The sequence below is a fragment of the Mobula birostris genome, chromosome 13 (assembly GCF_030028105.1).
Source record: "Mobula birostris isolate sMobBir1 chromosome 13, sMobBir1.hap1, whole genome shotgun sequence".
In the NCBI taxonomy this organism is placed as follows: domain Eukaryota; kingdom Metazoa; phylum Chordata; class Chondrichthyes; order Myliobatiformes; family Myliobatidae; genus Mobula; species Mobula birostris.
Genome location: NC_092382.1, coordinates 86895736 through 87039914, shown reverse-complemented (window position 1 = coordinate 87039914; position 144179 = coordinate 86895736). Strand labels below are relative to the sequence as shown.

At 44.0% G+C, this 144179-nt stretch overlaps 2 protein-coding genes and 1 pseudogene across 3 annotated transcripts; 1 reads left to right on the top strand and 2 right to left on the bottom strand.

Annotated features, from left to right (window-relative positions):
• Positions 1 to 38565: 38565 nt before the first annotated feature.
• On the bottom strand, positions 38566 to 70433 carry LOC140207097 (uncharacterized; annotated as a pseudogene).
• Positions 70434 to 70580: 147 nt separating this feature from the next.
• Positions 70581 to 82491, bottom strand: LOC140207103 (uncharacterized). Its single transcript, XM_072275433.1, has 2 exons — positions 82438 to 82491; positions 70581 to 72018 (listed from the first exon to the last, which is right to left on the bottom strand). The coding sequence occupies exon 2, from the start codon at positions 71863 to 71865 to the stop codon at positions 70867 to 70869; it is 999 nt and encodes a 332-aa protein (XP_072131534.1). The 5' UTR covers positions 71866 to 72018; positions 82438 to 82491; the 3' UTR covers positions 70581 to 70866.
• A 10040-nt stretch (positions 82492 to 92531) lies between these two features.
• Positions 92532 to 108459, top strand: LOC140207104 (uncharacterized). Of its 2 annotated transcripts, none has more exons than XM_072275435.1 (3): positions 92532 to 92643; positions 96262 to 96425; positions 103361 to 108459. In XM_072275435.1, the coding sequence occupies exon 3, from the start codon at positions 103745 to 103747 to the stop codon at positions 104714 to 104716; it is 972 nt and encodes a 323-aa protein (XP_072131536.1). In that variant the 5' UTR covers positions 92532 to 92643; positions 96262 to 96425; positions 103361 to 103744; the 3' UTR covers positions 104717 to 108459. The 2 variants fall into 2 exon arrangements, with proteins under 2 accessions (XP_072131536.1, XP_072131535.1); XM_072275434.1 differs by having other exon boundaries at positions 96258 to 96425.
• Positions 108460 to 144179: the final 35720 nt, after the last annotated feature.

The window sequence follows — 144179 nt, the reverse complement described above, 5'->3', positions numbered from 1 at the left end:
TATAAAATCCATCAATGCGTGAAGGACAACATTTCAGATGAGATTACTTGAGTTGCTAAGGTGTGATCTGGCCTCACACTGTTACAGTGAGGTTCAACACAAGTTGGAGAGAGAAATTATCTTCTAACTGGGCACAGTACTGGTATCTGAAATGACCATCAAATTCTCTGATGCTCTTCCTGTCTCTATAAGAATGGGGCATTTCTGCCATCTCCAATCTGTCACCTGGCTCAGTTTGACGCTCTCCATTGGTATTATTCTCTGTTCCTGCTGAGCTGCATGGGTGCCTAGCCCCACAGTAACCGAAACACTCTCACACAAATAGCCTTTGTTGACGTGCAGCTGGGATTTTTTTAATCTACTGTGAATTTAAAGTGCCACAGTTTTAAAGCCATGTAAACATTTCCTGCCCAGATGAATAGATGGTCTGCACAGCTGTTAAAAAGAATTAAATGAATATTAGTATTATTTCAGGTTCTTGTCACAGAGTCATAGTAAAGTACAAAACAGAAACATCTAGTTGGTGTTGATTTTAAAAACGCAAACAACAGGAATTCTGCAGATGCTGGAAATTCAAGCAACACACATCGAAGTTGCTGGTGAACGCAGCAGGCCAGGCAGCATCTCTAGGAAGAGGTGCAGTCGACGTTTCAGGCCGAGACCCTTCGTCAGGACTGGCGAAGGGTCTCGGCCTGAAACGTCGACTGCACCTCTTCCTAGAAATTGCTGCCTGGCCTGCTGCGTTCACCAGCAACTTTGATGTGTGTAGTTTGTGTTGAACTATTTAACCTGTCTACTCCCATACCCCTACCATCCAGGTACCTATACAAACCTCTTCAATGTTGAACTGGAGCCTGCATGCACTAGTTGGGCTCTCTCCTCATTCCACACCTGGATGACCACCTGTGTGAAGAAGTTTCCCCTCATGTTCCCCTTAATGTTTCACCTTTCACCCTTAATCCAGGGCCTCTGGTTGTATTCCTACCAAATCTCAGTGGAAAAAGCCAGCCTGCATTTACCCCATCTACGTATAACCCTCAGAATTTTTGTACACCTCCATCAAATCTCCCCTCAATCTTCTACATTCCAAGGAATGAAGCCCAGACCTGTTCAATCTATCCTTATAACCCAAGTCCTCCAGACCTGGCAACATCCTTGCGAATTTTCTCTGAACTCTTTCAACTTTCTTTTCCAGTCTTTTTATTAATTTTCAAAATTTTAAACATAACAATAATATTGATAAGCAGAGAATGGGATTACATTATTGATAGCTAACATTTGCAAATATAAAATTGCTGATAGCACAAGTATGTTAGATCTCCCCAACTCTACATATAATTGAACCATGGTAAAAAATCACTAAAAAAAAACAAACTGGAAAAGGAAAAAAAGCACACTAAATTAAGCTAAGCAAAACTAGACTAAACTAAGCAAATCTAAAACAAATTCGGGCTAACTTATTACATTGGGTACAATTAGTAATGTCGTTAACTCCACTCCTATATCCCTATATTTTTAGTTTAAAAAAAGGATTCGAAAAAGGTCAAACTACATCATATGAAAATATTGAATAAATTATCTCCAAGTTTCTTCAAATTTAACCGAAGTCAAGTTAGTAATAAGAGTTTATTACTAACATCCTCGATCGAAAATCAGTTAATTAAAACTAGGAGTCAGTTCTATATACATGGTGATAAATCTGGTAAATTACTGGCCAATCAATTGAAAACTGCTTTGGTCAAACGTCAGATTCTTAAGATTCATAAATGAGATGGTACCTTGACCGTTGACCATGATGAGATAAATAAATCTTTTCAAGAATTTTACACTTCACTATACCAATCAGAATTTCCTGATGGTTCTACTAAAATGCACGAATTTTTAAGGAAACTGAATTTCCCGAAATTATCATTCAATGAACGTTTAGTATTAGAAGCTCCCATTACTGAAGATGAAATTAGAAGTGTTATTTCTTTGATGAATTCAGGTAAAGCACCTGGTTCGGATGGTTATATTATAGAAAATCTTAAATCCTTTTCTAATATTCTCTCACCTTGGCTATATAGAATTTTAAGGATGCATTATCTAAAGGTAAGTTACAACAATCCTTTTACTGCGCTACTATTTCTTTAATTCTTAAAAAAGATAAAAACCCTACTGAATGTGCATCATATAGGCCTATATCCCTGTTGAATGTGGATTCCAAGATTTTTTTCGAAAATATTAGCAACTATATTGGAGAAGGTATTGCCTCAAATTATTTTTGTTGATCAGACTGGATTCATTAAAAATCGTTATTTGTTTTTTAATATTAGGAGACTAATGAATATTGCTTATACCCCTTCATCTAGAATTCCAGAATATGTCATTTCACTAGATGCTGAGAAAGCGTTTGACAGAGTTGAATGAACATATTGATTTACTACGCTTGAGAAATTTAATTTTAGTCCGATATCTATATCTTGGATTAAATTAATATGTCTTACCCCTTCGGTGTCGGTATTTGCCAATAATCAACGATCTCCCCTTTCTCAGTTGTTTTGCGGCACCAGGCAAGGCTGTCCTCTTAGTCCACTGTTATTTGATATTGCTTTGGAAACTTTGGCCATTGCTATTCGTGAGTCATCTAATGTATTTGGTATCACTCGGGGGAATGAAATACATAAGTTATTTATACATATTTTATTTATACATATTATTATACATATTATACATATGCTGATGATTTATTACTATATATCCCTAACCCCGGAAATTCTATTCCGGGAGTAATATCCTTGCTTGATCAGTTTAGTAATTTTTCTGGCTACAAATTGAAGCTTAATAAGAGTGAACTCTTCCCTTTAAATATGCAGGTTCCAATTTATAGATGTTCACCATTCAGATTGGTTACTGATTATTTTACTCATCTGGATGTTAAAATTACTAAGAAACATAAGGATTTATTTAAGCATAATTTTTTGCCTTTAATTCATCAGGTTAAACAATTGTTTATTAAATGATCCCCATTGTTTCTATCAATGCTTGGTCGAATTAATGCTATTAAGATGATTGTCCTACCTAAATTTTTATACTTGTTTCAAGCATTACCAATTTTCATTTCTAAATCCTTTTTTTGATACTTTAGATTCTAAAATTTCTTCATATATATGGCAAAATAAGAATCCTAGATTAAGTAAAAAATATTTACAGAAGTCAAAAAAGGATGGTGGTTTAGCATTGCCGAATTTTAGATTGTACTATTGGGCAATTAATATTCGATATTTAATATTTTGAACACAAGATTTGGATATAACTTTGACCCCACAATGGGTAAACCTGGAATGTAAATCTGTACAAGGGTTTTCTGACTTCCATTTTAGGGACTTCTCTTCCATTTGTTCTTTCCAAATTAACTAAACAAATGGTTAATCCAGTAATTAAGCATATGCTACGAATATGGTTTCAATTTCATAATTTTTTTGGTTTGAACCAATTTATTTTATCAAGCCCTATTATATCTAACTTTTTATTTCAACCATCTGTTACAGATCAAGCTTTTTTGGTATGGAAAATGAAGGGTAGATTAAGCTTTTGTGATTTATTTTTAGATTGCTGTTTCATGTCTTTTGAACAGTTATCTAATAAATATAATTTGCCTAGATCTCATTTTTTCAGATATTTACAAATTATAAACTTTTAACATACCAAGCTACCTACATTTCCAACTTCATATCTATTTGATATCATGGAAAAATGGATTTATATCCTTATCAGAAGGCTTAATAGCAAGCATTTGTGATTTGATTATGAAAATAAATTCAGGTATATCTGATAAAATTAAGACTGAATGGGACAGTGAACTTCAACTTGATTTACATACTGAAAAATGGGAAAAAATTTCAATTAGCTAACCTGTCCTCTTTATCTGCTAAACATACATTCATACAATTGAAGGTGGTACATAGGGCTCATATGTCTAAAGATAAATTAGCTCGTTTTTATTCACATATCAGCCCTATTTGTGATACATGTCATTCTGAAGTTGCTTCCTTGACTCATATGCTCTGGTCTTGCCCTTTTTTTTTGGATAAATATTGGAAAGATATCTTTGATATTATTTCCACAGTTTTGTGTATTGATTTACAACCTCACCCCATTACTGCAATTTTTGGGTTACTTATCCCCTTCAGCCTGCTGGATGATTGCATTCCTTACATTAATGGCTAGAAGATATTTCTTATTGGATTGGAAAGAGGTCAATTCTCCTAGTACATTTCAATGGTTTTCTCAAACTATATCTCGCTTAAATTTAGAGAAAATCCGAAGTGGCACCTCTGATCCTTCGGTTAAACTTTCTTCTACATCTTCCTGTATGTTGGTGACCAAAACTGCACACAATACTCCAAATTAGGCCTCACCAATGTCTTCTACAAAGTCAACGTAACATCCATCTCCAGTACTCAGTACTTCGGTTTATGAAGACCAACGTGCTAAAATCCTTCTTCCCGTCCCTATCGAACTGTGACACCACTTTCAGTGAAATATAAACCTGTAGGCCTGATAGAGGTATAGAAGATATTAAGAGAAGTAGATAGAGTGGACAGCCAGCACCTCTTCCCCAGGGCACCACTGCTCAATACAAGAGGGCATGGCTTTAAGGTAAGGAGTGGGAAGTTCAAGGGGGTATTAAAGGAAGGTTTTTCACTCAGAGAGTGGTTGGTGTGTGGAATGCACTGCCTGAGTCAGTGGTGGAGGCAAATACACTAGTGAAGTTTAAGAGACTACTAGACAGGTATATGGAGGAATTTAAGGTGGGGGGTTATATGGGAGGCAGGGTTTGAGGGTCGGCACAACATTGTAGGCCGAAGGGCCTGTACTGTACTGTACTGTTCTACATTCTATGTATTCCCAGAATCATTACTTCCACAACACATCTCAGTGCCCTACCAATCACTGTGTAAGACCTACCCCGGTAGGTTCTACCAATGTGCCACACCTCGCACTTGTCTGCATTAACTTCCATTTTCCATTTCTCAACCCATTTTTCCGGCGGGTCCAGATCGCATTGCAAGCCATGTAGTCTTCCTCGCTGTCCACTACACCACCAATCTTGGTGCCATCCACAACTTTGCTGATCCAGTTAACCACACTATCATCCAGATTACTGATATAGATGACAAACAACAACAGATCCAACACTGATCCCTGTGGCACACAACTAGTCACAGGCTTCCAGTCAGAGAGGCAACCATCTGCTACCACAGTCTGTCCTCTCCCAAAGACAGTGTCTCATTCAATTTACTATCTCATTTTGAATGCTGAATGACTGAACCTTCTTGATCCACCTCCCATATGAGACTTTGTCAAGTACCTTGCTAAAGTCCATGTAGGCAACATCCACTGCCTTGAGTTCATCCACTTTCCTGATAATTTCCTCGAGAGACTCTCGTTGGTTAGACATTTGTTAGACATGAACTACCATGCACAAAGCCATGTTGCCTATCCTTCATCAGTCAACATCTGTCCAAATACTTACATATCCAGTTCCTTCCAATAACTTTTCCCCTACTGATGTCAAGCTCACCAACGTACACTTTAGTTTACTTTCAGAGCCTTTCTTGAACTGCGGAGCAACATTGGCTGTCCTCCAATCCTCCAGTACCTCACCTGTCACTAAGGATGATTTATATATCTGTGCTTGGGCCCCAACAATTTCTGCACTTGTGTTCCGCAGAGTCCCAGGGAACAACTTGTCAGGCCCTGGGGATTTATCCATGCTAATGTGCTTTAAGACAACAAACACCTCCACCTCTGTCATCTGTACAGGGTCCATGAAGTTGATGCTGCTTTGCCTCACTTCTATAGACCCTGTGACCATCTCCTGAGTAAATACAGATGCAAAAATAATATTTAAAATCTCCCCATATATTTTGTCTCCTCATATGGATTAACATCCTGATCTTGAAGAGGATTAATTTTTTTTCCCCTTGCAATCTTTTTGCTCTTAACATATCTGCAGAATCCCTGAGGATTCTCCTTCACCTTGTCTGCTGGGGCAACCTCATGCCCTCTTTTATTTCTTTCATAAGTGTTCACTTGAATTTCCTGTATTTCTATCTGTTCCTATCTGCATGTACCTGGTATGCACCTCCTTTTTATTGATCTGGGAGAAGAAGCACAAAGGGGTGATACAGCTGCATGGTGGGAGGTGGGGGAAGGAGGAGTTAAACTAAAGTTGCAGGGGGAATGGAAGCATGAATAACAGAACAGATAGTGGAGGGGTTGTGAAGACATACGTTGTTCAGTCCTCAGACAAAGTCAGGAATGAAAAAGTTGAGCATGGTGCAGTGAATATGCTCAATCCTGTATATTTCAATACAAGGAGCATCGTAGGAAAGGCCGATGTGTTCACGGCATGGAACAACACTGGAATTATGACACTAGGATCTGGCAACTGTGGACTGGGACAGGCTGCTTTATGGCAAAGGTGTGTTTGGTTAATGGGAGGCCTTCAAAGCGAAATTTTGAGAGTACAATGCGGGTATGTGCTTGTCAGAATAAAAGGTAAAGTTAGAAACTGTATCTCTTGGTTTTCAAGAGATACTGAGACCCTGGTGAAGCACAAAATGGAGTTGCATTACAGGGATAGGCAGGTAGATTCTTATGGAGCATAAGAAATTCAAGAGAACAAGTAAGAAATAAAGGATGGCTAAAAGAAGGCATGAGATTGCCCTCGCAGAAAAGATGAAGGATAACCCTCAGGGATTCTAGAGGTAGATTGAGAGCAAAAGGATTGCAAGGTACACAGTTGGTCCTCTGGAAGACCAGAATGGCAATTCACATGTGGAATCAAAGCAGATGGGGTCGATCTCAAATACTTTTTTCATCTCTATTTACTCAGGAGATGGGTCTATGGGAGTGTGGAAAAGTGGTATTAAAATTGTGGACCATGTACAGATTAAAGAAGAGGGGATGTTTGCCATCCTGAGGCAGATTAGGGTGGATAAATCGCCAGGGCATGACAAGGTGCTCCCTCGGACCCTACAGGAGGCAAGTGCAGAAATTGTCGGGGTCCCAGCAGAGATAATTAAGTCATCCTTAGTGATGGGACGGGGGGTTATCAGAGGATTGTAGAAGAGCCAAAGTTATTTTGCTGTTCAACATAGAACATAGAAACCTACAGCATATTCCTGGCCATTCAGCACAAAATGTTGTTCCAACCATGTAACCTACTCTAGAAACTGCCTAGACTTTCCCTAGCGTATAGCCCTCTATTTTTCTAAGCTCCATGTACCTATCTAAGAGACTGTTAAAAGACCCTATTGTATCTGCCTCGACAACCACTGCTGGCAGTGCATTCCGCACACCCGCCACTCTCTGTGTAATAAAACATACCCATGACATCCCCTCGGTATCTATTTCCAAGCACCTTAAATCCATGCCCTCTCCTGTTAGCCATTTCAGCCCTGGGAAAAAACCTTTGGCTATCCACACGATCAATGCCCCTCATTATTTTATACACCTAAAAAAGGCCCTAAACATAAACAATGAAATTATACATTGCTTTGAAGATTTGTTAGACATACACAACAGTATGAAGGTATAGATACGGTAAATGCAAGCAGCTTTCTCCACTGGGGTTGGGTGGGACTACAACCATAGGTCATGGGGAAGTGGGGATGGTGAAAATTTAACAGGAACATGTGGAAAAGCTCTTTACGGACCTGGTTGTGAGAGTATGCAATGAGATGTCAGCACAAGTTGTGAACATGAGCTCGATTTCACCATTAAAAGAAGTTTGATAGGTACCTGGATGGTAGCGGTATGGAGGGCGATGGTCCCGGTGCAAGTGGTTGCATTAGACAGCTTAAATGTTTTTTCGGCATTGACTAGATGGGTCAAATAGCCTGTTTCTGTACTGAACTTCCCCCATGCTTCCATGACAGAGAAGCTGGACAAACTTGTTTGGAATGGACAAGGTAGGAGTGACAACAGAGCAGCAATGGCTGGAGTTTCTGGGAGCAATTAGGGAGCTGAGTGATAGATACATCCCAAAGAAGTGGAAGCATTGTAAAGGCAGGACGAGACAACCGTGGCTGAAATGAGAAGCCAAAGGAAACATCAAAGTCAAAGAGAGGGCAAATAATGAGCAAAAAGTATTGGGAAGCTTTTAGAAACCAACAGAAGATGACCAAAAAAAAAAGTCAGATGGGCACAGGGCGTGAAATGATGATATTGTAGTAATTAATGAGTCTTGGTAGCACTCAACAGTCTGAGGCATTTAGAGGAACAAAATATTCGGGGCCTCAACATCGCTTGAAAACCAAGTTTCCTTGCACCAGTTACCTTTCAACTTTTATTTTGGCAGGCACACACAAACTGTACATCCTCAAAATTTCACTTCTGAAGGCCTCCCACTTACAAAGTACTCATTTGCCAGAAAACAGCCTGTCCCAATCCACACTTGTCAGATCCTTTCTGATACCATCAAAATTGACCTTTCTCCAATTTGAAACTCAACCCGTGGTCCAGACCTACCTTCTCCCATATTTACTTTTGAATCTCATGGCATTATGATCACTAATTTCTGCCACCAGCCCTGGATCATTTCCTGACTGCTTATTGCCCACTTCTACATTGGGTATTCTACGTACTGATTAAGGGCACATTTGACAAACTCAAACCCATCTAGTCCTTTTACAGTATGGGAGTCCCAGACAATATATGGAAAGTTAAATCAGTTACTGAATCAGCCTTTGTTTCTTGGCATGGTCTGCAATCTCTCTACAAATTTGTTCCTCTAAATCCCTCAGGCTGTTGGGTGCAAGTAAGTCCCAATAATTCTCTGTCCTGAGCTCATCTGGCTTTCCTACGATGCTTCTTGCATTGTGATACACACAGATCAGCACATTCATCGCACCATGCTCGAACATTTGATTGCTGACTCTATCTGAGGTCTGAACAACATCTGACTGGTGTCAAGAAAACAAACTCTCCCTCATTGTCACAAAAACAAAGGAGCTGATTGTGAACGACAGGGGGAATGGAGACAGGCTGACCCTTATTGACATCAATCAATCTGGGGTTGAGAGGGTGAACAGCTTTAAGTTCCTCGGCATAAACATCACCAAAGATCTCACATAGTCTCTACATACTGGCTGTGTTGTGAAAAGAGCACAACAACTCCTCTTTCACTTCAGACGGTTGAAGATGTTTGGGATGGGGCCCCAAATCCTCAGAACTTTCTACAGGGACACAATTGAGAGCATCCTGACTGGCTGCATCACTGCCTGCTATGGGAACTGTAGATGTGAACTTCCCAATATTCAGGACATTTACAGAGACATGTGTGTAAAAAGGGCCCAAAGGATATTGGGGACCCAATTTCACCACACCACAAAGTGTTCCTGCTGCTACCAGTCAGGAAAAGGGACCACAGCAAAAGGACCAACAGGCTCTGGGACATCATCTTCTATCAGGCCATCAGACTGATTGATTCATGTTGATACAATTGCAGTTCTATGTTATATTGACTGTCTTATGTACAAACTATTTATTATAAATTACACATTACACATTTAGATAGAGACATAACATAAAGATTTCCACTCCTCATGTATAGGAAGGATATATGTGATAAAGTCAATTCAATTCAATTCACCCTCTCCTCTATCTGTTCTCTCATTCTGGCTCCCATTCCCCCTACAACTTATTTTAACCACATCACCCCCTCTCCCCACACTAACACTAACAAGCCTTACCACTGGGATATTAGTCCCCTCTTGTTCAGTTCCCCTAACTAACAAATCCCCAATCACCACCTTGACTTTCCTCTGCCAGGTAATCCCCCCCAACAGCTTCTAAAGTGGTCCACTCATATATAGATAGATAGATAGATATACACCCTCGTGATCAATACAGTATATCTGTTTATCTATCTATCTATCTATTTACCTTTTCCCTCCATATCTTCCCTGTCCCTTTCCCTCCACCTCCAGATCACAGAGCCACGGGCTCGATTCCCATCCCGGTCCAACACACAATTCAGATCCAACCAGGAAATGTGCAGATTTCATTTAAATCAGTTCTATGTTCATAAACACTCGTTTCTATTCACATTCCCTCCGGCCTCACTGGACAGGAACACTGAAACGTCAAGTGAGAAACAGCACGATGTGGCCATTCAGCCCCTCTAACCATGAAGGCTGCTCTCCCATCTCAGCCCCATGTTTCTGCCCGATCCGCATTTCCTCGATCCCTTCGGTCTCCACACATCTGCCGGCCTCTGTTTTATGTGAGAACGATCACAGTCTGGGAATAACTGGGCTCCGAGCACCGGTCCCTACAACACCGACTGGGACATCCTGCAGGCCCGGGAAGGGTCTGGTTATTCCTTGTATTTAAACACACAGAGACCAGGAACAGGAGCAGGCCACTCGGCCCCTCCACACCGCCCTGTTATTCAATACAACCCCGGGTCCCCAACACCACTTCCATCCCCACTTTGCCCGGACCATTGGCCCCGCTTGCAGGGCAACAGTCTGCCGGTGTTTGCCCCCAATGTGGTGAATCGCCACCACCGTGGGCTCAGACATTTCCACAGATGAGCCCCTCCTGTCCCCACCGGGACAAACATCCTGTCCGCCCCCTCTCTCACCGTCTTCATCCTCTCCCTCCCCGGGGAACCGGCATCAAACCGACGGGCCGAGCGGTCTCCTCCTACCTCTCAGCGATACATCAGACTCCGGCCGCAGGAGACGCTTCACAAATGCCCCAACTTCCCTCAGAGGGAAATGGAAATAAATCAGAAAGCGGACATTTACTTTGGGATTTGCTCCGATCTGGTGAGGAGTTTGCCGCTTGACCGGGTGAGGAATCTGCGGGATAACGCCCTCTCGGCCGGTCCGCCTCCACTATTGGTTGTAACCAGTGATTGACATCGCTTCGCACCAATGGGAATAGCGCAGCTCCTGACTCCTCTGTTGACAGCGGCGGGGGGAGAGGCTGGTCACGTGATTAGTAGCCCAGCCGTTAAACCGAGAAAGCTCGAGCTCTCCAGCGCGTGGGTGACGTAAGACACCGCGCACGTGAGGGCAGATGCCGGTGTGGGGGGCCCATGTGTGACGTCAGGCGCGTCGTGCGCCTGTGTGACGTCACCTGTGGGGGTGCGCTTGTATTTAAAAACACCTTAATGGACGTTTCTTATGATTTCAGTGGGACAACAACATTAATCACGGGTTTCATCACTGAATCCAGTGTTGTGAGATGTAAAGTCCCCTGTTATGTGTCCGGCTGTGCCGTGTTGTTGGTGGAGTGGGCAGCGTGGTGTTTGTCTCGATTCGGGTCACAACACCAGAATTGCCAGCGGGGTCCACACACAGTGTATTAGTGACCAGAAAACCTCCCGTCCCTGCAGTCTCTGTCTCCTGGTAAACTCAACACCCCGACAATGTGGACCATAGACACCCCTTCCTCACCCGTCCCGTTTTTACTCAGATATGTTTCCCCTTCCTTCTCGGTCCTGAAGAAGGGTCTCAAATTAAAACGTCGACTGTTGACTCTTTTCCTTAGATGCTGCCTGACCTGCTGAGTTCCACCAGCATCTTGTTTGTGCTTGTTTGTTGTCATGCCAAATCGTTCAAACTCCTAATAAAGTATAGCTGCTGTCTTACCTTCTTTATGACTACGTCAATATGCTGGGACCAGGTTAGATCCTCAGGGATCTTGATGCCCAGGAATTTAGAGCTACTCACTCTCTCCACATGATCACTCTATGATGATCGGTACGTGTTCCCCCGTCTTACTCTTCCTGAAGTCCACAATCAGCGCTTTCGTCTTACTGACATTGAGTGCCAGGTTGTTGCTGTGGCACCATTCCACTAGCTGGCATATCTCACTCCTGTACGCCCCCTCGTCACCACCTGAGATTCGACCAACAATGGTTGTATTGTCGGTAAATTTGTAAATGGTGTTTGAGCTGTGCCCAGCCACACAGTCATGTGTATACGGAGAGTAGCGCAGTGAACTAAGCACACACCCCTGAGGTGCGCCAGTGTTGATCGTCAGCGAAGAGGATATGTTATTACCAATCTGCACAGACTGTGTTCTTCTGGTTAGGAAGATGAGAATACAATTACAGAGGCCCAGGTTCTGCAACTTCTCAATTAGGATTGTGGGAATGATGGTATTAAATGCGGAGCTGTAGTCGATGAACAGCAGCCTGACATAGGTGCTTGTGTTGTCCAGGTGGTCTAAAGCCATGGGAAGAGCCGTGGAGATTGCGTCTGCCATTGACCTATTGTGACGATAGGCAAATTGCAGTGGGTCCAGGTCCTTGCTGAGGCGGGAGTTCATTTCAGTCATAACCAACCTCCCAAAGCATTTCATCACTGTCGATGTAGTGCTACCGGGCAATAGTCCTTAAGGCAGCCCACATTCTTCTTCTTTAGCACTGGTATAATGGTAAACCAAGATGAAAGAAATATATGAATTCCAGAGATCCACAGAAATATAGTGATAGTTAAGAGATTAACAGGACTTTAGCCTATCACTACATTTCAGTGTCTGACTGGTACAATAAAACATATAATACTTAATAATATGATAAAGTATTACACGGTTGCACTCTCTAATATCATAAAATATAATTATCAAGCAAGTAAAGAAAAAGACACTAATCATGTATTTTACCAATTTAAAAGTAATTACCTACTTACCAAATGCCACCAATGAGAAGTTTCACAATAATTTCCACAAAGGGTCAGGTGTAATATGTGTTCGTGGGTCTGAAGCAACTCTTGTCCTGGTATCATCTGCTGATCTGTGGTACTGCAGCCATGTTGTGACATACGGCTCAGGATTCCACTGAACGAGAGGAGGTCTGTGTAGTTTAACAAACATAAGTGATGATACATGATCTATGAGAGTCCTTGAGTGTGTTGTTGTTATTATCAAGTTCATGTGACTGAATCCTCTCTCACACTTGGCAGTACTAATAGGAATAACTTGTGAACAGCTCAGTAATGGGCGTAAATCTTGGGGGATGCGGAGTCCACGATCCTCCACATAATCCCTGAAGGCATTTATTACAGAGGAAGAAGAAAGCTTAAACCTCTTACAGAGAGATAATATTGCAGCTTCTCCATAATTCTCTATCAGACAGAAGGTACCGAAGCATCCGGGCTCACACGACAAGACTGCGTAACAGCTTCTTCCCCCAAGCCATCAGACTCCTCAATACCCAGAGTCTAGACTGACATTCACATCATTTATTATTATATTGTAATTTGTCCGCTACTGTGCCTATTGTCTTGTTTATAAATTATTGTACTGCCCTGCACTGTTTTTGCGCACTTTATGTAGTCCTGTGCAGGTCTATAGTCTAGTACATTTTTTTAATGTTGTTTTTACGTAGCATAGGGTAGCCTTGTGCTGTCTCACATAGTCTAGTGTAGTTTTGTGTTGTTTTACGTAGCACCAGAGTCCTGGAGAAACGTTATCTCATTTTCACTGTGTACTGTACCAGCGGTTTATGGTCGAAATGACGATAAAATACGACTTGACTCGAAAAAAAAACATTAAGTGGTATTTCAGCAGGCCAGTTATCTTTATCAAGGGCACACATTTCATTTAACAGGGAATTAATACATACTTTGAGGTTTAGAAGTTTGAGAACCTTTCAAGGATATTGCCCTGAACATAAGGTGACGAGTAAGAAACTGTCGATAATTAATGGAGTCAATTTTGTTCTTGCTTGTTAAGGTAATTTCTCCAAACTTCCCCTTTTCAACTGCCTCTTGAGCTTCTAGAGTTTTTGTACCAGGTTGGTCTTTCAGTCCATACAGTGATCTTATGCTCCATTGAATCAGTTTGTCTGCATAAACAGTTGTAGTAGTGGTGTTTCTGTAAACACTCTGACAGTAAACCAAGTTCATGCAACGTGTCATACGTTAGAGCTCAGTCCAATAGAAACTGTTCTGAAGAACCTTTTCAACAGACCTTCATAGGTTTTTCTGTCACTCCCGGATCCTGTTTCATCCTTCATTGCTTTTTCAAAATGAAAACACAGTGCTTCATAATTTTGCCACACTGCTGAAACTGTTCGAAATGAGCTAGCCACACACCTGGTGCCCAGAACACGGCCTATTTTGCAAATTTGTAGTTCTAGTTGAGAGGCACATTCGGACAGTTCCTTTTGATTTAGAAGTGGTCTACTGTAAACAGAGTAGAATTTGTCCATAAATGATTGGAAATGATTTATTCTATGAACTTCTCTCAATGAATCACTTCCTGCAAGTTCTAATCTGTTATTAAGACCGTGCCAATTTGTCACATCAGGGTAATGTTCCTTGAGAATTGTAGCAACACCAGATTTGACACCAGGCATTATGTTCGCCCGATCACTAGCAAATGCTACAAGGTTCTGTTTCAAGTAAGAGTCATCAAACCCATGGTTCTTGAGACAATTCAAAAGATGCTTAACAATAGTTGCAGCTTTCTGATCAGGCAGTTCAATTAGATCTAAAAACATAAAATGGGGATCACCTTCCTTATCACATTTCAAATAAACTATTCGGGCGTTCTTAATGCTCAAGCTTGTTGATTCATCAATGAGAACAGAAAATTTGCCATTTTTTCTGTTTGATATGCTAGCAAATTTTCTTTTTCATATTAATGGCTACTGTTGATGTCAGAAGTTTACATACAACATAGCCAAATACTCAGTTTTACACAATTCCTGACATTTAATCCAAGAAAACATTCCCAGTCTTAGGTCAGTTAGGATCAGTACTTTATTTTAAGAATGTGAAATGTCAGAATAATAGTAGAGGGTGTAAAAGAGATTTACCAGGATATTGTCTAGATTAGAGGACATCAGCTATAACGAGAGGTTGGACAAACTTGTGTTGTTTTCTCCAGAGCGGCGCAGGCTGGGGTGAGACTGGATGGACATTTATAAGATTACGAGAGGAGTGGACAGAAGATATATTTTTCCTGGGGGTTGAAATGTCTAACATATTTAAGGTGAGAGGAGATGTGAGCGGCAAGCTTGTTTCTTTCCACAGAGTAGTGGGTAGCTGGAGTGCTCTGCCTGGGGTGATGGGAGACCCCACCAGTCACGTGATCCCCTTTGCCCCTCGCATTTAACCGCAGATATAACAAGATCTTAGCGCATGCTCACAGTCTCCGGGTGGGCGGTGTTTTCCTTTCCGCTCAGTGATGAAGTGGGTCGTATGCAGGATCAGGAAAGTGACCACGCCTCCTGGGTCGGGGTGCCGGGGGTCGGGATCACTGTCTGCGGGCCGAAGATATCACTTTCCCCATCAGTGAGTATTGAGACCGATCCCAAGCGGGGAGATCTAATGTTGGCCGTGAGCCCTGAACTGAGGGCCAATTACTCATTTAGTACCCAGTTATCTGGGCTCCTCAAAAAATGTCTGGACTTCACTTAATCTGCATTGAACGATCCAAACCAGGAGCCCAGGCTGTCTATTTCCGCACAATTGAAATGGGAGTCTCGCCAACAGCTCACGTGAGGCTGTGTGCTGCAGCTCTGTCCCACCCTCCGCTTTGTGATGCAAGATCATGTGGTATGTGCTCAAAGTCCCCGGATGGGTGGTAATTCTTTCTCCATGTTGTGTTGGGGAAATCTGATGTTGGCCACTGAGTCCCATTAACTTCCCCCAACTTGCCTCACTTCCTGAGGCTCCTCGCATTTGTCCTGAAGTTTTATGGCTGTCGTGTCTTCTCCCCGACTGGGGTGGGTGAGAAAGGAGAACGTCCCAGGTTTTGGGGATCTTTGATTTCACTGCCTGCTTTACTGAGGGACTGGGAAGTCTAGTGGGGAGAATGGTTTCTGTGAAGTGCTGATCTGTATCCAAAGTTCTCTGCTGTTCCTCGCAGTCACGGAAAGAGTAGTTGCCATACAAAAGCATGAAGTGTCCGGATGGAAACTTTCTATGGTGTGTTGATAAAAATTTGGTGAGGGTCAAAGGGCACATGCCGAAATTCTTATTGTTTCCTCTAACTTTGTCATTTTAGGATCTTTTATTCAGGAGTATGTGTGATTAATTCAGTATCTGTGTATTGCTGGAGGATCATCAGTGATTGTCCTTGATCCCTTCTCCCACCTGGTTCCATGTGCTCATCCCTGCCCATCTTGTTCAACCTCTGTCCAGTCTCCAAATCCCCTCCCCCCCCCCCCACTTCAGTGATATGCATCAACCATCTGGGTCAACCTCAGTCCACCCTGTGTCCCACCACCTCAATGTTATATATCAGCAATCTTTCTTCTAACCTTTGTCTTCATTGTGAAGTGTTCTTTTGCACCTTTGGCATCCCTGAGTTATTTCCAGATCAGTTTTTGTTAGCTGGAATGCCAGAGGGTCATCAGGTACCAGTTCTGTTGTGTATTGGTGTGGAGGTGCTAGTTTCTGAACTGTGACTGGCTGTCACACTGCAGCATTTTACTGGCAGCAAAGAGTACTGTGAGAGTTGGTGCTTGGGCTATAATCCTGTGATCTACATTCCAGGCATATGGAACTGTTGGTGTTCTGGCTTTGACTTTGGTTAGTGCTTCTACAGATGGGGCTGGATGGTCATCCTTCTGAAATGAAGCAGAAATTTCGAGCAGCTGGACATTGGTTGTGGGGAAATCCCGGATTGCACTACCCAGTCTGAGATGTGGGGATGATGTGTGAGTCTGTCAAGATCGGTGAGTGGCAGATTCAGCTGTGTGACCCTGTGAGATTGAGTCCTGGGATATCACAGATTTTGACCCAGGTAAATTGGGCCCAGGGATCGAGCTGCCCAGGTTTATGAGGTGTTGAGCAACTATTTCTGGTCTTGGATCAGATGTTTGTTTCTGGAGTTCCTTTGGAAGCAATGACTGCTAAACTGAGGAAAGGATGAGTTCCCATTCCATCCTCACAGGGAGAGGCAGAGATTAATATATTCAGGATTGCTAAGTAGCTTCAGGGTTACAGGAGGAAGGCAGGAATATGGTGTTGGAATAAAAATCAGCCATGGTTGAGTGGTGGGGCAGACCAGATGGATCGAATCACCTAATTCTGTTCCTGTGTCTTATGTCTCACCATGACTGAATGATGGCTCCTTCTTATCCCATATCGTTTTGTGACGTGTGAGGGACAATAAAAGATTGCTCACTGAGATCATTATATTTATTTTCAGTGTTTAAATTTCAGTGTGTTTTGTTCTTAGAAACATGTAGCAGAAATTTTGGTTCTCCATTTTATTGTTAATGTGCTTCATTATCTTTCATGTTAAAGTTAGACCCACGGTGAGAGATTTATTGGAAGAAAAACCCCAACTGGAAGCAAACCACGACTGAAGACGAGGGAACAGCAACAAGTGAACCAGCCCGAGGACTGAGAGCATCAACTGGAGAGGACCCATCTGACTCTGAGATTCCAGTGATTTATCAGGAGAAAGTTTGGTGAGTCTCATTTACTCAAACACTGGTCCCTTAGACATTACATACCTGTATAAAGGAAGGTAAGAAACAGTTGAAGTGAGACTGAATGTGCCCAGAAGTACCAGTTATGCCTCTGTCAGACCCAGTTACAATCATTCCAGGTCTGGTAATGTGTTTCCAGCAGCCCAGCCCTTTAAAACCACTCCCATTCTGTGGAAGTCGAATCCAGATAAAGTCACTCAGAGACTGTATAACTACAAACTCCTTATTCCAAGCACCCGGGGCTTACTCAGTTAGTCACTCAAACAGGAACAATCTATGACTGTTCCCACCCAATCCATTAACTGGCTAACAATTCCCCTTACACCACAGGTATATCAATCCAGATACCCCCCACACAGGACCAGCTGGAGCCAAAGTTATTAACTACATGACAGCCCCTAAAGACAAATTACAAAATAGTCATAATAGCTTTCACACACAAAACAGACTGAAGTTGTCCTATCTCTACGCATGATTGCCCAAGGAGTTAAGCATCCTGAAATGCTAGCTAGCGACCCTCGAGAAGAAATATGGCTCAGCATGTCTCAGCACATCTAGAAACATAGAAACATAGAAAATAGGTGCAGGAGTAGGCCATTTGGCCCTTCATGCCTGCACTACCATTCAGTACGATCATGGCTGCTCATCCAACTCAGAACCTTGTACCAGCCTTCCCTCCATACCCCCGATCCCTTTAGCCACAAGGGCCATATCTAACTCCTTCTTAAATATAGCCAATGAACTGGCCTCAACTGTTTCCTGTGGCAGAGAATTCCACAGATTCACCACTCTCTGTGTGAAGAAGTTTTTCCTTATCTCAGTCCTAAAAGGCTTCCCCTTTATCCTTAAACTGTGACCCTTCATTCTGGACTTCCTCAACATCGGGAACAATCTTCCTGCATCTAGCCTGTCCCATCCCTTTAGGATTTTATACGTTTCAATAAGATACCCCCTCAATCTTCTAAATTCCAACGAGTACAAGCCTAGTCAATTCAGTCTTTCATCATATGAAAGTCCTGCCATCCCAGGAATCAATCTGGTGAACCTTCTTTGTACTCCCTCTATGGCAAGAATGTCTTTCCTCAGATTAGGGGCCCAAAACTGCACACAATACTCCAGGAGTGGTCTCACCAAGGCCTTGTACAACTGCAGTAGTACCTCCCTGCTCCTGTACTCGAATCCTCTCGCTATAAATGCCAGTATACTGTTCACCTTTTTCACCGCCTGCTGTACCTGCATGCCTACTTTCAATGACCGGTGTATAATGACACCCAGGTCTCGTTGCACCTCCCCTTTTCCTAATCGGCCACCATTCAGATAATAATCTGTTTTCCTATTTTTGCCACCAAAGTGGATAACTTCACATTTATCCACATTAAATTGCATCTGCCATGAATTTGCCCACTCACCCAACCTATCCAAGTCACCCTGCATCCTCTTTGCATCCTCCCCACAGCTAACACTGCCGCCCAGCTTCGTGTCATCCGCAAACTTGGAGATGCTGCATTTAATTCCCTCATCCAAGTCATTAATATATATTGTAAACATAGAAACATAGAAACATAGAAAATAGGTGCAGGAGTAGGCCATTCGGCCCTTCGAGCCTGCACTGCCATTTATTATGATCATGGCTGATCATCCAACTCAGAACCCTGCACCAGCCTTCCCTCCATACCCCCTGACCCCCGTAGCCACAAGGGCCATATCTAACTCCCTCTTAAATATAGCCAATGTACTGGCCTCAACTGCTTCCTGTGGCAGAGAATTCCACAGATTCATCACTCTCTGAGTGAAGAAGTTTTTCCTCATCTCGGTCCTAAAAGGCTTCCCCTTTATCCTCAAACTATGACCCCTTGTTCTGGACTTCCCCAACATCGGGAACAATCTTCCTGCATCTATCCTGTCCCATCCCTTTAGGATTTTATACGTTTCAATCAGATCCCCCCTCAATCTTCTAAATTCCAACGAGTACAAGCCCAGTTCATCCAGTCTTTCTTCATATGAAAGTCCTGCCATCCCAGCAATCAATCTGGTGAACCTTCTTTGTACTCCCTCTATGGCAAGGATGTCTTTCCTCAGATTAGGGGACCAAAACTGCACACAATACTCCAGGTGTGGTCTCACCAAGGCCTTGTACAACTGCAGTAGTACCTCCCTGCTCCTGTACTCGAATCCTCTCGCTATAAATGCCAGCATACCATTCGCCTTTTTCACCGCCTGCTGTACCTGCATGCCCACTTTCAATGACTGGTGTATAATGACACCCAGGTCTCGTTGTACCTCCCCTTTTCCTAATTGGCCACCATTCAGATAATAATCAGTTTTCCTATTTTTGCCACCAAAGTGGATAAGTTCACATTTATCGACATTAAATTGCATCTGCCATGAATTTGCCCACTCACCCAACCTATCCAAGTCACTCTGCATCCTTTGCATACTCTAAACAACTGGGGTCCCAGCACTGAGCCTTGTGGTACCCCACTAGTCACTGCCTGCCATTCTGAAAAGGTCTCGTTTATTCCCACTTTTTGCTTCCTGTCTGCCAACCAATTCTCTATCCACATCAATACTATACCCCCAGTATCGTGTGCTTTAAGTTTGCACAGTTATCTCCTGTGTGGGACCTTGTCAAAAGCCTTTTTAACATCCAAATATACCACATCCACTGGTTCTCCCCTATCCACTCTACTAGTTACATCCTCAAAAAATTCTATGAGATTCGTCAGACATGATTTTCTTTTCACAAATCCATGCTGACTTTGTCCGATGATTTCACCGCTTTCCAAATGTGCTGTTATCACATCTTTGATAACTGACTCTAGCATTTTCCCCACCGCTGATGTCAGGCTAACCGGTCTATAATTCCCCGGTTTCTCTCTCCCTCCTTTTTTAAAAAGCGGGGTTACATTACCCACCCTCCAATCCTCAGGAACTAGTCCAGAATCTAAAGAGTTTTGAAAAATTATCACTAATGCATCCACTATTTCTTGGGCTACTTCCTTAAGCACTCTGGGATGCAGACTATCTGGCCCTGGCGATTTATCTGTCTTTAATCCCTTCAATTTACCTAACACCACTTCCCTACTAACATGTATTTCCCTCAGATCCTCCATCTCCCTAGACCCTCGGTCCCCTGCTATTTCCGGAAGATTATTTATGTCCTCCTTAGTGAAGACAGAACCAAAGTAGTTATTGAGTTGGTCTGTCGTGTTCATCATCTGTTCACCACCAGCAGTTTCTTTCATGAAGACCGGCTGCTATTGTTAACCCTTTACATACTTTATCATTCCCTCCTTTTCATCATTACATGATCAACAAAGCAGTCATTTTTACAGAGAAAGTAACCGAGTACAGCATTGACTCATCAGTGGGTAAAAACAGCAGACATCAGTAATTATAACAATGATAAATACAACTATTAGGCCATAATGCAATATCTTGCCCCACATATTACCGAACAGGCCTTCGAAGACCACCATTTCGACCCTTCGGTGAACTCCTGTAAATCCTGCCCTACTTTCTTGATGCTGTCAATCTCCTTGGCAGTGTGCTCGGAGAGGGATGTAATGTTAGTAGAGTCATCAGGGATATAGGTGCAGCATTCTGTGTCAATAATAGCACAGGTTCCCCCTTTCTCAGCCAGGATAAAATCTAAAGCCATACAGTTCTGTAGGACTGTTTGCCAGATTGCAATCATTTCAGTGGATATTTCCGTTACTTGGGCCTGTGTTTCTGTCGGGGCCCCTGCAGTATTGTGATCAGCTCCTCAAGTGTTGTAGCCAAATTGATCATCTCTCCTGAATTCCTGGCCAGTCTATAGGAGAGAAAAGTGATCATCCAAAATCGCTCAGTCTCAGTTATTCCTCTCCGCTGCTGGGCATCTGCAAGTATGGCCAGGATGCATGTTTCCCAGTATAGGAGGTTCTGTTTGGTGGGGGCCTGAGATACCATCCCTCAAAACACTGACAGCCACAGTCATCTCTGACTGGACACAGTTCCTCACTTCACTTCCCTGGGTGTTATTTGAGAAAGCCCAGGCTGAGAGTTTCTCACTGTGGTTGAGCGGGATTACTGACATTGGAATCATAGTTTTACCATGCTGGGGAATTTCACCACAAACCCAGCAGGTCCCTAGTTCTACCTGTTTGGCATAGGTGTGACACAGAGACAGAAAGGTGTTAACATGGGGGCCCCCGGATGCTGGGCTGAGCCCTCTCAAAGACATAAACACGAACACCACTATCAGCCAATACATTTTTCTTTAGTCGGAGAGAGTCCTTCTACTCAGTTCCTTCAGTAACACGTTTGTTGTCTGTTCGATGTATCCACCGAGATTGCCCCTTCAGTTTCACAGCGTGGGAGTGGTCAGTCACACCTGATAAGGTCCTCTCCACCGAGGTCTGAGTTTCCCTCAATCCCAGTTCTTGATCAGGACAAAATTCCCAGGTTCTATGGTGGGATAGTCACTCCTCTCTGTGGGGTAGTTCTCTTCATTGTAAGCCTGTCATACCTGTGAATGTAATGCTTGGAGAATTTTGGTTAGTTAGCATATATATTTCCCCATCTCTTCCCCTAGGGTATGCTTATCCAAATTTGCTTGTAGACTTTCTGGGAGCAATGGTACACAAGGTCTTGGTCCCCAGGGTGCTGGTGACAACTCTGTTTTCCCCTGTGGGGTAACCCTCATGTGGAATAGGGCTAACTGTAGGACCTTCAACCAAGTGAGTCCAGTCTCCGCTGTTCGGCCAATTTCCTTGCCTTTGGCTCTCTCCACTATGCCAGCAGCCTGTGGGGGGTGTACACACTGGAACTGGTGCTTGATAACTAGTTTGTTACATACCTCTTTGTTTACTTTCGCCACTAAGTGTGGGCCATTGTCAGAGCTCAGCATCTCTGGGAATTATTTCCTGTAATAATACCTTCACAACAGTCATAGCAGCATTACTGGTAGTTGGAATAGCTTCAATCCATCTACTAAACACCTCTATAATAACTAAGCAGTATCTATAGCAATGTACTCTGGGCAAATCAATAAAATCAACTTGTGGACATGAAAAATGTTCACCTGGCAAGGGAGTAGTACCCAGTGTCCAGGGTGAAATCCTGGCCACTGGGAGATCCTGCTTTCTCTGACGGACAGAGCGTAGGTGTTCAGCAAAACGAATCGCACATTCAGCCACACATTTTAATTCCACATCCCATTCCCATTCTGATATGTCTATCCACGGCCTCCTCTACTGTCAAGGTGAAGCCACACTCAGATTGGAGGAACAACACCTTATATTCCGCCTGGGTAGCCTCCAACCTGATGGCATGAACATTGACTTCTCTAACTTCCGCTAATGCCACACCTCCCCCTCGTACCCCATCCGTTATTTATTTATATACACACATTCTTTCTCTGTCTCTCCTTTTTCTCCCTCTGACTATACCCCTTGCCCATCCTCTGGGTTCCCCCCCACAGCGTTGTCTTTCTCCCCGGACCTCCTGTCCCATGATCCTCTCATATCCCTTTTGCCTATCACCTGTCCAGCTCTTGGCTCCATCCCTCCACCTCCTGTCTTCTCCTATCATTTTGGATCTGTAGAAGTTGCTGTAGAATTTACAAGTGGGAAGAAGTGGAGTGATATTTGGAAATCTGACTATTTGAAGCATCATTTAGCAAGCAAACCACATATGGACAATGTGCAAATGCTCTGGTGAGAAAATCCTTCATTACCCATTACAGGCCTGCTGCATAGGTTGTGTGAGAGAGCAGGTGAACTTGATCGAACTCAGAGGAGATCAAAGTTCCTATCGACAGTGATTTGCCAGCTGTTAAAATGAGTACCTCTCTATATAAAATTCACTGTCCACATGTCACTGGGTTAAAAATGCACAGCACAAGATTTATGTGCACACTGGTCATTACAAATTAGAGGGAACATTGGTGGGAATGTGGGGAGACCTCCAGTGTCCCTGATACCCTCACCTACAAGATATGCAACCAGCTGCAGCTTGTAACCCTGCACTTTAAGGAGTTGGAACTTGAAATGGATGAATTCCAGATTATCCAGGAGTTGGAGGGGGTGATAGATATGACATGAAGAGAGGTGAGTTACACCCAAGGTGCAGGACACAGGAAACTGGGTGAGAGTCAGGAAGGGGAATGAGGTTCAATAGCCATCGCAGAGTTCTCTTGTTGCTATCCCACAAAACATCAGGTGAAACACTTTAGAAACTGTTGCCGGGGGGTTACCTGGCAGAGGAAAGTCAAAGGGGTGACAGGGGATTTGTTAGTTAGGGGAACAGAACAAGAGGGGACTAATATCCTAGTGCAGGGGTAAGGCTTGCTCGTGCTATTTCGCGGGGAGAGGTGATGTGGTTGAAATAAATTGTAGGGGGAATGGGAGCCAGAATGACAGAACAGATATTGGAGAGGGTGAATTGAATTGAATTAACTTTATTACATACATCCTTCTTATACATTAGGAGTAGAAATCTTTATGTTACGTCTCCGTCTAAATGTGCAATGTGTAATTTAGAGTAATTTATAATAAATAGTTTGTACATAGGGCAGTCAATATAACACAGAAATGCAGTTGTATCAGCATGAATTAATCAGTCTGATGGCCTGGTAGAAGATGGTGTCCCAGAGCCTGTTGGTCCTTTTGCTGTGGTACCGTTTCCTGGCTGGTAGCAGTAGGAACAGTTTGTGGTTGTGGTGAATTGGGTCCCCAATATCATTTGGGCCCTTTTTCCACACCTGTCTCTGTAAATGTCCTGAATAGTAGGAAGTTCACATCTGCAGATGCTCTGGGCTGTCTGCACCACTCTCTGCAGGTCCTTGCGATTAAGGGAAGTACAGTTCCCATACCAGGCCTTAATTCAGCAGTCAAGATGCTCTCAATTGTGTAATTCTAGAAGGTTCTGAGCATTTGGTGCCCCATCCCAAGCTTCTTAAACCATCTGAAGTGAAAGAGGTGCTGTTGTGCTTTCTTTACAACACAGACGGTATGTACAGACCATGTGAGATCCTCGGTGATGTTTATGCCAAGGAACTTAAAGCTGTTCACCCTCTCAACCCCAGATCCATTGATGTTAATAGGGGTCAGCCTGTCTCCATTCCCCCTGTCGTCCACAATCACCTCCTTTGTTTTTGTGACAGTGAGGGAGAGTTTGTTTTCTTGACACCAGTCAGATGTTGTTCAGACCTCAGACAGAGTCAGCAATCAAATAGCTGAGCATGGTGTGATGAATGTGCTGAGCTGTGTATATCACAATGCAAGAAGCATCGTAGGAAAGCCAGGTGAGCTCAGGGCAGGGAATTATGATATTGTAGCCATTATTGGGACTTGGTTGCACTCAACAGTCTGAGGGATTTAGAAGAACAAATTTGTCGAGAGATTGCAGACCATGCCAAGAAACAAAGGTTGATTCAGTAAGTGATTTAACTTTCCATATATTGACTGGGACTCCCATACTGTAAAAGGACTAGATGGGTTTGAGTTTGTCAAATGTGCCCTTAATCAGTACGTAGAATTCCGGACGTAGAAGTGTGCAATAAGCTGTTAGGAAATGATCCAGGACTGGTGGCAGAAATTAGTGATCATAATGCCATGAAATTCAAAGCAAATATGGAAAAAGAGAGGTCTGGACCACGGGTTGAGATTCTAAATTGGACAAAGGTCAATTTTGATGGTATCAGAAAGGATCTGACAAGTATGGATTGGGACAGGCTGTTTTCTGGCAAAGGAGTACTTGGTAATTGGGAGGCCTTCAGAAGTGAAAGTTTGAGGGTGTAGAGTTTGTATGAGCCTGCCAAAATAAAAGTTGAAAGGTAACTGGTGCAGGGAACCTTGGTTTTCAAGAGATATTGAGACCCCGGATATTTTATTCCTCTAAATGCCTCAGACTGTTGGGTGCTACCAAGACTCATTAATGACTACAATATCATATTTCACGCCTGAGCTCATCCGACTTTTTTTTTTAATCATCTTCTGTTGCTTTCTAAAAGTTTCCCAATAGTTTTTGCTCTTTTATTTTCCCTCTCTTTGGCTTTGATGTTGGCTTTGGCTTCTCATTTCAGCCACGGTTGTGTCCTCCTGCCTTTCCAGTGCTTCCACTTCTTTGGGATGTATCGATCACTCAGCTCCTGAATTGGTCCCAGAAACTCCAGCCATTGCTGCTCCGTTGTCACTCCTATCTTTCCCTTCCAAACAAGTTTGGCCAGCTTCTCTGTCATAGAAACATGGAGAAGTTCAGTAAGGAAACAGGCTATTTGGCCCATTTAGTCAATGCCAAAAAAAAACATTTAAGCTGTCTAATGCACCAATCTGCACCGGGACCATCACCCTCCATACCCCTACCCCCATCTGAACTTCTTTGAAATGGTGAAGCTGAGCTCATATTCACCACTTGTGCTGGCATCTCATTCCACACTCTCAGGACCATTTCAGTACAGAGCTTTTACACATGTTCCTGTTAAAATTTCACCTTCCCCACTTACCCATGACCTCTGGTTGTCATCTCACCCAACCTCCATGGAAAAAGCTGCTTGCATTTACCCTGTCTATACCCTCATAAGTTTGTATACTTCGAACAAATCCTCAAAGCAATGTATAACCTCCTTGTTTATGTTTGGAGCCTTTTTTAGGTGTACAAGATGATGAGGGGCATTGATCGTGTGGATAGCCAGAGGTTTTTTTCCCAGGGCTGAAATGGCTAACATGAGGGGGCATGGTTTTAAGGTGCTTGGAAATAGATACCAAGGGGATATCAGGGGTAAGTTTTTTACACAGAGAGTGGTGGGTGCGTGGAATACACTGTCAGCTATTTGTGTGAGAGTGTTTCAGTTACTGTGGGGCCAGGAACCCATGCAGCTCAGTGGGAACAGGGAATAATACCAATGGAGAGAGTCAAACTGAGCCAGGTCACAGATTGGAGATGGCAGAAATGCCCCATTCCTAATGAGACAGGAAGAGCATCAGAATTTGATGGTCATTCCAGATACCAGCACTGTGCCCATTTAGAAGATGATTTCTCTCTCTTCCTTGGGTTGAACCTCACAGTAACAGTGTGATGTCAGTTCACACCTTGACAAATCAAGTGATCTCATCTGAAATGTTGTCCTATACCTATTGATCGGTTTTGTAAATCTTTTTTGCAGGTTAAAAATGACGAGGAACTTGTTTCCGGGAATCTCGAACACAACACACCAGTTTTGCTGTCTCTGTCCAGACATTTAATAAGTGGAGCAAGGGATTCACTCGATCATCTGACCTGCTGGCACGCCTGTCATTTTACACAGTGGGGAGCCCATTCATTTGCTCAGACAGTAGGAATGAATCAGTCGGTCATCTCAACTGAAGGTACATCAGCAAGTTCACACTGGGACAAGGACACTCACCTGTTTTGTGTGTGAGAAGGGATTCAGTCGGTCTTCCCACCTGTGGACACACCAGTCCAGCAGACGCTGGTTATATGCTGAATTCTTGGGGAAGGATTCACTCAGTCGTCTAACCTAATGGCACACCAGCGAGTTCAAACTGGGGAGAGGCCATTCACCTGCTCGGACTGTGGGAAGGGATTCACTTGCTTATCTAAACTGAGGGAACACCAGTCAGTTCACACTGGGGAGAGGCCATTCACCTGCTCAGACTGTGGGAAGGGATTCACTTCGTCATCTCATCTGAAGGTACATCAGCGAGTTCACACTGGAGAGAGGCCATTCACCTGCTCAGAGTGTGGGAGGGGGTTCACACAGTTAGCTAGCCTACAAGCACACCAGTCTGTTCACACCAGGGAGAGGCCGTTCACCTGCTCAGACTGTGGGAAGGGATTCGCTCGGTCATCTCGCCTACTGACACACCTGTCAGTTCACATTGGGGAGAGGCCATTCACCTGCTCAGTGTGTGGGAAGGGATTCACTCGATCATCTCAACTACAGAGACACCAGCAAGTTCACACTGGGGAGAAGCCGATCACCTGCTGTGAATGTGGAAAGCGATTCACTCAGTAATGTAACCTTATGTAACTCTCGCTTCGGCTAGCAGCTTAATATAGGGGGTGATAGCCCATCAGCCGGGCGAAACTTATGAAATCTCATTTTGGTGGATGCTGTGTGATGTGTCCTCTGTTACAAATCAGTACTCCGAAATAACAAACAGTACACAATATGTGATTAAATGAATGAGATTTAAAATTCTTACTTTGACTGTAGGGTTAGTAAAGAAAACAAAAAAAAAGAAAATGGGCCCACTCTCTCCATTCACGTCTTCTCATCTCTCCCCAGCAAAAGACCATGAAAATCTCTCTTCCAGACTCGCAGGAAAGAACATTTCCCTCATTGGATAGCCCCACACTCCAAAACCCTGTTATCTCCAGTCGTAACCTAAACATTGCTGCTACAGAGAAACCATTACCTCAGCAGTGAAACACTGCACAGAGGCCGTTACTTTATCAGTGAAACCTTGTTACACTTGTGTTACACTTGTGATACACTACCGGGTTCATACTGGGGAGAAAGTTTCAATAAGCTGCATGCTGGATATTTGTCCATGACTGTGCTGAATGCAATTTCGAGAGTGACTGCCGGTGCTGAACTCTGCAATAATTGCTGCTGCTCCCACCACCCAGTTCTGCACCCTGGTCACTGGGCATAGGAGGAGTTTCATCAGCTACATATTCACCTTTAATGGGATTGGAGTACAATATTTTGGATCTGAGACAAATAAATCAGTTCTATTTTAAACTCTGTCTCTGGTACTTGGTGAATTTATAATACACCTAGTGTATAGTAGAGAGTCGACTCAGGCCGGCTGCACCCTGCCAGTGATTCAGTTCCACGACGGTCCTTTGAAATCCTGCCCTGTTGTTCATCTCTCGCTCTCCCTGTGCTTATGGGTTCCACACAGTCACCACTCTGTGGGTGAAGAGGTTTCCCTTGAATTTTCTGCAGACTGAAGAAGTCGAGCTGACTTCAGTTCTGTCTGAGATGTTCTTTGCCCCTCTTATCTCTGGGCTGAGAAAGAATGACATTGGGAGTTAACCTCCTTATTCAGGGCTCATTTCCACATTATGGGTCATTTTCTGTGCTTCTAAAGGGTTGTTAGAAAACACCACTGTCCTCTAAGGACTGAAAGCAGAATGGGAAACCATCAGTTGGATGTTCAGTGGAGCAGGGTCAGAAACAAGAGGCGGGTCTGCACAGGGCAAAGTTTGGGGCTCTGGACGATGGTCGGGGTAAGAACGTATGATGAGGAGAAGGGAATCAGCAGCGGGGTGTGGCAATGAATGACAGAGTAACAGCATTTGGAAGCTGATTGACAGGGAAAATAATTCGGTTGTCTGACTGATGACACAAACAATACCCGTGGTGAGGGTGTGTTGGGAATGGTTTCATCTATTGAGGGAGTTGTTCCTGCTTGTTTATCCTGTAATATTATATCCGGATGGTTATTATGGATTGTCCTATCTGAAATAATGTATTGATTATCATATAATTTGTCAGATTTTCTGGATCTGGCTTGAATTTATGGTACCTTTATGAATTGATGGAGGGCGTTCATGAGTTTGTATTTTAAAGCAAGATTTTGATGAATGATATTTGCCACTTGATTGTACCTTTGTAAGTAATCAGATTGAGTTAAACTGCTGCAGGATCCTGGAATGTGTTGGATTGTGTCTGGTTTCTATTGGCATTTTCTGCACTTGCTGCCTTGTTTGTTTGTATTTCATGTGTTTTTGATTTTTTTTCTTTTTGGAACCACCTTGTCCTGTATTTCTGCAAAGACCCCCTCTGTTTCTGGGAAGAGGGATCCAACTCTCAGTCAGGTTCTCGATGCTTCCTTGTCACCATCCCGTCTGCTCAGATCGTTGGGATCTCTCCCATGGAGGGTCATACTTCCATAGTGATGTTTCATTTTTCTGATTTGACCTCTCATTGAAGTTTTCTGGTCTGTATTTCTTACACGATTGCATAGACACACAGGGAGTGATGAATCCTGTTCATTTTTGATGAAAATATATACGAGGGGTGATTGATATGTTCGCAGCCTCGGGTAGGAGTCAGTTTTAGAAAACCAAGCACATTTATTTTTCAACATAGTCCCCTCCTACACACTTAGTCCAGCAGTCGTGGAGCACACGGATCTTGGACCTCCAGAAAGTGTCCACAGATGGGCGATTGATGAGTTCATGGCCTAAGCTGGAAGGAGATGAGTTATAAAGCTCTCGTTACATGCACATGCAGGTCAGCTCTTTGAGTGATTATGCGGAAAGTTTGAAGTTATTAACTCATTTCCTTCTACCTTGGGCACAAACCTGTCAATTACCCCTGATGAGTTCTTATCTTCAAACTTTCTGCATAATCACTCAAAGAGTTGAACTGCATGTGCATGTAACGAGGGCAGTAGTACTCATCTCCTTCTACCTTAGGCCATGAATTTATCAATCACCCCTCGTACTTAGAAGTTTTATCTGACTGTGGTGTGATTTTTTTAAATGTGTGTTATTTCACTTCCTTCTGTCCAAGGTAGTGTTAATCTAAGTGGGATTGAGTGTAAATAGTCTTTTCTAAAGTTTTCCAAAGTTCTTATTTATCTTTATAAATTTTACTGATTGAAATGGGACGAAGATATTTTCACTTTAAAAAAGCTAATGTTGGTATTGATGAAAGTGTTTATTGCCTTCGTTGTATTTGGTAACTATTGAGCTCTGTTTGGCAGGGTTTTTTTAAGCCTTGAACTAAATTTTGTCCAAGGTTTTCCCTATTTCACACTCCTTTCTATTTTCTTTGCTTGTTGATATTCCAGATATGTGGGTATCAAGAGTCCCGATGAAGGGTCTTGGCCTGAAATGTTGATTCCCATGCATAGATGCTGCCTGACATGCTGAGCTCCTCCAGCACTTTGTGTGTAGTTCTCTAGATTTCTAACATCTGCAGGTCCTCTTGTTTCCCAGATGTTTCTTGACAGAACAAGCCAAGAACAAGCTGGTAGTGGGGTTGTGTGGATCTGTTGGTAAAATATTAAATAAAATCATTAGAAAGAGGTGGCATAGGGTTGGAAGGTGTAGAATCTGTGGGTAGAATTAAGGAACAGCAAATGTAAAAAAAATCCCTAATGGGAATTGTATAGAGACTCCCAAACAGTAGTAAGTATATGATCCACAAATTACAATGGGAGATAGAAAATGCATGCGAAAAGGGCAATATTACAACAGTCATGGGGGATTGTCATGCAGGTGATTAGGACAATTAGGATGGTGTTGGTCTCAAGAGGAGGAATTCCTGGAATGCCTACAAGATGCTTTTTTAGTGCAGCTTGTGGTTGAGCCCACTTGGGGATCAGCTACTCTAGATTGGGTGTTGTAATGACGCGGAATCAATTAGCTTAATTCAAAGAACGCCTCGGGGCAAGGGATCTTTATATGATCAAATTCACCCTGACATTAGAGAAGGAGAAGCTAAAGTCAGATGTGGAATAAAGAGAATTAGAGAGGCATAAGAGATAAATTGGTCAAAATTGATTTGCAAAGAACACGGGCAGGGATAAAAACAAAGCAGCAATGTCAGGAATTTCTGGAAGCAATTCAGAAGGCACAGGATATATACAGTGGCAAGCTCATGTTTGGGGACCCCTGGTTAAATTTTGTGTTACTGTGAATAGCTAAGCGAGTAAAAGATGACCTGATTTCCAAAAGGCACAAAATTAAATATGGTACATTTCTTTAATATTTTAAGCAAGATTACATTTTTATTTCCATCTTTTACAGTTTCAAAATAGCAAGAAAGGAAAAGGGCCCGAAGCAAAAGTTTGGGCAACCTGCATGGTCAGTACTTAGTAACACCCCCCTTGGCAAGTATCACAGCTTGTAAACACTTTCTGCAGTCTTTCAATTCTACGAGTCTTTCAGTTCTTGTTTGGGTAAATTTCTGGGTTCAGTCATTAGCAGCAAAGCACTGACTGTGGAAATTACAGATCAGAATATTATTAGAGTCACAGAGCCCAGAAGCACTGAAACAGGCCCTTCGGCCCTTCCAGTCAATGCTGACCTGTTTATGTTTTTACTGCCTATTTCCAACTACCTGCACCATAGCCTCCATACACCTCCCATCCATGTCATCACCCAAATTTCTCTTTAGTGTCTAAATCGAACCCACATCCACCACTTCTACTGGCAGCTCATTCCACACTCCCGCCAACCTCTGAGTTAAGAATTCCCCTTCAGACTCCCCTAAAAGAATTCACTTTCACCCTGAACTTATGTCCAATGTGGGGGTGAGAGGGAGGACAGGGCAGAGAGGTAAGACAGTAAGGGGATAGTAATGTTGCTTCCTTACAGCAAAACTAACCCTCTCACTGTGTCAGAATCAGTGATTAAATCCGGCTCCAAACACTGTGCTTTCATCCCTGCACATTGTAACTTGAACCATCTCACTGAGGATCTGATAGAGACACAACCCCTGCCCTCTGCACGTGTGATCACATCTCCCCTGCTTCTGACATTTCAAATACCCTCAGAATGGTTTTCTGATTCAGTCTGAAGGTTATGGTACATTCAGCTCGTCATCAGACCTGACAAACCATGTCTTCCCACAGCTGGTTCCACCTGTTGGTGTGTCCTCTTTCCTCCACCTCCAGGGAAGCTGCATCTCCACACAAACTCCTCACTTGAGATGACTGTCTGTACCCGTGACACAGGAAATCACATCACTGTCTCTCTCCTGATACCATCCGGGAAGCGGTACCGCAACATAAAAGCCAGGACCAACAGGCTCCGGGACAGCTTCTTCCACCAGGCCGTCAGACTGATGAACTCACGCTGATTTGAGTGTACTCTATATTACATTGTCTGTTTTATTTATTATAAACTATTATAAATTACTATGATTGCACATTGCACATTTAGATGGAGACGTAATGTAAAGATTTTTACTCCTGATGGATGTAAGAAATAAAGTCAATTCAATTCAATTCCTGATCCCGTGTCTGAGCTGCTCGCCTCCGGATATCCTCCGTCAACAAGCTTCGTTCTCAGTCACCATCTGTCAGATTATAAAAACAATTAAAACGATCTATCAGACAGCTCCTGTACCCCTCCACCCCTGTTAAAACTCTCTGCTCAGCCCCTTCCCTATTCCCTTTCCCTTTCAGAGTCCCGATGTGCCAGCAGATCCGAATTCACCGTGTGGACATTTCTACCCCACAGGAGGCTGTACAAACCCGTGTCCTTCTCTGATGCACAGCTCAGTGACCCCAATCCCTGTCTGCACTCGCAGCCCATGACGGTGACAGCTGTCCTAGACTCTGTAACTCACAATCTTGTAACACAGAATCTTGTTCACAGCAAGTTTAGACAGTCATTAATATGAAGAGAGAATTGTTGTTTCCTGAAAGGACAGGCGAGCGAAGCTGTCTGATCCAATTCACCAGATGGTCCGGTGTTTACAAGTTAATGTGTCCCGGGACCCACTCATAACCCCGACCCACACAGACAGACAGACTGTCCCTTCGCCCCAAACCCCCTGCAGAACCACAAGGAATTGATCCACGGCCCGGGCTCGGTCGCAAAGTGAAAACCGGGGCTGAGGAGAGCCCGGAGACAAACACCCCGCTGCCCACTGCACCAACAACACGGCACAGCCGGACACATCTCACAACACCGGATCCGCTCCCGATGAAACCCGAATTTAATTTTGTTGTTCCAGATCGGACCCAACAAAAGGTGTTTTAAAACTGAAGCGCTCCCCCTCACGTGACGTCACACAGCAGCCCCTCCCCCACGCCTGACGTCACCCATGGACTCCCCGTATCTGCATCTGCTGTCACGAGCATGGTGCCTTACGTCACACACGCGCTGCGGTGCTCGAACTTTTTCGGTTTAACGGCTGAGCTACTGAGCTCGAGCCACGCCCCCCCCCCCCCAACAGTCAACAGAGGAATTGAACTGATGCCGAGCTGCGCTATTCCCATTGGTGCGAAACGATGTCAATCACTGATTACACCCAATAGTGGAGGCGGACCAGCCGAGAGGGCGTTACCCCGTCTCCTGCTGTAAGATCGAACAGCCCGTTAAAGCGGAAAAAAAATCTTAAAGTAAATGTCCGCTTTCTGATTTATTTCCATTTCCCTCCGAGGGAAGTTGGGGCGTTTGTGAAGCGTCTCCTGCGGCCGGAGTCTGATGTATCGCTGAGAGGTAGGAGGAGACCGCTCGGCCCGTCGGTTTGATGCCGGTTCCCCGGGGAGGGAGAGGATGAAGACGGTGAGAGAGGGGGCGGACAGGATGTTTGTCCCGGTGGGGACAGGAGGGGCTCATCTGTGGAAATGTCTGAGCCCACGGTGGTGGCGATTCACCACATTGGGGGCAAACACCGGCAGACTGTTGCCCTGCAAGCGGGGCCGATGGTCCGGGCAAAGTGACAATTATTTGTGTTTTGTTGAGATTGTACCGGGAATATGGTGTAAAATCCCGCTCCCCACACTAACACGGGTTATACAGACCAAAGAACAAACTGCCGGAGGAACTCAGTGGGTCGGGCAGCATCTGTGGAGGGAAATGGACCGTCAACATTTCGGGCCGAGACCCTCCCTCTGGACTGAGAGTGGACGGGAAATAGTCCGAGAAAAGAGGTGAGGGGTGGGGATGGGGCAAGAGCTGGGGAGTGAGAGGTGGGTCCAGGTGAGGGGGAGGTGGGAAGGTGGAAATAGTGACAGGGGTGGGAGGTGAGTGGTTGGGGCAACACGGGGCTGCAGAAGATGGAAATTAATTCCATAGAGGGTTAACAGAGAGGTTAGAGAGTATTTGTTATAGAGAGTGCAATGAAGATTCACCAGACTGATCCCTGGAGTGGTGGGTCATCATATGAAGAAAGATCAAATGTGATAACCCTTTCATTTGGAGAATTGAGGACTGAGAGGTGAACACATTGAAATGCACAACATCATTACCGGTTGAACCAGGGATCCCAGTCTCTGAAAAAGGGGGTGGACTGTCCGGGACTGAGATGAGGGGAAATGTCTCCACTCCGAGGGGGGTGAATGTCTGTAAATCCCCACCACAGAGGCCGGTGAAGATTCGGTGATCGTCCTCACATAAAACAGAGGCCGGCAGATGTGTGGAGACTGAAGGGATCGAGGAAATGAGGATCAGGCAGAAACATGTGGCTGAGATGGGAGAGCAGCCATCATTTTGTTGATGGTTAGAGGGGCTGAATGGCCACCTCCTGCTGTTTCTCACTTGATGTTTCAGTGTTACTGTCCAGTGAGGCTGGAGGAATGTGAATAGAAATGAGTGTTTTTAAACACAGACTGATTTAAATGAAACCTGCACATTTCCTGTTTGGGTCTGAATTGTGTGTTGGATCGGGATGGGAATCGAACCCGTGACTCTGTGACCTGGAGGTGGAGGGACAGGGAGAGGGAAGATATGGAGGGAAAATCTAAATACGTGTCTGGTGTAAATATGGAATAATGTGGAAAATGTGGCGGATGGGTTGGGCAGCGGGTGAGGGGCGAGGAGCAGAGTCACCTGTTCAGGTGGGAGACCCTCCACCCGTCACCTGATCCCGTTTCCTGTTCACGTTTTCCCACAGATCTGCAGCATCTGCCGGTCACTGCTCTACGTGTACGTGTTGTTACGTACCCCGTAACTGGGTTGCCAAACCAGCAGAAATGGACCACTTAGTTGGAGTCTGGTTTAACAGAAATTAATAAAGGTTTATTGAAGAAATAAGTGACACATTACTCTAATCATAAGGTTATAAATGCAAGAGGTTAGCAATGATAAAACACACACATGTACACAGAACTAGGGTAATAGGAATCAACCAAGCTCTATTGCAGTCTAGGGGTAAAATGATCAGTCTTAAGTGACACAGAGTTCAGTTCAGTTGAGTACAGTTCGCAGCAATCGCTGTTGTGCCATTAGAGAGAGGGAGAGAATATGCAAATTTCCTGATTCAAAACAGACCTTTGATGCTCCTCACAGTTAGCTTTCGGGTGAGCCCTTTTACAGTCTTCTGAGGTCACCGACTGTGACCCGTCCGTTCCGGATACGATCGTCCTTCCGCGGTGAACCCGGCACCCAGGCAAGGGCGGACATAAACACCAGGTTCCCGCCGATTGTACCTTTTCACCCTGTCAGTCTATGGTTGGTTCCCTCGAACCAGACCTCCAACTCGCACCAACTTGTGGGGGCACACCGCTCTTCCAGGGTCTCGTTGTCTCGTGATCTCGTGGCGTGTGTCTTGCCTTAGCGAACCTGTTCTTTTTATCCCCCTGCTGGGGTATCGCCTGTCCATCAAACTTCAAACAGTTCAGGTTCAAAGCAACCGGTCTGTCAATATCTGAAAGGTGTTTCTTTCTCGTTAATCTCTGTCTTCTCTCTTATTAGCATTTTGAATATTTCTCCATTGTCTCACTTAACTCTCTTTCATTAACATCAATCTTCTGATATCTTGGTTTTCCGTCACAGTGTAGCTTCATCTTCCTCCCATTCAGACAAGGCAGTGAGATCCGGATCTGTCATGTCCTCTCGTTGTGGGTGGACAATATGTTTTTATCTGCAATATTTTCAGCATGTTTCATTCCACTGTTTTTACCTGCTGAAGTGCAGCCAATGTTTCTGGATCTATGACCCATTTATGTGAGAATTAGCCTTTTCTATTTATCTGAGCTTCTCATAAATGTGTACAGTTTAGTTAAGCTTCACTCCAGAATTTCCAAGGCAACAACCCAGTCAGTCAAATAGTTCCACACAATTAAAATAGTTTATTACATTTTTTTATTTTTTTTATTTCGTAATACATAGATTCTACTTATGTAATTTAATTATTTAATACGTATATTCTTATTTTAAATCAGAATTGTTAAAATCTATTGGTATGAATTTGGTTCTATTGCTGCCGCAGAGACAATGAATTTCATGGCATTTGCCGGTGCTATTAAACCTGATTCTGATAATTGGTATGGGAGACCCACCACTGGTCACCTGATCCCAGTTACCGCAGATCGTAACGTGAGATTGAAGCCTTTTCTATTTATCTGCATTCCTCAGAAATGACAATAGTTCAGTTAAGTTTCCTTCTGTGGTTCCAAAGCAGAAGCTCAGTCTATCTAATATTTCAGCACAATTAAAATGGGGAATTTGTTTGTTATCATCACGTACTGAGCTACAGTGAAAATCTTGCCTGGCGTACCATCCACACAGATTGATACATTACGACAGTACATTGAGCTGATATACGACAAAACAATAACTGTAACAAAGCATTATGGCTGCAGAGAAAGTGCAATGCAGATAGACGTATGTGTACGGTCACATCCATTTACATCCATTTACTGCGCAGGAAGGATAAATGTTAAAATCCATCTGTGGGTCGTCAGTGGTTGACTTTGTTGTCAACTGCACCGCAGGAACAACTTTACCATCTGCCAGGTCGTTCCCTAACAGCAAAGTAACATCTTTCGCCGGTAAACTGGAGCATAATCTGATCTTAGCAGGTCCAAAAACCAACCCTGACTGTAAAGTTACCTTGTGCAGTGGCACAGAAACCATGCCACCCCCAATGCCTTTCATAAGATTTACCTCACTAATGTTAAGTCTCATCACCAAACTTTAGAACGCTGTCTAACGTAAGTGACTGAGAAGCCCCAGTATATCGAAGAAATTTTCATAGGTATCAGGGTTGATCCTTCCTTTACTAGTACAAACCCATCTGGCATAAAATGATCGAATCCCTTCTTCACTTGGTCAGACCTCTCAGTCCTTAACTGAGCCTCAACAGAATGTTCAGAACCCTGTGGGTTTATAGGTGCTTCAACATGCTGATCACAGGCATTTGGGACTGCCTCCTTTTCCTTTTTCTTCTTCAGGACAGAACAATTAGCCATCTTATGACCAGCTTTCTTACAATAGTAACAAGTAATACCAGAATATTTCTCTTTCAACTGCTTCCCTTCATCCTTACTCTTGTCACTAATCCCAGCTTTAATTTCTGATTTACCCTGGTTATCCCTGCTACTCTTTTGGAAACTCTTATTCTGGGTAAACTTAACCTTATGAGTTAAAGCAAACTCATCTGCTAATCTAGCAGACTTCTGCAAAGTGGCAGCATCCTTTTCATCTGAATACATCTTTATGTCATCAGGGATGCACCTTTTGAATTCTTCAATTAAAACCAACTCTTTCAAGCTGTTAAAATCATCATTTACATTTTTATATGTGTACCAGCGGTCAATACACACAAAGTTTTCATAAGCAAATTCCATATAACAGATTTCCTCAAATTTCTAAACTTTTGCTTCTGGGACCAAGCCGTAAGCTTTGAGCACAGCCTGTTTCACTATGTCCCAATCAGCTGCTTCATCAACTGTCAAGGTAGAATAGGCTTGCTGAGCCTTCCCCTGAATTACACTTCGTAAGAGAATAGGCCAACCCTCTTTTGGCCACTTTAAACTCTGAGCAAACTTCTCAAATGCAAAGTATTTATCAACTTCTGCCTCATCAAATGGAGATACCAATTTAACTTCCTGACTGGCCTCAAACTTATCACCAGAGTCTAATGCCAGACCCCTTTGCTACAATCTCTATATCTTTTCCAGCTCGAACATCCTCCGTCTTTCTGCTTCCTCCCTCTGTTTTTCTGCCTCTCTAGCCTCAAACTGCATCTACCTTTCCGCAGCCTCCATCTTTAATTTTTCTAACTTGTACGGGAGCTCAAGCTTACTAAGTTTACTTTCAGGAAACACCTCCAACTCCTCCACTTTAAACACACCCTCAGATACATAATGCTCAGCTATTATCCTCTGCAACTGTGCCCTCCTCATTGCCAATTTCACCTTAGCAAACTTTAACCTTTTAGCAATACTCAACAACTCAATCCTTCTGGCATCCTCTAATGCCTCAGAGGTTGGCACTTTGAAAAATCTATCAACATCCATTGCTGATCATTTTCCACACACAAATAAATCAAAAGGGATTTCACTGATGAAATCAATAATTAATCAATCAATACACCCCCAAATTTGACACAGGCCCAAATTTTGTTATGAACTGTAATGCTTTAGAAACGAACCAGCAGCAATAGACTATATCTGGAGTCTGGTTTTGATGTTAAAACCACTATCTTTATTAGTATCTACTTTAATATAGTAACTTAAGCAAGATAAACAAAAGTGAACAGTATTATGTGTATATATGAGTTCAAATATAACTCCCAAACTATTGAGCTCGGGGGAAACAAGGCTTAGAGTCTTGTGATGGTAAAGTACGAAAGTTCAGTTCACCCATGGAATAGGTGATGAGAGAGAGATATTTGTAATCCAGGGTAAATGTCGAGAGAAGGCAATTATGTCTAATTCCACAGGTTCCACGGTGGTAAAACGAGAGAACAGTCGCTGCAGATTTTATTCGTCGTCATTCCAAATCCACATACGAATTATCACCAAAAGTGACTTGTCACAAGGGGTATCGTCTTCAAGTGAATTACCAGACCACACCCAGGCAAGGGTTAACACATAAGTGGTCTTCACAGGATACCCCAATCCGATCCACTCCTATGGATCAAACGAGGTGACAACCACACATTCGATGTTCGCTGAATCAATAATTAGCCCACCCTTGTGGGCATAGGAAAGTTCTAAACAGTGACCCTTGGCCACTAGTTCCCTGGTTTCGATCCTTCTATTTTTTCTCCTTCGTCTCCGTCTGACTCTGAGTGTCTGTGTCCTTGGTTAAAACTGAACAAGCTGCGAGTGATGTAAACAAGCTGCAAGTTGGACTGATTCCCCTTCTAAATCTCTCTCTCTCTCGCTCTTAAAATGACAGTCCACAGCAAACGAAACCTAGGGATTCATAACAATGGCTACTCCCCACTGTGAACTGACTGGTGTGCCAGTACTTGGGATGATCGAGTAAATCCCTTTCCACATTCTAAGCAGGTGAACGGCTTCTCCCCAGTGTGAACTCGCTGATGACTCTGTAGATGGGATGACCGAGTGAATTTCTTCCCACAGACTGAGCATGTGAACGGCCACTCCCCAGTGTGAACTGACTGGTGTACCAGTAGGTGGGATGACCAAGTGAATCCCTTCCCACATTCTGAGCAGGTGAATGGCTTCTCCTCAGTGTGAACTGACTGGTGTGCCAGTAGTTGGGATGACCAAGTGAATCCCTTCCCACATTCTGAGCATGTGAATGGCCACTCCCCAGTGTGAACTGACTGGTGTGCCAATAGTTGGGTTGACTGAGTGAATCCTTTCCCACATTCTGAGCAAGTGAATGGCCACTCCCCAGTGTGGACTGACTGGTGTGCCAGTAGTTGGGATGACCAAGTGAATACCTTCCCACATTCTGAGCAGGTGAATGGCTTCTCCCCAGTGTGATCTCGCTGGTGTCTCTGTAGGGTGGATGACTGAGTGAATCCCTTCCCACAGAATGAGCAAGTGAACGGCTTCTCCCCTGTGTGAACTCGCTGATGTACCAGTAGGTTGGTTGACTCAGTGAATCTCTTCCCACAGACTGAGCAGGTGAATGGCTTCTCCCCAGTGTGAACTCGGTGGTGACTCTGTAGGTTGGATGACTTTGTGAATCCTTTCCCACAGACTGAGCAGGTGAATGGCCTCTCCCCAGTGTGAATTCGCTGATGACTCTGTAGGTCAGATGACCGAGTGAATGCCTTCCCACATTCTGAGCAGGTGAACTGCTTCTTCCCAGTGTGAACTTGCTGATGACTCTGTAGGTCGGATGACCGAGTGAATCTCTTCCCACAGACTGAGCAGATGAATGGCTTCTCCCCAGTGTGAACTCGCTGATGACTCTGTAGGTGGGATGACTGAGTGAATCGCTTCCCACATTCTGAGCAAGTGAATGGCTTCTCCCCAGTGTGAACTCGCTGATGACGCTGTAGGTTGGATGACTCAGTGAATCTCTTCCCACATTCTGAGCAGGTGAATGGCTTCTCCCCAGTATGGACTCGCTGATGACTCTGTAGGTTGGATGAATGAGTGAATCTCTTCCCACAGTCTGAGCAGGTGTACAGCCTCTCCCTAGTGTGAACTTGCTGGTGAGCCATTAGGTCAGATGACCGAGTGAATCCTTCCCCACAAATTCAGCAGATGACCAGCCTCTGCCCAGTGTGAACTGACTGGTGTGTCCACAGGTGGGAAGACTGACTGAATCGCTCCTCACACACAGAACATGTGAATGGCCAGTGTGAACTTGCTGATGTACCTTCAGCTGAGATGACCGAGGGAATCCATTCCAACAGTCTGAACAAGTGAATGGCCTCTCCCCATGGGTAAAATGACAGGTGTGCCAGTCAGTCAGATGATCGAGTGAATCCCTCCCCACAGTCTGAATAGGAAGGATGATCGATTGGAATCCTTTGTTCCACTTCTTAAATATCTGGACAGAGATAGAATAACTGGTGTGTTGTGTTTGAGATTCCTGTAGAGAAATTCCTTGCAATTTTCAACCTGTAAAGAGATTTACAAAAGCCATCAATGGGTGTAGGACAACATTTCAGATGAGATTTCTTTAGTCACCAAGGTGTGATTGACATCACAGTATTAGTGAGGGTCAACCCAAGTTGGAAGGAGAAATCATCTTCTAACTGGCCAGAGTGCTGGTATCTGGAATTAAATGGTATCTGGTACCTGGAATTAAACTCTCTGATACTCTTCCTGTCGCTATAAGAATGGGGCATTTCTGCCGTCTCCAATCTGTGACCTGGCTCAGTTTGCCTCTCCCCACTGGTATTATTCCCTGTTCCCATTGAGCTACATGGGTGTCTGGCTCCACAGTAACTGAAACACTCTCATGCAAATAGCCTTTGTTGACCTGCAGCTCGGATTTTCTTTTATGCACTGTTAATTTAAAGTGCCACAGTTTTAACACCATGTATACACTTTCTGCTGACATGAATGGTTGGTCTTTTAAAAGGAATTAGCGTGAATATTAGTATTATTTCAGGTTTTTGTCACAGTCATAGAAAAGTACAACACAGCAAGAGACTCTTCGGCCTATCTAGTTTGTGCTGAATTATTTAAATCTTTCTACTCCCATATCCCTACCATCCAGGTACCTGCACAAACCTCTGAAATGTTGAAATTGAGCTCACATTCACCACTTGTGCTGGCTGCTCATTCCACACCCGGATGACCGTCTGTGTGAAGAAGTTTCCCCTCATGTTCCCCTTAACATTTCACCTTTCACATTTAACCCATGGCCTCTTGATGTTGTCCCACCCCATCTCAGTGGAAAAAGCCAGCTTGCATTTACCCTATCTACACCCCTCATAATTTTGGTAAAACTCCATCAAATCTCCCCTCAACCTTTTACATTCCAAGGAATAAAGGGACCTGTTCAACCTTTCCTTATAATCAAAGTTCTCCAAACGTGGCAACATCCTTGTGAATTTTTTCTGAACTCTTTCAACCTCTTTTACATATTTCCTGTAGGTAGGTGACCAAAGCTGCATGCAATAGTTCAAATTAGGACTCACCAATGTCTTACACAACGTCAATATAACATCTATCTCCTGTAATCAGTACTTTGGTTTGTTACGTACCCCATAATGGGTTAAAGAACCAGCAGAAATGGAAAACACTTTGGAGTCTGGTATTGCTGTTAACTAATGCTGTTTATTAGTAACTACACAATACAGTCATATAAATTCAGATAAATCAAACAGGTTAGCAAAGTTCATGCATATAAATGTGTGGAAATATAAAAACCAAGCTTCTTCAAGCCTTGGGGATAAATGAATACAGTCTTATGATGATGGGTAAATGAAATCAGTTCAGTTCGTGGTATTGAGTTGAGTAGTGATGGAGAGGGAGGGAGGGAGGGAGAGAGAGAGGGAGGGAGGGAGGGAGAGAGAGAGGGAAAGAGAGAGGGAAAGAGGGAGGGAGGGAAGAGGGAGAGGGGGAGGGGGGGAGAGGGGAGGGGGAGAGGGGGAGAGGGGAGAGAGAGGAGAGAGAGGGAGGGAGAGAGGAGGGAGGGAGGGAGGGAGGGAGGGAGGGAGGGAGGGAGGGAGGGAGGGAGGGAGGAGAGAGAGAGAGAGAGAGAGAGAGAGAGAGAGAGAGAGAGAGAGAGAGAGAGAGAGAGAGAGAGAGAGAGAGAGAGAGAGAGATAGAGATAGAGATAGAGATAGAGATAGAGATAGAGATAGATAGATAGATAGATAGATAGATAGATAGATAGATATCTAGTTCCTCAGGTGAGCTGATGCCATTGATCTTCCCGTTGTCTTCCAAGACTTCCAAGTTAGCCAAACTTGACCAATTTAAGAGCACTGTCTTCAAGTGATAGTCTACCAACCCCGGCAAAGGTTAGACACACTGGTAGACTCCACAGGGTCTCTCTTTCACGCACTAATAACCACAGATCGATCCCTCACGATTGATCCTCAGTCCCACTCTCGTGGGCACCTGAACAGGATAGTGGTAACTTCACCTTACCTTAGTGCGTCTGCGTGTCCTACGAAACAAGCAATTACACTAGTTTCAGATACTATTGTGCTGAACACCAGCTGTCCATCAAGTAGCTCCTCCCTTCTCTCTCTGTAGGAACCGAGTAGCTGGCAGTGTCTTTGCAGAAATCCCAAACAAACTGTGAGCAGTCTGTGTGTGTGTGTGTCTCTCTCTCTCTCTCTCTCTCTCTCTCTCTCTCACACACACACACACGTTGTCTGTGCTGTACAGCTGCACACTCTCTCTCTCTCTCTTTAAAAGCACAGTCCATAATGAAGATCTCAGGATATCATCACAGATTTATGAACGCTAATGAGCCAAAATCTTTCTTTCCATCCCTATCTAATGGGGGCACCACTGTCATTGAATTATGGACCTGTATTCTCAGATCCCTTCCCTCTACAGCATTCCTCAGGGCCCTACCAGTCACTGTGTAAGACCTTGTTCCTACCAACGTGCAACACTTCACACTTGTCTGCATTAAATTCCATTTTCTGTTTCTCAACACATTTTTCCAGTGGGTCTAGATCATACTGCAAGCCATGATAGTCGTCCTCACTGTCCACGTCACCACCAATCCTGCTGGCATCCACAAGTGTGCTGATCTAGTTAACCATGTTATCATCCAGATATCTGACATAGATGACAAACAGCAACAGATCCAGCACTGATCCCTGTGGCACACCACTAGTCACAGGCCTCCAGTCAGAGAGGCAACCATCGACTTCTCCCAAAACCTGTGTCTCATCCAATTTACTATCTCATCTTGAATGCTGAGTGACTGAACCTTCTTGACCAAACTCCCATATGAGACTTTGTCAAGTGCCTTGCTAAAGTCCATGTAGACAACATCCACTGCCTTGCCTTCATCCATTTTCCTGATAACATCCTCGTGAGACTCGATAAGTTTGGTTAGACATGACCTACCACACACAAACCCATGCTGCCAACTTAATCAGTCCACATCTATCTGAATACTTATGTAGGGCTTTCAGTAATGTCAACTGTAATGTTAACGGTTAAGGGTAACAAAATGGCGTCTCTATAGCATTATAATGAAATGGCCTGTCTGTAATGTTACCTAATGATGTAATGGGTCACTGTAACTGAAATGTTTGGGTTTTAACTGCAGATAAGGGGGAGGAACTAACCAATGGAGTGTTTGTTATGTTATCTTGTATGAATGAACTGAGCTAGTTTGTAGTCTTTTTGGGAGGCGAGCAAAGAGGACGGACATGTGGGCAGTGGATGGCGGCTACTGAGGCTCGGCGGTTCGAATGGTGGCCCGAGGCTCGGATGGTCGTTGTGGATGGAACTGGTGGCGTGAGCTCCACCGTATTAAAATCTTTTGGGCACAAAACTGATAAGTATACTGATTTGGTGCCTTTATTTTATCTGTTTCTACGAACCCAGCACTAAGAAGTAACTACAAAGTGTAATCATTTACTCACTCACTGTGTATTGTTTGATATTTTGTGTTGTGGGCTTGTACTGGGGTGCATTACACCATATCCACACCAAAGCGATCTCACTGTTGGCGGGGTCGACGGTGGTTCACGTTACGGGAGTCAACTGGGGCACAAACACTACATTGTGGGGTTACTCGTCCACTATACTTATATAACTAGTTCCTGCACATACGTTGCAATAACTTTCCCACTACTGACGTCCAGCTCACCAACGTATTATTTCCTAGTTTATTTTTAGAGCCTGTCTTGAACAGTGCAACAACATTGGCTATCCTTCAATCCTCCAGTACCTCACCTGTCACTAATGATGATTTAAATATCTGTGCTTAGGCCCTGACAATTTCTGCATTTGCCTTCCGCAGGGTCCCAGGGGACAACTTGTCAGGCCCTGGGGATTTTTCCACGCTAATTTTCCTTACGACAGCAATCACCTCCACCTCTGTAATCTGTACACAGTCCATGAAGTTGATGCCGCTTTGCCTCACTTCTATAGAATTTGTATCCATCTCCTGAGTAAATGCAGATGCAAAAATACTATTTAAAATCTCCACCATCTATTTTGTCTCCTCATATATATTACCATTTGAATCGTCCATAGTGGGCATGTTTCTGCACTGACCTTCTCCATGTTTCTATGACAGAGAAGCTGGCCAAACTTGTTTGGAAGGGAAAAGGTAGGAGTGACAATGGAGCAGCAATGGCTGGAGTTTCTGGGAGCAATGCCGGAGCTGAGTGATCGATACATCCCAAAGAAGTGGAAGCATTGGAAAGGCAGGAGGGCACAACTGTGGCTGAACTGAGAAGCCAAAGCCAACGTAAAAGCAAAAGAGAGGGCAAACAAAAGAGCAAAAACTGTTAGGAAACTTTTAGAAACTAACAGAAGACAACTAAAAAAAATGTCAGATGAGCTCAGGGCATGGAATTATAATACTGTAGTCACTAATGAGTCTTGGTAGCACCCAACAGCCTGAGGCATTTAGCAGAACAAAATATCCCGGGGCTCAATTTCTCTGGAAAACCAAGGTTCCCTGCACCAGTTACCTTTCAACTTTTATTTTGGCAGGCACATACAAACTCTACACACTCAAAATTTCACTTCTGAAGGCCTCCCACTTACCAAGTACTCCTTTGCCAGAAAACAGTCTGTCCCAAACCATACTTGTCAGATCCTTTCTGATACTATCAGAATTTACCTTTATCCAAGTTAGAATCTCAACCCGTGGTCCAGACGTCTCTTTTCCATATTTACTTGTAATCTCATGGCTTTGTGATCACGAGGTGCAATGTGTCCCCATACAATAATTTCTGCCACTAGCCCTGGATAATTTCCTGATAGCCTATTGCACACTTCTACAATGGGAATTCTACTGATTGAGAGCACATTTGACAAACTCTGCCCCATCTAGTCCTTTCACAGTATGGGAGTCCCAGTCAACATATGGAAAGATAAAATTACTTACTATATCAATCTTTGTTTCTTGGCATAGTCTGCGATCTCTCTGTAAATTTGTTCCTCTCAATTCCTCAGTTGGGTGCAACCAGCTCCCAGTAAAGGTAACAATATCATAATTCAATGCACTGAACCCATCTGGCTTTCCCAAAATGCTTCTTGCATTTGATCTACACAGCTCAGCACGTTCGCCGCACCAGGCTCAGCCATTTGATCGCTGACTTTGTCTGAAGTCTGAACGACATCTGACTGGTGTCTGTTACGTACCCCGTAACAGGTTAACGAACCAGCAGAAATCAAAAAACAGCTGAAGTCTGGTATTGCTTTCAACTGATGCTATTTTTATTAGTAATTACGCAATACAGTGATATATAACCAGGTAAATCAGACAGGTTAGCAGAACTTTTGCATATACAAATGTGTAAATATAAAACCCAAACTTCTTCAAGCTTAGGTGGTAATTGGATACAGTCTTACGATGGAAGGTAAGACAGTTCAGTTCAACGCTCAGGATAATTAATGAGAGATGTTTGTAATCCAAAAGGCGAATGTTGTGAGAAGGCAATTATGTCAATATTCCACAGATTCCACGACAGCAAAACAAAATAACAGTAGTAGTCGATTTTATCTCCAAAGTTGTTCCACTCCACACACAAAGTATCATCGACAGTGATCTTCAACAAATATCCTTTCAGCACAAGTGGTACCACACCCGAATTCAGCTACGGGACATCTCAAAGTGGTGGCCACAGGGTACTCCAACAGAATCCATGTATGGATTATCACCAACAGTAGTCTATCACCAAGGGGACCCTCTTCAAGTGGTAAAACTGCCAACCCAGGCAAGGATTATCACACACAGGGAGTTTCCACACAAGGTTACCCCAAACACACAATGTGATAGCCACTTATCCAGTTCCATGACATATGAAATAACTCCAACAGTGATTTGCCAGAGGGTGCCTTTGTTCAGTGAGCTACCACACCCAGACAAGGGTAACACACACGTGGTATTCACAAAGGTACTCCCCTCACCAGAGAACCCACTCTTGTGGATTAACTAAGTTATAACCACACCTTCGCATTCGAATGGAACTCAAACTCACCCTTATGGGCTACTTAGAGTGACAGTCCAAACAGTGACCTCTTTGTCACTAGGTTTCTTCTGTTTCAAACCTTCCTCTCCCCTCTTCTTTTCCTTTAAAGTCACCGAATGTGACCACAAAAAGGAGACCGTCTTCTGTGGTAAAGTTATCAACCCAGGCAAGGGTTGGAAACACGGATAACTTCCAACCGGACAACCTTTGCCACACTGTGAGAGCCACTTATCCATTCTCCCAATCGATCCTCCAAAAACCCACCCTTCTGTGGGCACAACAAAGCTCACCCAGTGTCCGAAACCATGTGTGTCTACGTGTGTCTGGATAACAACCAACTGACCTTGTGTTTATCTCAGCACGCTGAACACCAGCTGTCCATCAAATAACCCCACCCTCAGTCACCATGTCGCTCTCTCTCTGTAAGAACTCACAAGCAGGCAGCGTCCTTGCATCAGTGTAAACACACTTTAGAGTTCGTATAACACCATCTCTCGTATAACAGCTTCGTCCCTCTCTCTCTCTGTAACAGCTCAAACAGTGTCCAAAAGTCAGTCTCATTCTACCAACGTTTTAAAGTGCAGTCCACAGAAAATATGAACCCTAGGAGCACATAACACCTCCCCACAAGAAAGCAAAATTTTGATCAAAGATCAAAAGGTTTTAACTGCACATTACAGAATATAAAGCAATACATATGTGATTATCATGTAGCACATTACAGAAGCGTATACAAATACTAGTTTCTATTTCACTTTTAAACTTAACACTCAGACAATCAGTCTACCACGATATTGTCCTTATCTTTCACATGCTTTGGTATAAAAAGTCAAATTCCTGCAAAACCAGATTCTGTTATATTCAAAATGGTGTTTGATCACCCATTGTCCCTTGTCCACTTCGAAACAGAACAATTAACCATCACGTGATCAGCTTGCTTATCAGCTCGGATATCTGCCTGAACTTCACGCTGCACAGGTGCTAGCTTATCACCAATGTTTTCCAAACTAAGCCTATTTGCTGAACTTCTAAACAAGTCATCAATTCCAAACAAGTCATTAATTTTATCTCCAAGATCCGTAGTTCTACATGTTTCCATAATAACACCGGCAGATGGTCCCTCCTGGTCAAAACAACACTTCAAGTTTTGTCTCTCCACACCACAAACTTGACAAAGAATCCCACATTGTTTATTCCTAAATTGTAAAACAAACTGTAACAGACTAGCAGGCACCTTGTTACCAAACCACTGTCCTCTCAGCAAGGTCAACGGTCCTGAAACCAATCCAGACTTTAAATTTACCTTATTCAAAGGTTCAGAAACAACACCCTTCTCAATATCTTCAATAACATTTACCTCAGCAATTTTCATCTCATCACCAACTAACACAAGTGACTGAGAAACCTCAATTTCCACTGGTACCAGGGTTAACCCCTTATTCACTGAACCAAGTGCATGTGACACTAAAGGACTGCATTCCTTTTCAACCAAGTCAGACACCTCAGACTTTAACTGAGTTTCAACACGAGGTTCAGTACCCTGTGAATCCACAGGTACTTCAACAACCTGAATGTGCCCCCATATGTGAAGAAATTTTCTACAGGGACACAATTGAGAGCATCCTGACTGGCTGCATCACTGCCTGGTAATGGGAACTGTACTTCCCTTAATCACAGAACCCTGCACAGAGTGGTGCAGATAGCCCAGCGCATCTGCAGACGAGAACTTTCCACTATCAGGACAGTTACAGTGACAGGTGTGTAAAATGGGCCTGAAGGACCACTGGGGACCCAAGTCACCCCAACCACAAACTGTTGCAGCTGCTACCATCCAGGAAACAGTACCACAGCATAAAAGCCAGAACCAACAGGCTCTGGGTCAGCTCCTTCCACCAGGCCATCAGACTGATTTATTCATGCTGATACAATTGTATTTCTATATTATATTGACTGTCCTGTTATACATACTATTTATTATAAATTACCATAAATTGCACATTTAGATGGAGATGGAACATAAAGATTTCTACTCCACATGTACATGAAGGATGTAAGTAATAAAGTCAATTCAATTCAATGTCTCCACTATCTGTTCTGGCATTAGCAAGCATGACCACTAGGATATTAGTCCCCTTCTAGTTCTGTTCCCCTAATTAATGAATCCCCGATCACCACTTTGAATTTCCTCTGCCAGGTAATCCCCCCATCAGTTTCTAAAGTGGTCTACCTGTTGTCGTGGGGGACGGCCACAAGAGTACTCTGCTGTGGCTACTTAACCTCATTCCACTTCCTGACTCTCACCCAGTTTCCTGGGTCCTGCACCTTTGATGTAACTCACCTATCTTCAGGTCATATCCATCATCCCCTCTGACTCTCGAATGATCCGGAATTCATCCATTTCCAGCTCCAACTCTCTAATGTGCAGGGTTACAGGGAGTCAGGTATGTGAGGGTGTCAGGGACACTGAAGGTCTTCCCGCCTCCCCACCAATGTTCCCTCTAATTTGTAATGACCAGTGTGCGCAAAAATCTTGTACTGTGCAATTTTTACCCAGTGACAACATGTGTAAACTGAATTTTATTTATAAAGGTATTCATTTCAACAGTGAGCAATTCACTGTCAATAAGGACTTTGAACTCCCCTGGGTTCGATCAGGTTCATCTGCACTCTCACACAGCCTATGTAGCAGGCCTATAGCAGGTAATGAAGGATTTTCTCACCAGAGCTTTTGCACGCCGCCTATATGTGATTTGCTTGCTAAATGATGCTTAAATGAGTAAGATTACGAAATATCTCTCCGGTTCTTCCCACTAGCAACTTCTCCAGCAACTTTTGCATCGCCATAATAAACACAGGTAACATCAATTTCTGTATTGTACATGCATATTTCCCCTGAACCCTCCCCCAGATGGCTAACGGTGGTGAACTCATTGATGGCAATGTGAATGAATATGAAGGGAAGGGCAGTAGTCTGTCTCATTGGAGTCTGACACATTTGTAATATGAAAGCTACTTGTTGCCCAGGACAAAGGTGTTTGATATCATTATGTACCCAGAGAGAATGGGTCAAAAAATGTCCTCACAAAAAGGGTCCAGAACAAGAGGGGGTAGAACAAGCAACACACACAAAATGCTGGAGGAACTCAGCAGGCCAGGCAGCATTTATGGAAAAGAGTACAAATGCTGAATTCCTCCAGCAATTTTGTGTGTGCTGCTTGGATTTTCAACATCTGCGGATTTTCTCTCGTTTGTGATTGGGGGCAGAACAAAGGTGATTTTCTTAACAGCTAATGTAAAAGATTTTGTTCCCTTTCTCCGAGTTCCCAATCCTTGCATTTAGACAGCTGGAGCTCAGCTCTGTCTGAGAGATCCATCGGTTCCCATTCCCTCATCAGCCGGAAGCTCCCCGGGGCCCGTGTACAGATGATGGGGCTGAGGGAGAGGGAAGAGAGCAGGACTATCCCGGGATCGTGGGCCACGGTGTCCAGAATTTAGAGCAATTGTCCCAAAGTCGGTGTTACTCTTACCTGTAACTGAACACGAGGCCTTTTTTGTATGGCGCGCATGCGTGATATTCAAAGACGTCAACAACCTTGACGCCTGCGCATTTCATCAGTGCTTCAGCGACGGCGAAATTTTTATTGCAGGCCTTTATGGGTAATCACACTGCCATTAAAAGTTTCTTCCAGCCCCAGTTCCATATTCATACTTCAGTTTTTTTTTGTGTGTGTATGGAAAATTCAGCAGATGTTTTAACGCAGAAACAATATACTCAATATCAACGTGTTTCTAACACCAAAGTACAATCCTCTTACAAATGCAGATATGAAACACAAGAGAATCTGCAGTTGTTGGAAATACAGAGACGCACACACACACAAAATGCTGGAGGAACTCTGAAGTTCAGGCAGCAACTAAGCAGAGGAATACACAGTCTAGGAATTCTGAAAGAGCTTTGCCTAAACGTTGTTCATTTATTCCTCTCCACATTTGCTGTCTAATCTGTTGATTTCCACCAGTAGTTTGCAGAAATTAAACACCTTTTTTTTTTCGGTCAACCAGTTTCCAAATGCTTCTGATCTTTAATTTGTAGCCATATCCTGTTGGTCTGATTCCTCCTCCTCTTTGTAAACTCTAGACCCCGTCTCTCTCTGAAGCCCCAAAGCCCTGACTCAGGCTGGCAACTCTTTGGTTTCTGACTCTGCTCCATTGAAGATTCACTCGCTCGTCTGCTGTAGACTTTAGAGGTGTATTGCAACAACCCAGCTGTTTGAGGCACAGTCCTTTGAAATTGGTGAAAATGACCCAAAACGTTGAAAAGCGCAGGAAAGAAGGAGTTTAACCAGCTTCGTCCAGAGCCCTGAAGAATCTCAAAACCACAGTGAGCTCATCATCTTATTCAGCCTGGAGAAAATCATGCAGGAAATTCATGCAATTGTATAAGATGATGAGACGCATTGGTCGTGTGGATCGCCAGAGGCTTTTCCCCAGGGCTGAAACCGCTAACGCGAGGGGGCATAAGTTTAAACTGCTTGGAAGTAGGTACAGAGGAGATGTCAGAGCGAAGTTTTTTAAACTAAGAGTGGTGTGTGTGTGGAATGCACTGCCAGCGACGGTGTTAGAGGCGAATACAATAGCAGCTTTTTAGCTACATGGAGCTTAGAAAAATAGAGGGCTATGCAGTAGGGTAATTCTAGCCAGTTTCTAGAGTAAGTTACACGGTCGGCACAGGATTGTGGGTCAAAAGGTCGTAATGTGCTGTAGATTTCTATGATTCTATGAAATTCAAGGGAAATCTCCTATCCCACGGAGTGGTGACTAGTTACAACCTGTCATCACAGGGAGAGTGAGAGGGGAGCGGCAGGGATAGATTTTTATATACTGATATGGAACAGAAACATGGGCAGGGACCAGATGGGCCGAGTGGCCTCTCTAGTGTACATCGTGAGTGTGGTAGATACAGTAAGTACCTGAGACACAGGATTTGATACAGAACTGATTTATCTTTCACAGATGCACAATATTAAACACCAGTCTAGTTTAAGAACTGGAAGAACTGCAGATTCTGACAGTAACAGTTCCTCATGAACCTGCAGCTGCCTTCAGTCACCGCGATGGTTAAACATTTGACACAGAGCTGATTTGAACTTCCCCCCGATGTGAAGTTGCTGATGTTGCAGCAGTTGGGATGGTTTAGTAAAACTCTTTGCTCACTCCGGACAGAAATGTGGCCTCTATTTATTGTGAACTCACCGGAGCATCACAAGGTGGGTTAACTGAATGAGTCTCTTCGCACACACGGAGCAGGTGAACGGCCGCTTCCCAGTGCGAAGCTGTTGGTGTATCTGCGATGGCCGACTGAATCCCTTTCAAAATGAGAGCCAGTAAATGACATCACACTGCTATCAACGTCATGGCAATGTATCCAATCAGAGCACGGACATGGGCACGTGATCGGGCTCTCCTTGTAGCGAGTGGGGCGCTGTCTTCTCCAGCATCTCCGCCTCCACATTCAAGGATCGGCGGCATTCAAGCGCTGGTGAACTGACAGATACAACTGAACTAACGTGCTTGAGATTGTTTGTGATTCCCATACACAAATCCTTTGACTTTTCTGCACTATTAAAAGTTTACAAAGTACTTCAGTGGGTGAAGGACAACATTTCAACTCAGATAATTTTAGCCTCCATGGTGCCTTCTGATAAAAACACGATCACAGCTCAAGACAATTTGGAGGAATAAGACTTTATCTTCTCACTGGGACCAGTTCCGGCATCAGGCACAATATCAAACTCTGTGCTTCCCTCTCTGTATCAAAATGGATCATTCCTCCCCTTCATCAGTCTGTGACTTGGCTCAGAAGTTTGTCTGTCTCCTTCGCATTCTGAGCATGCGCCACACACACACTAAGATCATATTTTATTTACACGGCTGCGACTAGAGACTTTCTGATTATTATGTCCCTCCTGGCATCTGACGGTGGTAAACTCAGAGTCAGCAATGGTATTGAACCTCAGGCGTAGATTATCAGGCTTTTTCGATGGAGATCGATCAATTGCCAGTAGTGTGTGACTGGATGAGTGGGTCGTTTTCAGACTGGAAGGAGGTATCGTTTTGGAGTACCCCAGAGATCAGTGCCGACCACAGTTGTTCACAGTTTAATGTCCTGGTGGAGGCAACGAGATGTGAGATGTCCCAGTCCGCTGATGATGCAGAAGGAGTGTAGTTGGGGGAGGGGAGGCTATTCACATGCAATTTCGTAACTTTGCAATCAGTACATAGTGCACTGTGGGCTGCAGTGGCGGGTTCCATTGCTGGGATCAGTGCACAGTCACTGTGGGCTATGAGGATTTTGTGAATAAAGCGCCATTCTCCAATTTAGGATCTCAAGCCGGGGAGCAAGCCTATTGTTTGTATATTTAAGTTGTATTTATGGCATTGTGAAAACCAGAAACTATAGCCCTCCACGACCTCTCTATCCAGGCCTTTCAATATTCAACTTCATTCGTAAATTTGGCCACAGGGCCATCAATACTGTCATCCGATGCATTGACATAGAACTTAAACAGAAACGTTGCCAACACAGACCCCTGTGGACCTCTGGGGTAGTAATCTCGGTGCCACGTGCTAGCGATGAAAGAATAGCGTGATCAGGCGTATTAATGTGTGGCTGAGAGATTTGTGTAGGGGGCAGGGCTTCAGATTCCTGGATCATTGGGGCTGCTTCAGGGGGAGGTACGACCGGTACCAAAAGGCCGGGTTACACCTGAACCCAAAGGGGTCCAATATCCTAGCGGGCACATTTAATAAAGCTGTTAATGAGGGTTTAAACAAATTTGGCAGGGAGATGGAAACCGGAATGGTTGGGCAGAGGAGGGGGAAAACAGAAATACATCAAAGATAGCATGCAACAGAGACTATAGAAAGAGCAGGCAGGAGATAAAGGTTAATCAAAGCCAGTGGCATGAGTTACAGGGTGATAGAGTCGTGGTGGAATTAAAACAGATATCAACAAATACTGGACTGAGAGTGTTGTATTTGAATGCACGCAGCATAAGAAATAAAATGGACGATCTTGAAATTCAGCTACAGATTGTCAGATATGATGTTGTGGCCCTCTGTGAAACTTGGCTAAAGAATGGCTGCCATTGGGAGCTGAACGTCCAAGGATATAAGGTGTATCAGAAAAATAGTTCAGTTTGCAAAGGAAGTGGTGTGGCCCTGTGTACAAGAAATCATATTAAATCATTGGAAAGAGATGGCATAAGATTGGCAGAGTCTCTATGGTTTGAATTAGGAAATGGCAAGGGTAAAAAGACCCTGATGACAGTTGTATACAGGCCGGCAAACAGCAGCTGGGATGTGGATTGCAAGTTTAGCAAGAGATAGAAAAGGCATGTCAGAAACACAATGTCATGATAACTGTTGGGGATTTTAACAAGAAAGTGGATTGGAAAAACCATGTCAGTACTGGCCCTCAAGAGAGATAGTTTGTAGAATGTCTGAAGGATGGCTTTTTAGAACAGCTTGTTGTTGAGCGGACTTGGAGATCGGCTGCACTGATTTTGGTGTTGTGCAATGATCCAGAGGTGATAAGGAACCCATAGGGAACAGTGATCACAATATGATTGAGTTCACATTGAAATTTGAGAAGAAAAAATAAAATCTAATCTGTTGGTATTTCAGTGGAATAAAGGAAATTACAATGGCATGAGAGGGGAACTGGCCGAAGTTGACTGGAAAGGGACATTTGCAGGAAGGACAACAATGCAGCAATGGCTGGAGTTTCTGCGAAAAATGATGGAAGTGCAAGACAGATTTTTTTTCCAAATAAGAAGGACACTACCGTGGCTAACAAGTGAAGTTAGAGCCAAAGTAAAAACAAAAGAGAGGGCGTACAAGGAAGACAGAGCTAGTGGGAAGATAGAGGATTGGAGAGCTTTTAAAAACTTGCAGAAGAAATCTAGGAATGTCATTCAGAAGGAAAAGATGGATTGAAAGGAAGCAGGTGACTAATATAAAAGAAGATACTAAAAGCTTTTTTAAGTATATAAAGGGTAAATGAGAGTCAAGTGTGGATATAGGACCAATACAAAATGATGTTAGAGATATTGTAATGAGAGATGCAGAGAAGGTTGAGGAACTGAATGAGTATTTTGCATCAGTCTTCACACTGGAAGACGTCTGCAGTATATTGGACATTCAAGAGTATCAGGGAGGTGAAGTTTCTGCAGTGAAAATTACGACTAAGAAGGTGCTCAGGAAGCTTAATGGTCTGAGTGTGGATAAATCTCCTGGACCTGATTGAATGCGCCCTCGGGTTCTGAAGGAAGTAACTGGAGAGATTGCAGAGGTGATCTTTCAAGAATCGACAGATTCTGGCATTGTACCAGATAACTGGTAAATTGTAAATATCCATAATTTAAGAAGGGTGGGAGGCAGAAGAAAGGAAGATATAGCCCTGTTAGCCTGGCATCGGTAGTTGGGAATTTGTTGGAATTGATTGTTAGGGATGAGATTACGGAGTACCTGAGACACATGACAACATATGCCAAAGTCAGCATGGATTCCTGAGAGGAATATCCTGCCTAAGAAACCTATAATTTTTCGAGGAAATTACAAGCCGGGTAGACAAAAAGATGCAGTAGATATAGTGTACTTAGATTTTCAGAAATCCTTTGACAAGGTGCCGCACATGAGGTTGCTTAGAAGGATAAGAGGCCATGGAATTACAGGGAAGTTACTAGCATGGGTGGAGCATTGCTTGTCGGCAGAAAACAGAGAGTGGAAATAAAGGGATCCTATTCTGGCTGGCTACCGGTTACCAGTGGAGTTCCACAGTGGTCGGTATTGGGACCGTTACTTTTTACGATGTATGTCAATGATTTGGACGATGGTATTAATGGATTTGCGGCTAAATTTGCCGATGATACAAAGATAAGTGGAGGAGCGGGTAGTGTTGAGGAAACAGAGCCTGCAGAGAGACTTAGATAGTTTAGGGGAATGGACAAAGAAGTGGCAAATGAAATACAAAGTTGGAAAGTGTATGATCATGCACTTTCGTGGAAGAAATAAACGGGCAGACTATTATTTAGATGGGGAGAGAATTCAAAATGCCAAGATGCAAATGGACTTGGGAGTCCTTGTGCAGGATACCCTAAAGGTTAACTTCCAGGTTGAGTCGGTGGTGAAGAAGGCATATTCATTTCTAGAGGTATTGAATATAAGAGCAAGGATGTGATGGTGAGGCTCTATAAGGCACTCCTGAGATCACACAGACTGTTGTGTGCAGTTTTGAGATCTTTATTTTAGAAAAATGTAGGGGGTTTCTTCTTTCATGTTATTTGCTAAGGCCAATAAAATGGCTTTTCTGTAGTGTTATAATAAAATGCCTTCTCTGTAATGTTAACTGCTGATGTAAGGGGTTCTCTGTAGCAGCATGTTTGGGTTATAATTAGTGATATCGGGACTTGTATTCATTTGTTAGCCAATGGGAGAGATGTTATTCTTTCTTGTGTATCTGAAGCTGTTGTTTGCATGGGATTTGGCCAGAATGCGCCATGGGGAAGAAGAGAGACGCACCCAAAGAGATGTTGTGACCTGGCGATCGGAGCGAACCCTGAGCGGGGACTGGGGACCTGGCAGAGTTTGGAGGAGATCGAATAGTGGACCGAGGTTATTGCATGAGCTCCAACGATGTGCACAAACTGTATAAAGACATAGTGGTGCCTTTTTATTTTATATTTTGGTTCTCTACTGACCCCATAGTTCAAGTAAAAGTTATAAAGTATTAATTATTTAACCGCATACTGTGTGTGACTTGTTATTACGGGGTACTGATTTGAAACAGGGGACACATTGCACAGCATCCACCCAAACGAGAGTTGTAAGGTTTGGCCGGGCACGGGATATCACCCCTCAATCGTACTAGACTAAACGAGGTTACAAATGATATACTGACATTGGAGAGGGTTCAGAGAAGGTTCACAAGAATGATTCCAGGAATGAAAGGGTTACCATATGAGGGAAGTCTGGCAGTTCTTGGGCTGTATTCCCTGGAGTTCAGGAGAATGAGGGGCGATTTCATAGAAACATTCCGAATGTAAAAAGGCCTGAACAGATTAGAAATGGCAAAGTTATTTCCCATGGTATGGGATTCTAGGACTAGAGGGCATGACTTCAGGATTGAAGGACGTCTATTTAGAACAGAGATGTGGAGAAATTACTTTTGTCAGAGGGTGGTAAATTTGTGGAATTTGTTACCATGAGCGGCTGTGGAGGCCAAGTCATTTGGTGTATTTAAGGCAGAGATAGATAGGTTCTTGATTAGCCAGCACATCAAAGAGTATGGGGTGAAGACAGGGGAGTGGGAATGACTGGAAGAATTGGATCAGCTCGTGGTTGAATGGCGGAGCAGACTCGATGGGCCGAATGGCCTACTTCTGCTCCAATATTTTATGGTCTTGTGGTCTATTCCACTGTTTTGACCTGCCAAAGTGCAGGCAATATTTCTGGGTATATGAGATATATGAGACATGAGAATTTAGCCTTTTCTCTATTTTTCTGAGCTTCTCATAAATGTGTACAGTTTAGTTAAGTTTTGCTCCAGAATTTCCACACAATTAAATGTTAATTACATTTTTTATTTTTATTTTTGCACTACTTATATAATTTAACTATTTAATATGTATATCATTGTAATTCATAGTTGTTAAAATCTATTGTTGGAACTAGGTTCTACTGCTGCCTCGGAGACAATGAATGTCATGAGATATGCCGGTGCTATTAAACCTGATTCTGGTAATTGGTATGGGAGACCCACCACCGGTCACCTGATCCCAGTTGTTAGACTGGATTTCTTTTGGGTAGATGATTTGTTAACACTTAAGTGACTTTGGCCACCAGACTTTTATTTTAACTGTTTGACAAAGGACTGTGGATTGAGTCCACCACAATGGGCTTCCTAAAAGTTGTGAATACCAGATACTTCTGGTAGTTTGACCTAATGCTGTAGTTTCGAAGGCAGTATCACCTATACATTATAAATATTAATTATCTTCTATGTTAGCACGGGAAATGCCAAATAAATATATCGTAGACTTAACTTACATTCCTAAAGGCTGTGGATGCCAACCCAGACATGTTGGCGTCGGAAGGAAAGGATAAAATCCGAAAGTGTGATGTTTGTATGTAGCTTCAAACGTCTACACTACGCTGGATAATTTTGAAAACGCCGGTTTCGAGGAAAAACGACAGGCGTCCACACTAAGCGTTTTTCAAAATATCTCCGTCCACATTAGGCGGATATTTGGGTGAATCTCCTCCTACTGGGCATGCGCAGGACACACAGAAAACAAGCGAAGAGGAAACGATATACTTAGTGCGCGTTTGTCCAGTTACAGAGTAGAAAACCTTTAATTGAATTGCTCTTGGCTGTCGTGCAGGAGGACTTAAAACTTTAAAAAAAAACAAATACTGGAGCGTATGGAGGCAACCGACAGGGAGTTCACGGACAGTATGACCCAGCTGACGACGAACATTGAAAAACTGACTAACTCTGTTGCATTAATAAAGCACCTTGTTAAATGTATAAAACGTCTGCATCAGCGTTATCTTGTATTTCCATACAATGTTACATTAGGCTGTTACACATCTATTGTCAGAGGAGTACTTGCATAAATAGGTAAACCACCTTCATACAAGCAAGGACAGAAAACAGGGCGAAGTGAGTATACTTATTCACTTCTTCACTTCGTTGTTAAAACAACGAACATCTGTTCCGGCACGTCATGACAGCGTTTTTAAATAGTCAAAAAAGATCACTTTACAATTTAACTCTCACGCCGTTCACACCGGCTGCGCGTTATAACAGCTTGCGCAGTACCAAGCAGAAGCAGAAAAAAGCATTGCTGTTGCGGTGCTGTCATGACAGCGTTTTAAAATATCTCCGTTTACCCCGTACACACTACGCCGGATATTAAGCGTTTTCAGATTTATTCACTCTGGAGAGTGTTTTCGAAAATCTCCGTTTTCGGGGGCTGAAAACACCGCTTCAGTGTGGACTGGAGGACAAAACGAAGAGAAAAAGCTTCGTTTTCAAAATTATCCGGCGTAGTGTGGACGTACCCTTATAAGTATTGTCTATAACTCTTAAGTAGCGATTGCCTTTGTGTTTAGCATATAAATATCGAGCCCACATTCAACTAGCAGACCTTTCTGCGGAAAGCGTCTCCGTCCATAGGATGCCCACAGTACCTTGTTGTGTCGAATAAAGAAGCTGCTTTGTATCTACCAGTGACTCTGTCTCTCCGGCAATTTCATCCACGTTACACTCCCAGTTACCGCAGATCGTAATGCGAGACTGAAGCCTTTTCTATTTATTTGTGTTCCTCAGTTCAGTTAAGTTTCCCTCTGAAGTTCCAAAGCAGAAGCTCAGTCTATCTAACATTTCCACACAATTAAAATGGGGAATTTGTTAACTCTTATCACGTACTGAGCGACAGTGAAAATCTTGCCTGACATACCATCCACACAGATCAATACACTACCATGGTACATTGAGCTGATAGACGACAAAACAATAAATGTAACAAAGCATTATGGCTGCAGAGAAAGTGCAGTGCAGATAGACATATGGTGCAGGGTCACGTCGAGTTACATTGTGAGGTCGAGTCCATTTTATCGGACTGGAGACCATTCATTCAGTTTATAACCACAGACAGGAAGCCGTCCTTGAGCCTGGTGGTACGCGTTTTAAGGCTTTTGTATCTCTTCCCCGATGGGGGAGAGGGTTTGCAGCAAGAATGTCCAGGTTGTGAGGATCTTTGAGTACACGGCCTGCTTTTCCGAGACAGGGGAAGTGTAGGAAGAGTCCATGGAGGGGAGGCTTGTTTCTCTGATGTTCTCTGCTCTCCAAAGCTCTCTGCAGTTCCTTGCAGTCATGGGCAGAGCAGTAGCCATACGAAGTCGTGAAGTATCGACAAGAAGCTCAGAAACCTCGGCCTTCACCCTGCCTTGTGTAGCTGGATCCTGGACTTCCTGTCAGATCGCCGGCAGGTGGTAAGAGTGGGTTCCCTCACCTCTGTCTCTCTGACCCTCAGCACACATACCCCACAGGGTTGTCTCCTTCACTCTCTGTGCACCCATGACTTGTGTAGACACCCACAGCTCCAATCTGCTAATTAAATTCGCTGACGACACCACATTGATTGGCCTAATCTCAAATAATAACGAGGCAGCCTACAGAGAAGAAGTCATCACCCCGACACAGTGGTGTCAAGAAAACAACCTCTCCCTCATGGTGACAAAAACAAAGGTAGTGGACTACAGGAGGAATGGAGACAGGAACCAAATTCAACATTTCCAAGTCTGTTATTGACACAAGATGCACATTTTAATATTGATCACGACACAATGTATTTTATATATTGTTAATGACATAAAACGTATTTATAGATTGTTACTGACAGAGCATCGTATATTTTGTGTTCGGTGTGTTATCTGCATGTACTTGCCTGTGATGCTGCCACAAGTCAGTGTTTCTCTGTACCTGCACCTTCCCGTACTTGTGCACTTGGCAATAAATTCAACAGGACCTGAGAAATCTCAGTGAGATTTGATTACTGATGATCATCTTGGCTGCTCGGTTGGTCGAATGTATGAGACAGTACACTGTAAATTGCAAAACGCTGAACAGTGTTGATGATCAGAGGGATCTTAGACTCCAAGTTCATCCCTCCCTGAAAGAGACTGCACAGATTGATCGGGTGGTTAAGAAGGCAAATGGCGTGGTTGTCTTTATTAGTTGAAGCACTGAGTTGAAAAGTCGGGAAGTTGTGTTGCGGCTGTTGCGAGCCTGCGGTCGGACTGTGACTGTGTCTTTAAGAGCGCCGGAGTGAGGAGGCGGGACTATGACGTCAGTCACAGGCTGACGGCGCTGACTGTGGATTTAACCATAAGAGAGAGAGAGCGATCTGCAGACAGGCAGTCGGCCAGTCTAAAGAAAGAGAGAGAGAGAGATAGAGATAGAGAGAGAGAGAGATAGAGAGAGAGAGAGAGAGATAGAGAGAGAGAGAGAGAGAGAAAGAAAAAGAAAAAGCTGATAGCTTCAGTTTGTCGCAGCTGAGGCTCGGAACTCTCCTATGCCCACAAGAGTGAGTTGATCATCAGTACGCGGAACCACAACGAATGTGTGTGGCTATCACTTCGTATAATCCATAGGAGTGGATTTTGGAATATCTTGGGGGACCGCTTGTGTTAACCCTTGCCTGGGTATGTTGTGTGGTAACACCTGTAAAACGGTATTCCTGTGACAGGTCACTTTCGCTGATAACTCGTATGTGACTTTGTCGAGGGCGCAGAGGAGGTTTGCCAGGATGCTGTCTGGATTAGAGGGCATAAACTATAACGAGAGGTTGGACAAACTTGTGCTGTTTTCTCCAGAGCGGCGCAGGCTGGGTTGAGACTGGATAGACGTTTATAAGATTACGAGAGGTAGAGATAGAGTAGACCGACGATATATTTTTCCTGGGGTTGAAATGTCTAATACATTTAAGATGAGAGGAGATGTGAGTCAGAGAGGAAGTCAGGGAGTGGGAGGGAGGAGTGAGGGGGAGATTTGTTCACCGGAAGGAGAAATCGATATTCATGCCATCAGGTTGGAGGGTACTCAGACGGAATATGAGGCGCTGATCCTGGACCCTGAGGGTGGCCTCATCTTGGCACAAGAGGAGGCGATGGGTTGACACGTCGGAACGGGAATGGGAATCGGAATGAAAATGTTTGGACACCGGGAAGTCCCGCTCGGAGCAGATAGTTCAAAGGTTAATTTATTATCAAAGCAAGTATCCATTAACAACTCTGAGTTTTTTTTCTTCTCCTCCAGAGAGTCACGAAACAAACAAAGAACATGAAAGTCGTTCAGAGAGAAAAAAATCAAACTCCCACCCCAACTCCGTATAAAAAGGATCCCGATCATCAACCCCCAAAACCCACCCCTCCCACAAAAGGGAACAATAACATCGATCCCCCCGAAAAAACAACCCGACCCCGCACAACTGCGGAGGAGCCGGTGTCACCGGTGTAGAGGAGCCGCATCGGGAGCAGCGGACACAACGGGCGACCCCGGAAGATTCACAGGTGAAGGGTCGCCTCACCCGGAAGGATGTTTGGACAACGGGGAGAGTTCGGCCGTCCGGCCCTTTCACTGTGACCCCCGAACTCCACATCAAATCCGTCCAAACGAATCTGGGTGAACTTTAATGACCAATAAATATAATTCCTCTCTTTGATCAGCTGTCTGAATGATCCCCTGACTCTGAGAGGAAGGGGTATCTATGATCCACATTGTCGGGGTGTTGAGTTTACCAGGAGACAGAGACTGCAGGGACGGGAGGTTTTCTGGTCACTAATACACTGTGTGTGGACCCCGCTGGCAATTCTGGTGTTGTGACCCGAATCGAGACAAACACCACGCTGCCCACTCCACCAACAACACGGCACAGCCGGACACATAACAGGGGACTTTACATCTCACAACACTGGATTCAGTGATGAAACCCGTGATTAATGTTGTTGTCCCACTGAAATCATAAGAAACGTCCATTCAGGTGCTTTCAAATGCAAGCGGACCCGCTTGACGTCACACATGGTTTCCCTTCGCGCGTATCTGACGTCACACACGCGCGGCTCTGCTCGCGCTGAGGCGGTTTAACGGCTGAGCTACCGACCACGAGACCCCACCACCCCGCACGTCCGCTGCGCTGTATTCATTGGCCCGAGGCGATGTCAATCACTGGTTACAACCAATAGTGGTGGCGGACCGGCCGAGAGGGCGTTACCCCGCTGACTCCGTCGCCTGTCCGAGTGTCACACTCCACATGAGAGCGGAACAAATCCCAAAGTAAATGTCCGCTTTCTGATTTATTTCCATTTCCCTCCGAGGGAAGTTGGGGCGTTTGTGAAGCGTCTCCTGCGGCCGGAGTCTGATGTATCGCTGAGAGGTAGGAGGAGACCGCTCGGCCCGTCGGTTTGATGCCGGTTCCCCGGGGAGGGAGAGGATGAAGACGGTGAGAGAGGGGGCGGACAGGATGTTTGTCCCGGTGGGGACAGGAGGGGCTCATCTGTGGAAATGTCTGAGCCCACGGTGGTGGCGATTCACCACATTGGGGGGCAAACACCGGCAGACTGTTGCCCTGCAAGCGGGGACAGGACTGGAGTTGGGAGGGTGGGTGAGGAGAGGAGATTTCGGGTAGTTGGGGTAAGATCTGGAAAGATGATTGCTGATGCCTCCACATCCCTTCAGCCACTTCTTTCAGATCTCTGGGGTGTTCACCATCTGATCCAGGTGATCTATTTACCTTCAGACCATCTCTGTTTCCCAAGAAACTTCTCCCGAGTAACGCAATTTTACACAATCCCAATCTTCTCATAGAGTAATTTTTGCTCTATGCTCTCTCTTTGGTTTTTATGTTTGATTTCTCTTATCAGCCACGGTTTTGTCACCTCACCTTCAGAATACTACTTCCTCTCTCTGATGTGTCTATCCTGTGCCTTGCACATTGCTTTCAGAAATTCCAGCCATTGCTGCTCTGTTTTCATCCCTGCCCGTGTTCTTTTTAAATCAATTTTGACCAATTCTGCTCTCAGGCCTCTGTAATTCTCTTTATTCCACACCTGACTTTAGCTTCTCCTTCTCTAATGTCAGGGTGAATTTGATCATATAAAGATCACTGCCCCTAAGCGTTCTTTGAACTTAAGTGACCGAATTAATTCCGCTTCATTACAACACCCAATCCAGAATAGCTGATCCCCAAGTGGGCTCAAACACCAGCTGCTCTAAAAAAGCATCTTGTTGGCATTCTAGGAATTCCTCCTCTTGAGACCAACACCATCCTAATTGTCCTAATCACCTGCATGACAATCCCCCATGACTGTTGTAATATTGCCCTTTTCGCATGCATTTTCTATCTCCCATTGTAATTTGTGGATCATATACTTACTACTGTTTGGAGGTCTCCATACAATTCCCATCAGGGATATTTTTTACATTTGCTGTTCCTTAATTGTACCCACAGATTCTACACCTTCTGACTTTATGCCACCTCTTTCTAATGATTTTATTTAATATTTTACCAACAGAGCCACACAACCCCACTACCGGCTTGTTCTTGGCTTGTTCTTTCAAGAAAGATGTAAGTATCTGGGAAACAAGAGGACCTGCAGATGTGAGAAATCTAGAGAACTACACACAAAGTGCTGGAGGAGCTTAGCATGTCAGGCAGCATCTATGGATGGCAATCAACATTTCGGGCCAAGACCCTTCATCAGGACTCTTGATACCGACATATCTAAATAGGGAAAACCTTTGACAAAATTTAGTTCAAGGCATAAAAATAACCTGCCAAACAGAGCTCAATAGTTAACAAATACAACAAAGGCAATAAACACTTTCATCAATATCGACATTGACTTTTTTTTAATATAAAATATATCTTGGTCCCATTGCAATCAGGAAAATTAACAAAGATAAAGAACTGAAATGACAGCTTTAGAAAAGACTATTTACACTCAGACCCACTTAGGTTAACACTACCTTGGACAGGAGGAGGAAGGGGAATCACACACATGAAAAAAAAAAATCACACAACAGTCAGATAAAACTTCTACGTATATATTTTCATCAAAAATGAACGGGATTCAGCACTCCAGGTGTGTCTATGCCATCGTGATAAGAAATACAGACCAGAAAACTTCAATGAGATACTAATTCAGATAAATGAATCATCACTATGGAAGAAAACATTAACCAGCTGAATGAGTATGACCCTCCATGGGAGACATCCCAACGATCTGAGCAGACGAGATGGTGACAAGGAAGCATCGAGCACCTGACTGAGAGTTGGAGACCTCTTCCCAGAAACACAGGGGTTCCTTCCAGAAATACAGGACAAGGTGGTTAACAAAAGGAAAAAAAAACAAAAATACATGAAATACACACAAACAAGGCAGTAAATGCAGAAAATGCCAAGAGAAACCAGACACAATCCAACACATCTCAGGATCCTGCAGCAGTTGAACTCAATCTGATTAATTACAAAGGTATAATCAAGTGGCAAATATCATTCACCAAAACCTTGCGTTGAAATACAAACTCATGAATGCCCTCCATCACTTCATTACAGCACCATAAATTCGAGCCTGATCCAGTTTTACAGTCAAAATCTTACAAATTATATGATAATCAATACATTATTTCAGAGAGGACAATCCACAATACCATTCAAATATTACAGGATAAACAAGCAGGAATAGCTCCCCCAATAGATATAACCATTCCAAACACACATTTTTCTTGACCAGTGGAGCACCTCACCACAGATATTGTTTGTGTCATCAGTCAGAAAACAGAAAAATTTTCTCTGTCAGCTTCCAAATGTTGCGACTCTGTCCTTCGTTGCCACACCCCGCTGCTGATTCCCTTCTCCTCATCATACGTTCTTACCCTGACCATCGTCCAGAGCCCCAAACTCTGCCCCGTGCAGACCCGCCTCTGGTTTCTGACCCTGCTCCATTGAACATCCAACTAATGGTTTCCCATTCTGCTTTCAGTCTTTAAAGGACAGTGGTGTTTTCTAACAACCCTTTAGAAGCAGGGAAAATGACCCATAATGTGGAAATGAGTCATGATTAAGGAGGTTAACTACCAATGTCATTCTTCCTCAGTCCAGAGGTTAGAGGGGCGAAGAACATCTCAGACAGAACTGCAGTCAGCTTGACTTCTTCAGTCTGCAGAAAATTCAAGGGAAACCTCTTCACCCACACAGTGGTGACTGTTTGGAACCCATCAGCACAGGGAGAGCGAGAGGGGAACCACAGGGGTGGAATTTAAAGGACTGTCATGGAACAGAATCACTGGCAGGGTCCAGCCGGCCTGAGTTGACTCTCTACTGTACACTAAGTGTGTCATAAATTCACTAAGTACCGAAGACAGAGTTTAAAATAGAACTGATTTATATGTCTCAGATCCAGAATGTTCAACTCCAGTCCCATTAAAGGTGAATATGCAGCAGAAGAAACTCCTCCCATGTCCAGTGACCAGGGTGCAGAACTGGGTGTGGTGAGCAGCAGCAATAATTGCAGAGTTCAGCACCAACAGTCACTCTCGAAATTGCATTCAGCGACAGTGATGGACAAATATCCAGCATGAAGCTTATTGAAACTTCCTCCCAGTGTGAACCCGGTAGTGTGCCACAAGGTTAGATGACTGAGTGAATCCCTTCCCACAATGAGAGCAGGTGAACGGCCTCTCCCCAGTGTGAACTCTCTGGTGACTCTGTAGGTGGGTTGACTGAATGTCTTCCCGCAGTCTGAGCAGGTGAATGGCCTCTCCCCAGTGTGAACTCGCTGGTGTCTCTGTAGGGTGGATGACTTGAGTGAATCCTTTCCCACAGACTGAGCAGGTGAACGGCTTCTCCCCAGTGTGAACTCGTTGGTGACTCTGTAGGTCGGATGACTGGGCAAATGTCTTCCCACAGACTGAGCAGGTGAACGGCCTCTCCCCGGTGTGAACCGACTGGTGTCTCCATAGGTCAGGTAATAAAGTGAATCCTTTCCCACAGTATGGGCAGGTGATCGGCTTCTCCCCAGTGTGAACTCGCTGGTGTGCCAGCAGATCAGATGAACGAGTGAATCCCTTCCCACAGTCTGAGCAGGTGAACGGCTTCTCCCCAGTGTGAACTCGCTGGTGTGCCAGCAGTCCCAATGACTGAGTGAATCCCTTCCCACAGTCTGAGCAGGTGAACGGCCTCTTTCCAGTATGAACTCGCTGGTGACTCTGTAGGTGATGTAATAAAGTGAATCCCTTTCCACAGTCCGAGCAGGTGAACGTTCTCTCTCCAGTGTGAACACGCTGGGGTACCAATAGTCCAGATGACTGAGTGAATCCCTTCCCACAGTCTGAGCAGGTGAACGGCCTCTCTCCAGTGTGAACTCGCTGATGACTCTATAGGGTGGATGACTTAGTGAATCCCTTTCCACAGTCTGAGCAGGTGAACGGCTGCTCCCCGGTGTGAACTCGCTCGTGTGCCATTAGGTCAGATGACCGAAGTGAATCCTTCCCCACAAATTCAGCAGATGACCAGCCTTTGCCCAGTTAGAACTGACTGGTGTGTCCACAGGTTGGAAGACCAACTGAATCCCTTCTCACGCACAGAACAGGCAAATGGCCTTGCTCAGTGTGAACTTACTGATGTACCTTCAGTTGAGATGAACGAGTGAATCCATTCCCACAGTCTGAGCAGGGGAATGGCCTCTCCCCTATGTAAACTGACGGACGTGCCAGTTGGTCAGATGATCGAGTGAATCCCTCCCCACAGTCTGAGCAGGAAGGATGATCGAGTGAATCCCTTGCTCCACTTCTTAAATATCTGGCCAAAGGCAGCAAAACTGGCGTGCTGTGTTCGAGATTCCCGGAGACAAATTTCTAGTCATTTTTAACCTGTAAAAAGATTTACAAAATCCATCAATGGCTGAAGGACAACATTTCAGATGAGATCACTTCAGTCGCTAATGCGTGAACTGACATCACACTGTTACAGTGAGGTTCAACCCAAGTTGGAGAGAGAAATCATCTTCTAACTGGGCACAGTGCTGGTATCTGAAATGACCATCAAACTCTCTTATGCTCTTCCTGTCTCTATAGGAATGGGGCATTTCTGCCATCTCCAATCTGTCACCTGGCTCAGTTTGACTCTCTCCATTGGTATTATTCCCTGTTCCCACTGAGCTGCATCGGTTCCTGGCCCCAGTAACTGAAACATTCTCACACAAATAGCCCTTGTTGACGTGCAGCTGGGATTTTCTTGTATGTACTATTAATTTAAAGTGCCACAGTTTTAACGCCATGTAAATATCTCCTACTCAGATGTATGGTTGGTCTGCACAGCTGTTAAAAGGAATTAGAGTGAATATTAGTATTATTTAAGGTTCTTGTCAGAGTCATTGAAAAGTACAACACAGAAACAGACTCTTTGGCCCATCTAGTTGGTGCCAAGCTATTTAAACTTTCTACTCCCATACCCCTACCATCCAGGTACCTATACAAACCCTTAACATGTTGCAATCGAGCTCGCATGCACCATTTGTGCTGGCTGCTCTCTCCACACCCAGATGACCGTCTGTGTTAAGAAGTTTCCCCTCATTTTCCCCTTAACATTTCACCTTTCACCCTTAACCCATGGCCTCTGGTTATAGTCCTACCCAATCTCAGTGGTAAAAGCCAGCTTGCATTTACCCTATCTATACCCCTCTTAATTGTGGTTTACCTCCAGCAAATCTCCCCTCAATCTTCGATGTTCCAAGGAATAAAGTCCTGACCTGTTCAATCTTTCCTTATAACCCAAGTCCTCCAGACCTGACAACATCGTTGTGAATTTTCTCTGAACTCTTTCAAACTCTTTTACATCTTTCCTGTAGGTTGGTGACCAAAACTGCACACAATACTACAAATTAGGTCTCACCAATGTCTTGTACAACATCAACATAACATCCATCTCCTGTACTCAGTACATTGGTTTATGAAGGCCAATGTGCCAAAATCTTTCTTTCCGTCCCTATCCACCTGTGACACCAGTGTCAGTGAAATATAGACCTGCATTCCCAGATCCCTTTCTTCAACAACACTCCTCAGTGCCCTACCAGTCACTGTGTAAGACCTACACTGGTAGGTCCTACCAAAGTACAATACTTCGCACTTGTCTGCATTAAATTCTTTTTTCCATTTCTCAAGCCATTTTTCCAGCTGGTCCAGTTCACACTGCAAGCCGTGATAGTCTTCCCGCAGTCCGCTGAATCCCCAGTCTTGGTTTCATCCATAAATCTGCTGATCCAGCTAACCATGTTATCATCCCGATATCTGAAACAGATGACAAACAACAACAGATCCAGCACTGATCCCTGTGGCACACCACTAGTCACAGTCCTCTGGTCAGAGAGGCAACCATCTGCTACCACACTCTGGCTTCTCCCAAAACCAGTGTCTCATTCAGTTTACTATCTGATCTTGAGTGCTGACTGACTGAATCTTCTTGACCAACCTCCCATATGAGACTTTAACTTCACTGTCTTGCCTTCATCCACTTTCCTGATAACATTCTCGAGAGACTCTATAAGATTGGTTAGACATGACCTACCATGCACAAAGCCATGCTGCCTATCCTTAATCAGAACACATCTATTCAAATACTTATATATACGGTTTCTGCACATATGTTCCAATAACTTTCCCACTACTGATGTCAAGCTCACCAATGTAAGATTTCCTCGTTTATTTTTAGAGCCTTTTTTGAACAGTGGAACAACATTGGCTATCCTTCAATCCTCCAGTCCATCACCTGTCACTGAGAATGATTTAAATATCTGTGCTTGGGCCCCGACAGTTTCTGCACTTGTCTTCCGCAGAGTCCCAGGGAACAACTTGTCAAACCCTGGGGATTTATCTACGTTAATTTGCCTTAAGGCAGCAAACACCTCCACTTCTGTTACCTGTACAGGGTCCATGAAGTTGATCCTGCTTTGCCTCACCTCTATAAGACTCTGTGACCATCTCCTGAGTAAATACAGATGCAAAAATAATATTTAAATTCTCCCCCATCTATTTTGTCTCCTCATATGGATTACCATTCTGATCTTCCAGAGGACTATTTTTTTTCCCGTGCAGTCTTTTTGCTCTTAACATATCTGCAGAATCCCTGAGGATTCTCCTTCACCTTGTCTGCTGGGACAACTTCATGCCTTCTTTTATTTCTTTCGTAAGTGTTCACTTGAATTTCCTGTATTTCATAAGTACCCCATTTGTTCCTATTTACCTGTATCTGGTATGCACCTCCTTTTTATTGATCTGGGAGATGACAGCCAAAGGGGTGACAGAGCTGCACGGTGGGAGGTGGGGGTAGGGGGGTTAAACTGAAGTTGCAGGGAGAATGGGAGCCTGAATAACAGAACAGATAGTGAAGGAGTTGTGGAGATAGATGTTGCTCATTCCTCAGACAAAGTCAGGAATGAAAACGTTGAGCATGGTGCAGTGAATATGCTGAGCCCTGTATATTTCAATATAAGGAGCAGCGTAGGAAAAGCTGATCTGTTCAGTACATCGATCAACACCTGCAATTATGACACTAGGATCTGGCAACTGTGGACTGGGACAACAACAGACAGGATCTCCCAGTAGCCACCCACCTCAACTCTGCTTCTCACTCCCATTCAGATATGTCCATATATGGCCTCCTCTACTGCCATGATGAGGCTAAACTCAGGTTGGAGGAGTAACACCTCATATAACGTCTAGGTAGTCTCCAGCCCCTTGGTACGAACATAGAATCCTCCAACTTCCTATAATTCCGTCCTCCTCCTTTCCTCTATCCCTATGTCACTCTGCCCCTTCCCACAGCTGCCCACCACCTCCCTCATGGTTCCACCTCCTTCCACTATCCATTGTGTTTTCCCCTATTCCTTCCTCACCTTTCCTGCCTATCCCATCCCTGCTTCCCCTTCCCCACCCCTTTATCTTTCCCCTTACTGGTTTTTCACCTGGAACCTACCAGCCTTCGCTTTCCCACCCTCCCCCCACCTTCTTTATAGGGCTTCTGCCCCTTCCCTCTACAGTCCTGATGAAGGGTTCCGGCCCGAAACGTCGGCCGATCTTTTCCATGGATGCTGCCCGACCTGCTGAGTTCCTCCAGCGCGTTGTGGGTGTTGCTTTGACCCCAGCATCTGCAGATTATTTTGTGTTGACAAATATCCAGCATGCAGCTTATTGAAACCTTCTCCATAGTGTGAACCCGGTAGTGTATCACAAGTTTAGATTACTGAGTGAATCCCTTCCCACATTCACAGCAGGTGAACGGCCTCTCCCCAGTGTGAACTCAATGATACACATTCAGCTGAGATGACTGAGAGAATCTCTTCCCAAAGTGATCGGCCTCTCTCCAGTGTGAACTCGCTGGTGTCTTTGTAGGTTGGATGACCGAGAGAATCTCTTCCCACAGACTGAGCAAGTGAACAGCCTCTCCCCAGTGTGAACTCGCAGGTGTCTTTGTAGGTTGGATGACCGAGAGAATCTCTTCCCACAGACTGAGCAAGTGAACAGCCTCTCCCCAGTGTGAACTCGCTGGTGTCTTTGTAGGTTGGATGCATGAGTGAATGTCTTCCCACAGTCTGAGCAGGTGAACGGCCTCTCCCCGGTGTGAACTCGCTGATGTGCCCGCAGATCAGATGACCGAATGAAGCCTTTCCCACAGTCTGAGCAGGTGAATGGCCACTCCCCGGTGTGAACTGACTGGTGTGCCAGTAGCTCAGATGACTGAGTGAATCCTTTCCCACATTCTGAGCAGGTGAACCTCCACTCCCCAGTGTGAACTGACTGGTGTGCCAATAGGGTGGATGACTGAGTGAATCCCTTTCCACAGTCTGAGCAGGTGAATGGCTTCTCCCCAGTGTGAACTCGTTGGTGACTCTGTAGGTTGGATAACTGAGTGAATGTCTTCCCACAGTCTGAACAGGTGAACGGCCTCTCCCCTTTGTGAACTGACTGGTGTCTTAGTAGGTGAGATGCCTGTGTGAATCCTTTCCCACAGTCTGAGCAGGTGAACAGCTTCTCCCCAGTGTGAACTCGCTGGTGACTCTGTAGGTTAGATGATCGAGTGAATTCCTTTCCACAGTCTGAGCAGGTGAACGGCTTCTCCCCAGTGTGAACTCGATGGTGTCTCTGTAGGTTGGATGACTGAGTGAATCTCTTCCCACAGACTGAGCAGGTGAAATCCCTCACTGCATTGTGAACTGACTGGTGACTCAGTAGGTGAGATGATTTAGTGAATCCCTTCCCACAGTCTGAGCAGATGAATGGCCTTTCCCCAGTGTGAACTTGCTGGTGAGCCATTAGTCAAACGACCGAGTGAATCCCTCCCCACAGTGCGAGCAGGAAGGATGGTCGATTGAATCCCTTGCTCCACTTCTTAAATACAAAGACAGAGACAGCAAAACTGGTGTGTTGTGTTTGAATTCGCAGACAAATTCCTCGTCGTTTTTTAAGCTGTAAAAAGATTTACAAAATCCATCAATGGGTGAAGGACAACATTTCAGATGAGATCACTATTGTTTGCCAAAGTGTGATCTGACATCACACTGTTACAGTGAGGTTCAACCCAAGTTGGAGAGAGAAATTATCTTGTAACTGGGCACAGTGCTGGTATCTGGAATACCCATCAAACTCTCTGATGCTCTTCCTGTCGCTATAAGAACGGGGCATTTCTGCCATCTCCAATCTGTCACCTGGCTCAGTTTGACTCTCTCCATTGGTATTACTCCCTGTTCCCACTGAGGCTGCATGGGTTCCTGGCCCCACAGTAACTGAAACACTCTCACACAAATAGCCTTTGTTGACGTGCAGCTGGGATTTTCTTTTATGTTCTGTTAATTTAAAGTGCTGCTGTTTTAATGCCATGTAAGTATCTCCTACTCAGATGTATGGTTGGTCTGCACAGCTGTTAAAATGAATCCGAGGGACTGTTAGTATTATCTAAGGTTCTTGTCACAGAGTCACAGAAAAGGACAACACAGAAACAGGCCCTTTGGCCCATCTAGTTTTTACTGAACTATTTAAACTATCTACTCCTGTACCCCTACCATCCAGGTACCTATACAAACCTCTTAAATGTTGAAATTGAGCTCGCATGCACCACTTGAGCTGGCTGCTCATTCCACACCCGGATGACCGTCTGTGTGAAGAAGTTTTCCCTCACGTTCCCCTCAATGTTTCACCTTTTACCCCTAACCCTACAATGTGGGGAGGAGAAGATGGCGGCGTGACGGCAGTGTGTGGCCACTTCGGTGGTGATGGCTGTTATCTGTCAAGTAGGGGACCGTGCACAATTCTGATTTGATGGAGACGGACGTGAGAGTACGGAGAAACATCTGGAAAACTTCTGAAATGCCCGCTTCGCTGCCGCTGCTACTGTGTGGTAACCGGAATCTACGGAGCAGAAGGCCCCGAAGTCCTCGGCTCTGTGTGTTTCAGTGGCCAGGGCGAGGTCGAAGGCGTTCGGGAGGCTGTATCGGAGAGGCGGGTCGGAAGCTCAAAGTTTTCGGACGGATGGACTCAGTGTCGGCTGTGGTCGGCTGCTTCCAAGGCATCGGCAAGTTGACGGTGCCTGGAGGTTTATGGCAGGGAGTTTCTCCCTTTTGCCGCCTGCTTTCAGGGACTCGGGGACTTTTGAGAATTTATTTACCGTGCCCATGGTTTGTTCCTCATCAAACTATGGCATTGCTTTGCACTGCTGTAACTATATGTTATAATTATGTGGTTCTGTCAGTGTTAGTCTTTGGTTTGTCCTGTTTTCTGTGATATCACTCTGGAGAAACATTGTATCATTTCTTAATGCATGTATGCATTTCTAAATGACAATAAAAGAGGACTGAGTGTTCTCATAATCTAATCTAACGCATGGTCTCTGGTTGTCGTCCCATCCAATCTCAGTGTAAAAGCCAGCTTGCAATAACCCTATCTATAGGAAATCTGCATCAGGCAGAAAATGGTGTTGTGTAAACTGATGGGACTGAAGGCTGATAAATCCCCAGGGCCTGATGGTCTGCATCCCAGGGTACTTAAGGAGGTGGCTCTGGAAATTGTGGATGCATTGGTAATAATTTTCCAATGTTCTATAGATTCAGGATCAGTTCCTGCGGATTGGAGGGTAGCTAATGTTATCCCACTTTTTAAGGAAGGAGGGAGAGAGAAAACAGGCAATTATAGACCAGTTAGTCTGACATCAGTGGTGGGGAAGATGCTGGAATCAGTTATAAAAGATGAAATAGCGGCATATTTGGATAGCAGCAGCAGGATGGGTCTGAGTCAGCATGGATTTACGAAGGGGAAATCATGCTTGACTAAGCTTCTGGAATTTTTTGAGAATGTAACTATGAAAATGGACATGGGAAAGCCAGTAGATGTAGTGTAACTGGACTTTCAGAAAGCCTTTGATAAGGTCCCACATAGGAGGTTAGTGTGCAAAATTACAGAAAATTGTATTGAGGGTAGGGTACTGACATGGATAGAAAATTGGTTGGCAGACAGGAACCAAAGAGTAGGGATTAATGGGTCCTTTTCAGAATGGCAGGCAGTGACTAGTGGGGTACCGCAAGGCTCGGTGCTGGGACCACAGCTATTTACAATATACATTAATGATTTAGATGAAGGGATTAAAAGTAACATTAGCAAATTTGCAGATGACACAAAGCTGGGTGGCAGTGTGAAATGTGAGGAGGAGGTTATGAGAATGCAGGGTGACTTGGACAGGTTGGGTGAGTGGGCAGATGCATGGCAATGCAGTTTAATGTGGATAAATGTGAGGTTATCCACTTTGGTGGCAAGAACAGGAAGGCAGATTACTATCTGAATGGTGTCAAGTTAGGAAAAGGGGAAGTACAACGAGATCTAGGTGTCCTTGTTCGTCAGTCAATGAAAGTAAGCATGCAGGTACAGCAGGCAGTGAAGAAAGCTAATGGCATGTTGGCCTTCATAACAAGGGGAGTTGAGTATAGGAGCAAAGAGGTCCTTCTGCAGTTGTACAGGGCCCTGGTGAGACCACACCTGGAGTATTGTGTACAGTTTTGGTCTCCAAATTTGAGAAAGGACATTATAACTATTGAGGGAGTGCAGGGTAGGTTCACAAGGTTAATTCCCGGGATGGGGGGTACTGTCATATGTTGAAAGATTGGAGCGATTGGGGTTGTATACACTGGAATTTAGAAGGATGAGAGGGGATCTGATCAAAACATATAAGATTATTAAGGGATTAAACACGCTAGAGGCAGGAAACATGTTCCCGATGTTGGGGGAGTCCAGAACCAGAGGCCACAGTTTAAGAATAAGGGGTAGACAATTTAGAACGGAGTTGAGGAAAAACTTTTTCACACCGAGGGTTGTGGCTTTGTAGAATGCTCTGCTTCAGAAGGCAGTGGAGGCCAATGCTCTGGATTCTTTCAAGAAAGAGTTAGATAGAGCTCTTAAAAATAGCGGAGTGAAGGGATATGGGGAGAAGGCAGGAAAAGGGTACTGATTGTGGATGATCAGCCATGATCACGGTGAATGGTGGTGCTGGCTCGAAGGGCTGAATGGCCTACTCTTGCACCTATTGTCTATAACACTCATAATTGTGGTATACCTCCATCAAATCTCACATTAATCTTCTACATTCCAAGGAATAAAGTCCTGACCTGTTCAATCTCTCCTTGTAACCCAAGTCCTCCAGACCTGGCAACATACTTGCAAATTTTCTGCGAAATCTTTCATACTCTTTTACATCTTTCCTGCAGATTGGTGACCAAAAATGCACACAATACTTCAAATTAGGCCTCACCATTGTCTTGTACAAGGTCAAGACAACATCCATCTCCTGTATTCAGTACTTTGGTTTATGAATGCCAATGTGCCAAAATCTTTCTTTCCGTCCGTATCCACCTGTGACACCAGTGTCAGTGAAATATAGACCTGTATTCCAAGATCCCTTTCTTCTACAACACTCCTCAGTGCCCTACCAGTCACTGTGTAAAACCTACACTTGCAGATCCTACCAAAGTTCAACACCTCGCACTTGTCTGCATTAAATTCTTTTTTCCATTTCTCAAGCCATTTTTCCAGCTGGTCCAGTTCGCACTGCAAGCCATGATAGTCTTCTCGCAGTCCACTGAATCCCCAGTCTTGGTTTCATCCATAAATTTGCTGATCCAGCTAACCACGTTATCATCCAGATTACTGATATGGATGACAAACAACAACAGATCCAGCACTGATCCCTGTGGCACACCACTAGTCACAGGCCTCTGGTCAGAGAGGCAACCATCTGCTACCACACTCCAGCTTCTCCCAAAACCAGTGTCTCATCCAATTGGTATGCACCCCCTTTTTATTGATCTGAGAGATGAAAGCCAAAGGGGTGATAGAGCTGCATGGTGGGAGGTGGGGGTAGGGGTGGGGGGTTAAAAAGAGGATGCTGTCTAAGTTGCATGCCATCTTGGTCAATGTATCCATTCCACTACATAATGTACTGGGTGGGCACAGGAGTACATTCAGCCAGAGACTCATTCCACCGAGATGCAGCACAGAGCGTCATAGGAAGTCATTCCTGCCTGTGGCCATCAAACTTTACAACTCCTCCCTTGGAGGGTCAGACACCCTGAGCCAATAGGCTGGTCCTGGACTTATAATTTACTGGCATAATTTACATATTACTATTTAACTATTTATTTCTATTTTCTATTACTATTCTATTACTATTATTATTTCTATGACTATTACTATTTACTAATAGTAATATTACTATTACTATTTCCATTACTATTTATTATTTATGGTGCAACTGTAACAAAAACCAATTTCCCCCGGGATCAATAAAGTATGACTATGACTAAACTAAAGTTGACAGGGGGAATGGGAGCCTGAATAACAGAACAGATAGTGGAGGGGTTGTGGAGACAGATGTTGTTCAGTCCTCAGACAAAGTCAGGAATGAAAAAGTTGAGCATGGTGCAGTGAATATGCTGAGTCCTGTATATTTCAATACCAGGAGCAGCGTAGGAAAGGCGGATGTGTTCAAGGCATGGATCAACACCTGGAATTATGACACTGGGATCTGGCAACTGTGGACTGGGACAGGCTGCTTTATGGCAAAGGTGTGCTTGGTAAATTGAGGCCTTCAAAGCAAAATTTTGGAAGTAGAAAGCGAGTATGTGCTTGTCAGAATAAAAGGTAAAGATTAGAAACTGTAGGGATCCTTGGTTTTCAAGAGATATTGAGACCCTGGTGAAGCACAAAATGGAGTTGCATAACAGGGAAAGGCAGGCAGGTTCTTATGGAGTATAAGAAATGCAAGGAAACACATAGGAAATAAATCAGGATGTCTAAATAAGGCATGAGGTTGCCCTCACAGAAAAGATGAAGGATAACCCTCAAGGATTCTAGAGATAGATTAAGATCAAATGTATTGCAAGGGACAAAGTTGGTCCTCTGGAAGACCAGAATGGTAATTCATGTTTGAAACCAAAGCAGATGGGGAAGATCATCTCTATTACTCAGGCGATGGACACGGAGTCTATCGAAGTGTGGGAAACAGCATTAACATTGTGGACCCTGTACAGATTGAAGAAGAGGAGATGTTTGCTATCATGAGGCAGATTAGGGTGGATAAATCTCCAGGGCATGACAAGGTGCTCCCTCGGACCCTACGGGAGGTAAGTGTAGAAATTGTCAGGGCCCCTAGCAGAGATAATTAAATCATCGTTGGTGACAGGAGGAGGTACCAGAGGATTGGAGAACAGCCAATCTTGTTTCGCTGTTTGACATAGAACATAGAAATCTACAACATATTACAGAGCCTTCAGCCCACAAAGTTGTGCCGACCGTGTAACCTACTCTAGAAGCTGCGTAAAATTTCCCTAGCACGTAGACCTCTACTTTTCTAAGCTTCATGTACCTATCCAAAAGTCTCTTAAAAGACCCTATTGTATCCACCTCTACCGCCATCGCTGGCAGTGCATTCCATGCACCCACCACTCTCTGTGGAAAAACTTACCCCTGACATCCCCTTGGTACACATTTTCAAGCACCTTAAATCTGTGTCCCCTCGTGTTAGCCATTTGAGCCCTGGGAAAAAGTCTCTGGCTATCCACATGATCAATGCCCCTCATCATCTTATACATGTGAAAAAGACTCTGATTAATTATACATTGCTTTGAGGATTTGTTGGAAGTATACACAATTATGAGGGTACAGATAGGGTGAATGCAAGTAGCTTTTTCCACAGAGATTGGGTGGGATGACAACCAGAAGTCATGGGTAAGTGGGGAAGGTGAAAATTCAAGGGGAACCTGTGGAAAAACTCTTCACTGAAATTGTTGTGAGAGTGTGGAATGAGATGCCAGCACAAGTGGCTCGTGCCAGCTGAATTTGACCATTTAAGAGAAGTTTGGATGGGTACCTGGATGGTAGGGGTATGGAGGGCTGTGGTCCCAGTGCGGGATGTTGCATTAGAGAGTTTAAATATTTTCAGCATTGTCTCGATGGGCTGAATGACCTGTTTAACAGAACTTTTCCATGTTTCTTTGACAGAGAAGCTGGCCAAACTTGATTGGAAGGGGAGACTGGTAGGAATGACGATGAAGCAGTAATGGCTGAAGTTTCTGGGAGCAATTCAGGAGCTGAGTGATCGATACATCCCAAAGAAGTGGAAGCATTGGATAGGCAGGAGGACACAAATGAGAAGCCAAAGCCAACATAAAAGCCAAAGAGAGGGCAAATAATAGAACAAAAACTATTGGAAAGTTTTTAAAACTAACAGAAGACAACTAAAAAAAAATCAGATATGCTCAGGGCATTGAATTATGATTTGTAGTCATTAATGAGTCTTGGTAGCACCCAACAGTCTGAGGCATTTAGAGGAACAAAATATCCGGGGCCTCAATATCTCTAGAAAACCAAGGTTCCCTGCACCAGTTGCCTTTCAACTTTTAATTTGACAGGCACATACAAACGCTACACATTCAAAATTCCACTTCTGAAGGACACCCACTTACCAAGTACTCCTTTGCCAGGAAACAGCCTGTCCCAATCCACACTTGTCAGATCCTTTCTGATACCATCAAAATTGACCTTTCTCCAATTTAGAATCTCAACCCGTGGTCCAGACCTCTCTTTTTCCATATTTACTTGGAATCTCATGGCATTATGATCACCAGACACCAAGTGTTCCCATACACTAATTTCTGTCACTAGCCCTGGATCATTTCCTAATAGCTTATTGCACACTTCTACGTTGGGAATTCTACATGCTGATTAAGGACACATTTGACAAACTCTACCCCAGCTAGACCTTTTACAGTATGGGAGACAGTCAATATTTGGAAAGTTATAATCACATCAGCATTTGTTTCTTGGCACAGTCTGCAATCTCTCTACAAATCTGTTCCTCTAGATCCTTTCTGATACCGTCAAAATTAACCTTTCTTCAATTTAGAATCTCAACTCATGGTCCAGACCTCTCTTTTTCCATACTTACTTTGAATCTCATAGTATTATGATTACTAATTTCTGTCACCAGCCCTGGATCATTCCCTGACAGCTTATTGAACACCTCGACATCAGGACTTCTATGTACTGATTAAGGGCACGTTTGACAAACTCTACCCCATCTAGTCCTTTTAAGTATGGGAGTCCCAGTCAGTATATGGAAAATTATAATCACTGACTGAATCAACCTTTGTTTCTTGGCATGGTCTGTGATCTCTCTACAAATTTGTTCCTCTAAATCCCTCAGACCGTTGGGTGCAAGCAGGTCCCAGTAATGGCGACAATATCATGTTTCCATGCCCTGAGCTCATCTGGTTTTCCAATGATGCTTCCTGCATTGTGATATACACAGCTCAGCACATTCATCACACCATGCTCAACCTTTTGATTGCTGAAGAATTTGTCTGAACAACACCTGTCTGGGTGTCAAGAAAGCAACCTCTCCCTCAATGTCACAAAAACAAAGGAAGTGGTTGTGTACTACAGCAGGGGTCCCCGACCTTTTTTGCACCGCGGACCGTTTAATATTGACAATATTCTTGCGGACCGGCCGACCTGAGGGCGGTGGGTAGTGTTCGAGTAGGGTTAAACTCACCTCAGCATGTCTTTTACAGTTAGGGTTGCCGACTCTCTCACTCCCAAATAAGGGACAAAAGTAGCAGTCAAATATGGGTCACTTGTGTTTACCCTGAGAAAGACTACAATGACCATGAAGCCTTGCGTTGGCACTGTGTGTGCATGCGCGTACGTGCCGATTTTTTTTCCCGCAAATCGGCTTTGGCTTAATCTTCCTGAATACACTGTACATACATTATTTTCATCTTATATAGGCTGTGTACTTATCATATCATTCCTGCTTTTACTACATTTGTACATGTTAGTGTTATTTTAGGTTTTATATGTTACTTGGTATGATTTGGTAGGTTAATTTTTGGGTCTGGGAATGCTCATAAATTTTTCCCATTAATGGTAACTGCTTCTTTGCTTCACGCCATTTCAGCATGAATCGTTTCATAGGAACACTCTACCTTAGCGGGGGAAATATGGGACAATCCGTATGCGACAAACCAACTTAGCCCAATATACGAGATGTCCCAGCAAATAAGGGACAGTTAACAACCCAATGTTCAAGTTCAACAGTGCGTGACAGGGAATGAGGAAAGGTGCAGCTGACTCATATCGTTTCCTCCCGGCCCTGTAGCACATGCTTTGCGGCCCGGTGGTTGGGGACGGCTGTACAGCAGAAGGAATGGAGACAGGCTGATCACTATTGACATCAATGGATCTGGGGTTGAGAGAGTGAACAGCTTTAAATTCCTCGGCATAAACACCACTGAGGATCTCATGTGGTCTGTACATACCGGCTGTGTGATATGTGGCTGTGCGCCTCTTTCACCTCAGATGCTTGAGGAAGTCTAGTATCGGTCCCAAATCCTAAGAACTTTCTACAGGGGCACAATTGAGAGCATCCTGACTGGCTGCATCACTGCCTGGTGTGGGAACTGTACTTCCCTCAATCACAGGAACCTGCAGAGAGTGGTGCGGATAGCCCAGCGCATCTGTAGATGTGAACTTTCCATTATTCAGGACATTTACAAAGACAGGTGCGTAAAAAGGCCCGAAGGATCATTGGGGACCCGAGTCACCCCAACCACAAACTGTTCCAGCTGTTACCATCCAGGAAACGGTACCGCAGCATAAAAGCCAGGCCCAACAGGTTCCGGGACAGCTTCTTCCCCCAGGCGATCAGACTGATTAATTCATACTGATGCAATTGTACTTCTGTGTTATAATGACTGTCCCATGTACAAACGATATATTATAAATTACATATTGCACATTTAGATGGAGAAGTAATGTAAAGATTTCTACTCCTCATGTATATTAAGGATACAAGTCATTTCAATTCGCCCCCTCTGCTATCTGTTCTGGCATTCTGACTCCAATCCCCTCTGAAACTTTAATTTATCCTCCCCCCACCACCACACACTAGCACTAGCAAGCCTTACCACGAGGATATTTGATCTCTGCTAGTTTTAATTCCCGAACTAATGAATCCCCTATCAGCCCTTTGACATTCCTCTGCTTGGTAATCCCCCCTAACAGTTTCTAAAGTGTTGTTGTGTGTGATGGCCACACGAGTACTCTGCGATGGCTATTTAACCTCATTCCCCTTCCAGTTTCCTGTGTCCTGCACCTTGGGTGTAACTCACCTCTCTTTATGTCATATCTATCCCAGATGATCTGGAATTCATCGATTTCCAGCTCCAACTCCCTAACGTGTAGGGTTACAAGCTGCAGCTGGATGCACATCTTGTAAGTGAGGGTGTCAAGGACACTGGAAGTTTTCCCACTTTCCCATCAATGTCCCCTCTAATTTGTAATGATCGGTGTGCCGAAAAATCTTGTGCTGTGCAATTTTTGCCCAGTGATAACAACATGTGCACACTGAATTTTAAATAGAGAGGTATTTATTTTAACAGCCAGCAAATCACTGTTAATAAGGTATCCACTGGGTTTGATCAAGTTCATCTGCACTCTCACACAAGCTACATAGCAGGCCTGTAGAGGGTGATGAAGGATTTTCTCACTCCAGCTTTTGCACACCGTCCATATCTGATTTGCTTGCTAAATGACACTTTAAAAAGTCAGATTTCCAAATATCACTCCACTTCCTCCCACTTGCAAATTCTCCAGCAACTTTTGCATTGCCACAATACACACAGATAATACCAGTTTCTGTATTGTACATAAATATTTCCCCTGAACCCTCCCCCAGGTGACTGATGACCAATGAATATGAACGGAAGGGCAGTAGTCTGGCACATTTGTGATATGAAAGCTACTTGTTGCTCATTACAAAAGTGTTTGATATCATTATGTACCCAGACAGAATGGGTCAAAACATGTTCCCACAGGTAGAAAAGTCCAGAACAAGAGGGGGTAGAACAAGCAACACACACAAGATGCTGGAGGAACTCAGCAGGCCAGGAAGCATCTATGGAAAAGAGTACTAATGCTGAATTCCTCCAGCAATTTGTGTGTGTTGCTTGGATTTCCAGCATCTGCAGATTTTCCCTTGTTTGTGATTGGAGGCAGAACAAAGGTGATTTTCTTAACAGCTAATGTAAAAGATTTTGTTCCCTTTCTCCGAGTTCCCAATCCTTGCATTTAGACAGCTGGAGCTCAGCTCTGTCTGAGAGATCCATCGGTTCCCATTCCCTCATCAGCCGGAAGCTCCCCGGGGCCCGTGTACGGGTTGTGGGGCTGAGAGAGAGGGAAGAGAACAGGACTGTCCCGCGATTACGGCTCACGGTGTCCGGAGCTCACAGCAACTGTCCCGAGTACGGTGTTGAAAACCCCCACCCGCAGCCGGGGAATATCTCTTACCTGGAGCCGATTTCTCGCGGCCTTTGTGTACTGCGCGCATGCGCGATATTCGGGAACAGCCCGTATTCGATCGGCGCTTCAGCGACGGCGAAAATTACTGTGCAGAGCATTCTGGGTAATCACGGTGCCATTATAAGTTCCTGCAAGCACCAGTTCCATGTCCATACCTCAGGTTTTTTTTGTGTGTAGAAAACTCAGCAGCTCTTTTAATGCAGAAAGCAGCTCCCATAATCAATGCAGTTAATAGCATCAAACTTTCCGCGTGCCTAATGCCAAAGTAGAACCTTCTTACAAATGCAGGTATGAAACACAAGAGATTCTGCTGTTGGTGGAAATGTGGATACACGCACACAAAATGCTGGAGGAACTCTGCAGTTCAGGCAGCAACTAAGCAGAGGGGTACACAGTCTAGGCATGCTGAAGGGGCTCGGCCTAAACGTTGTCTATTTATTCCTCTCCACATTTGCGGCCTGATCTGTTGATTTGCTCCAGTATTTTGCAGAAATTAACCACCTTTTTTTTTCAATCAAACAGTTTCAGAATGTTTCTGATCTTTCATTTGAGCCACATCCTGCTGGTCTGATTCCTCTTCCTCCTCCTCCTTGTAAACTCTAGTTCCCATCTCTTTCTGGAGCCCCAAAGCCCCAATTCAAGCTGGTAACTCTTTGGTTTCTGACTCTACAGCATCGAAGGTTCACTTGCTCGTCCGCTGTCAGACAATAGAGACACATTGCAGCTGCCTGAGGCACAGTCCTTTGAATGAGTGAAAATGACACAAAACGTTGAAAAGGGCGGGGAAGAAGGAGCTTAACCACCTTAGACCAGAGCCCTGAAGAACGTTAAAACCACAGTGAACTCATCGCTTTATTCAACCTGGAGAGATACCTGCAAGAAATTCTGTCTTTTCAAATCTTTTTATTGTTATATTATGCAAAAGAAATAACATGAGCACATTGAAGTAACAACACTTACAATGTCTCAAAAAAGACATTATCTTAAAGATTAGAAAAAAAAGTTTGTGATAACGAAAAAAAAACCTTCTAAGCAGAAAAAGTGAGAAAAAATAAGAACCCATTAGGTGTACAACCCCGGAGTCATGCGTCATACAAAAAGTTCCTAAAAATAAACAACAAACCGCCAGCAAGAAAAGAAAATATACTAAAAAATTTACAATTAGATCGTGGAAAAAAGATCTATCAATTAGCTCAAATGATAATAACGAGCAAACGAGCCCCATCTTTTCTCAAAATCAAATAAAGGTTCAAAGGTTCGACTTCTAATTTTCTCCAAACGAAGACAGAGCATCACTTGAGAGAACCATTGTGACAAAGTGGGAGCTGATGTATCACTTCAACAAAATGGCCCTCCTAGCTATCAATGTAACAAATGCAATAACGTGTTGGTCAGACACAGAAATACCATGAATATTTTGAGGAATTATTCCAAAAAGTACAGTTAATTTATTAGGTTGCAGATTGATTTTATGTGCTTTAGAAATTGTTGAAAAAAACGATTTCCAGAACTGTTCCAACATAGAACAAGACCAAAACATATGTGCCAGTGTAGCTATCTTAGTTTTACGTCTATCTCAATGACTATCAACATTAGAATAGATTTTAGAAAGTCTCTCCTTCGTCAAATGATAACGATGTACAATTTTAAATTGAAACAATGAATGGGTAGCACAAATGGAAGAAGAGTTAACCAACTTCAAAATCCGCATCCAATCCTCCATCGCAAAAGTCAAATTGAGTTCCTTTTCCCAATCCTGTTTAATATTAGATAAAGGACGTTTATCCCATTGTAATAATAAATTATAAATTCTTCCAATAGAACTCTTGATCAAAGGATTCATACTCATAATAGTATCTAACAAGTCAGCCTCCAATATGTAAGGAAAATTACTTAAATATTTTTGTAAAAAATGTCTAACTTGAAGGTATTGCAGAAAGTGTATGAAAGAGAATATTTATCAATTAATTGTTCAAAAGACATCAATATATCTTCTTTAAATAAATCCGAAAAAGAATTAATACCTTTATTTTCCCAAAGTAAAAAAAAATGGATCACTCAAAGAAGGCTTAAAAAAGTAATTTCGATAAATTAATCTACAAAGTTTAATTTTTTTTAAATTAAAAAAATTGCAGAACTGGAGCCAAGTTTGTAAAGAATACTTAATCACAGGATATAGGTTTAAATTAACAACTTTAGCTAATTGCATAGGTAAAGCAGCTCCTAATAACGAGGTTAAGTAAAACTGTTTTACAACTTTCAGTTCCAGGCCTACCCAAATTGGCCGATCACTCTTATCAACCCAATATAACCAAAAAGACACGTATCGCACATTAACAGTCCAATAATACATTCTTAGATTAGGCAAAGCAAGACCTCCATCCTTTTTCAATTTTTGTAAGTGATATTTACTAATTCTTTGTCTTTTATTATTCCAAATAAAAGATAAAATAATAGAATCAATCGGATCAAAAAACTTCCTAGTCAAAAATACAGGAATATTCTGAAATAAATCTAAAAATTTTTGTAAAATCATCATTTTAACTATATGAATACGACAAACAAGTGAAATTGTAAGTGGATCCCATCTACTAAATAAATACTTTATAGAGTCTACTAAAGGAACAAAATTGGCTTTATGAAGATCCTTATATTTTTTAGTAATTATAATACCTAAATATCTAAAAGAATCTGTGATTCCAAGTGGAGTATTATCATATATAGAGACAGAATCATTTAAAGGAAACAATTCACTTTTACTAAAATTTATTTTATATCCTGAAAAACCTCCAAATTCATTAAATAACTTTATCAAGGCAGGAATAGATTTGTTAGGATTAGATATGTAAACCAATAAAGCATCAACGTAAAAATAGATCTTATGCATGATCTCATTCACAAAAATTCCATGGATATTTTTAGCCTCACGAAGAGCAATAGCAAGGGGTTCTAATATTAAATTAAACAACAAAGGACTTAATGGACAGCCTTGCCTTGTCCCCCGTGAAAGCTGAAAAAAAGGAGACCTACAATTGTTAGTGACAATAGTAGCAATAGGGGCTTTATATATCATTTTAATCCAATTATTAAAATTAACACCAAAACTAAATTTCTCTAAAACATTGAATAAATATTTCCATTCCACTCGATCGAATGCTTTTTCAGCATCCAAAGATACAACACACTGTGTTTTAAAAGAGGATGAATATATGATGTTAAATAGTCTCCGAACATTTGAAAAAGAATAGCGACCCTTTATAAGGCCTGTTTGATCTTTAAAAATAATTTTACTCAAAATATTGTCCAACCGATTGGCCATTGTCTTTGACAAAATCTTAGCATCCACATTCGGTAATGAAATTGGTCTTTATGAAGTACAGTCAGTGGGATCTTTATCTTTTTTAAGAATTAAAGAAATAGAAGCCTCATAGAAAGTAAAGGGTAAGTCACCTTTCACAAAAGAATCCTTAAACATTTCCAACATATACGGAGAAAACAACTTTCCCAATTTTTTATAAAATTCTACAGGATAGCCATCAAGTCCCGGGGACTTACCAGACTGCATTGAAAAAATAGCTTTATGAATTTCGGCTTCAGTGATTTGAGCATCAAGAGCTTTTTGATCCTCAGCCGAGAATTTAGGAAAAACAATCTTTCGTAAAAAAGCATTCATTTCAGAGGAATCTAACGGACATTGACATTTATAAAGTTCAGCATAAAAATCTTGAAAAATCTTATTAACTTCTTCATATTCCGGAGCCAAAGTACCATCTTTCCTACGAATTTTCATGATTTGCCTTTTGGCTGCAGCCATTTTTATTTGAGATGTGTGCAGTTTATTATTTTTATCTCCAAACATATAAAATTGGCTCTTTAACTTAAGCAAATATCCTTCAATGGGATGAGTTAATAACAGGTTATATTGTGATTGAAGTTCCGCCCTTTGTTTAAGTAAATCAGTATTGGGGGAAATTGCTTAGATATTAGTTAAATCTTTAATTTGTTTTGAAATTCTATCTTATGCTGCTTTGGTCTGTTTTTTTTAAGTTTAGCTGAATAAGAAATGATCTGACCACGTAAAAATGCTTTAAATGTATCCCATATAATTAATTTAGACATACCGTCATATCATTAAAAAGAAAAAAAGAAAATATTTTATCTGGGTTTCAATGAAACTGACAAAGTCAGAGTTTTGCAATAATGTCTGAGACATGCGCCAAGGTGGGCGGGCAAGAATGACATCATCATATTCAAAAGACAAACTCAGAGGCGCATGATCAGACATAGCAATAGCGTCATATTTGCAAGTCTTAACACTAGGCAAGAAGCGGGGATCGATTATAATATAGTCGATCCTCGAATATTTTTTATAAACATGTGAAAAGAAAGAATACTTTCTGTTATCGGGATGGAGATACCTCCACAATGCAATCAACCCAAAATCAATGAAAAAGGAATTAATAAATGACGTGGATAGATTTGGAAGTCAGTGATTGTTTCAGCTCTTACCAATCATAGGATTTAAGCAGCAGTTAAAATCACCACACATTATCAGCATATATTCATTTGAATCAGGCAGTAAAGCTAGTACCTTTTTTAAAAAAGGATCATCTGAGTTAAGAACATACAAATTAACCAAAACAACTTTTCTGTTACAGATCTTTCCTTCAACAATTAAAAATCTACCATTAGAATCTGATTCAACATCCTCTTGAATAAATATATCAGGTTTAATGAAAATAGACACGCCGTTTGTTTTTCTCTGAGAAGTCGAGTGGAATTACAAACCATTCCACCATCCAAAAAATCTATTTCGATCTCCCGCCCTGATATGTGTCTCTTGAGCAAAAATTATATCAGGTTGGAATCGATTAATAATTTTAAATGTCTTTTTTCGTTTAATAGGATGATTCCAACCACGTACATTCCAACTTATTATATCCGGAACCACCCAATGGGGAAAAAACTACTAACTCTAAACCCACCCACCCACATCCGGAAGCCCGAAAAAGGCAAGCGATCTACGATAGAATTCAAAGCTACTGACCGCTCTGTCTGTGTTTTCTTTCCCTCCCCCCAGTTAGTAAAAAAGTAGAGTGACCTTGTAAAAAAGACAATAAAGTCTCAGCAAAGAAAGGTGTTTACATTCCGTCAGCTAATAAACAAGAAAGAACCAGAATAATGTTATCTCTTAGCGAGAAAAAACAGCACCATCTTTTAGTTTAATATTAATTCCCTAAAAAAAGCTTTCAATTCAATTATAGAATGTTATAATAAAACAGAAAGAAAAATTAATAGTGTATTTGACCCAGGTGAATTTTTTAAAAAGACTGATTAATAATATAATAATTAAACCCTCCGAAACACACACATATATATATATATATATATATATATAAAGCCCTATTAGTAGGGAAAAAAAGCTACCCATTAGCTGATTAAAAAAAGAAACAAACCAAGTATTAAATTAAAGGAACAAATCCCCTTATCTTCTCCTCACAGTCAAATGCTCAGATGATCATTTAGACAATCATACTTGAGCCGTAAATCTTCTTTCCAAAGGAAAACCAACAATGTGCAATAATGAACAACTCTCCTTGTCTTCTTTAATTAGTCTCTCAATGAAATATACAAATGACCTTCATAAATCTTCTTTCCAAAATGCGAATAATATACAGATAGCCAAACAGCTTTTCAGATAGTTCATTCAGCAGCGGGGTCAGTAACTGCGGCAGGTATAGCCTGAACAAAGTCCCGTGCAGATTTTGGATCAAAAAAAGTAGGAGGAGGAGAATTAGCAGGAAAAACTTTAATTCTTGTCAGATACCTCAGAAAGGGAAAGAGTTTTTTTTTAATCATATGCCTGTTTCATTACCAGTGCAAATTTTGATCTTTGTTCCATTATTTCTCTTGGGTAATCTTCGTAAAAGCGGAGCTCAGATTCCATAAATCTAAAAACTCTCTGTTTTCTTGCCTGTCACATTATTTGATCTTTAATTTTAAAGTGATGAAAGCAAACCAGAACAGATCTTGGTTTATGAGAATCCTTCAATTTCGAAGTAAACGCCCTTTGTGCCCTTTCTATAGCAGGCGGCTTTGTTAGAATGGTAGGAAATAAAGTGTGGAAAAGCTGACCAAAGTAAGCAATTAAATCTCCATCTTCAGCTCCTTCTTGCCGCCCAACAGTTCGTATATTCTTTCGGCGAGCCCTAGTTTCCAGGTCTATAATCTTATTTTGATATCTTTCCAAACGAGTTGTAGCTTCAGGCAACTTTTGCTTAGTTATCTTCAATTCCTCTTCAGGTGTAATAACTTGAGTTTCCAGATCTTTAAGTTTTCCCAGAAATGACTTCATTTCATTATTATTCTTTTCCAGTTGATCTTTAAATCATCCATTCTGATCCTTAATTGAATTCAGTGTCCGAACGGTATCTTCAGCCCACGATGGCATTTCATCAGATCTTTGCTTTTGCACCTTTCCTTTCCCATTACCTTTATCACTAGGTTCAGGTAAATTCTTCCCACTTTTCGTAGACATAGACATATTGTTTCCCTCTCAAGAATCAGCAAATAAAAATTTTATATTCAAAGTTTAAACTAGGCGAAGAGAAAGAAAACTAAGAGCAGCACAAAATTACTGCTGCTCCATTTGCAGACGGGGCGGTCCTCGCCTGCAGGAAATTCATGCAGGTGTACAGGATGATGAGAGGCATTGGTCGTGTGGAGAGGCTTTTCCCCAGGGCTGAAACGCCTAACACGAGGGTGCATAGGTTGAAGCTCCTTGGTAGTCGGTACAGAGGAGATGTCAGAGCTAATTTTTTTAAACAAAATGTGGTGTGTGTGTGTGTGTGTGTGGAATGCACTGCCAGCGACGGTGGTAGAGGCGGATACAATAGGGTCTTTTAAGAGACTCTTAGATGGGTACATGGAGATTAGGAAAATAGGTAGGGTAATTCTAGGCAGTTTCTAGAGTAAGTTACATGGTCGTCACAACATTGTGGGCCGAAGGGCCTGTAACGTGCTGTAGATTTCTATGATTCTATGAAATTCAAGGGAAATCTCCTGTCCCACGGAGTGGTGACTGGTTGCAACCCATCATCACAGGGAGAGTGAGAGGGGAACGGCAGGGATAGATTTTGATAAACCGATATGGAACAGAAACATGGGCAGGGACCAGATGGGCCGAGTGGCCCCTCTAGTGTACATTGTGAGTGTGATAAAGACAGTAAGTACCTGAGATACGGGATTTGATACAGAACTGATTTATCTTTCACAGATCCACAATATTAAACACCGGTCTAGTTTAAGGCTAACATCAGCAGAACAGACTCCTCCAATGCTCAGTGACCAGGGTTCAGTCCTGGGTGCGATGAGCAACGGCAAGAACTGCAGAATCTGACAGTAACAGTCCCTCATGAACCTGCAGCTGCCTTCAGTCACCAGATCTATATATTGCAACAGTACAGTGACCTGATATACGACAAAACAATAACTGTAACAAAGCATTGTCACTGCAGAGAAAGTGCAGTGCAGATAGACATATGGTGCAGGGTCACGTCGAGTTACATTGTGAGGTCGAGTCCATTTTATCATTCATTTGGCTTATAACCGCAGACAGGAAGCCGTCCTTGAGCGTGGTGGTACGGGCTTTAAGGCTTTTGTATCTCTTCCCCGATGGGGGACGGGTTTGCAGCAAGAATGTCCAGGTTGTGAGGATCTTTGAGTACACGGCCTGCTTTTCCGACGCAGGGGAAGTGTAGGAAGAGTCCATGGAGGGGAGGCTTGTTTCTCTGTTGTTCTCTGTTCTCCAAAGCTCTCTGCAGTTCCTTGCAGTCACGGGCAGAGCAGTAGCCATACGAAGGCGTGAAGTATCGACAAGAAGCTCGGAAACCTCGGCCCTCACCCTGCCTTGTGTAGCTGGATCCTGGACTTCCTGTCAGATCGCCGGCAGGTGGTAAGAGTGGGTTCCCTCACCTCTGTCTCTCTGACCCTCAGCACACATACCCCACAGGGTTGTCTCCTTGGCCCCCTCCTTTACTCTCTGTGCACCCATGACTTTTGTTGCCACCCACAGCGCCAATCTGCTAATTAAATTCGCTGACGACACTACATTGATTGGCCTAATCTCTAATAATAATGAGGCAGCCTACAGAGAAGAAGTCATCGTCCCGACACAGTGACGTTAAGAAAACAACCTCTCCCTCATGGTAACAAAAACAAAGGAGCTGGTTGTGGACTACAGGAGGAATGGAAACAGGGACCAAATTCAACATTTCCAAGTCTGTTATTGACACAAGATGCACATTTTAACATTGATCATGACACAATGTATTTTATATATTGTGAATGACATAAAACATATTTATAGATTGTTACTGACAGAGAATCGTATAATTTGTGTTCCGTGTGTTATCTGAATGTACTTGTCTGTGATGCTGCCACAAGTCAGTGTTTCTCTGTACCTGTACCTTCCCGTACTTGTGCACTTGGCAATAAATTCAACAGGACCTGAAAAATCTCAGTGAGATTTGATTAGTGATGATAATCTTGGCAGCTCGGTAGGTCGAATGTATGAGATGGTACACTGTTAAATGCAAAACCCTGAACAGTGTTGATGATCAGAGGGATTTTAGACTCCAATTTCATCCCTCCCTGAAAGAGACTGCACAGATTGATCGGGTGGTTAAGAAGGCAAATGGCGTGGTTGTCTTTATTAGTTGAAGCACTGAGTTGAAAAGTCGGGAGGTTGTGTTGCGGCTGTTCCGAGCCTGCGGTCGGACTGTGACTGTGTCTTTAAGAGCGCCGGAGTGAGGAGGCGGGACTATGACGTCAGTCACAGGCTGACGGCGCTGACTGTGGATTTAACCATAAGAGAGAGAGAGCGATCAGCAGACAGGCAGTCGGCCAGTCTAAAGAGAGAGAGACAGAGATAGAGATAGAGAGAGAGATAGAGAGAGATAGATAGATAGATAGAGAGAGAGACTGAGACTGGAAAAGCTGATAGCTTCAGTTTGTCGCAGCTGAGGCTCGGAAATCTCCTATGCCCACAAGAGTGGGTTGATCATCAGTACGCGGAACCACAACGAATGTGTGTGGCTATCACTTCGTATAATCCATAGGAGTGGATTTTGGAATATCTTGGGGGACCGCTTGTGTTAACTCTTGCCTGGGTGTGTTGTGTGGTAACCCCTGGAAGACGGTAGTCCTGTGACAGGTCACTCTCGCTGATAACTCGTATATGGACGGATTCAACGGATAAGAACTTCGACGACGGTTATTTTGATGTAACGGCTTTTCTCTACGTTTCACCCTGGATTACAAATATCTCTCTTCCATCATTTATTCCATGGATTACTGAACTTTCCTACTTTACCGTCTCAAGACTTTAAACTTTGTTCCCTCAGGCTCGGTAGTTTGGGAGCTATATTTACACATATATACACATAATACTGTTAACTTTTCTTTATTTCGTTGTTACTATATTTTTAGTAGATACTAATAAAGATAGTGGTTTTAACATCAAAACCAGATTCCAGTGTGAACTTTCTTGCTGCTGGTTCGTTTCTAAAACGTTACAGTTCGTAACACAGCTTTATAAAACTAGTTAGACCACATCTGGAGTGTCTCATACAGTTCTTGTCGTCCCCATTCTCGGAAGGATGTCGGGGCTTTGGAGAGGGCGCAGAAGAGTTTACCAGGATACTGCTTGTTTTAGAGGGCATGAGCTATAACGAGAGGTTTCACAAACCGGGGGTTATTTTCTCCAGAGCGGCGCAGGCTGGTGTGAGACTGGATAGACGTTTGTAAGATGATGAGAGGTATAGATAGAGTGGATTGACGATATATTTTTCCTGGGGGTTGAAATGTCTAATACATTTAAGGTGAGAGGAGATGTGAGCGGCAAGTTTGTTTCTTTCTACGGAGTGGTGGGTAGCTGGAGTCTCTGCCTGGGGTGGGAGACACCCACCAGTCACGTGATCCCGTTTGTCCCACCCGTTTAACCGCAGATGGGCAGCCGAGGCCCCGCCCTCTGGATGATGCAACAATCACTTCGCGCATGCTCACTGTCTCCGGGTGGTAGGTGGTTCTTTTTCTGCTCAGTGCTGAAACGAATCGTCTACGCGATCGGCAAAGGCTCCTCGCCTCTTGGGTCGGGATCACTGTCTGCGGGCCGAAGATATCACTTTCCCATCGGTGAGTATTGAGACCGATCCCGAGCGGGGAGATCTGATGTTGGCCATGAGCCCCGAACTGAGGGCCAATTACTCATTTATTTTCCAGCTAAATGGGCGCGTCAGAAATGTGCAGACTTCACTTAATCTGCATTGAACGATCCAAACCAGGATCCCAGGCTGTCTATTTCCGCAGAATTGAATGGAAGTCCCGCCAACAGGACTGTTGTGAGGCTGTGTGCGCAGAATCCCCGATTGAGTGATGATATTTCTCCATGTTGTGTTGTAAAATCTTATGTTGGCCACTGAGTCCCATTAACCTCCCCCAACTCGCCCCGCTTCCTGAGACTCCTCACATTTGTCATTGAGCTTCATGGCTGTTGTGTCTTCTACCTGTTTGGGGTGGGTGAAAAAGGAGAACATCCCACGTTGTGGGGATCTTTGATTTCACTGACAGACTGCGAACTCTAGAGGGGAGAATGGTTTCTGTGATGTGCACATGGCCAAGTGGTTAAGCTGTTGAACTAGCAATCTGAAGGCCATGAGTTTGAGCCTCAGTTCAGGCAGCGTGTTGTGTCTGTGAGCAAGGCACTTAACCACACATTGTTCCTGCACGTTAAGGGCCCAGCGACGGCAGTTGGTGCACTATGCACAAGACAAGATCTGTATCCAATGGTCTCTGCAGTTCCTCGCAGACACGGCCAGAGTAGTTACCATGCAAAAGTGAGAAGTGTCCGGATGGGAAATTTTCTATGGTGTGATGATAAAATATTGGTGAGGGTCAAAGTATATATCACTAAGTTCTTGTTGTTTGTTCTAACTTTGTTATTTTACAATCTTTTATACAGTAGTATGTACTATTTATTCAGTATCTGTGTATTGCTGGAGGACCATCAGTGATTGCCCTTGATCCCTTCTCCCACCTGGTTCGATCTGCTCATCCCTGCCCATCTTGTTCAACCTCTGTCCAGTCTCCTAATCCCACCTCCCCTGGTTCAGTGATATACATCAGCCATCTGGGTCAACCTCAGTCCACCCTGTATCCCACCACCTCAATGTTATATATTAGCAATCTTTCTTCTAACCTTGTCTTCATTGTGAAGTGTTCTTTTGCACCTTTGGCCTCGCTGAGTTATTTCTGGAATCAGTTTTTGTTAGCTGGAATGCCAGAGGGTCATCAGGTACCAGTTCTGTTGTGCATTGGTGTGGAGGTGTTAGTTATTGAACTGTGACTGGCTGACACACTGCAGCATTTTACTGGCAGCAAAGAGTACTGTGAGAGTTGGTGCTTGGACAATAATCCTGTGATCTACATTCCAGGCATATGGAACTGTTGGTGTTTTGGTTTTGACTTTGGTTAGTGCTTCTACAGATGGGGCTGGATGGTTGTCCTTCTGCAATGAAGCAGAAATTTCGAGCAGCTGGACATTGGTTGTGGGGAAATCCCGGATTGCACCACCCAGTGTGTGATGCGGGGACAATGTGTGAGACTCTCAGAGTCGGTGAGTGGCAGATTCAGCTGTGTGACTCTCTGAGGTTGGGTCCTGGGATATCACAGTTTTAGATCAAAGTAAAATGGACCTGGGGATCAAGCTGCCAGGGTTTATGAGGTGTTGAGTGAATATTCCTGGCCTGGGATCAGATGTTTGTCTCTGGAGTTCCTTTGGAAGCAATGGCTGTTAACCTGAGGAGAGAATGAGTTAGTATTCCATCCCTGACGAGGAGAGGCTGTGATTAAATGGGCTGTTCTGTGTTTGCACCATTACGTACCCCGTAACTGGGTTGCCAAACCAGCAGAATTGGACCACTCGTTGGAGTCTGGATTACTAGGAACTAATAAAGTTTTATTAAAGAAATAAGTAACACAGTACTCTAATCGTAAGGTCATAAATGCAACAGGTTAGCAATGATAATACACACATGTACACAGAACTAGGGTAATAGGAATCAAACCAAGTTCTATCGCAGTCTAGGGGTAAAATGATCAGTCTTAAGTGACGCAGAGTTCAGTTCAGCTTAGTACAGTTCACAGTAATCGCTGTTGTGCCGTTGGAGGGAGAGGGAGAGAGAGAGAGAGAGAGAGAGAAAAGCGGGGGGGGGGATGCAAATTTGATTCAGGCAGACCTTTGATGTTCTTCGCAGTTGGTTTCGGGCAGACCCTTTTACGTCTTCTATCCCGCTGTGGTCACTGACCGTGACCCCTCCATTCCGGATACGACCGTTCTTCCGCGGTGAACCCGGCACCCAGGCAAGGGCAGACACACACACCAGGTTCCCGCCGATCGTACCTTTACACCCTGTGAGTCTATGGTCGGTTCCCGCGACCAGACCTCCAAACTCCCACCAACTTGTGGGGGCACACCGCTCTTCCAGGGTCTCGTTATCTCGTGATCTCGTGGCGTGTCCTGTGCCTTAGCGAACCTGTTCTTTTTATCCCCCTGCTGAGGTATCGCCTGTCCATCAAACCTCAAACAGTTCAGGTTCAAAGCAATCGATCTGTCAATATCTGAAATGTGTCTCTTTTCTGTTAATCTTTCTCTCCTCTCTCATTAACATTTTGAACGTTTCTCCATTGTCTCCCTTATCTCTCTCATTAGCATCAATCATCTGATAACTTGGTTTGGCATCACAGCACCAGTCAAAATAGACCTGGGGGTTCAGTGTTTGAACTGTGTTTGGAAATTCCTATTGCTGTCACCTGTCTGTCAGGCAGTGGAAATCAAAGAGAAACTCAAGTTGTTTGAGATCTGCACTAAAAATGGAAAATTCTGAATCTATTCTGACAGAAGATTGTGAACCTGAATCGTTAAATTTGATGCTCTCCCCACAGCAGTTCCTTTCCTGTTGAGCGATTCTGGTGATTCCAGTTTATTTTTATTACATTCACTCTGGAATGGTTTAAATTTCCTGATTGTCTGTTATACTTGGGAATGTGTTCAGTACAGTTGTTGCTAACGAGGTTTACAAGAATAATCTCAGGAACGAACGGCTTTATGTATGAGGAGCATTTGATGGTTATGGAGCTGTGCTCAATGGAGTTCAGACGGGGTGACGAAAGGGGAGGTGGTTAAGTAAACCTACTGAATGCTGAAAAGCCTGGATACAGTGGACGTGGAGAAGATGTTTCCGTTTGACGGAGAGTCTGTGATCTGACAACACACTCAGAATAAAGATGCTTCCCTTTAAAACTGAGATGAGAAAAATTTCTTCAGCCAAAAGATGGCTGATCTGTGGAATTTGTTGCCACAGAGGTTGGTTGAGGCTGTCATTTGGGTGTATTTACGGCAGAGATTAACATATTCATGGTTGCTAAGTAGCTTCAGGGTTACAGGAGGAAGGCAGGAATACGGTGTTGGAATAAATCTTCGCCATGGTTGAGTGGTGGGGCAGACCAGATGGATCGAATCACCTAATTCTGTTCCTGTGTCTTATGTCTTAATCTGACTGAATGATGGCTCTTTCTTATCCTATGTCATTTTGTGACATGTGAGAGACAATAAAAGATTGTTCACTGAGATCATTATTATTTACTTTCAATGTTTAAATTTCAGCGAGTTTTGTTCTTAGAAACATGAAGCAGAAATGTTTGGTTCTCAATTTTATTGTTAATGTGCATCATTATCTTTCATGTTAAAGTCAGATCTGCAGTGAGAGATTCATTGGAAGAAAAACCCCAACTGGAAGCAAACTGCTTGTGAAGACAAGGAAACAGCAACAAGTGAACCAGCTCAAGGACTGAGAGCATCAACTGGAGAGGACCCATCTGACTCGGAGAATCCAGTGATTCAGTCAGGAGAAAGTTTGGTGAGTCTCATTTACTCAAACGCTGGTCCTTTAGACATTACATACCTGTACAAGGGAAGGTAGGAAATAGTTGGAGTGAGACTGAATGTGCCCAGAATTTATGCCTCTGTCAGACCCAGTTGCAATCATTCCAGGTCTGATAATGTGCTTCCAGCAGCCCAGCCCAGCCCTTTAAAACCACTCCAATTCTGTGGAAGTTGAATCCGGATAAAATCACTCAGAGACCGTATAAGTACAAACTCTTTATTCCAAGCACCCAGGGCTTACTCAGTTAGTCACTCAAACAGGAACAGTCTATGATTAACTGACGAACAATTCCCCTTACACCACAGATATATCCACCCAGATACCCCCCACATGAGACAGGCTGGAGCCAAAGTTATTTACTACATGACAGCCCCTAAAGACAAATTACAAAATAGTCATAATGGCTTACACACACAGAACAGACTGAAGCTGACCTATCTCTATGCATGAGTGCCCAAGGAGATAAGCATCCTGAAACCCTAGCTAGTGACCCTCAAGAAGAAATATGGCTCAGCATGGCTTAGCACATCTGTTGATCATCTGCAGTTTCTTTCATGAAAATAGGCTGCTATTGTTTAACAAAGTGTTAACCCTTTTACATACTTTATCATGTAATGATCAACAAAGTAGTAATTCTTTACTGAGAACACAACCGAGTACAGCACAGACTTATCAGTAGGTAAAAGCAGTGTACATCAGTAGCTATAACAATGATATGTACAACTGTTAGGCCATAATGCAATATCATGCCCCACATATTACTGAACAGGCCTTCAAAGACCACCATTTCGACCCTTCGTTGAACCCGTGTAAATCCTGCCCTACTCTCTTGATGCTGTCAATTTCCTTGGCAGTGTGCTCGGAAAGGGATGTAATTTTAGACTTATCAGGGATATAGGTGCAGCATTCTGTTTCAATAATAGCACAGGTCCTGTGAATATAATGTAATGTAATATACTGCGAATGTAATGCTTGGAGAATTTTGGTTAGTTGACCCGTAGTCATGTACAATTCCAAATGCATAAGGGGAGTCTGTGTAAACGTTTGCAATTTAGTCTGTTGCTGGGATACAGGCACGAGTCAGAACAATGAGCTCAGCCTTCTGGGCGGAGACAGCTGCTTCAAAAGAGGCCTGCACAACCATCTCACTGTCCGTCACTATCGCATAGCCAGAATATCCTGCTGGATCCACAAAAGAGCTTCCATCCTCATAAAATATTGCCTCGGGATTGAGGGGATATTGCAGAACGTGTGGGAGAGTCTGTCCTTCTTACACGGTGACCCAGACGGGGCAGTTGCTGCAGCCGCAGATGTCTTCCCCTCAGACTCCTTCCTGTATCGGAGTTGGCCCGCAGCCAAGTCTTGCCAGTCTCCCTTGGTGCTGGATGCTTGTTTCATCAGGGTGTAGGCAAGGAACTCCAGGCTCTTCCCTAGGTTGTTGTCGCCACCTGTCCCTTGGTAGGTTTTTGTTCCCATTTCTGATCCCCAGATATAGCCCGCTCGCGTCCTGCTTCCCGCTAAACATATTCCCCTTTAATACTAGTTCCCTTCGGGGTTGATCGGGTTCGAAAGCCGGGTCCCAATAATATGTCAAAGCTCGTTGCATTCGATTTCGGTCACTGTCAGGCCAATCCATATTATTTGTTTTAATTGTGTTGGCTAACTTAGTTGGCAAGCATTGGAGCAGTAAGGCATTAAACTGGGTGGACGGATTCCCACATTAAAGGCTTGGTCTCCTGTGAAAGTGCCTTAGCAGGCCACAAATCGCTCCCAATAGTCTGGTCCCGATTCCCTAGGCTGAGGTTTCCATTCTTGTACTTTAGTGATGTTTACGAGTTCTGGAGAGCCCTTTCCAAAGCTTGAATAATCTGATCTGTCTGTTCATTCTCATTATAGTTTCCCACCTGTAACTCCTGATAGGTTTGGTATCTCAATTCTGCCTTCCATTTCCACCCCTCATCAGCTGAGAGAATCATGCAGCAGAGACTGAATAAATCTTCCCGGGTCACATTATACATTTGTGTAGTACTGCGGACATACTGAGCAAACTGTGCTGGATTTTCTTTTCTATCTGGGGCCTGATTCATGATCATTATCATTTCTTAAGGCTTCCAGGGTGCATACACAGGAATCACTGAATCACTCCTGCTCGTGGATTGGGCAGCATTCGGGTGGGCAATTGTCTTTGTGGAGCCATTAACTCTGGGGTTTTATTGGATTCTTCCCTCCCTGTCTTGGAATAATCCTCGGTATTCCCTTTCTGGATCTCAGGGCACAGAGAGCCTCCCCTTCCCTGCTGCCACTGTTTTACCTGAGTGGCCACCGTATCTGAGCACTGGGAGGATTGGGATTCGGGAGCACTGGCTACACTTGGTCCCTGGTAAGGTGGGGGGGGGGGTGGTAAGGTGGGTGCCCACTCCTCATCACGGTCAGTGTCCTCAAATTGGGTCGGTATGCCAGACATGTGTTTGGGATCCCTTGTTTCCCTATGAGTTCGAAGTTTAGTGTGACGTTCCTGCCCTTCTCTCCTATCTAGGCCGGTCTTGGTTTGCTTACGTTGTTTTCCCTGTTCTCGTTTTCAGTGCCCATCCACCCATTCACACTCCGCTTTTAGCGTCTCCCAGCCTTTGGCGTTCCTTCTGCAGTACGTATCTCTATCCCTTTGTCACATGCAGTTTTCCTCCCACTTGCTAATAATATACTGTTCCACTTTACATCTGCCTTTTCCTTCCATTCCCTTTTCAACAATTTCCACTTCTTTCCACAGTTCTTCTTCCATATCGAATTTACTGCTTGTTCTCGTGAGGTAATATCCCACCACAGTCTGCTTGGCAGTCCCGATATTGGGATCCTGTTTGTGACACCAAATGTTAAAGTTGAATCTGAATAAAACTCGGGAGACCAGCTTCTTATGGTCACCACGGTTTATTGCGTATTCTCCTGCAGGAGTTTGAGACCCAGTTGTCAAAGGGAAGGCACGTAAGCACTGCCACCAACTGACAAGTGGAATGAGTTAGTCAGGTTACAGCCATATATTTATACATAGTAAGCCCCATACATTACTGTTGGTAGATGTTATTTGAACTGGTACAGCCACCATGTCTGTTGTTGCAAAACTTAATTAATTAGATAAGAGAGTTCATAAGGTTTTAGTTACAGATGGATGTACTTTCCAGTCCTTATCGGTTGTTCCCTTTGCAAGGCCCTGACTTAATTACAGACAGATGTTCATTCCTGTCCTTATCAGTGAGTCCTCCTCCCTTTACTCAAACGAGGGTACAATGTATAATGTTAAGGTGCAGAGAACTGGTAATGAGCCTGTCTTAGCTAACCGCTGACAACAGAGTTTACTTATGTTCAACATTCCTATTCAGTCCCAATTATTCTTTTAGCCAGAGGTTACATAGGTTCAAAATGATTTTTTAATATATCCTCAATTCCCCAGGAGGATTCAGGGAAAATATTTATGTCCAATACAGAAACTAGTGTTACCTGTGTGTTTGTGGTGATACAAAAGTTGCTGGAGAATTCGCAAGTGGGAAGAAGTGGAATGATATTTGGAAATCTGACTTTTTTAAAGTGTAATTTAGCAAGCAAACCACAGATGGACAATGTGCAAAAGCTCTGGTGAGAAAATACTTCATTACCGGTTACAGGCCTGCTACATAGGTTGTGTGAGAGTGCAGATGAACTCGAGCAAACCCAGAGGAGATCAAAGTTCCTATCGACAGTGATTTGCTAGCTGTTAAAATGAATACCTCTCTATATAAAATTCACTGTGCACATGTTGTCACTGGGTAAAAAAAAATGCACAGTACAAGATTTATGTGCACACTGGTCATTACAAATTAGAGGGGACATTGGTGGGAAGGTGGGGAGACCTCCAGTGGCCCTGATGCCCTCACCTACAAGATGTGCATCCAGCTGCAGCTTGTAACTCTGCACTTTAAGGAGTTGGAACTTGAAATGAATGAATTCCAGATCATCCAGGAGTTGGAGGGGGTGATAAATATGACATGGTGAGTTATACCCAAGGTGCAGGACATGGGAAACTGGGTGAGAGTCAGGAAGCGGAATGAGGTTAAATAGCCATCGCAGAGTACTCTTGTTGCCATCCCACACAACAACAAGTGGACCACTTTCGAAGCTGTTGAGGAGATTACCTGGCAGAAAAAATTCAAAGGGATGACAGGGGATTCGTTACTTAGGGGAACAGAACGAGAGGGGACTAATATCCTAGTGGTAAGGCTTGCTAGTGCTAGTGGGGGGGGGGGGGGGGGGAGGGGTGATGTGGTTAAAATAGTTGTAGGGGGAATGGGAGCCAGAATGACAGAACAGATAGTGGAGAGGGTGAATTCAATTGACTTTATTACATAGATCCTTCATATACATGAGGAGTAGAAATCTTTACATTACCTGTTGGTCCTTTTGCTGTGGCACTGTTTCCTGGATGGTAGCAGCAGGAACAGTTTGTAGTTGTGGTGAATTGGGTCCCCAATATCCTTTTTACACACCTGTCTCTGTAAATGTCCTGAATAGTGGAAAGTTTACACCTACAGATTCGCTGGGCTGTCCGCACCACTCTCTGCAGGGTCCTATGGTTAAGGGAAGTACAGTTCCCATTCCACGCAGTGATGCAGCCAGTCAGGATGCTCTCAATTGTGTCCCTTTAGAAGGTTCTTAGGATTTGGGGCCCCATCCCAGACTTCTTCAACCATCTGATGTGAAAGAGGTGTTGCTGTGCTCTTTTCAAAACACAGCCATTTGAGATCCTCGGTGATGTTTATGCTAACTTAAAGCTGTTCACCCTCTCAACCCCAGATCCATTGATGTCAATAGGGGTTAGCCTGTCTCCATTCCTCCTGTCGTCCACAATCAGCTCCCTTGTTTTTTGTGACAATGAGGGAGAGGTTGTTTTCTTGACATCTGTCAGATGTTGTTCAGACCTCAGACAGAGTCAGCAATCAAATGGCTTAGAATGGTGTGATGAATGTGCTGAGCTGAGGATATCACAGTGCAAGAAGGATCGTAGGAAAGCCAGATGAGCTCAGGACAGGGAATTATGATATTGTCGCCATTATTGGGATTTGGTTGCACCCAACAGTCTGAGGGATTGAGAGGAACAAATTTGTAGAGAGTTCGCAGACCATGCCAAGAAACAAAGGTTGATTCAGTAAGTGATTTAACTTTCCATATATTGACTGGGACTCCCATACTGTAAAAGGACTAGATGGGGGTAGAGTTTGTCAAATGTGCCCTTAATCAGTACGTAGAATACCCAACATAGAAGTGTGCAATAAGCTGTTAGGAAATGATCCAGGGCTGGTGGCAGAAATTAGTGATCATAATGCCATGAGATTCAAAGTAAATATGGAAAAAGAAAGGTCTGGACCACAGGTTGAGATTCTAAATTGGAGAAAGGTCAATTTTGATGGTATCAAAGGATCTGACCAGTGTGGTTTGGGACAGGCTGTTTTTTGGCAAAGGAGTACTTGGTATGTGGGAGGCCTTCAGAAGTGAAATTTTGAGGGTGTCTAATTTGTATGTGCCTGCCAAAATAAAAGGTGAAAGGTAACTGGTGCAGGGTACCTTGGTTTTCAAGAGATATTGAGCCCCCGAATATTTTGTTCCTCTAAATGCCTCAGACTGTTGGGTGCTACCAAGACTCATTAATGACTACAATATCATAATTCCACCCCTGAGCTCATCTGACTTTTATTTTAGTCGTCTTCTGTTTTTTTCTAAAAGCTTCCAAATAGTATTTGCTCTTTTGTTTGCCCTCTCTTTGGCTTTTATGTTGGCTTTGGCTTCTCATTTCAGCCATGGTTGTGTCCTCCTGCCTTTCCAGTGCTTCCACTTCTTTGGGATGTATCGATCATTCAGCTCCCGAATTGCTCCCAGAAACTCCAGCCATTGCTGCTCCATTGTCACTCCTATCTTTCCCTTCCAAACAAGTTTGGCCAGCTTCTCTGTCATAGAAACATGGAGAATTTCAGTCTGGAAACAGGCCATTTGGCCCATCTAGTCAATGCTGAAAAAACATTTAAGCTGTCTAATGCACCAATCTGCACCGGGACCATCACCCTCCATACCCCTACCATCCAGGCCCCCATCCAAACTTCTTTTAAATGGTGAAACCGAGCTCATATTCACTACTGGTGCTGATATCTCATTCCACACTCTCACAACTATTTCAATAAAGAGCTTTTCCACATGTTTCCATTAAATTTTCACCTTTCCCATTTACCCATGACCTCTGGTTGTCATCCCACCCAACCTCAATGGAAAAATCCTGCTTGCATTTACCCTATCTATACCCTCATAATTTTGTATACTTCTAACAGGTCCTCAAAGCAATGTATAATTTCCTTGTTTATGTTTAGAGCCTTTTTTAGGTGTATAAGATGATGAGGGGCATTGATCGTGTGGATAGCCAGAGGTTTTTTCCCAGGACTGAAATGGCTAACACGAGGGGGCATAGTTGTAAGCTGCTTGGAAATAGATACCGAGGGGATGTCAGCGGTAAGTTTTTTACCCAGAGAGTGGTGGGCGTGTGGAATACACTGCCAGCTATTTGTGTGAGAGTGTTTCAATTACTGTGGGGCCAGACACCCATGAAGCTCACTGAGAACAGGGAATAATACCAATGGAGAGAGTCAAACTGAGCCAGGTCACAGATTGGAGATGACAGAAATGCCCCATTCTTATAGAGACAGAAAGAGCATCAGAGAGTTTGATGGTCATTCCAGATACCAGCACTGTGCCCAGTTAGAAGATGATTTCTCTTTCCAACTTGGGTTGAACTTCACTGTAACAGTGTGATGCCAGATCACACCTTGACAGCTCAAGTAATCTCATCTGAAATGTTGTCCTTCACCCATTGATGGATTTTGTAAATCTTTTTACAGGTTAAGAATGACAAGGAATTTGTTTCCGGGAATCTCAAACACAACACGCTAGTTTTGCTGTCTCTGTCCAGATATTTAAGAAGTGGAGCAAGGGATTCACTCGATCATCTGTCCTGCTCAGACTGTGGGGAGAGATTCACTTGATCATCTGACCAACTGGCACACCCGTTCATCTGCTCAGGCAGTGGGAATGGATTCAGTCGGTCATTTCAACTGAAGATACATCAGCAAGTTCACACTGGGACAAGGTCATTCACCCCTTCTGTGTGTGAGAAGGGATTCAGTCGGTCTTATCACATGTGGACACAACAGTCTGATCACACTGGGCAGAGGCTGTTCATCTGCTGAATTTCTGGGGAAGAATTCACTCAGTCATCTGACCTAATGGCTGACCAGCGAGTTCACACCGGGGAGCGACCATTCACATGCTCGGACTGTGGGAAAGGATTCACTTACTCATCTAGACTGAAGTTACATCAGCGAGTTCACACTGGAGAGAGGCCGTTCACCTGCTCAGACTGCGGGAGGGGATTCACTCGGTCATCCGACCTACTGGTACACAAGTCAGTTCACACCGGGGAGTGGCCATCCACCTGCTCAGACTGTGGGAAGGGATTCACCTGCTCATCTGAACTGAAGGTACATCAGCGAGTTCACACTGGAGAGAGGCCATTCACCTGCTCAGACTGCGGGAAAAGATTCACTCAGTCATCTCAACTTAAGGTACATCAGCGAGTTCACACTGGGGAGAGGCCGTTCACCTGCTCAGACTGTGGGAAGAGATTCACTCATTCATCCACCTTACAGAGTCATCAGCGAGTTCACACTGGGGAGAAGCCGTTCACCTGCTCAGACTGTGGGAAGAGATTCACTCATTCATCCACCCTACAGAGTCATCAGCGAGTTCACACTGGGGAGAAGCCGTTCACCTGCTCAGTCTGTGGGAAGAGATTCACTCATTCATCCACCCTACAGAAACACCAGTCAGTTCACACTGGAGAGAGGCCATTCACCTGCTCAGTCTGTGGGAAGAGATTCACTCAGTCATCCAACCTACTGGTACATCAGTCAGTTCACACTGGGGAGAAGCTGTTCACCTGCTCAGTTTGTGGGAAAGAATTCACTCGGTCATCCACCCTACAGAATCATCAGCGAGTTCACACTGGGGAGCAGCCGTTCACCTGCTCAGAATGTGGGAAAGGATTCACTCAGTCATCCCACCGACTGGAACACCAGTCAGTCCACACTGGGGAGAAGCCGTTCACCTGCTCAGTCTGTGGGAAGAGATTCACTAACTCTTTCAACCGACAGAGACACCAGCGAGTCCACACTGGGGAGAAGCCGTTCACCTGCTAAGAATGTGGGAAAGGATTCACTCAGTCATCCCAACTACTGGCACACCAGTCAGTTCACAGTGGGGAGTGGCCGTTGTCATGAATCCCTTGGTTTCGTTTGCTGTGGACTGTCATTTTAAGAGAGGGAGAGAGAGAGATTAAGAAGGCTAATCAGTCTGATTTGCAGTTTGTTTACATCGCTCACAGCTTGTTCAGTTTTAACCGAGGGCACAAACACTAGGAGTCAAATGGAGACAAAGGAAGAAAAATGGAAGGATCAAAACCAGGGAACTAGTGGAAAGGGTCACTGTTTAGAACTATACTTTGCCCACAAGGGTGGGTTAATTATCAATTCAGCATACATCGAATGTGTGGTTGTCACCTTGTTTGATCCATTGGAGTGGATCAGATTTGGGGTATCCTGTGAAGACCACTTATGTGTTAACCCTTGCCTGGGTTTGGGTGTGGTTATTCACTTGAAGACGATACCCCTTGTGACCAGTCACTTTCGGTGATAATTCGTATGTGGATTTGGAATGACGACGAATAAAATCTACAGCGACTGTTCTCTCGTTTTACCACCATGGGACCTGTGGAATTAGACATAATTGCATTCTCTTGACACTTACCCTGGATTACAAATCTCTCTCTCTCATCACCTATTCCATGGATGAACTGAACTTTCATACTTCACCATCTCAAGACTCTAAGCGTTGTTTCCCCAGAGCTCAATATTTTGGGAGTTATATTTAAACACATATATACACATAATACTGTTCACTTTTGTTTATCTTGCTTAAGTTACTATATTATAAATAGATACTCATAATGACAGTGGTTTTAACATCAAAACCAGACTCCAGGTGTAGTCTATTGCTGCTGGTTCATTTCTAAAGCGTTACGGTTCATAACAAAATTGGGGCCTGCGTTCGGGATATGAACAAATTTGAGGGCGTATTTATTGGTTAATTATCGATTTCATTGGGGAAATCCCTTTTGATTTATTTGTGTGTGAAAAATCAGCAGCAATGGATGTTGATAGATTTCTGGAAGCGCCAGTCTCTGAGGCATTAGAGGATGCCAGAAGGATTGGGTTGTTGAGTATTGCTAAAAGGTTAAAATTTGCTAAGGTGAAATTGACAATGAGGAGGGCACAGAGAAGCAGAAAAACAGAGAAGAGGCAGAAAAACAGAGGCTGTTTTAGCTGGAAGAGATAGAGAGATTGCAGCAAAGGTGTCTGGCATTAGACTCTGGTGATAAGTTTGAGGCCAGTCGGGAAGTTAAATTGGTACCTCCATTTGATGAGGTGGATGTTGATAAATACTTCCAGCATTTTGAGAAGTTTGCTCAGAGTTTAAAGTGGCCAAAAGAGGGTTGGCCTATTCTCTTACAAAGTGTAAATAAGGGGAAGGCTCAGCAAGCCTGTTCTGCTTTGACAGTTGATGAAACAGCTGTTTTGGACATAGTGACAGTCTGTGCTCAAAGCTTACGGGTTGTTCCCAGAAGCAAAAGTTTAGAAATTTGAGAAAATCTGTTATATGGAATTTGCTTATGAGAAATTTGTGTGTTTTGACCGCTGGTACACATATAAAAATGTAAATGATGATTTTAACAGCTTGAAAGAGTTGGTTTTAATTGAAAAATTCAAAAGGTGCATCCCTGATGACATAAAGACGTATTTAGAAGAAAAGGATGCTGCCACTTTGCAGGAGTCTGCTAGATTAGCAGATGAGTTTTCTTTAACTCATAAGGTTAAATTTACCCTGAGTAAAAGCTTCCAAAAGAGTAGCAGGGATAACCAGGGTAAACCAGAAATTAAAGCTGGGATTAGTGACAAGAATAAGGATGAAGGGAAGCAGTTGAAGGAGAAATATTCTGGTCTTACTTGTTACTATTGTAAGAAAGCTGGTCATATGATGGCTAATTGTTCCATCCTGAAGAAGAAAAAGGAAAAGGAGTCAGTTCCAAATGCCTGTGATCAGTATGTTGAAGCATCTATAAACCCACAGGGTTCTGAACATTCTGTTGAGGCTCAGTTAAGGACTGAGAGGTCTGACCGAGTTAAGAAGGGATTTGATCATTTTAAGCCAGATGGGTTTGTATTATTAAAGGAAGGGTCAACCCCGATACCAGTGACAATTCTTCGAGATACTGGGGCTTCTCAGTCACTTATATTAGACAGTGTTCTAAAGTTTGGTGATGAGACTAACATCGGTGAGATAAATCTTATTAAAGGCACTGGGGGTGGCATGGTTCCTGTGCCATTGCACAGGGTAACTTTATAGTCAGGGTTGGTTTCGGGACCTGTTAAGATTGGATTATGCTCCGGTTTACAGGTGGAAGATGTTACTTTGCTGTTAGGGAATGACCTGGCAGATGGTAAAGTTGTTCCTGCAGTGCAGTTGACAACTAAGCCAACCACTGACGACCCACAGATGGACTTTAACATTTATCCTTCCTGCGCAGTAACTCAAAGTATGGCTAAAAAGTCTGCCAACACAGATGGTTCTGTGCAGCATGATTCTGATACCCATGATAGCCAAAATCGGGATTCTGGTTATGATGACTTGTCAGGGACTTTTCTGCCTTCATTGTTTCAACAGGATTCAGGTAGTAAGTCTGATGGAAAAGATTTATTCCTGTCTAGGAAGGAGTTTACAGCAGAACAGAACCGAGACCCTGAGATTGAAGCTTTAAAAGAAACAGCTCTCTCAGATAATGAGATTAAGAAAGTGCCAGTTGGCTATTATCTCAAGGGTGGAGTATCAATGAGGAAGTGGAGGCCACCTGCTATACCTGTGAGTGAGGAATGGGCAATTGTTCACCAAGTTGTAGTCCCTAAAGTTTATAGGATTAAAATTTTAGCTTTGACCCACAGTATGCCCTGAGGTGGCTATTTCAGAGTGAATAAAACTGTAAACAGGATTATGAAACAATTTTACTGGCCTAATTTGAGGAAAGAGGTTGTGACCTTTTGCAGAACCTGTCACACTTATCAATTTGTCAGTAAACCTAATCAGGTCACCCCAGTGGCCCCACTCCGGCCTATACCTGTATTCGGTAAACCCTTTTCTAAATTTATAGTGGATTGTGTTGGCCCATTGCCAAAGACTGAATCTGGCCATCAGTATTTGCTAACTATTATGTGTACTGCATCTGGATTCCCAGAGGCAATACCTCTCAGAAATATTAAAGCTAAAACTGTGGCGAAGGCTCTTACCAAGTTTTTTACTTTATTTGGTTTACCTAAAGAAATCCAGTCTGATCAAGGAAGTAATTTTACGTCTGGATTGTTCCAGCAGGTAGTTTATGAACTGGGAGCTAAACAAATTACATCGTCTGAGTACCATCCGGAATCACAAGGGGTTTAGAAAGATTTCATTCTACCCTCTAAACAATGATTAAGACATACCGTGTTGAAAATGGAAAAGACTGGGCTGAAGGAATACATTTGCTTTTGTTCGCAGTAAGAGAGTCGGTACAGGAATTACTGGGCTTTAGTCCTTTTGAACCTGTATTTGGTCATAGAGTGAGGGGAACTTTGGCCTTGTTAAAGGAACAGTGGATTGATGGGGATGTACATGTTAACCTGTTAGACTGTTTTGAAGTTCAAAAATAAACTACACCAACCTTGTAGTCTAGCAAGACAAAACTTAATGATTTCTCAAAACAAAATGAAGTGTTGGTTTGATAAGTGGGCTTGCGACAGAAAATACCAGGTGGGGGATAAGGTGCTTGCCCTATTTCCAATGTTGACAAATCCACTTCAGGGGAAATTCAGTGGACCGTATGAAATAGTCTCTCAAAGTAATGATGCGAATTATGTTACTAAAACACCCGACCGACGTCAACTAACACAGGTGGTACACATAAATATGATAAAGCCTTATTTTGTCAAGCAGGCACCAAATGTGAGTGTTGTCAAAATATATGAATCTGGCAATGCTGAGAATGAAACAATTGACTCATCTAAGGCTACGTCCACACTAGACTGGATAAATTCGTAACCAAAGCTTTCTGTCTTCGTTTTGACCCTCTGTCCACACTGAAATGGCGTTTTCCTCCCCCAAAAACAGAGATTTTCTTCAACATCCTCCGGAGTGTGTAAATCCGTAGACGTCGATTGTGCAGAGCAGTGTGGACGGGGTAAACGGATATTTTTAAAAACGCTGTCATGACGTGCCGGAACAGATGGCGGCAGCGCGACATTTCATTGTTTTCTTGAACGCAACCCCCCACACAACCTAACAATTTCAGAACAGACAGAAACAATACTGAAGCCAGAAGAGTTAGAAATGTACTTACCAAATACTTTGACCCATAGCTTTCTGACTAAATAAGTATACTTACTTTGCCCTGTTTTCTGTCCTTGCTTGTATGAACAGCAAGTACTTCTTTGACAATAGATGTGTAACAGCCTAATGTAACGTCGTATGGAGATACAAGATAACACTGATGTAGACATGTTTTATACATTTAACAAGGCACTTTATTTGTCACGGACCCTTCTGGCAATCCCCCACCTTACTATTTACCTCAGGAATTGGGCTTCAATCCCCTCGTTTAATTTCCAATCATTCCCAGGTTCCACTTACACACACACCTGCTTTCCATCAGAAAATGCAGGATAAAGACCCTGTGATCACAACAACGAGCTGACAGTTCGTTGGTCGACGCCAGTGTGAGTAACCTTCGTTCATGATTCTTAGGACTGTTAGTTCTAAGTCTAGCATCGCTCCTGGATTCTCTCCAAACCCAAGGCTTCAGGTATATACTCTTCTGGAAACCGATTCCATGCTTGCTACGGTGATAACGCCTCCCGACTCTGTCCCCACGCCCGTGTTCTGCACTTGGGTTCGTCCACCGCTACACTTGTGTAACATGATTAATGTATTGCTTGTGCAAACGTTCAATAGATACAATTGTCACCTTTGCCCAGTAACTCATTTTATTGCACATGTTAAATACAGCAAAATAATACACAAAGACATGGCAAAGGTAAAGGCAAACAAATGAGGTAACAGCAAATTTCACTTTTGCCCAGTAACAAGCCTTGTTCCATTTAGTTGTAGCTGTCGTCCCTTTCATCGGTGAAGAGACTATGGCTGTAGAAAGTGTTTCTGGACAAACGCGCACCAAGTCTTTTGTTTGGCAATTTCCATTTAATTTTCCCTAGTCCAACTGGACAAACGCGCACCAAGTACACCGTTTCCTCTTCGCTTGTTTTCCGTGTGTCTTGCGCATGCTCAGTAGGAGGAGATTCACCCAAATATCCATTCTAATGAGGACGGAGGTATTTTGAAAATCACCTGGTGTGGACGCCTATCGTTTTTACACCAAACTGGCATTTTCAAAATTATCCGGTCTAGTGTGGACGTAGCCTGAGACTTTTCACAAGCCAAACATGGTCCCAGATAGGCTGATGAACTTGGTTGTTCTAGAAAACATTGATAACAAGTTGGCTCGTCTGCAGCCAAAGCAACAACAACAGCTTAGGAATTAATTCTGAAGTTTTAAGATTTATTTCCCAACCTTCCCAAGCAAACCACGGTCGCAGTACATGATGTAGATATTGGTCAAGCCAAACCGATTAAACAACAGTCATATCCAATGAACGTAGAAAAGCGTAAATTGGCTGAGCAAGAAATTGAATATATGCTGAAAATGGTATTATTAGGCCTTCAAAATCAGATTGGAGCTCACCCTGTGTTATTGTGCCCAAACCTGATGGTAGTGTTAGATTTTCCACTGATTATAGGAAGGTAAATGCAGTAACAAAAACACATGCCTATTCTATCTCTATGGTGGATGATTGCCTCGATAAGGTTGGAAAAGCTAAATTTCTTACAAAGATTGATCTGTTGAAAGGGTATTGGTGCGTTCCATTGACAGACGGAGGTAGAGAAATTTCCGCATTAGTGACAGCTTCTGGGTTGTATGAATACAATGTTTTGCCATTTGGAATGAAAAATGCTCCAGGAACATTCCAGAGAATGATTGATTCTGTAATTCGAGGGTTAGAACACACAGGTGCCTATATTGGTGACTTAGTCACAGGGAGTGACACTTGGGAAGAGCATACCTCTGCAGCAGAAAAGCTGTTTGACAGGCTTTCCCAGGCCAACCTTACAGTTAAGAGTGAATTTGGCCATGCCACTGTGACCTATCTTGGCTATGTAATAGGTCAAGGCAAGTTGGCTCCTGTTCAGGCAAAAGTCCAGGGAATTTCTGAAGTTTCTATTCCAACTGGTATGAAGGCTCTCAGAAGGTTTCTGGGAATGATTGGATATTATCATAAGTTCTGTAAGAACTTTGCTGATATCGCTCTTCCTCTGACTAATCTCCTGAAGAAGGTTGAAGAGTTTGTTTGGACTGAGCCTTGTCAGGATGCATTTGATCGATTGAATGTTATTATTTGAGATTAGGCCAATCAATGTAGGGTCGTCAGCAAATTTAATTAGCAGATTGGAGCTGTGGGTGGCGACACAAGTCATGGGTATAAAGAGAGTAAAGGAGGGGCCCAAGGAGACAACCCTGTGGGGTATGTGTGCTGAGGGTCAGAGAGACAGAGGTGAGGGAGCCCACTCTTACCACCTGCCGGCGATCTGACAGGAAGTCCAGGATCCAGCTACACAAGGCAGGGTGAAGGCCAAGGTCTCTGAGCTTCTTGTCGATACTTCACGCCTTCGTATGGCTACTGCTCTGCCCATGACTGCAAGGAACTGCAGAGAACTTTGGAGAGCAGAGAACATGAGATAAACAAGACCTCCCTCTATGGACTCTTCCTACACTTCCCCTGTGTCGGAAAAGCAGGCCGTGTACTCAAAGATCCTCACAACCCGGACATTCTTGCTGCAAACCCGCTCCCCCATCGGGGAAGAGATACAAAAGCCTTAAAGCGCGTACCACCAGGCTCAAGGACGGCTTCCTGTCTGCGGTTATAAGCCAAATGAATGGTCTCCAGTACGATAAAATAGACTCCACCTCACAATGCAACTCGATGTGACCCTGCACCATATGTCTATCTGCACTGCACTTTCTCTGCAGCCATAATGCTTTGTTACAGTTATTGTTTTGTCGTATATCAGCTTAATGTACTGTTGTAATGTATTGATCTGTGTGGCTGGTACGTCAGGCAAGATTTTCACTGTAGCTCGGTACGTGATAAAGATAAACAAATTCCCCATTTTAATGGTGTGGAAATATTAGACAGACTGAGATTCTGCTGTGCGACCTCAGAAGGAAACTTAACTGAACTGTTGTCATTTCTGAGGAATGCAGATAAATCGAAAAGGCTTCAATCTCGCATTACGATCTGCGGTAACTGGGATCAGGTGACCGGTGGTGGGTCTCCCATATCAATTATCAGAATCAGGTTTAATAGCATCGGCATATGTCATGACATTCGTTGTCTCTGCGGCAGCAGTAGAACCTAATTCATAACAATAGATTTTAACAACTATGAATTATAATAATATATATTAAATAGTTAAATTACTTCAGTGGTCCAAAACTAAAAATAAATAAAATGTAATAAACTCTTTTAATTGTGTGGAAATTCTAGAGCAAAGCTTAACTAAACTGTACACGTTTATGAGAAGCTCAGAAAAATAGAAAAAGCTGAATTCTCATATGAATGCTCTGTGTTAAATGTTTAACCAACATGGTGACAGAAGGCAACTGCAGGTTCATGAGAGACTGTTACTGTCAGATTCTGCAGTTCTTGCGGCTGCTCATTGCACCCAGGACTGAATCCTGGTCACTGAGCATTGGAGGAGTCTGTTCTGCTGATGTTAGTCTTAAACTAGACTGGTGTTTAATATTGTGGATCTGTGAAAGATCAATCAGTTCTGCATCAAATCCCATGTCTCAGGTACTTCCTGTCTCTACCACACTCACAATGTACACTAGAGAGGCCACTCGGCCCATCTTGTCCCTGCCCATGTTTCTGTTCCACATCAGTATATCAAAATCTATCCCTGCCATTCCCCTCTCACTCTCCCTGTGATGACAGGTTGCAACTAGTCACCACTCCGTGGGATAGGAGATTTCCCTTGAATTTCAGAGAATCATAGAAATCTACAGCACATTGCAGACCCTTTGGCTCAAAATGATGTCACAACCATGTAACTTACTCTAGAACCTGCCTAGAATTACCCTACCGCATAGCCCGCTATTTTCCTAATCTCCATGTACCTATCTAAGAGTCTCTTAAAATACCCTGCTGTATCCGCCTCTACCACCGTCGCTGGCAGTGCATTCCACACACCCACCACATTTTGTTTAAAAAACGTAGCTCTGACATCTCCTCTGTACCGACTACCAAGCAGCTTAAACCTATTCCCCCTCGTGTTAGGAGTTTCAGCCCTGGGAAAAAGCCTCTGGCGATCCACACGACCAATGCCTCTCATCATCCTACACATCTGCATGAATTTCCTGCATGCTTCTCTCCAGACTGAATAAGATGATGAGCACACTGTGGTTTTAATGTTCTTCAGGGCTCTGGTCTAAGGTGTTTAAGCTCCTTCTTCCCTGATCTTTTCAACATTTTGTGTCAATCTCACTCATTTCAAAGGACTGTGCCTCTGACAGCTGGGTTGGTGCAGTGCACCTCTAAAGTCTGACAGCAGACCAGCGAGTGAATGTTCGATGGAACAGAGTCAGAAAGCAAATAATTACCAGCCTGAGTCAGGGCTTTAGGGCTCCAAGAAGAGATGGCCCCTAGAGTTTACAAGGAGGAGGAGGAAGAGGAATCAGACTAGCAGGATGTGGCTACAAGTGAAAGATCAGAAACATTTTGAAAATGTTTGATTGAAAAAAAAGGTGGTTAATTTCTGTAAATTACTGGAGGAAATCAACATATCAGGCAGTAAATGTGGAGAGGAATAAATGGAGAACGTTTCGGCCGAGTCCCTTCAGCATGCCTAGACTGTGTACTCCTCTGCTTAGTTGCTGCCAGCATTTTGTGTGTGGGCGTCTCTGTATTTCCAGCAACTTTTGTGTTTCATATCTGCATTTGTAAGAGGATTATACCTTGGCATTAAATACATGGAATACCTGTTGATATTGAGTATATTGTTTACGGGAGACGCCAACACACAAAAAAACTGAGCTGTGGATATCAAACCAGTGCTTGCAGAAACTTTTAATGGCACCATGACTACCCATAAATCCTTGCGATAAGAATGTCGCCGTCGCCGATGCACCGATCAAATGCGCAGGCGTCAGGGTTGTTGCTGTTAGCGAATATCACGCTTGCGCGAAGTATACAAAAGGCCTCCGATAATCGGTGAAGGTAAGAGCGGGTTTGCGGGAGGGACAATCGCTGTGACCCGCAATCCCGGGACAGTCCAGCTCTCTCTTCCCTCTCTCTCAGACCCACGATCCCTACACGGAACCCGGCGAGCTTCCGGCTGATGAGGGAATGGGAACCGATGGATCTCTCAGACAGAGCTGAGCTCCAGCTGTCTAAATGCAAGGATTGGGAACTCGGAGAAAGGGAACAAAATCTTTTACATCACCCATTGAGAAGATCACCTTTGTTCCACCTCCAATCACAAACAAGAGAAAATCTGCAGATGTTAGAAATCCAAGCAACACACACAAAACGCTGGAGGAATTCAGCATTAGTACACTTTTCCATAGATGCTGCCTGGTCTGCTGATTTCTTCCAGCTTTTTTTGTGTGCTCCTTGTTGTACTTCCTCTGGTGAGAAAATCCTTCATTACCTGCTACATAGGTTGTGTGAGAGTGCAGATGAACGAAGTTCTTATCTCCAGTGATTTGCTCGCTGTTGAAATGAATAGCTCTCTATATAAAATACAGTTTACACATGTTGTTGTCACTGGGTAAAAATTGCATAGCACAAGATTTTTGCGCACATATTTCAAATTAGAGGAGGCATTGGTGGGAAGGTGTGGAGACCTCCAGTGGCCTGACGCCCTCACCTACAAGATGTGCATCCAGCTGCACTTTAAGGAGTTGGAGCTGGAAATGGACGAATTCCGGGTCATTCGGGAGTCGGAAGGGGTGATGGATATGACATGAAGAGAGGTGGGTGGGTGGAATGCACTGCCAGCAGTGGTGGTAAAGGCGGATACAATTGGGTCTTTTAACGGTCTCTTAGATAGGTACACGGAGCTTAGAAAGATGGAGGGCTATGCGCTAGGGAAATTCTAGGCAGGTTCTAGAGTAAGTTTCATGGTCGGCACAACATTGTGGGCTGAATGGCCTGGAATATGCTGTGGATTTCTATGTTCTATTTTAAGCAGCAAAACAACTTTGGCTGTTCTCCAATCCTCTGCTACCTCCTTCTGTCACCAAGGATGATTCAATTATCTCTGCTAGGGCCCCGACAATTTCTGCACTTACCTCCCGTAGGGTCCGAGGGAGCGCCTTGTCACGCCCTGGACATTTATCCACCCTAATCTGCCTCAGGATAGCAAACATCCCCTCTTCTTTAATCTGTACAGGGTCCACGATGTTACTGCCAGTTTTCCACACTTCCATAGACTCTGTGTCCATCTCCTCAGTAAATAGAGATGAAAAAATATTTAAGGTCTCCCCCATCTGCTTTGGTTTCACACATTGATTGCCATGCTGGTCTTCCAGAGGACCAACTTTGTCCCCTGCAATCCTTTTGCTCTTAATCTATCTCTAGAATTCCTGAGGATTATCCCTCATCTTTTCTGTGACAGCAACCTCACGCCTTCTTTTAGCCATCCTGATTTATTTCTTATGTGTTCTCTTGCATTTCTTATACTCCATAAGAACCATTAGAACCATTATACTCCATAAGGGCCATTCCATTTTGCCCTTCACCAGGGTCTCAATATTGTTGTGTACCCCTAGGGTTTCTTTCTGTTTTGGACTGTCACTTTAGGGCGCAAGAGAGAACTGAGAGTAACTTTTGGATTTCTGCTGAGAGAGAGGGAGGGGTGGAGTCTGCCTTTCAGCTCGTGTTGACACTTTTACAAGGACACTGACTACTGCTGTCAGTTTCTGGGTTGTCATGGAAAGGGAGAGGGAGAGCAACGAGCAGCTCGTGGGTTGCCATGGTGACCGAGGGCAGCGTTATAGACAATAGGTGCAGGAATAGGCCCTTCGGCCCTTCGAGCCAGCACCGCCTTTCACTGTGATCATGGCTGATCATCCACAATCAGTATCCAGTTCCTGCCTTATCCCCATAACCTTTGATTCCGCTATCTTTAAGAGCTCTATCCATCTCTTTCTTGAAAGCATCCAGAGACTTGGCCTGAACAGGCTTCTGGAGCAGAGCATTCCATATATCCACCACTCTCTGGGTGAAAAAGTTTTTCCTCAACTCCGTTCTAAATGGCCTACTCCTTATTCTTAAACTGCGGCCTCTGATTCTGGACTCACCCATCAGTGGGAACATGCTTCCTGCCTGCAGCGTGTCCAATCCCTTAATAATCTTATATGTTTCAATAAGATCCCCTCTCAGCCTTCTAAATTCCAGAGTATACAAGCCCAGTCGCTCCAATCTTTCAACATATGACAGTCCCAGCATCCCGGGAATTAACCTTGTGAACCTACACTGCACTCCCTCAATAGCAAGAATGTCCTTCCCCAAATTGGAGACCAAAACTGCACACAGTACTCCAGGTGTGGTCTCACCAGGGCCCTGTACAGCTGCAGAAGGACCTCTTTGCTCTTATACTCAATTCCCCTTGTTATGAAGGCCAGCATGCCATTAGTTTTCTTCACTGCCTACTGTACTTGCATGCCTGCTTTCAGTGACTGATGTACAAGAACAACTAGATCTCGTTGTACTTCCCCTTTTCCTAACTTGACTCCATTTAGATAATAATCTGCCTTACTGTGCTTCCTGGTGTTATATGATGGACAGCTGGTGTTCAGCATGCTGAGATAAACACAAGCTCAGCTGGTTGTTAGACAGACACATGGCTTTGGACACTGGATGAGCTTTGTTGTGCCCACAGAAAGGTGGGTTTTTGGAGGATCGATCAGTGGCTCTCGCAGTGTGGAAAAGGGGTGACCGGTGGGGAGTTATTCATGTGTCCAGCTGTCACCTGGGTTGATAACTTTACCACAGAAGACAGTCTCCTTTTTGTGGTCACATTCGGTCACTTTGAAGGAAGATAAGAAGTGAGAGGAAGTTCTGAATTAGAAGAAACCCAGTGACAAATAGGTCACTGTTTGGACTTTCTCTCCTAAGTAGCCCGTAGGGGTGAGTTTGAGTTCCATTCGACTACGAAGGTGTGATTGTCACGTAGTTAATGCACAGGAGTGGGTTCTCTGGTGAGGGGAGTACCTTTGTGAATACCACGTGTGTGTTACCCTTGTCTGGGTGTGGTAGTTCACTGAAGAAAGGCACCCCGTGGCAAATCAGTGTTGGAGTTATTTCATATGTCATGGAACTAGAGAAGTGGCTATCACATTGTGTGTTTGGGGTGATCTTGTGTGGAAACTACCTGTGTGTGATAATCCTTGCCTGGGTTGCTAGTTATACCACTTGAGGACTTATCAGTGATAAGCTACTGTTGGTGATAACCCATATGTGAATTCTGTTTGAGTATCCTGTGGCCACCACTTTGAGATGTCCTGTAGCTGAATTCGGATGTGGTACCACTTGTGTTGAAAGGATATTCGTTGAAGATCACACATTAAAGTTGCTGGTGAATGCAGCAGGCCAGGCAGCATCTCTAGGAAGAGGTACAGTCGATGTTTCGGGCCGAGACTCTAGTCCTGACGAAGGGTCTGGGCCCAAAATGTCGACTGTACCTCTTCCTAGAGACGCTGCCTGGCCTGCTGCGTTCACCAGCAACTTTGATGTGTGTTGCTTGAATTTCCAGCATCTGCAGAATTCCTCGTGTTTTCATTGAAGATCACTGTTGGTGATATTTCATGTGTGGAGTGGAACAACTTTGGAGATAAAACCTACTACAATTGTTATTTTGTATTGCTGTCGTGGAATCTGTGGAATATCGACGTAATTGCCTTCTCACAGCATTCGCCTTTAGATTACAAATATCTCTCTCATCACCTATTCCATGGATGAACTGAACTTTCATACTTTAGCATCTCAAGTCTCTAAGCCTTGCTTCCCCCGAGCTCAATAGTTTGTGAGCTATATTTACACACCTGTATATGCATAAGTTCTGCTAACCTGTTTGATTTATCTGGTTATATATTACTATTTTGCGTAGTTACTAATAAAAAATATGATTAGTTAACAGCAATACCAGACTCCAGCTGTTTTCCATTTCTGCTGGTTCAACGATATCTCTTGAAAACCAAGGTCTGCTAGTTTCTATTGTTACGTACCCCATAACTGGTTAAAGAACCAGTAGAAATGGGACACACCTGGAGTCTGGTGTTGCTGTTAACAAAACGCTATTTTATTAGTAACTATGTAATAAAGTAACATGAAACCAGATAAATCAAACAGGTTAGCAAATATTATGCATATATAAGTGTGGAAATATAAAAAAAACAAGCTTCTTCAAGCTTAGGTGAGACGTGATACAGTCTTACAATGGTAGGTTAAAAAAAAAGTTCAGTTCAGATGCACAGGTTAATTAATGCGAGATGCTGGCAATCCAAAGGTGAATGTTGAGAAGGCAATTACATCGATATTCCACAGATTCCATGACAACAATACAAAATAACAATAGTAGTAGGTTTCACCTCCGAAGTTGTTCCACTCCACACAAGAAATATCACTGACAGTGATCTTCAACGAATATCCTTTCAACACAAGTGGTACCACACCCAAATTCAGCTATGGGACATCTCAAAGTGGTGGCCACAGGGTACTCCAACAGAATCCACGTATGGTTTATCACCAACCGTAGCTTATCACAAAGGGGACACTCTTCAAGGGAACCACCACCCAGGCAAGGGTCGACACACCGGTAGATTCCACAAGGTTACCCCAAACAATTTCTGATTTGATGGAGACAGAGGTGAAAGCACAGAGGAACATCTGGAGAAATTTCTGAAACGCCCGTCCGCTGCTGTCGTTACTGTGTGGTCGGGAATCCTTCGGAGGGTAGGCCTCAAAATCCCCGGCCTTGCCTGCTTTTGGCGACCGAGAAAGAGGTCGAATCGCTCGGACAGAGGTGGCGCCCAGTACTGGGTGTCGGAGAGCTGATAGGAGGCTCGAAGTTTTCAGATGACTCAGAGTCGGATTGTGGTCGGGTATGGCAGGGAGAGTTTTTCCTCCCTCTGCCGTCTGCGTGAGATGTGGGACATTTGAGAAAATTTAAACTTTTACTGTGCTCACGGACTTCTTCATCAAGTTATGGTATTGTTGCACTGTTGTAACTGTATGTATAATTATGTGGTTTTGTCAGTTTTTTCAGTCTTGGTTTGTCCTGAGTTTTGTGATATCACACCGGAGGAAATAATGTATCATTTCTTAATGCATGCATTACTAAATGACAATAAAAGAGGACTACATGTCTTCAGAATCTAAAAACACACAATGCGATAGCCACTTATCCATTTCCACGACATACGAAATAACTCCAACAGTGATTTGCCACAGGCGTGTCTTTCTCCAGTGAACTACCACACCCAGACAAGGGTAACACACACGTGGTATTCACAAAGGTACTCCCCTCACCAGAGGACCCTCTCCTGTGGATTAACTACGTGACAATCACACTTTCGTATTCGAATGGAACTCAAACTCACCCTCATGGGCTACTTAGGGAGAGAGTCCAAACAGTGATCTCTTTGTCACTAGGTTTCTTCTGTTTCAAACCTCTCTCCTCTCTCTTCTCTTCCTCCAAACTTGTTCTGGTTGCAGAAAACTTGTGAGAGTCATTTATCAATACTGAGCATTGATCTCAACTCAGCCCTTTTGGGCTACTGAAAGTTTAAACCGGCAACTGACTCACTGGTGTCTTCCATTGACCAAATCCATCTTGACTCTAACTGTGTGTGTCTGTGTGTCCTTGTATATTCAAAACAAGCTGCAGAGAAACCATAACATCGATTGTCCATCAAATAACTTCACCCTCTGTCACTATGGTGACTCACAAGCTGCTTGGTGTTTCTCTCCCTCTCTCTCTCTCTCTCTCTCTCTCTCTCTCTCTCTCTCTCTCTCTCTCTCTCTATTCTCTCTCTCTCTCCCCCTCTCCCTCTCCCTCTCCCTCTCTCCCTCCCTCCCTCCACTCTCTCTCTCACACTCTCTCTCTATCAACCCAAACAGTGTCCAAAAGTCAGTCTCATTCTGCTGACGTTTTAAAGTGACAGTCCACAGAAAATATGAACCCTAGGGGTACATAACATCACTCCGTTCTTGGAATGAAATGATTAAACCTTTTATTCTGACAAGCACATACACATTTCGTACCTTCAAAATTTTGCTTTGATGGCCTCCCATTTACCAAGCACACCTTTGCCATAAAGTAGTCTGTCCCAGTCCACAGTTGCCAGATCCTAGTGTCATAATTCCAGATGTTGATCCATGCCCTGAACACATCCACCTGTCTGTCTCCACTCCCTGTTCTGTTAGTTAGGCTCCCATTCCCCCTGCAACTTTAGTTTACCACTCACCCACCCCCACCGTGCAGCACTAGGAAGCCTTACCCCTGGGATACTAGACACAATCTTGTTCTGATCCCCAGACTAACGAATCCTCTATATCACCCTTTGGCTTTCCACTCCCAGAACAAAAAACAATCAGAGTCAGAATCAAGTTTATTATCACCGGCATGTAGCGTGAAATTTGTTAACTTAGCAGCAGCAGTTCAATCCAATACATAATATAGAAAAATAATAATAATAAAAAATAAGTAAGTAAACCTTATGCAGTATACTTTATACAGTATACATATATTGAATAGATTAAAAATTGTGCAAAAACAAAAATAATCTATATTAAAAAAGTGAAATAGTGTTCACGGGTTCAATGACCATTTTGAAGTCGGATGGCAGAGGGGAAGAAGCTGTTCCTGAATCGCTGAGTGTGAGCCTTCAGGCTCCTGTACCTCCTACCTGATGGTAACAGCCCTGGGTGCTGGAGGTCCTTAATAATCGACGCTGCCTTTCTGAGACAACACTCCTTGAAGATGTCCAGGCTACTTTGTAGGCTAGTACCCAAGATGGAGCTGACTAAATTTACAACCCTTTTCACAAATATGGAGGTGCACAGCAGGTACAGGCAGATAGGGAAAAATGGGGTAGTTATGAAGTGCAGGAAATTCAAGTGAACATTTATGAAAGAAACAAAAGGCATGAGGTTTTCCCAGCAGACAAGGTGAAGGAGAATCCTCAGGGATTCTGCAGATATGTTAAGAGCAAAAAGATTACAGGGAGCAAAATTGTTACTTGGAAGATCAGAATGATAATCTATATGAGGAGACAAAATAGATGGGGGAGATTTTAAATATTAGTTTTGCATCCGTAATTACACAGGAGATGGTCACAGGGTATATAAAAGTGAGGCAAAGCAACATCAACTTCATGGACCCTGTACAGATTACAGAGGTGGGGGTGCTTGCTGTCGTAAGAAAAATTACCATGGATAAATCCCCAGGGCCTGACAAGTTGCTCCCTAGGACCCTGAGGAAGAGAAGTGCAGAAATTGTGGGGCCCAAGAACAGATATTTAAATCATCCTTAGTGACAGGTGAGGTGCTGGAGGATTGAAGGCTAGCCAGTGTAATTCCGCTGTTCAAGAAAGGCTCTAAAAATAAACTAGGGAATAATACATCAGTAGAGGGAAAGTTATTGGAACGTATGTGCGCGAACCAGATATATAAGTATTTGGAGAGATGTGGATTGGTTAAGGATAGACAGCATGGCTTTGTGCATGGTCGGTCATGTCTAACCAACCTTAAACAGTTTCTTGAGGAGGTTATCAGGAAAGTGGATGAAGGCAATGCAGTGGATGTTGTCTACATGGACTGTGGCAAAGCACTTGACAGAGTCTCATATGGGAGGTTGGTCAAGAAGGTTCAGTCACTCAGCATTCAGGATGAGATAGTAAATTGGATGAGACACTGTCTTTGGGAGAAGCCAGTGTGTGGTAGCAGATGGTTGCCTGTGACTAGTGGTGTGTCACAGGGATCAGTGCTGGATCTGTTGTTCTTTGTCATCTATATCAGTCATCTGGATGTTAACATGGTTAGACACCAAGACTGGGGGTGTAGTGGACAGCGAGGAAGACTATCATGGCTTGCAGTGCAATCTGGACCAGCTGGAGAAATGGGTTCAGAAATGGAAAATGGAACTTAATGGAGACAAATGCGAGGTGTTGCTCTTTGGTAGGAATAAGGTCTTACACAGTGACTGGTAGGGCTCTGAGGAGAGCTGTAGAAGAAAGGGATCTGGGAATACAGGTCGATAATTCACTGAAAGTGGTGTCAGAGTTAAATAGGGACGGAAAGAAAGATTTTGGCATGTTGGCCTTCATAAACCAAAGTACTGAGTACAGGAGATGGATGTTATGTTGACATTGTACAAGACAATGTTGCAGCCTAATTTGGAGTATTGTGTGCAGTTTTGGTCACCAACCTACAGGAAAGATGTGAAAGAGGTTGAAAGAGTTCAGAGAAAATTCACAAGGATGTTGCCAGGTCTGGAGGACTTGGGTTATAAGGAAAGATTGAACAGGTCTGGACTTTATTCCTTGGAATGTAGAAGATTAAGGAGAGATTTGATGGAGGTATACAACAATTATGAGGGGCATAGATGGGGTAAATGCAAGCTGGCTTTTGCCACTGAGATGGGGTGGGACTATAACCAGAGTCTGTGGGTTAAGGGTGAACGGTGAGATGTTAAGAGAGCATGATGGGAAGCTTCTTCACACACATGATCACCTGGGTGTGGAATGAGCAGCCAGCGTAAGTGGTTAATGCAAGCTCGATTTCAACATTTAACAGCTTTGTATCGGTACCTGGATGGTAGGGGTATGGGAGTAGAAAGTTTAAATAGCTTGGCACCAACTAGATGGGCCAAAGAGCCTGTTTCTGTGTTGTACTTTTCTATGACTATGACAGGAAACTGAAATAATACTAATATTCACTCTAATTCCTTTTAACAGCTGTGCAGACCAACCATACATCTGAGTAGGGGAATATTTACATGGCGTTAAAACTGTGGCACTTTAAATTAATAGTACATAAAAGAAAATCCCAGCTGCACGTCAACAAAGGCTATTTGTGTGAGAGTGTTTCAGTTACTGTGGGGCCAGGCACCCATGCAGCTCAGTGGGAAGAGGGAGTAATGCCAATGGAGAGAGTCAAACTGAGCCAGGTCACAGATTGGAGATGGCAGAAATGCCCCATTCTCATAGAGACAGGAAGAGCATCAGAGAGTTTGATGGTCATTCCAGATACCAGCACTGTGCCCAGTTAGAAGATAATTTATCTCTCCAACTTGGCAACTAAATGGATCAGGGGGTATGGAGGGAAGGCTGGTGCAGGGTTCTGAGTTGGATGATCAGCCATGATCATACTGAATGGCGGTGCAGGCTCGAAGGGCCGAACGGCCTACTCCTGCACCTATTTTCTATGTTTCTAAAGTGATCTCAACTGAAATGTTGTCCTTCATCCATTGATGGATTTTGTAAATCATTTTACAGGTTAAAAATGACAAGGAATTTGTCACCGGGAATCTCGAACACAACACACCTGGTTTGCTGTTTCTGTCCAGATATTTAAGAAGTGGAGCAAAGGATTCACTCGATCATCCTTCCTGATCAGACAGTGGGGAGGGATTCACTCGGTTATCTGACCGACTGGCACACCCGTCATTTTACACAGGGGAGAGGCCGTTCACCTGCTTGGACTGTGGGAAGGGATTCACTCAGGCATCTCACCTGCTGAGACGTCAGTCAGTTCACACTGCAGAGAGGGATTTCACCTGCTCAGATTGTGGGATGAGATTCCCTCACTCTTCCACCCTACAGAGGCACCAGCGAGTTCACACTGGAGAGAGGCCGTTCACCTGCTCAGACTGTGGGTAGGGATTCACTCAGTCATCTCAGCTACTGATACACCAGTCAGTTCACACTGCAGAGAGGGATTTCACCTGCTCAGATTGTGGGATGAGATTCCCTCACTCTTCCACCCTACAGAGGCACCAGTGAGTTCACACTGGGGAGAGGACATTCACCTGTTGTGAATGTGGGAAGGGATTCACTCAGTCATCTAACTTTGTGGCACATTACCGGGTTCACACTGGGGAGAAAGTTTCAATAAGCTGCATGCTGAATATTTGTCCATCACCATTGCTGATGCTATTTTGAGAGTGACTGTTGGTGCTGATCTCTGTAATTATTGCTGCTGCTCACCACACCCAGTTCTGCACCCTGGTCACTGGGCATGGGAGGAGTTTCTTCTGCTGTATATTCACCTTTAATGGGACTGGAGTTTAACATTTTGGATCTGAGACAAATAAATCAGTTCTATTTTAAACTCTGTCTCCAGTACTTAGTGAATTAACACACCTAGTGTACAGTAGAGAGTCAACTCAGGCCGGCTGGACCCTGCCAGTGATTCTGTTCCACAACAGTCCTTTTAAATCCTCCCCTGTTGTTCCCCTCTCGCTCTCCCTGTGGTGATGGGTTCCAAACGGTCACCACCCTGTGAGTGAAGAGGTTTCCCTTGAATTTTTTGCAGACTGAAGAAGTCTAGCTGACTGCAGTTCTGTCTGAGATGTTCTTCACCCCTCTAATCTCTGGACTGAGGAAGAATGACATTGGTAGTTAACTTCCTTAATCACGACTAATTTCCACATTGTGGGTCATTTTCCCTGCTTCTAAAGGGTTGTTAGAAAACACCACTGTCCTCTAAAGACTGAAAGCAGAATGGGAAACCATCAGTTGGATGATCAGTGGAGCAGGGTCAGAAACCAGAGGCGGGTCTGCACAGAGCAGAGTTTGGGGCTCTGGACGATGGTCGGGGTAAGAACATATGATGAGGAGAAGGGAATCAGCAACAGGGCGTGGTAACGAATGACAGAGTAGCAACATTTGGAAGCTGATTGACAGAGAAAATCTTTTGTTTGTCTGACTGATGACACAAATAATACCTGTGGTGAGGTGCTCCACTGGTCGAGGGACATGTGTGTGTTGGGTTGGTTTTATCTATTGAGGGAGTTGTTCCTGTCTGTTTATACTGTAATATTATTAATGGCCTCCTAGATTTCTCCAGTATTTTGTGTATGTGTTGCTTGGATTTCCAGCATCTACAGATTTTCTCCTGTTTTTGGTAAAAGCAAAAGTGAGGTCATATAATATAGCAAGAATATAGTGGGAAGTTAGAGGATTGGGAAGCTTTTACATAACCAACAGGAGACAACTAAAAAAAAACACCCAGGAGAGACAAGATGCAAAATTAAGGTAAGTGAGCCAATAATAATCAAGTATCAAAAGTTGTTCAGATATATAAAGAGTGAAAGAGAGGCAAGATTTGATATTGTGCTGCTGGAAGATGATGCTGGCGAGTTAGTAATAGAGCAAAGAAATAGCGGCTGAATGTAATAAGTATTTTGTGTCAATCTTCACTGTGTAAGACACTAGCATTATAAGACCATAAGACATAGGAGCAGAATTAGGCCATTCAGCCCCATTGAGTCTGCTCTGCTGTTCTATCATGTCTGATCCCGGTTCTCACTCAACCCCATGCACCTGTCTCCTCGACATCTCCTGTAATGCCCTGACTGATCAGCAAACTACTAGCTTCTGCCTTAAATGTACCCACAGACTTGGACCCCACCGCCGTCTGTGTCAGAGAATTCCACAGATTCACTGCTCTCTGACTAAATAAAATCCTCCTTAACTACTCTAAAAGGTGGCTCCTCAGTTTCGAGGCTGTGCTCTCTATTATGGCTACACCCACCATACAAAAAGTCCTTTCTTCATCCACCCTATCCAGACCTTCCCACATTCGGTGGGTTTCAGTGAGATTTACCCCCCATCACCTGCATTTATTAAACATGTGTCAGTGCAGGAGTACAGGCCCACGGCTGGCAAACGCCCCTCATATCTTAACCCCTTCATTCCCAGAATCATCTTCTTGAACATCCACTGGACTCTCTCCAATGACAACACACCTTTTCTGAGATACGGGTCACAGATATTCCAAGTGCAGCCTAAGTAGTGTCTGGTAAAGTACCAGCATTATCTCCTTGCTTATATCTTCTAATTCACTTTAAATAAATGCCAGCATTGCATTTGCCTTCTTTACCACAGACTCAACCTGTAAATTAACCTTCTGGGAGTCTTCCCCGAGGATTCATATTTCCTTCTGTACTTCTGTTGTTTGAACCTTCTGCCCAATCAGATAATAGTTCACTATTGTTCCTTTTGCCAAAATGCATTATCCAATATTGTATTTCATCTGCCACCTTTTTGCCCATTCTTCAAATTTGTCTGTGTCCTTCTGCAATCACATTGCTTCCTCAGCACTACCGACGCCTCCACCTATCTCTGTATCATCCGCAAACCTTGCCACAAAGCCATCAATTCCATATCCAAATCACTGACAAACAATGTGAAAAGTAGCGGACCGAATACTGACCCCTGAAGACCAGTTGTCACTGTGACCCAACCAGAAAAGGCTCTTTTTATTCCCACTCGCTGCCTCTTGGCTGTCAGCCATTCCTCTATCCATGCCAGTATTTCTTCTGATTATTATCCTGTTAAGCAGTCTCATGTGTGACAGCTTATCAGATGCCTTCTGAAAATCCAAGTAAATTATATCCACTACCTCTCCTTGTCCATCCTGCTTATGACTTCCTCGAAGAACTCTAACAGATTTGTCAGGCAGGATTTCCCTGTAAGGAGCTATCCTGCCTTTGACTTATTTTATCTTTAGTCTCCGAATTCTGTTACGTCCCCGTAATGGGTTAAAGAACCAGCAGAAATGCAAGAACACCTGGAGTCTGGTTTTGCTTTTAACTAACGCTACTTCTATTAGTGTGGGCACGTGGCCAAGTGGTTAAGGCATTCGACTAGCGACCTGAAGGTCACGAGTTCGAGCCCCAGCCGAGGCAGCGTGTTGTGTCCTTGAGCAAGGCACTTAACCACACATTGCTCTGCGACGACACTGGTACAAAGCTGTATGGTCCTAATGCCCTTCCCTTGGACAACTTCGGTGTTGTGGAAAGGGGAGACTTGCAGCATGGGCAACTACTGGTCTTCCATACAACCTTGCCCAGGCCTGCGCCCTGGAGAGTGAAGACTTTCCAGGCGCAGATCCATGGTCTCGCAAGACTAACGGATGCCTTATATATATTTTTTATTAGTAACTACGCAAAACAGTAATATATAACCAGATAAATCAAACAGGTTAGCAAAGTTCATGCATATATAAATGTGGAAATATATAAAAGCCAAGCTTCTTCCAGCTTAAGGGGTAATTGGATACAGTTTTATGATGGAATGTAAGATAGTTCAGTTCAATGTCAGGTTAATTAATGCAAGATGTTTGTAATCTAAAGGCGAATGCTGTGAGAAGGCAATTATGTCGATATACCACAGATTCCATGACGGCAATACAAAATAACAATAGTAGTAGGTTTTATCTCCGAAGTTGTTCCACTCCACACATGAAGTATCACCGACAGTGATCTTCAACAAATATCTTCAAGTTCCACATCCAAATTCAGCTACGGGTCACCCCAAAGTGGTGGCCACAGGATACTCAAACCAAATCCGCGTATGGATTATCACCAACAGTAGCTTATCACAAAGGAAACTCTGTTCTAGGGAAGCACCACCCAGGCAAGGGTCGACACACCGGTAGATTCCACAAGGTTACCCCAAACACACAATGTGATAGCCACTTATCCAGTTCCACGACATATGAAATAACTCCAACAGTGATTTGCCACAGGGGTGTCTTTCTTCAGTGAACTACCACACCCAGACAAGGGTGTGTCACAAGTGGTAGTCACAAAGGTTTCCCCCTCACCAGAGGACCCTCTCCTGTGGATTAACTACGTGACAGTCACAACTTCATATTCGAATGGAACTCAAACTCACCCTTACGGACTACTTAGAGAGAAAGTCCAAACAGTGACTTCTTTGTCACTAGGTTTCTTCTGTTTCAAACCTTCCTCTACTCTCCACCGCGTTTTTTTCTGTTATGTACCCTTAGGCTGCCTTTTTGCCGTGGACTCTGTCACTTTAAGGCACAAGAGAGAACTGAGACTAATTTTGGATTTCTGCTGAGAGAGAGGTGGAGTCTGCCTTTCAGCTCCTGTTTACACTTTTACAACGACACCGACTACTGCTGTCAGCTTGTGGGTTGTCATGGAGGGAGGGAGGGAGAGAGGGAGGGAGGGAGGGAGGGAGGGAGGGAGGGAGGGAGGGGGAGAGAGAGAGAGAGAGAGAGAGAGAGAGAGAGAGAGAGAGAGAGAGAGAGAGAGAGAGAGAGAGAGCAACGAGCAGCTGGTGGGTTGCCATGGTGACCAAGGGCGGTGTTACTTGATGGACAGCTGCTGTTCAGTCTGCTGAGATAAATAGCAACACACATCAAAGTTGCTGGTGAATGCAGCAGGCCAGGCAGCATCTCTAGGAAGAGGTACACTCGGCGTTTCAGGCCGAGACCCTTCGTCAGGACTAACTCAGGACTTACAGTAAACCTTGCACTTGTGTGTCGCATTAGACAAAAATGTAACGGAAGAATATATATTTTAATTTTTATTCCCTCCCCTTTTCTCTCCCTCTGTCCCTCTCACTATAACTCCTTACCTGCACTCCACCCTCCAGGCTCCCCTCCCCCACTTTTCTTTCTTTCTCCCCAGGCTTCCCATCCCATGATCCTATCCCTTCTCCAGCCTTGTATCTGTTTTCCCAATTAAGTTTCCAGCTCTTAGCTCTATCCCTTCAGCCCACAATGTTGGGGCGCTCATGTGGCTGACTCTAGAATTTGCCTGGAATTTCCCTAGTTCATAGCGCTCTATTTTTTCTAAGCTCTATGTACCTATCTAAGAGGCTCTTAAAAGACCCTTTTGTATCTGCTTCCACCACCGCTGCCGGCAGTGCATTACACGCATCCACCACTCTCTGCATGACAACCCTAACCCTAATGCTGACAGCCCCTCGGTATCTATTTCAAAGCACCTTAAAACTATGCAGCCTTGTGTTAGCCATTTCAGTCCTGAGAAAAAAAAACTCTGGCTATCCTCACGATCAATGCCCCTCATCATCTTATACACCTCTATCAGGTCACCTCTCATCCTCCATCACGCCAAGAAGAAAAGGCCAAGTACACTAAAACTATTTTCATTAGGCACGCTCTCCAATCAAGGCAACGACCTTGTAAATCTCCTCTGCACACTCTCTATTGTATCCACATTCTTCCTGCAGTGAATCTCGAACTCTCCCGACCACTGTTTTTTGCCCCTAAAGCCCCCTCGGGACACGTAACCGCCCACAATGAGAATCACTGCCTAATGGTGATGTTTTTTTTCATATTTCTGGACTGAACTTTCATTTCTGTTCAGTGGTGTGTATTTCTTAACAGAATAGCACATGGCTGCACTGAGTGTTGATTGCCGTTTTCGTTGATGAAAATATATCCTTAGGGAGGGGGAGAGAGGAGTGAAAGAGAGGATAGCGGAACCACAGAAAGACAGGATGAGTGGTGGTCGAGAAAGATTGGGAGACTAGGGAGGGAGAGAGAGACTTGGGGAGAGAGCGACTAGGTCAGCGGCAGAGACTGAGGAGAGATGGGAGTGGAGAGGCGGAGGTGAGAAACAGGGATAGGAGAGAGGTGGGACGACAGGGAGGGAAGAGAACAGCGGGAAATGAGGTGGACGTGAGTGAGAAATGAACAGGGAGCAAGAGACGGGGAAAAAGAGGCGTGGGAGAAAGAGAATGACGGAGGAGAGGGGGGAAGGAATAGTGGAGGGAGAGGAAGGAGGGAGTTAAACTGGGATAGAAACCAGGGATGGAGACGGGGAGGATAAACGAGGGAAAGAGGTTTGACATCTCCCTTGGTGAGAGAGCCACCACAAGAATCGATAAGGGCCGCTCGTTTTAACTGGACGTGGATGGAAATTTCAGGAATTCTACATCTTCCATATAACTTTCTTTGGGATCAGTGATGTGTCTATCTATCTATCTAGCTGAGTATACAATCTTCGGGGTTTTTTGCCCCCAGGGTGTGAAGGACGCTTGGCTGGGTATATTTAAGGTGGAGATAAGTAATCATTTCAGATAGCTGGGGGAATGGGCACAGGAGAATAGATCAGCCACGATCATTAGATACAGCAGGAGAATTCCTCCTCATGTTCTAAATTGAGGTCCCTCTATTCTGAAGATGGTCCCCCTGATCCTGGACTCTGCACTGTAGGAAACATCCTCTCCACATCCACTCTGTTTGTGTCCGCTGGTCCAAGACTCTCCCATCATAGGAAATATCCTCTCCATATCCACTCTATCTGTGTCCTCTGGTCCTAGACTCCCCCACTACAGGAAACATCCTCTCCATATCCACTCTATCTGTGTCCTCTGGTCCCAGACTCCCCCATCATAGGAAATATCCTCTCCACATCCACTCTGTCTGTGTCCTCTGGTCCTAGACTCCCCCATCATAGGAAATATCCTCTCCATATCCACTCTATCTGTGTCCTCTGGTCCTAGACTCCCCCATCATAGGAAATATCCTCTCCACATCCACTCTATCTGTGTCCTCTGGTCCTAGACTCCCCCATCATAGGAAATATCCTCTCCATATCCACTCTATCTGTGTCCTCTGGTCCTAGACTCCCCCACTACAGGAAACATCCTCTCCATATCCACTCTATCTGTGTCCTCTGGTCCTAGACTCCCCCATCATAGGAAATATCCTCTCCACATCCACTCTGTCTGTGTCCTCTGGTCCTAGACTCCCCCATCATAGGAAATATCCTCTCCATATCCACTCTATCTGTGTCCTCTGGTCCTAGACTCCCCCACTACAGGAAACATCCTCTCCATATCCACTCTATCTGTGTCCTCTGGTCCCAGACTCCCCCATCATAGGAAATATCCTCTCCACATCCACTCTGTCTGTGTCCTCTGGTCCTAGACTCCCCCATCATAGGAAATATCCTCTCCACATCCACTCTATCTGTGTCCTCTGGTCCTAGACTCCCCCATCATAGGAAATATCCTCTCCATATCCACTCTATCTGTGTCCTCTGGTCCTAGACTCCCCCACTACAGGAAACATCCTCTCCATATCCACTCTATCTGTGTCCTCTGGTCCTAGACTCCCCCATCATAGGAAATATCCTCTCCACATCCACTCTGTCTGTGTCCTCTGGTCCTAGACTCCCCCATCATAGGAAATATCCTCTCCATATCCACTCTATCTGTGTCCTCTGGTCCTAGACTCCCCCATCATAGGAAATATCCTCTCCACATCCACTCTATCTGTGTCCTCTGGTCCTAGACTCCCCCATCATAGGAAATATCCTCTCCATATCCACTCTATCTGTGTCCTCTGGTCCTAGACTCCCCCACTACAGGAAACATCCTCTCCATATCCACTCTATCTGTGTCCTCTGGTCCTAGACTCCCCCATCATAGGAAATATCCTCTCCACATCCACTCTGTCTGTGTCCTCTGGTCCTAGACTCCCCCATCATAGGAAATATCCTCTCCACATCCACTCTATCTGTGTCCTCTGGTCCTAGACTCCCCCATCATAGGAAATATCCTCTCCATATCCACTCTATCTGTGTCCTCTGGTCCTAGACTCCCCCACTACAGGAAACATCCTCTCCATATCCACTCTATCTGTGTCCTCTGGTCCTAGACTCCCCCATCATAGGAAATATCCTCTCCACATCCACTCTGTCTGTGTCCTCTGGTCCTAGACTCCCCCATCATAGGAAATATCCTCTCCATATCCACTCTATCTGTGTCCTCTGGTCCTAGACTCCCCCATCATAGGAAATATCCTCTCCACATCCACTCTATCTGTGTCCTCTGGTCCTAGACTCCCCCATCATAGGAAATATCCTCTCCATATCCACTCTATCTGTGTCCTCTGGTCCTAGACTCCCCCACTACAGGAAACATCCTCTCCATATCCACTCTATCTGTGTCCTCTGGTCCTAGACTCCCCCATCATAGGAAATATCCTCTCCACATCCACTCTGTCTGTGTCCTCTGGTCCTAGACTCCCCCATCATAGGAAATATCCTCTCCACATCCACTCTATCTGTGTCCTCTGGTCCTAGACTCCCCCATCATAGGAAATATCCTCTCCATATCCACTCTATCTGTGTCCTCTGGTCCTAGACTCCCCCATCATAGGAAATATCCTCTCCATATCCACTCTATCTGTGTCCTCTGGTCCTAGACTCCCCCCACTACAGGAAACATCCTCTCCATATCCACTCTATCTGTGTCCTCTGGTCCTAGACTCCCCCATCATAGGAAATATCCTCTCCACATCCACTCTGTCTGTGTCCTCTGGTCCTAGACTCCCCCATCATAGGAAATATCCTCTCCACATCCACTCTATCTGTGTCCTCTGGTCCTAGACTCCCCCATCATAGGAAATATCCTCTCCACATCCACTCTATCTGTGTCCTCTGGTCCTAGACTCCCCCATCATAGGAAATATCCTCTCCATATCCACTCTATCTGTGTCCTCTGGTCCTAGACTCCCCCACTACAGGAAACATCCTCTCCATATCCACTCTATCTGTGTCCTCTGGTCCTAGACTCCCTCATCATAGGAAATATCCTCTCCACATCCACTCTGTCTGTGTCCTCTGGTCCTAGACTCCCCCATCATAGGAAATATCCTCTCCATATCCACTCTATCTGTGTCCTCTGGTCCTAGACTCCCCCATCATAGGAAATATCCTCTCCATATCCACTCTATCTGTGTCCTCTGGTCCTAGACTCCCCCACTACAGGAAACATCCTCTCCATATCCACTCTATCTGTGTCCTCTGGTCCTAGACTCCCCCATCATAGGAAATATCCTCTCCACATCCACTCTGTCTGTGTCCTCTGGTCCTAGACTCCCCCATCATAGGAAATATCCTCTCCATATCCACTCTATCTGTGTCCTCTGGTCCTAGACTCCCCCATCATAGGAAATATCCTCTCCACATCCACTCTATCTGTGTCCTCTGGTCCTAGACTCCCCCATCATAGGAAATATCCTCTCCACATCCACTCTGTCTGTGTCCTCTGGTCCTAGACTCCCCCATCATAGGAAATATCCTCTCCATATCCACTCTATCTGTGTCCTCTGGTCCTAGACTCCCCCATCATAGGAAATATCCTCTCCACATCCACTCTGTCTGTGTCCTCTGGTCCTAGACTCCCCCATCATAGGAAATATCCTCTCCATATCCACTCTATCTGTGTCCTCTGGTCCTAGACTCCCCCACTACAGGAAACATCCTCTCCATATCCACTCTATCTGTGTCCTCTGGTCCTAGACTCCCCCATCATAGGAAATATCCTCTCCACATCCACTCTGTCTGTGTCCTCTGGTCCTAGACTCCCCCATCATAGGAAATATCCTCTCCACATCCACTCTATCTGTGTCCTCTGGTCCTAGACTCCCCCATCATAGGAAATATCCTCTCCATATCCACTCTATCTGTGTCCTCTGGTCCTAGACTCCCCCACTACAGGAAACATCCTCTCCATATCCACTCTATCTGTGTCCTCTGGTCCTAGACTCCCCCATCATAGGAAATATCCTCTCCACATCCACTCTGTCTGTGTCCTCTGGTCCTAGACTCCCCCATCATAGGAAATATCCTCTCCATATCCACTCTATCTGTGTCCTCTGGTCCTAGACTCCCCCATCATAGGAAATATCCTCTCCACATCCACTCTATCTGTGTCCTCTGGTCCTAGACTCCCCCATCATAGGAAATATCCTCTCCTCATCCACTCTATCTGTGTCCTCTGGTCCTAGACTCCCCCACTACAGGAAACATCCTCTCCATATCCACTCTATCTGTGTCCTCTGGTCCTAGACTCCCCCATCATAGGAAATATCCTCTCCACATCCACTCTGTCTGTGTCCTCTGGTCCTAGACTCCCCCATCATAGGAAATATCCTCTCCATATCCACTCTATCTGTGTCCTCTGGTCCTAGACTCCCCCATCATAGGAAATATCCTCTCCACATCCACTCTATCTGTGTCCTCTGGTCCTAGACTCCCCCATCATAGGAAATATCCTCTCCTCATCCACTCTATCTGTGTCCTCTGGTCCTAGACTCCCCCACTACAGGAAACATCCTCTCCATATCCACTCTATCTGTGTCCTCTGGTCTTAGACTCCCCCACTATAGGAAACATCCTCTCCACATCCACTCTATCTGTGTCCTCTGGTCCTAGACTCCCCCATCATAGGAAATATCCTCTCCATATCCACTCTATCTGTGTCCTCTGGTCTTAGACTCCCCCACTACAGGAAACATCCTCTCCATATCCATTCTGTATCGGCGTTTCAATATTCGAGAACCACCCCCCAGCCCCCCCCCCCACCTCATTAAACTCCAGCGGGAACAGGCCCAGAGACATCAAATACTCCTTGTGCTTTAACTCTTTCAGTCCTGGAATCACTCGCATGAACGTCCTCTGGACTCCCTTCAATTCCAACACATCTGTTCTGAGATAAGGGGATTCTACCATTGGTGTCTCTTTCCAATCAACTTTGGTGAGCTCCTCTCTCGTGAATCTGCAGTTCATCTTACCCCACTAATCATGATGAATCTTTTTGAGCTTTGCCTCTCAAACTGCAGGGTGAATTCTATCATATTGTGATGACTGACTCCTCAGTGTTCCCTTACCTTGAACTCCCAAATCAAATTTGATTCATTGCACAACACCCAAACCAGAATTACATTTCCCATCGTGGCACAACCACAGGCTGTCCTAAAAAGCCATTTCATTGGTATTCTCCAAATTCCCCCTCAAGAACAAACACCAGCCTGATTTCCACAATCTACCTCCACCCTCCCAGCTCATGGACAGCTTGTCCCACGACCATCAGGGAGGAGACTACATAGCATGAACATCAGGACTACCAACTCTGAAACACCTAATTTCCCCAAGGAATAACGCTGATCAACAACTCCACCCACTTATACACCCTTCCATACCGATAAACCGCTAGTTTATCATTTCCTGTCAGTCCTCTTATGGACAGGCATCCTGTGCCTTGTGTCACTTTATGGACATACAGTCCATGTGCAGTGTATAAGCTGTGGATATATACTTTTATTATTTTGTTTTATTTTGCTGCACTGGAGCCAGAGTAATAATTACTTTGATCTCATTTACACTTGTTTGCTGGAAATGACATTAAACAACCTCGAAACTTGAATAAACATTTCCTTATATATTGGAGACTGACGTGTTAGATGCTATTATGAGTATGAACCCTTCAACGAAGGGTTTTATTGAAATAATTTATGATTTATTATTACAATGGGATAAGTGTCCTTTATCTAAGATTAAACAGGATTGGGAAAAAAGAACACAATTTGACTTTTGTGATGGAGGATTGGACGCGAATTTTGAAGTTGGTTAACTCTTCTTCGATTTGTGCTAGTCATTCATTGATTCAATTTAATATTGTATATCATTACCATTTGACGAAGGAGAGACTCTCTAAAATATTTTCTAATCTTGATTGTCATTGTGATAGATGTAAAACTGAGATCGCTACACTGACACATATGTTTTGGTCTTGTTCTATATTAGAACAGTTCTGGAAATCAGTTTTTTCAACAATTTCTAAAGCACTTAAAATTAATCTACAATGTAATAAATTAATTGTGCTTTTCGGAATAATTCCTCAAAATATTCATGGTATTTCTGTGTCTGACCAACATGTTATTGCATTTGTTACATTGATAGCTAGGAGTGCCATTTTGTTGAAGTGGAAGGATACATCAGCTCCCACTTTGTCACAATGGTTCTCTCAAGTGATGCTATGTCTTAGTTTGGAGAAAATTAGAAGTCGAACCTTTGAACCTTTACTTGATTTTGAGAAAAGGTGAGGCTCATTTTCTCGTTATTATCATTTGAGCTGATTGATAGATTTTCTCCACGGTCAAATTGTAAATTTTCTGGTATATTTTTCTTTCTTGCTGGCGGTTTGATGTTTATTTTTAGAAACTTTTTGTATGACGCATGACTCCGGGGTTGTACACCTAATGGGTCCCCCCCCCCCCACTTTTTCTGCTGAGTAGTGTTTTTTTATTATCACAATTTTGTTTTCAATCTTTAAGATAATGTCTTTTTTCTTTGAGACATTGTAAGTGTTGTTACTTCGATGTACTTGTGTTATTTCTTTTGTATAATATAACAATAAAAAGATTTGAAAAGAAAGGACATTTCAGCAGGCTGCAATATCAGATTTCTCTCTCTCAGCATTAATATGGCAGAGCAGAAGCTGGTGACAGCGGTGTGCAGAAATCATGAGGGCCTGTTATTGTAGCAAATCACCACCGGGTGGCAGTGTTGTCCACAAAAGGGAGAGGTTTACAGCGATAAGAAGGGTTGTAGGGGGCTGGAAGTCAACCCCGCAAGTGGCTGAAATGCTACACCTGCCCCAAACCGCTCTCCTCACCACTAGTCAGGGTCCCAAACAGTCCTTCCGTGTGAGGCAACTCTTCAGCTTTGTGCCTGTTGGGGTCATCTACTGTTTTCTGTTCTCCCGGTGTGGCCTCCTCTACATTAGTGAGACCCGATGTAGTTTCTGCACTCTCCACTCTGTCCCGATGAGATTCTGCAAATGCTGGAAATGCAGAGTAACATACACAAATTGTTGGAGGAACTGAGGAGGTCAGGTAGCATCTATAGAAGGAGGGGGAAGCATAGCAGACATTTCTTGCGAAGACTCTTCCTGGGAAATGGAAGGGAAGGGGTGGGGGTGTGCAGAATAAGACGTTGGGCGGAGGAGAAGGAGAACAAACTGGCAGATGATAGGTGAAGCCAGATAAGAGTGAAGGTGAGTGGGTGGGAAAACGGGGAGATGAAGTGAGAAGGAGTGAGGTGATAGGCAGAATACGCAAAAGGCTGAAAATAAGGAATCTGAGACGAGGCGAGAGCGGACTATGGGAGAAAAGGATGGAAAGGAGGCACCAGAGGGAGATGATCGGCAGTGGGCAAGAGAGGAGGTAAGAGGGGAGACAGAACCGAGAGGGCAGGGTGTGGGTGGAAGTAAAAGTGGAGGTAGAAGTTAAGGATATCGATGTTCATGCCGTCAGCTTGGAAGCTACACAGATGTATTATGAGGTGCTGCTCCTCCAACCTGGGAGTGCTGTCATCGCGTCAGTCCAACAATGATCCGGCATGTTGGAATGGGAAGCGAGAGTGGACTAGCCACCGGGAAATATGTTTTATTGAAGACGGAACGAATGTGCTTGACAAGGAGGTTTTCCACTGAGGTACAGAAGGCTGCACTGGGAGTGCTGGATACAGTAGATGAACCTGGCAGACCCACAGGCGAAATGTTCCTCACCTGGACAGACTGTTGGTGATCCTGAATGGTGCTGAAGGAAGGAGTAACTAGGAACGTGTGGCACTTTCCTCGCTTTGCAAGGATACATTCCAGGAAATAGATTAGTGGGGGCAGACGAATGGACAAGGAAGGCAGAGAGTTGTGGCGGGGTGTAGGAAAAGATGTGTTTGATGATTGAAGATAAGAAAAGTTGTGGAGGTGACTGGAATATGGAGTGAAGGTGGATTTTCAGGAAATAGAGCAATTGGGTGTGAGATCGGCATCAATGGTGGTGGAAGGGAAAATGTATTCTTTGAAGAAGGAGGACATCTCTGACAACCTGGAAAGGAAAACCTCATCCTGTCAACAAATGTGGCGGAGACAAAGGAACTGAGGAAAAGAAATAGCTTTTTTACAGGTGTCAAGGTGGAAGGAGGTTTAGTCAAGATATCCGTGCAAATCGGTAGGTTTATAAACAAAAAACGTGAGGGTGTTTTATGAGCCCTGCCATCCGCCACGGGCAGTGTCTTTCTCGGTCAGCTGTCACCTGAATGCACCCGGGTGGATGGTGGAGGGTTTTGCAGAGATGGCGAGTGCTGTAGGGGTCGGGGGGTTTACAGAAATGGAGTGTGGTAACTAACTTCCCACCATTGCTTGGTCTGTTATATGCCCTCTTTTTGGCTCTTATGTTAGCTTTGCCTTCTCTTTGGCCACAATTGTATCATTTTGTCTTTAGAATACTTCTTCCTCTTTGGTACATATGGTTTATCCTGTGCCTTCCGGATTGCTTCCAGAAATTCCAGCCATTCTGTCGTCATCCCTGCCAGTGTTGTTTTCTAAAAAAAAAATGGACAATTCTTCTCTCTGTAATTCTCTTTATTCTACGGTTATACTGACACATCTCACTTTAGCTTCTCCTTCTCACATTTCAGGATGAATTCCCATATTTTAGGATCACTTGCCCCTGTGGTTCTTCGCCTTAAGTGTGCTAATTAATTCTCGTTCATTGCACAACACCCAGTTGAGAATAGCTGATCCCCAGCTGGGCTCAACCAGGAGCTGCTCTAAAAAGCCATCTTGTGGGCATTCTAGGAAACCCCCTCTTGGGATCCTGCGCCGACCTGATTTTCCCAATATATCTGCATGACTATCCCCATCACTCTTGTAACATTGCTGTTTTGGCATGCACTTTCTTTCTCCCGTTCTAAGTTGCAGACAATATACTTACTACTGTTTGGGGGTCTCCAAAAAAAATCAAGATCTTTTCACCCTTGCTGTTCCTTAGTTCTACCCACGATGACTCAACACCTTCCAACACCATGTCAACTTTCTGATGATTTGATTTAACTTTTTTACCAACAGAGCCACAGCACCCTCTCTGCCTACTTGCATGTCTTTTTTGGAAACATACAAGAATATGGGACACAAGAGATACTGCAGATGCTGGAAGTCTTAAGCCATACTCACAATGTGCTGGAGGAGCTCAGCAGGTCTTGGTCCCATTCCAATCTGGAAACTTCACAAATAAAAATAAGAACTTAAATGACAATTTTAGAAAAGACTATTCACACTGTTACGTACCCCGTAACTGGGTTGCCAAACCAGCAGAAATGGATCGCTCAGTTGGAGTCTGGATTACTAGAACTAAGAAAGTTTTATTAAAGAAACAAGCAACACAGTAATCGAAAGGATAATAAATGCAACAGTTCAGCAATGATAAACACACATGTGCACAGAATTAAGATAACAGGATCAATCAAGCTCTATTGTTGTCTAGGGGTAAATGACCAATTTCAAAGTGACACAAAGTCCAGTTCAATTTAGTTCAGTTCGCAGTAATCGTTGCCATGGCGATGGACAACGTGGGGGGAGAGAGAGAGAGAGAGAACGGGAATGACTGATCATTCAGACACGGCTTCCACTCACAGACCGGCGATATTGCTCACAAGCAGCTTTCGGGCGGGTCCTTTGTGATGACACCTGAGGTCACCGACTGTGACCCCTCTTCCAGATGCGGTCGATCCTCTGCAGTGAACCCGGCACCCAAGCGAGGGTGGACACACACCGGGTTCCCGCTGATCGTACCTTTCCACCCTGTGCGTTTAAGGCTGATCCCCCGATCAGCCGTCCAAGAGTTTCCCACCGACTCGTGAGAGGCGCACCGCTTCCAGGGTCTCGTTACCTCGGGTGTCGTGTGTGTCCTGCCTTAGCGAACCTGTCCCTTTTTATCCCCCTGCTGGGGTATCGCCTGTCCATCACTTCAAACAGATCAGGGTTCAAAGGGGGAGCCGATCTTGACAATACCCAGACTGATGGCTCCTTCATTAACATCTCCAGATGCTGCTTCATTGTTCCTTATCTCTCCCTCCCCTGAGGACAGGTGGCAGACCAACTGCTGATGCCACTGATGCTAGCCCAGGCCAGCAAACATCTTAATTTATGTGTATTCTCGTCACAACACTCAAACACATTTAGATTAATACCACTGAGATCATAGTCATAGTCATACTTTATTGATCCCGAGGGAAATTGATTTTCGTTACAGTTGCCCCAACCAAGAATAGAGTATAAATATAGCAATATAAAACCGTAAATAATTAAATAGTAATATTTAAATTATGCCAGAAAATAAGTCCAGGACCAGCCTATTGGCTCAGGGTGTCTGACACTCCAAGGGAGGAGTTGTAAAGTTTGATGAACACAGGCAGGAATGACTTCCTATGGAGCTCTGTGCTGCATCTCGGTGGAATGAGTCTCTGGCTGAATGTACTCCTGTGCCCACCCAGTACATTATGTAGTGGATGGGAGACATTGACCAAGATGGAATGCAACTTAGACAGCATCTTCCTTTCAGACACCACCGTGAGAGAGTCCAGTTCCATCCCCACAACATCAGTGGCCTTACGGATGAGTTTGTTGATTCTGTTGGTGTCTGCTACCCTCAGCCTGCTGCCCCAGCACACAACAGCAAACATTGATAGCACTGGCCACCACAGACTTGTAGAACATCCTCAGCATCATCCGACAGATATTAAAGGACCTCAGTCTGCTCAGGAAATAGAGACGGCTCTGACCCTTCTTGTAGACAGCCTCAGTGTTCTTTGACCAGTCCAGTTTATTGTCAATTCGTATCCCCAGGTATTTGCAATCCTCCACCATGTCCACACTGACACCTTGGATGGAAACAGGGGTCACCGGTGCCTTAGCCCTCCTCAAGTCCACCACCAGCTCTTTAGTGTTTTTCACATTAAGCTGCAGATAATTCTGCTCACACCATGTGACGAAGCTTTCTACTGTAGCCCTGTACTCAGTCTCATCTCCCTTGCTGTTGCATCCAACTATGGCAGAGTCATCAGAAAACTTCTGAAGATGACAAGACTCTGTACAGTAGTAGGTCAGAAGGAGGAAGAGCTATAACAGACATTTAAAAAAATCAACCAACTACCTGATAATATTTCTAAAGTATATATTTTCATACAAAATAAAAAGGATTCAGCACTCCATGCAGGTATATGCAATTCTGATAAGAAATACAGACCAGAAAACTTAAATGAGAGGCCAACTCAGAAAAATGAATCATCACTATGGAAGAACACGTTAACCGGTGGAACGAGTATGACCCTCCATGGGAGGCATCTCAATGATCTGAGCAGACTAACTGGTGACAAGGAAGCATCGAGAGCCCGACTCAGAGTTGGAGACCTCTTCCCAGAAACAGGGTTTCCTTGGGGAACTACAGGTCAAGGTGGTTAACACTCTCAAACATTAAAAAAAAATCTTTGGCTGTCCATCAATTTTCGATGATGACTGCTGCATGGGCAAGGTTGTATGGAAGACCGGCAGTTGCCCATGCTGCAAGTCTCCCCTCTCCACGCCCCTGATGTTGTCTAAGGGAAGGGCACTAGGACTCATACAGCTTGACACCAGTGTCGCCGCAGAGCAATGTGTGGTTAAGTCCTTGCTCAAGGACACAACACGCTGCCCATATGAGGCTCGAACTAGCGACCTTCTGATCACTAGACCGATGCCTTAACCACCATGCCATGTACCACACATATATCAAAACTACATAAAAGACAAACAGACAAGGCAATAAATGCAGAAAATGCCAAGAGAAACCAGATACAATCCGACACATTCCAGAATCCTGCAGCAGTTTAACTCAATCTGATTACTTACAAAGGTACAATCAAGTGGCAAACATCATTCACCAGAGTCTTGCTTTAAAATACAAACTCATGAATGACCACCTAAGCTTCATTAAGGTACCATAAATTCAAGCCTGGTTCAGCTTTAGAGTCAAAATCTTACAAATTTTATGATAATAAATACATTGTTACATATAGGACAATCCATAATAACCATCCGGATATAATATTACAGGATAAACAAGCAGGAACAACTCCATCATCCCAACTCACACATGTTCCTCGAACAAAGGAGCACCTCACAACAAGCATTGCTTGTGTCATCAGTCAGACAACCAAATTGTTTTCTCTGTCAATCAGCTTCCAAGTGTTGCTATGCTCTCATTCATTGCCAAGCCCCACTGCTGATTCCCTTCTCCTCATCATACGTTCTTACCTCGACCATCGTCCAGAGCCCCAGACTCTGCCCTGTGCAGACCCGCCTCTGGTTTCTGACCCTGCTTCGTTAAACATCCAACTAATGGTTTCCCATTCTGCTTTCAGACTTTAGAGGACAGTGGTGTTTTCTAACAACCCTTTAGAAGCAGGGAAAATGACCCATGATGTGGAAATGAGCCGTGATTAAGGAGATTAACTACCAATGTTATTCTTCCTCAGCAGAGAGATTAGAGGGACGAAGAACATCTCAGACAGAACTGCAGTCAGCTCGATTTCTTCAGTCTGCAGAGAATTCAAGGGAAACCTCTTCACCCACAGAGTGATGACTGTTTGGAACCCATCACCACAGGGAGAGTGAGAGGGGAACAACAGGGGCGGATTTAAAAGGACCGTCGTGGAACAGAATCACTGGCAGGGTCCAGCCGTCCTGAATTGACTCTCTATTGTACACTAGGTGTGTTATAAATTCACTAGTACCAAAGACAGTGTTTAAAATAGAACTGATTTGTTTGTCTGAGATCCAGAATATTAGACTCCAGTCTCATTAAAGGTGAATATGCAGCAGAAGAAACTCCTCTCATGCCCAGTGACCAGGGTGCAGAACTGGGTGTGGTGAGCAGCAGCAATAATTACAGAGATCAGCTCCGACAGTCACTCTCGAAATTGCATTCAGCAACGGTGATGGACAAATATCCAGCATGCAGCTCATTGAAACTTTCTCCCCAATGTGAACCCAGTAGAGTGTCACAGGTGTAACACGCTGGAAGGTTTCACTGCTAATGTAATGGCCTCTCTGTAATGTTTCACTGCTGAGGTAATGGTTTCTCTGTAGCAGTAATGCTTAGGTCACGACTACAGATAACAGGGTTTTGGAGTGCGGTCTTTTGCCAGGGGTAGATAAAAAAATGCGAACAGACAGAATGGACCCTTTTGTTTTTTTTTTGTTTTATTTTCTTTACTAACCCTATAGTCAAAGTAAGAATTATAAGGCTCAATCATTTAATCACATATTGTGTACTGTTTGTTATTTCGGGGTACTGATTTGTAACAGGGGACACATCGCGCAGCATACACCCAAACGAGATTTCTTAAGTTTGGCTGGGCTGGGGGGCAATTACCCCCTATATTAACCTGCTAGCCAACCGATAGATAACTGAATGAATCCCTTCCCACATTCACAGCAGGTGAATGGCTTCTCCCCAGTGTGAACTTAATGATGCACATTTGGTTGATTTGGTTGAGAGAATCTCTTCCCAATGTCTGAGCAGGTGATTGGCCTCTCTCCAGTGTGCATTCTCTGGTGTCTCAGTAGATGAAATGACTGAGTGAATGCCTTCCCGCAGACTGAGCAGGTGAACGGCCTCTCTTCGGTGTGAACTCGTTGATGCAGCTTCAGATTAAATGACCTAATAAATCCCTTCCTACAGACTGAGCAGGTGAACGGCCTCTCCCCTGTGTGAACTCGCTGATGTACCTTCAATTGAGATGACCAAGTGAATCCTTTCGCACAGTCTGAGCAGATGAACGGCCTCTCCCCAGTGTGAACTGACTGGTGTGCTTGTAGGCCAGATAACTGTGCAAATCCCTTCCCACAGTCTGAGCAGGAGAATGTCTTCTCTCCAGTGTGAACTCGCTGATGTACCTTCAGTTGAGATGATTCAGCAAAATCCTTCCCACAGTCTGAGCAGGTGAATGGCCTCTCCCCAGTGTGAACTCGCTGATGTACCTTCAGTTGAGATGACGGAGTGAATCCCTTCCCACAGTCTGAGCAGGTGAATGGCCTGTCCCCAGTGTGAACTGACTGGTGTGCTTGTAGGCTAGCTAACCATGTGAATCCCTTTCCACAGACTGAGCAGGTGAATGGCCACTCTTCGGTGTGAACTGACTGGTGTCTCATTAACTGAGATGATGAAGTGAATCCCTTCCCACAGTCTGAGCAGGTGAATGGCCTCTGTCCAGTGTGAACGCGCTGGTGAGCCATTAGGTCAGATGACCAAGTGAATCCTTCACCACAAATTCAGCAGATACCAGCCTCTGCCCACCGTGAACTGACTGGTGTGTCCACAGGTGGGAAGACTGACTGAATCCCTTCTCACACACAGAACAGGTGAATGGCCTTGTCCCAGAGTGAACTTGCTGATTGAATCTATTCCCAATGTCTGAACAGATGAATGGGTCCCCCCCCCGCCCCCGTGTCAAATGACAGGCATGCCAGTCGGTCAGATGATTGAGTAATCCCTCCGCACAGTCTGAGAAGGAAGGATGATCGAGTGAATCCCTTGCTCCACCTCTTAAATATCTGGACAGAGACAGCAAAACAGGTGTGTTTTGTTCGTGGTTCCCATAGACAAGTTCCTTGTCATTTTAACCTATAAAAAGATTTACAAAATCCATCAATGGTTGTAGGACAATATTTCAGATGCGATCACTTGAGTTGCCAAGGTCTGATCTGGCATCACATTGTTACAG

What these genes read in the sequence shown, in the direction of transcription:
- LOC140207103 (XM_072275433.1), bottom strand. Translation starts at nt 71,865, where the DNA reads ATGGCTCACCAGCAAGTTCACACTGGGGAAAGGCCATTCATCTGCTCA.
- LOC140207104 (XM_072275435.1), top strand. Translation starts at nt 103,745, where the DNA reads ATGGCTGACCAGCGAGTTCACACCGGGGAGCGACCATTCACATGCTCG.